At 41.0% G+C, this 126,029-nt stretch overlaps 1 protein-coding gene across 2 annotated transcripts; it reads left to right on the forward strand.

Annotated features, from left to right (window-relative positions):
* The first annotated feature begins 5,143 nt into the window (after positions 1 to 5,143).
* Positions 5,144 to 87,586, forward strand: col5a1 (procollagen, type V, alpha 1). 2 transcript variants are annotated; one of them, XM_078270639.1, is made up of 66 exons: positions 5,144 to 5,558; positions 23,920 to 24,087; positions 30,567 to 30,780; positions 31,497 to 31,659; positions 44,608 to 44,739; positions 46,277 to 46,384; positions 46,922 to 47,356; positions 48,039 to 48,545; positions 48,673 to 48,729; positions 50,396 to 50,437; positions 51,006 to 51,068; positions 51,219 to 51,293; positions 53,168 to 53,260; positions 53,848 to 53,904; positions 54,059 to 54,112; positions 54,256 to 54,309; positions 54,701 to 54,754; positions 54,867 to 54,920; positions 55,011 to 55,064; positions 55,556 to 55,600; positions 56,320 to 56,373; positions 56,837 to 56,881; positions 57,813 to 57,866; positions 57,953 to 57,997; positions 59,089 to 59,142; positions 60,240 to 60,284; positions 60,541 to 60,594; positions 61,819 to 61,863; positions 62,249 to 62,302; positions 63,923 to 64,030; positions 65,442 to 65,495; positions 65,944 to 65,997; positions 66,794 to 66,838; positions 67,030 to 67,083; positions 67,579 to 67,623; positions 67,720 to 67,773; positions 67,881 to 67,934; positions 68,032 to 68,085; positions 69,075 to 69,182; positions 69,382 to 69,471; positions 70,000 to 70,053; positions 70,357 to 70,464; positions 70,544 to 70,651; positions 71,762 to 71,815; positions 71,981 to 72,034; positions 72,158 to 72,265; positions 72,429 to 72,482; positions 72,578 to 72,685; positions 75,035 to 75,088; positions 75,361 to 75,468; positions 75,626 to 75,679; positions 75,783 to 75,836; positions 75,972 to 76,025; positions 76,134 to 76,187; positions 76,311 to 76,418; positions 76,624 to 76,677; positions 77,129 to 77,182; positions 77,416 to 77,523; positions 78,075 to 78,128; positions 78,229 to 78,264; positions 78,380 to 78,433; positions 78,539 to 78,806; positions 80,149 to 80,261; positions 81,873 to 81,941; positions 84,722 to 84,955; positions 85,227 to 87,586. In XM_078270639.1, exons 1-66 carry the CDS (start codon positions 5,459 to 5,461, stop codon positions 85,371 to 85,373), a joined length of 6,024 nt encoding a protein of 2,007 aa, XP_078126765.1. In that variant the 5' UTR covers positions 5,144 to 5,458; the 3' UTR covers positions 85,374 to 87,586. The 2 variants fall into 2 exon arrangements, with proteins under 2 accessions (XP_078126765.1, XP_078126764.1); XM_078270638.1 differs by lacking the exon at positions 81,873 to 81,941 and adding an exon at positions 82,007 to 82,075.
* The last annotated feature ends 38,443 nt before the right edge of the window (positions 87,587 to 126,029 follow it).

Here is a 126,029-nt window from a genome sequence, read left to right on the forward strand (position 1 = left end):
TCTTCGGCTTTCTTCAAGATTAAACACTCATTCTTAAACATTCAAATATATTTTTAAAACAGCTTGTTCTGCAGAGCCTTGATCATCAGAAAAAAAAAATGCAACTCCACAAACTGAAGAAAAAACATCTGCAATTCAAGCTGGAGACATTGCACACATTTGTGTTTCAGATGGCTGTCTAATTTAATTACCCTTTGATTGTGGTTTAAAAAATATAAAACTGGACTCTGACCCAATTATAAAACCTGACCCACACTGTCTCTTTTTTTATATCAGTGTTTTTTTTTATTTCTTAAAGAGAAAGTCAGCTCCAGGGTTTCCTCTTTCTGATAGTGCACTTGCCTCCTCTAAATCCAGGATTTGCTTCTGTGCCAGAAAGCAAACAAAACAAGAGAACAAAACATACAAACTCACACTGTATTTCAAATATACACTCCTTTTGTTACTCCCAGATTCTTGATCTGCAGCACAACATCCTACATTGCGTAAAAATTTAATCTGTGTTTGGAGCTGCCAGGAGCTGCTCAGTGCCAGGATCCACGATTTATCTGGTAGTGTGCTGTATTTAAGTTTCCTCCTTCTGGCTCCTTAAGAATCTATGATTAAAGTGAAACCACATCAACTCCATTCTGTAATTCCTCTCCATGACAATACTGGAGAGCAATGTTTTGATATATAGTCTGTGAAAAAGTATTGGGTGTTTGGGAAATGATTGAAAAGGTCTAAAAGGCAGGTTTAAATATGTGTAATTCAACTTGTACAAAGTTTACAAGTTTTTGACAAATGAAATGCTTCAGTTTACAGGGAACCTGAGGAGGAAGAAGACGTGCAGATGCAAGCTCTTGTTTGTGTAGTCTTCTTTACAGACTTGCTCATAAAGATGTCCTTCTAAAATCCTCTATATATTTTAAGATGCTACCGTCTGCTAAAACCTTAGCAGACAGTAAAAATACAAAGAAATCCATGCAAACCATTGCAACGTTTTAAAATGCAGGCAAAAAGAACTTTAAATGGTACAAAAAAACATATAGAACCAGACCAAGTTGAAAATACTCAAAGAATGTGTGTATACTGTATGATTGAGTATGCCCTTCTATGGTGGCCCATCTGGATTGGATTGAACCAGTTTTTTTCACAAATTTTTTTATTCAGTAATTACCTGCTATTTCAGAATTTTGGTTTAGTAAATTAAGATACACCATTAAAACGTAAGGACTGTTTTAGCTAGTAAAGACTTAAGAAATGTGTAAATTGGTTGTTATACATTTGTAGTGCCATAAGTTCCAAAAAATAACAGGCCAAAACAATATATTAAACTAAACTGCCAACTGTGCACCTGACCGATTTATTCGTGATGGAGATGGTATCATCGGAAAGTATAAGTTACTCTGAATTTATAGGTGTTTCATGGTTGTGTGTTCAGATATGTTGAGACATGACACAGAAATGGGGGAATGTTAATGTTACGAATTATGAAGCAATTTGCAGCAATGTTACCCTCTACCGGTTTGAAAACCTCTGCTCTAGCTAACTGATGTAGTTTAAAAACGTAGCAATTTACATCATTAAAAAGCGTTTTAACCAACCGTCAAGTCAGATGTGTCAACCATATGCCATTACTTCTCTTACTTTTCATTGTACAGTGAATAGGTCTTATATAAGGAAAATATTGTTAGCTTTGTCAGTTTCAGGTTCAATTAGCTATGCAACAGGCAGTTACGTGTAATCAACAACTAATCTCCACGTAAAACAAAAAAGTGTATAGTGCAACTGGTTTTAATTTAGTGATGTGTAAATCTCCATTTCATTGTGTTATAGGCAAAGTTTGAACTTGGGAACAGCTGGTGCCACCTGCTCCACGGTGTGTAAGATCACTGGAATTTCTCAGCTTGTTTCAGTAATAGTCCCGTCATCTGCAGGTGTTGCTTTAACAGTGGACGATATTAATAAAGATGGATTGAATTAGATTCTCTCTGGCTTTCATATCCAGTCTGGACACCTGTTGAAATGGTGAATGTGGAAAATAGAACGAAGAGAGAGGGGACTGAAGAAATGGCTCTGAACAGAAAAGCACTAAATCACAATTCTCCTCTCTGTTTATAGACTGTATGTCCTATCTTTTCTCTCACTGGGATTTATTTTGTGAAATATTATTCTGTCTGAAAGTCCTCAAACCACGAATGGTCCAGCTTCAGATAAACCACTATGTTGTTGGTTAGAAGACAGTTTAAGAGAGGAAGTGGAGGCCTTGTACAGGAGTAGTTGGAGACCTTTGAGATTAGTGTGGTGTAGGTACAAAGCCACCCTAAATACAGGGCTCAGGCCATAATTTGAACCATATATCTGACCACGTAACCATTATATGGCTAAGTGGTCAGTTTAGAAAAGCTAGTGTATTCTTGATGTAAATATCCTCTCCCCTTTTGAGGACAAGCTACTCATGTGATACAATTAAATCAAACATGTAATGCCTTTAAACCCAAGGGAGTATAAATATATGGCAATGGTAGTGACCTCAGGTAAAACTACTGTGAAGGCAGAAGGCAAAAGTTTGTTTTAATGTGATTATACAGCACAAGTAGTTACAGTCTGTATACTAATGACATTTGACAGGGGTTTCAAGGTGTGCACTTTTGTTTTTGTTAGCCCTTGTGTTGTCCTCGGGCCAAATTTGGGCCATTTTAAAAGTTTTTTTATATCAGAAATATGTATATATATATATATATATATATATATGTTATATAGATGACACACAACATTCTTCGCAGGTGAAATTAATGATTACTTCCATTGAATTTGGGGTGTTTTATTCAACTAACTAAACTTTGACATAAACTGTAATTCACTCAACATCCTCTGATCTTGAAAATTAGGTATAATGTCATTTAAATTAGGTTTATTGACCATGAATTTAAAAAACCGTTGAAAAAAGTGACAAAAACGTTTAAAAAAAAGCGTCAAAAGCATAGAAAAAAAGCTGTCTGTCAGGGAATGTAGCCCCTGCCTGAGTGTTACATAAAAGCCTTTTGAAATGTGAATGTAGATGTGGAGCAGTCATGTTACAGTTGGTCTTCGCTTTTTAACAGTTTCACTATCCAAACAGCAGGATATTAAGGCTGCTCCTCTTGACATTGTCCAGTCTGTAACATTAAAAGATCACTCGCATGTTTTAAGATGGTCTAACTTAACGGACAATTCCGGCGCAAAACGAACCTAGGGGTTAATAACAGATGTGTACCTACTCGATCGTTCTCTGGGACATGTTTTCATGCTTTAGAAAGACAGTAGCCCCCAAGACGGCGGCCGCCTGTATATGAGAACGCGACTGTCTTTATAATCTATCTTTTTAATAAACTGTCTGTACACTTACAAAGTTCTCAATGCCTCATTATGCTACCGTTGAAGTGTGGTGATATGTTGAGCCTTTTTAGTGGTATGAAATAGCGATTTGTTTTTACTTTCCCTGTGCCCCGAATACTAGCGTTGTAAGCTAATCAGCGGTCCGCGCTAGCTTGTTTCAAGCTACAAACACATTCGATTAGCATGAAAACATGTCCCAGAGAACGATCGAGTGGGTACACATCTGTTATTAACCCCTAGGTTCGTTTTGAACCGGAATTGTCCTTTAACACCTCACAATGTGACACAGTGTCATATGTGGCCACAATATTGTGCCGTTTGTTTACTGTGCTTAAAACCTACTTTTACTGGGCAGTCATTGGAAGTCTGCCCCCCACTGGAAGAGCCATATGACAGCTTATCAAAGACAGCTTCTGAGACAACATCCGCAAGAGCTAGTGTCTGAATCTCACTGTGGCTCAAAATAAGTTTTAAAAATAGTACCGCTCTTCAATGTGGTTAATACATTTGCTGTGATTAGGTCACATATACGCTGCTTTTCACAGCTGTGACTGTTCTTCTTCATTGAAATACAACAGTGGCATGTATGCTTTGAATGTTGGTTGGTTGGTTGGCTGATGAACTCTTTAAAGCTCATGTTACAATTTTATATTACAAAAGAGAAAGTAATGTTTCAAGCTCAAGTGGGATCTGGGAAGTTACAAAAGATTTGTTATTTGGGAGGTGTACTTTCTGTAATAGATGCTAATAAAATAGAAATTTTGAAGGGAGCATTTCACAGTAGGCTTATAGCAAAAATAACACTGTACAGTCGTTTGGACTCCACCTGCACACACAATGTGTGTTTTACACATTGATTAGTTGGTTGATAAAACAACTAATCAATGCATCCTGTTACAACTGATTAATAAAGATAATAATAATAATAATTTAGAGTTTTGTGTTGTTATTCTTTTCTTAAACTGGGCCTGTCCATGACAAAAGCTGGACCATCTTGCCCAGAGGGTGATCATCACTTGTGTATCCATCATGTCTGTAATTGCTGGTGTGCTCCAGTTGTCCATTGGGAGTCAAGGTTACTCATCCTCCAGCCTATTGTGTCCCTGAAAAATGTATCAAAAACTAATTGACAAGCAGTGAACCTTTTAGGGGCCTCTGTGGGTCCGCCAGTTACCCAGTTTGGTATTTTTCTTTTAAATAAATAAACTTAAATAATAAAGTTAATGTTACTTATTGAATAAGTAAAAAAAAAAAAAAAGTTGGTAGGCCTAATCCAGCCTTGTGAGGTATAATGAAATAGTATATATTCTACATTGTTATTGTTATTGTTAAATACTATATTTAATACATTTTTAATTACTTTTTAGTAAAAGTAATGTTCAATAGGATACTGGCTGAACCCTGTGGAAGTATGGACAAGTGGGGCCCACTTGTTGATAGGCTACAACAAAATCTCATCATGACTCTGACTATCAGACCCAGCTTGGAGAATCACTAGGTCTACTATACAAAACAAAACCGTGCATATTAAATTGCATGCCTTTCTCCATGATTTGTCTCAGGAGCAGTTTGCTTTTCCCGCTCTGCCTGTCTCCTCTGGAAATAGTGGACTCCATGCAAGAATTGTAGGCGTGAAACTTTCCCTCAACTTTTCCTCCCACCCACGGCCAATAACAGGGCTGGCTGTTATGTATGGCCTCCTCTGATTTGCCCGAGTCTCCTGTCCGCGGAGTGAGTGACAGCCTGGGGGGAAAGACTTTAGTGTTGCTCCGTTGGACTTGAAGGGGCTCTACGTGACGACTGAAAGAGTGGGCAGCAGTTCTGAACGGAGGCGCGGTGGTGCAGGACAGTTCAGAAAAGCAGAGAGGAGAGGAGCTGTGCGGGAGAGACGGCTGCCCATCCGTCAACTAGCTGGAGGAACGCACACTAACCCTTATGGCTGCTTGAGAAATAACGATACACCCCCCCTCCCCCTTTTTTTCTCTTTCTCTGGGACTTTTTGCTTTTCAGTATCGTCCTGACCAGAAGTTGTTGCAAGTCTAATTAGTTGCTCCAAGTTGAAAATTGAATCCACTTGCCGTGGACGTCTCTGGCGGTCATGGATACCCATATAAGATGGAAAGTTAAACGGAGGATAAGGGACGCCCAAATCACTTTAGCGGTGATTCTGCTTTTTGTCACATCGCAAGCAAGTTCAGGTAAGATGAAGCTGTGAGATTTGTGGTTGGAGTTTGGATTATTTTTAGATTACTACACTGCGCTGGAAAAAAAAAGTTTTTCTCTTTGGTTATAGTGGCTCACTGTGATGTCCGCCCCTCCTCCTAAACTCATCTTTGTGCCTTTATTGGTGCCATAATGTATTCAGCTTGGTCTGTCCGAAACTATGGGACTTGTCAAAGTATCAAAAGATGGCAAGTTTTTGAGAGAACTCGTTTTCTTTCGAGAAAGGCTCATATGGAACTGGCGACTTATTGTCTCTGAGGTACTGGTCTAATTTGAAGTTGTGCAAAGGTTTTCTACTGCAAAAACACCCAATAGCTGATAAATAAAGATGTAATGCCCGAATAATCTTACTGGCTTCTTGGGGCAAAGTTTACATTCATTAGATAGTTAAAGGATAGTTTACATTATGTCCCTGACTTACAAACAAAATGTATTTTTTCAGATGGCACTTTAAGAAGGTATTACATTCGTGTTTTGCATTTTGCAGACTTATTATTAAGTTGTAGTCTAATAGCACATTTTCTGTGGTGCAGTTCAAGGAAGTTTTAAAAAGGCTTTTTTTTCCTTTAGCTTTAAAAAAAAAAAACTGATGACAGGGATGATCATAATTTTCATAAGAGGGAGGGGCTGTAGCTCATCTGAAGTGGTAGGGTGGAGCCGCCTTAAAGACTGACATCAGTTTCTAAAGCACAGGGCCCTTTGCTAAGTCTCAAAACCCCATATATTTCATTAACTGCTTTCTACAAAATCTCCACATAATTCTTAGTAACAGTTGTATAACTCAGTATACATATAATAGTATATTTTCACACTCAGTGTGAAAATATGAATGTAAAAGTTTGGCATTTCACTTAAATATCAGTTAAACCCAGTCCACATATAGACTGGTAGGAAGAGGACTTTTCTTTTTCTTTTTTTAAATGTATCATTAGACACTTTTAAGTGGCACTGTGTCCCATGGGTGTTCAGAGGTCACGCAGTGCTGTGGTAGTGGGGTCTGGTCTACATGTATTATTAGCACCTTAAGACTGCCTGGCATGGTTGGTGGTCTGCTGTGTCAGAGCCTCACAGCAGTGAGGCTCTGACACAGGACTTTAAGGTGAACAGGTGGCTTCTTCTGTCTGCTTCATGGACAGTGAGAAAGTGTCCAAGATTGTGCTGATGCTATGAATGTGATGTTGTGCCTCACCGAGTCAGATGCTCAATCTAAAGCCATTGGAAATTTGAAATGATTCTAATGAAAACCAGATGCAGTTGAAGTGGTTTTACAAGGTCATATACTATACTGTTAAATAAATAAATAAATTACTGCAGCCTGTTTATTTTCATGTTGCCTATAAACACTGGTTGTTAACTGAACACAACTTAGGTCACTGTATAACGGATGGATCCAGATATGGGTCATTTTTGATGACAGAGGAGGAGTTGGACTTGGGTTGACGTAAGAGAAATTGGGACTGTTTCCATTTTGATGCTGCAAGCTGCATTTAATCAGCTCCTAATACCGATGGAGAGAAACCAGGGTATTGTAAGTGATCCTCAAGGGGCCTGGTACAATTCCTGAAACTTGACACTTGACACATGCCGAATGGGAAATACTTGATGACTAGCAACATGCCAACTACATGCAATTTTTATGTAAACTAGTTATCTTGTTCTTGAAGTTTAAGATTTTCACTTTTATTAATCTTTTTGCTCATTTAAGTTCAGTTAAAGGGATATTTCACCGCTGGAAAGATGAATATGTATTAAATTGGGTCATTTATGTAGTAGAAATATGAAAATTATTTAGAAGTTGGTGCCTTCTAGACCGAGAAAAGCCAGAACATGTATTTTTGGCTCATGTGAATGAAAGACAACAACTCCCAGAATGCACTTGCTTCGCTTCCCTACGAGTCCACTCCCAAGCCACGCCTACAAACATAAACAGTGAGGCAGTCAAGTCAACTCAAGTGTGTTTTATTGTCATTTCAACCATATACACAAAACGTTTCACCGTGGCTAAAGTGGTGTTACACATTTAAAATATATAAAAATTACATTATATAAAACTAGAGATGGCCTGATACCATGTTTTGCTTCCCGATACCGATTCTGATACCTGAACTTGCGTATCGGCCGATACCGAGTACCGATCCTTTACCAGTGTGTCATATTTTATTATGTTTTAACAGCTGTATACTACTATCCCTGTATGGATGTGATATTATATTTTTCAGACTGACTACTTTGTTGTCAGTCTGGCTCAGGTTAAACTATTTGTGAAACATGAACAAACAAAAACAATGAATGCCACAGAACTTTCTTTTATTATCCAGTTTGACAGTCAGTTATAACAGAAAAAGAACATAAATAAACTACTTTAACGTAGATTTTCTTTAGGGCTTTATTACGTGGTATTGGTTTGGTGCATAAACTCCACTACTTCCCGATACCGGGAAGAACACCTCTATATAAAAATGACATACGAAACAGGCTACATTTAGTGCACACAAATTATAGGCTAAGATCAGCTAACGCATTGGTAGCATTAGCGCTTGGTGCGATGTAAACACGAGTATAAACGCAGCCCTGAATTTGCGTGGAATGTAGAACGGTCGGCATTTAACAGTCACAAACTCAACCAGCGGTTGGCAGTAGTTGGATAAAAGCACCCCCATTTCTGCACCAGTCCGTGTCCATGTTAACACAGCCTACCTCCACGAGTCTTAAGGCCCAGACACACAGACCAGACGGACTGGTCAGTCTACCCGAGTTGGTCAAAAAAGTGCCTTGGAACACACCAAAACAACGAGACGTAATATGTCTCCATAACATAACAGCAGGCGGCGCTAATCTGTATTTTCGCCCAAAAATGAAAACCGGCAGCTGATTGGACGAACGCGTTCTGGTTTCTCTGGAAATTCAAAGACAGACTGTCATGGCGGCTTGTTCAGATTACGATCTCATATTGTACTAAAATAGTTCACCGAAACGTGTTTCTGAAAACATTTTAAGCGAGAATTATGCCATGCATTTGCTGAATCTGTCTTCATTTCAGATCGACAAAGGTCAGTTTAAAAGATTTTCGTCAGATTTTGAGAGACTCTAGTCATGTTCATTCCGCTCCCCGTTTCCGGGTTAGCACTCTACCAATCAGATGGGTCATTTGAGTCCGACTGCCGGCAGTGCCCGCCCCGCCGATTCAACATGTCAAATCGGCCAAAATGAAGGCCGACGGCCCCTCGGATGGATGACGGCACGGAACACACGGAACAGACTCGAGTCATTGACATCGCCAGACTGTCCGACGGCCGATTATCGGCTCCGTGTGTAGTAGGCTTTACCCGGCGACAGAGCAGCATCTGCTCGGAAGGCTAGCAGGCCTGGAAGCTGGATAGCGGAGTCCGGTACACTGTTGTTCAGCCATGTTTCCACAAAAACACAGCAGTCTCTGAACTCGCGTTTCGGACACTTGCAAGCAGGATGGATGGGACAGGTGGCCGGCTAGCGTTAGCTTTCCACCTAGCTCGAACTCCTGCCCTCGTCCCGCTTTTCCCGGTGAAGTATCCCTTTAAGCATTAAATACTGTATAGTAGGGGTGCACGATTCAGAAAATATCACAATTCGATTCAATATCGATTTTTAGGCTCAAGATTCCATTCAAAATCGATTTTCGATTAAAAAATAATCAAAATCTTGACACCAATATACAGCAAAAAGAGTAGATGAGAACACAACATTAAAAATGATTTACAAGGATATCAAATGTCCAACTACTTTGTAAAAGCATCAAAATTCCCAATTAAAATCCAGAAATGCTTCTAGACTAATACTTAATTAATAATTCATAAGGGTTCACGATTCAGAAAATGTCACGATTCGATATTGATTTTTAGGCTCACGATTCGATTCAAAATCGATTTTCGATTCAAAAACGATTCTCGATTCAAAAAACGATTCACAGTATGTAAATGAGTTACTTTTCCCATGTAATGAAACAAAAATTTATTTATTTTTTTCATTAAAAAATGTGAATTGTTTTTTTGCACACCCCTACAGTATAGTATTGGATTAAACTCAGTTTTTGTTTTAATATAAATGTGAATTCACACTAATGTCGAATAATGGTAAAATATTACATTTTTGCATGTATCTGTGCCATCTATGTATACAGACAGTAATTGCAGACAATTAGCCAGTTTGTCAGCAGTTAAAGATTCATCTTGACCCAAAAAACATGACCTCTTAGCCTCAGGGAGGACCTGGATATGCATTCATCTGAAAGCTTGCAGAGGCCTGTCCAGATAACACCAGCACTGGTTCTCTGGGACTTGTCAACTCTATACACACTATACTTCGATAAAATGCAGGTATAACTGAAGTATTTAAATATTTATATTTTTACATTCCACTGAAATTAAAAGGAAAGTGATTGGGCAACTATAATAAGACTGTACACACAGTTTATATAGTTTATTTTACAACCTGGCATTATATTAATGTTTGACAACTGTTTCATTTAATCCAGTAACTAGTTCCACAATGGATTAGATTCCCAGATCTGCTATAAACTCAGACTCGAACAACAAATCTCTTATGAAATAATTAAAATCATTTATAATTATTTTTAGCTACAATAAGGTAGTCATTTAGCTAAATAGCACTGTGTACAGTAAGCTATGCAAAACCTATCTTTAGTCATTAAAATGTAAAAGAATCGAGTTTTAATTTATAAAGCTGCATTCATTTTGGTGATTTTTTTCACCACCTGGAGGCAGCAGATCAAGCTGGAAACACAACACTGACAGCAAAGTTCAATGTGTTAGCAAACAGTTGCCTATGTACACATCCAGCAGACACAAAGCAACATTAGCATTCGTTGTATGGCCGACTGGCACATGTAAGTTTAATATTCACTTTCCTTCTATCTCTGTTTTGGTCTCAACTAACTCCTGAGGATAATATCTGGGTCTGTAGCTTGCTAAAGGCTCCACGGTGTTAACTGGCTAACTCAACTAACTCCTGAGGAAAATATCTGGGTCTTTAGCTTGCTAAAGGCTCCACACTGCTAACTGGCTAACTTGTTGCTAAATCTATGCTGTTTGGTGCTGGGGAGGTAGGGTACAGTTGGTTTACCTGTGCTCTTTTCACTGAAAACAGCTGCTGCATTTAGCATCGCGGAACGATGCTAAATGCTCTGAGCTGTGGCAAACTGTAGAGTTGAGTGATAATGTTCTGTATGTTTGTCACATGAGGGAATCCTTTCACATTACACGCAGTCATTTAAAATAAAATTAACAATTGGTGTAGCTTTATTGTACAGGTTTGCTAAAAATGATAAGTCTGCAGTCAAATTAGCTCGTTAGCCTGTTAAACAGTTAGCTGGCTTAAATGAGATGAATTAGCATTTTAGGTAACAGTATAGATACAAAATATGTTGCAGTATATTCTCAAAGGGTATGAATTTAAAAACAATTTGGACTGAATTGTTTGAAGTTATAGGCAACCTTAGGTCATAGAGGATTAACGCAGTGAATGTAAGTTAAGCTCTATTAGAGAGACTGAGTGAAGTGGTAGTCCGCAGTTCTTCAGGGAGGTCATCTTGCCTTGGCATTAATGAGAAAACCTTACTTTAAACCTATGTGAAAAGTGGTAATAACAGAAGGCCTATAAGACATAGAGGTTAAGAATGAGCAGAGAGGGTCAGAGTTCAAAGGTGAAGGTTAGGATTTCCACTGCTGTCAGGTTTACAGTTTCATAGCCTGAAGAAAGAATTCTTTCTGTTGAAGCCCCACTGCTCCTTGTTTCAATAAGATCCTCTGTCTCTTGGAGGTCAACGATTGTATAATAATATATTTGAAGACTGTGTTAAATGATTTTTAAGAATAGAATCTCTGCATCAATTTACATTTTTTAGTACTCTGTACTTGGATGCAGAAAAAGTGATTTAGGTAATAAAGGTGTTTTGTCTTGTTTCTAACTAGTTGATGTTTTCAGATGACTGAATAATTACATCCATTTAAATGTAATAGACACCCTGGCCTTCTGGTGTGGGACCTCAGTTGTTTTACTGTAGACCAAATCTACCTTCTTCTTCAAATGGTTTCCTTTGGGTTTCTGCTGAGTTGCTTTTTCTACTTAGTTTCCTCTGTCAATGGACTCTTTTCACAGCTCTCAGAAAGTTTCACAGTGGTTTGTTATCATTAATTAACTAAAAGTTTTTGATCCGTAACAAATATTCACACCAGAACCTACTTGTGCAGAGTACTTTAGTCCTCAAAAATGCTGAAATAACATTCTTTGAATACTTTGTGCAAATGAAAACAAGGATGGATTTTGGCCAAGGCTACTGATGCTGATAGATGACAGTATTGAAAGGACCAGCGGATATGCTAAGGAATTAGCCAATGTGGTCATGATTCAAGAATTATGCTATATATTAGGAGCTGGCATTTGTTTTATCCTTATGTACATTTTAAAGGGATAAACAGAAGAAGGCCTTGCTGTTTCACTGAGCGCCTCCACATCTGGATTCAATAAGTTCCATTGTGCTGTCTGCTAAGCCCTCCAAAACCCCAGAAAAAATGTGTTCCAGATGTTTTTTTCCCATTCTTGGTGGAACAGGGGACCATGAAAAAAATATACTGTTGCATTTTTCAAAAGAAAATACACTATTCTGTGCTGGTTTAACAGAAAATTCCTAATCACATAACATCTGCAGCCTTATAACTGAATTTGTAAAAATAATAGCAGTGTGCCAGGTTTGCACATACACATCCAGGGTCATTAAAAGGTTCTTTTTTGTTTAAGCCTAACAGGGTTAAAGGTTGAATACAGCTGGTCTGCAGCTGTTTGTCATTTACAGTCTCTTTATATCTGGACAGCTCCTCATCTAATGGAATTTATATGGATAAGTAAACCTTGCCTTTTTGTCACTGTGTATGTAAGTTCTTTATGAGGCCAATTAGAGAATTGCATAGCGGTGATTGAATCCACGGAAAATGTAATAAATTGCATAACTTCCAGTGTGCTTTATTTGTAAATTGTAAAGGATGCTAACATCTGGTTGCCCTAAATGATGCTATTGAATAAGGTCCTTTTCATTTAGTTAATGTCATACCCATTTATACGACTGAATGAAAGGACAACGATACAGTTGTACCTTCACATCTGGATTCCATAAATTCCACTGTGCGAAAAGATACAGTTGTGCACTCTTTTTCCCATTTAGAACAGTTGGTTTGGTGAGATCGGTCAAAATCAAACTTCAAGGGGTGAGGCAGACACAGATCTATGTGCCTTTTGAGTTATCTCACCAAGCTACATGGCAGCCATGAGGCTTGAGACATTGACATCACTCGTTCCGTCAGTAATCAGGCACACATATGTACTATAACTGTAATTCTTCCGTGGGGTTCAGTAGGATGTTTCTTACTCACCTATAAGTGGCAATCCTGAGGTCATGTCCTACTCAATCAGATAAGTGGTAGTGAGAAAAAGTGGCTTCTTGTGTGTGCCTATTGCCATGGCGCTGAGGAAGGAATCTGAGTTAGTTGGACTGTGGAGAAAAGCAGTGACCCTGCAATTGCATTTGGCAGTTCAGCCTGTAAATGCAGGCTTTGTGAATAAGGCCTCTGTAAATCAACTCTAATGCCTGATAACAACATAGGAGATAAAACAAAATATGCAGGGCAAGTTTTGACCCTATGTCAGAGTTAAGGAGATCCTTTGTGCAGCACAAATAGTGCATTATTTGCCACAGTATCGTCTATTCCTTTCCAGACTAATTAAGGGTCAAAGAATTGTTTTCAACTGCTCAATGGTCCTCTGTTATGACAGAGTGTGCTTGATTTGAAGCCAGATACAGATGGTTTTCTCTTTAGGTGTTGTTTGCCCAAAGCTAGTATCTGCTAGAAAAACACTCAGGCAAAGATAGATCATTTGTTCTTTACTCCCTGACAGGAAAGAATAAGAACCAAATAGAGGCAGTGGTGTTTGACAATGTCAACACGAACACATCGGTGATGTAAAAGTTGGATGTGCTACCTCATGATGCGACTCCCACAAATGCATTTCATTTTTAACAGTATGCTTTGTTGCAGCTTAGTTCATGGCAGAGTGAAAAAGTTAAGTCTGGTCCAGGCTCACACGCTGAGTATTCACTTCAGCTGGGAAACAGTGCTTTTCTGTGTAATGGGGTATTATAATCATTGAGCATGGAAAGCAATGTGTGACTCATCCTTTCCAACCCCATTCCCCCTTCCCCAGCCTGAGCTTAGCCACAGCCAGGGAAGTAGGAATACAGAGTGTAAGCATTTCTTTCCTACTAGGGGAAATGCAATGCTGGTCACTACAGAAACTTCACTGTCATCAGCTGTATTCTATTTTACTTTATTAGGTGATGAAATGAGTAGGAATGGAAAGGCAACATTAAATCAAGACTTCAAGTTTTCTGCGTATTCAGCAGTATTTTGCAATTATGCCTTGGGCTTCATTCATTTGGTTTTGTTGTAACAAGGGACCAAGCTAGAGTTTGACCGCAAACACAAGTTTGCGGTGAAGCAAGAGCTGAAAGAAATGTGTTAGACAAAATGGAGAAAGCAAAAATAAGTGTTTTGAGCACATAACAGTTTTAAGGGAAAAAACTGTGCTCTTGGTTACATCTTGAAAAGTCCAACAATGACTGTATTAACCGTGTATGTAGCCTAACCGAAACCGCGATCTTTTCTTAACCTTAGCCAAAATGCTTTTGTTGCGCAAAGCTAACCACAAGCGGCACACGGGATGGGTCAAAGTCCTGCACTTTGTACGCACACAAAAACAAAAGAACGCCAGGGATCATACAGTAATCCAGGAAGTCATTATGCTTCCTCATGAAACTTTAATTGTTAAAACAAGGTTTGTAGGAGTGGTAGTATATAAATGTAATTTCTAGGAGACAAGGTTGGTTTCGCAGCTCTCCATCTTCTCTTAAAATGTCTTTTTTTGTCGTAAAACATTTAACTTAACCAGGGATATGAAGTCGGAAGCTGGTTTTGAGGATTCATAGTAGACGACTCAGGTGAATTATCTTACTGTCAGCCAGGCAATTTAGGTTGATGTTGCTTAAGTACGACACAAGTTAAAGTGTCAGCAGGAGATGAATTGACGGTTGACTTGGCTGTCATTGCACTCGGGCTACATTTTTGGCACTACATGATATGGCAAGCTTTCCTTACTCCAGGCTGCAATTACAGTTGTTGGTTGTTATCATTACTACAAGAACAATGATTGATAACCAAAATGTTCCATTTATTTTTTTCCCATTTCTGTGTATGTCATTATTTCCACAACTCACTGAAGCTGTGCCATTACTTTTTAACTCATAGCCCATCCTGTCTTTGTGATTTCCTTTCCCTTTAGACATTGTTGTTGCAAAATGATTGCTTACGCATCAGGAAATGGCTCTTTTGATGTATTCCCTACATGTACTTCATTTTTGTCTCAGGTTGTCAGTATTTAGTAACGCCCTATTCTAATGAAAATTGATTCATAGAATTCCAAAAATTGATTCATATTTTTTTATATTTTATTTTATTATTTTAAATTGTAGGTCTACTGCAATCACATGGGAAAAGTAACTACATTTACATGCTGTGAATTGTTTTTTTGAATCGAGAATCGTTTTTGAATTGAAAATCGATTTTTGAATCGAATCGTGAGCCTAAAAATCAATATCGAATCGTGACATTTTCTGATTTCGTGAACCCCTATGAAACAGTATTAGTCTAGAAGCATTTCTGGATTTTAATTGGGAATTTCGATGCTTTCACACAGTAGTTGGACATGAGATATCCTTGTAAATCATTCTGAATGCTGTGTTCTCATCTAGTCTTGTACATTGGTGTCAAGATCTTGAATTTTTTTGGACTGGGTAAAAACATTTCACTAATGCTGATGAAAGTCTTCCTTGTGTGAGAAAACATTGCATATTTGGATTGATTCCCTTAATTGGCACGGAAATGGGCCACTTAGGTTTGATGGCTCGTGTGCCAGTGCTAGATAGTCCTTAACAAAGCGAAAAGCTTCATTATTGTGCAGAATTTCATTTGTTTTAGATTCAGTTTCATTGCTTTGTGTCGGTGTGTTTGGTGCTGGAATAATGGTTATGTTTGAGGCTGGGTGAGAGGAAATGGTTCTTTAATGACAGTGCTGCAAGGGCTCTCTTTTATCATAAATGTCAGCAGTCAGCCATCAAAACAATATCTGCTGTGGGAGAGACAGAATGAGGAAAAGATAAAAATAGGCAGAGGGAAATACAGTTGCTAATGGAGGTTAGAAAATAAAACTGAATGAAGCTATTGTGAAAAGGAGTCAAAACTACAAAAGGGTGGAATTAGATGAGTAGGCCATCACACATGTGCCTCAAATGTCCTGTACTATTCCTGCAGTTTCTTGCTGTAAAATGAGCATTCAGAGCTGCGCCTTGGAATCTCTTGACTCAGTTTTTCCATCTTAGTCTGGGTTGGACGGCAGACAGTGATTTATCCTCACTGCTGTGAGCTGCAGCGTGGAGACAGTGAAGTAAACCATCTGGTATTCCCTCTGTTAAAGCAATACGAGTCTGGCTAAAGCACTGAGCCTCAGAGTACACAAGAGAAGCTCTGGTCAGAAAAAACTCTCTGTTCTCTGGATCATCTTGCAGGTCTGTGCGCTCGTGGCTTTATGTGTGTGTGTGTGTGTGTGTGAAGGTCAGAACGTCTCTGGGTGTAAATACGCAACACTATGTCTGAAGAATTCAATTTGTCTTTACATGTGTTTGTGTCAGACTGTCTATCGTTTCTTGTGTTTCTAAATTCATCTCGTGGTGTTTCGTGTAATTTTGCAATTAGAGGCTGTGGTTGATCTTTGACTATCTCCTTATGAATGAGTCAGAACGAGTCGATAATGACCTGGGAAATGAAGGCATTCGGAAAAAAAAATCTCACTCTCTGATTTCCTGCTTTGCCTTTTCCTCCCTGCTGCTACTTTCACATGCAGCTCTCAGCCCCAGTCACTGGGTCAGTGTCCTGAAATGTCTGCAATAAAGCTGGCCGATGAAATGAAACTTAACTTGTACTGGCATGTGAGGTCATTTACAGACTTATATTAATCTTGCTCAAGTTGGTGTAAACAGCAGCCTCAGTTGCCTTTGAGAGTTGTCACCTAAAAAAAAACCCGTCCCTGTCGTTCCCTCGCTGGCATTCGTTCTTCATCTTTCTTCAAAAGCAGCTGCCAACACGATGATTGCTTATGCTAATAATTTAGCATTCAAGTGAGCCGTTTTTGCTCAACAGCACCTACTGTGGCGACGAGTGGTCAGCCTAATAGGCAAGCAAAAGTAGAAAGTAAAGTCAGAGAACTGACTCATTACTGTCACTTACACAGCAACATCTATCTAAAGTTTGCTAACTCTAGTCACCATAAACCACTGATCATACCAGACCAAGTAAGGCTGTAGCAGTATAGAGTTGAGAGTGAGTGTCTTTCATTGGTCATTCATTCAACTTTTCACTTTTAAGAGGAAGAATTGTGTTTTAAAAGTTACATAATCTCACTTTACACCATATTCTCAGGGAGCCCCAATTACATACATATTAGTATTTTTTATTTATTTAATCAATATTAACATACATGTATGATTTTCTTAATTATTATTAATATTATTATTATTATTATTATTATTATTATTATTATTATTATTATTATTATTGATTTCTGGTCATACCATACAGCCCTTGGTAGGATTTTACAGTAGCTGTTTGCTGAAAACTAACAGCCGCTAGCATTCACGTTTGTACGCCATTCTCCTGTAGCTGTGATCTTGTCTTCAGAATTGTGTGAGTAGTACAGTATGTTGGTGCAGCTTTGGTGCAACCTTACTTAGTGCCTCACTGCATAGCTTACGTGTATTAGGAGCAGTGAAAAATTAAGCCAAGGTGCGAAGGTGTGTGTGATTGCTCGCCATCTTGCTAACTGACATCCCGTTCAGTTTTGTGCCGGCATTAGTTTATTCATGTGTTGCATGTCAGTGTGTGTTCTCTCACCGGATGTCCACTCCATGCAGTGTATGTAATGCGTTCAATCTAGCAAACGTAATGCCTGCAGTATGATTTCCAGGTCCGGTCACACGATTCCCATAAGCAACAACTTGAGGTCAGTGTTGATGGAAGTGTGTCTTGGGCTTTTTTTTTTTTTATTGCGGATGAATTTTACTTTTCATTTGTAAAAGGATGACTGTCTTAGGGTTAGGGTTAGGGTTACCTTCATAAGGTTAGGGTTACCTTCATAGTTAAAGTCAGGGCCTTAATTGTAACCTGCTGCATTCACAGTGAGGCTCCAGCTTCACAATAGTTGGCTTCAGTTAAAGTTTTATAACAGAATCAGGTGAAAGAAAAAAAAAAAAAACTCTTACACCATCCCTGTCTGTGATGCGCTCTAGGAGGGGGAAGTCTCTCATTGGGCATTCTTGTTTTTGGCTGTGCTGGTTTCCAAGAGAGGCAGGGTCCTCTTTATGGCTGCTAATTACTCCTTGTCCTCAGCGCCAGGTCAAGCATGTGTCTGGAGAGTCAGGCCTCACTTCAGAAAGGGCGAGAGGAGGATAGGGGGCAGGGAAAGAGGCAAGAATGTTAATCTCCCCCCCATGAAAAAGTCCTAATTCACTGGTCCGGCACCCCTACTCCTGTCAAATGAAATGGTGCCGCCTGGAGTCACAGTCTTGTTGCAGATATGTGTGTGTGTGTGTGTGTGTATGTGTGCATTTGTGGAAATCAAGGGTACATGGATAGGTTAGGGGAATGGGATCCACCACAGTCTTGGCATTGAGCCGAGAGCAGGATTATGTATCCGGCACTCGAGCTACTGTTCAGAGAAAGAGAGAAAAAAGGTAGAAAGAAAGTGTAACGGGGTAGGGAGGGGAAGATATTTGCAAAACCACACCATGCCCACTCATCTCTTCAACAATCGGTTGTAATGTCGTAAGTTTCACCACACATCTTAAAATAATTGACACTTAAACTACATACTTTTATGAATTAATTATCCTTTACTATGCTGCAACCTCATGTGCCAAGCCCATGTCCGACAAACAAACCCATAAAAGGCCGAAGACAAAGTTAACCGCTCCTCTTTTAGCACATCACATCAAAGATGCAACACTTTGCTTACTAATTTTGTACATAACACTTACAAGTTCCCGCTGTGCACATGGCTCAGGAAGACCTAACTGTGGGAGTAGAAGTGGATACTTTACACCCCAGCCATTTATCTTGAGAAAGAAAATAGTTTTGAAGCATTGAAGATGAGGGCTTTATAGCAATAAACAAGTTTGTGTTGTTTAGAGTTTGAGGAAGACAAGTTGGAGTTTTCATCAGCAAAGTCTAAATCCTGGGTGAATCCTTTAAACTTGTTAAACCACCTAACACTAACAGCTCAGCTTCCCTATTTTAATCCTCCTTTAACATGTCCTTTCCTTGTAATTGTGTTGTAAATGCATTTACTTGTGGACAGCAGAGGCCCTGTGGCTGATCAGAGCATTTAAGGCATCCAAAAAAGTTCCCCCAGATTGTTGATCGAAGCAATGTATGAGCATGAGAGGCAAAGGAAAGGAGATGTTTTTATTTTGCCCACTAAAAAAAGCTTCCAAAGAGCGCTAAGGCTTAAAGAATGCACTGTGTTTACAGCATTGCTCTTTATTTTCATGCCGTTGCATAGTTAAAGCAGCAGAAGGAAAGAGGGACGGTAGACTGGCAGAGAGGAAATGAACACAAGACCGTGTCATATAAACAGTTTCTGTTTATCTGCAGAGAACCTGCCTCTTGGATGTGAGGGGCTGTGGTCAGATGGAAATGTATGTTTAGCATCTAGTGCCAGAGGTGTTGGCCCCTCGAGGGAACCGCCATGCTAAGTGGGTAAACATCTCAGCTTAACAAGGTGCGACGGAGACCCACACCTGTGGCTTAGGATGTGGTCAGGACAGCTTCCGCTGGAAGGTCGAATGCCGCTGACAGAAATTCATGAATGAAGGTGTGTAAGGAAGTATACGTCAAAGAGGGAGGGGAATAGAGCTGATAATGCTTGTGTGATGAACTCTCTGAAGTGCCTGCCTGACTGCCACCAAGAAAATGGCTCTTTGCATTAGGTGAGCCATCGCTTTATTGGAAAAGACAGTTGCTGTCCTCAGATGGGTTTTTGGAAAGGCCTATTGGTTTTATAGTTGGCATCCGGACAGAGATATATTATGCTATCCTTTCACCTTCCATCTCTTTTCCCGTAAGCTGCTAATTGGCCCTCTCCACCTGGCTCACCTCCAGATGACCCAGAAGGGGCCCTGTGGTCACTTTTAGATCCATCAGGGGATGTAAAAACCTCGGTGGAAATAATGAATGAAACAGATTTTGCAGGGAGGAAAAAGGAAATTGGAAAATGGAGACGAGAAAGTGGAACAGTTTGATTCCATTTGATGGGAGGAAATGAGGGCTTATCAGGTGTGGAATGATGGAACGTCCTGATGACAATTGTTTCCTTCCCAAAATGCTGCTGATCTTCATGGGATTAGTATGTGTCAGTGTGGATTAGCAAAAGCAACACTCCTCAGTAGGGGTCGTGACACAGTTAGCATCGACTGGATGCTCTCACAGACTTCCCACTTTTCTTCTTTCTCTGTGGTGCTGAGCTGGCTGTTATTATTATGCTCTTGTTATTGCTGTTATGACGGCCATATTGTTATGATGCACTCTGTGAGTGTAGGCAACTGTTGGCCAAAGGAACTTAATTGAATAATTCATCCCTGTTTGTATGTCGTTGTCATCTGTAAAGTAATAAAATGGCTGTGGCTTGTTGGAAACATCTGATCAATGGATGAGGTTTGCGATCAGCCACTGCTGGTGTTTACCTGTTAGCGTTTAGACACTCATGTGTGAAGACAGACTTTACAAATAAGTTTAAGAGCAATAACAACATTACGAGCACCTTCCCACACAAAGTGACACTGAAATGGCAGTAAATGTGTTGCCATGTTGACAGGATGATCTTGAAGTACGCCTATGTGAGTATTACAGTTATATGAGGTAAGATTTGAAGCGAGTGTTTGTACCTGTCACCACCAGTCTTTGGCAGCAGGGCTTATATGCAAGGTTGTGTCCATATAAGGAGATGGGGAGGCTGTGTGTGGTAGGGAGAGACTACATGACGATGAATCAAGAGGAGATGGAAAACGGAGGCTATGGCTAGTCTCAGAATCACAGGCTAACGCCACAGGAACGTGATCAGACCTTAATACTGTAGCTTGGGTTTAATGTGACATGTAAGCTCCATCATTTAGACAGTGGACAGCCTTTTCCATGCCTTGTATGGACTCCTTTTGTCAGTGATCGATTGATTTATTTCCCAAGGGAGTAACGTGCTGCTTGATGTTGGCAGGTCCGAGGGAATTACTGCAGGGTCAAAGCAGACTGTTGTGGCTTTAACAGGGTACATTTGTGGCTGGCTGAGACAAGGGCAAAAACGATGAGCTTTGCTTTTAGTCAACCATGGTCCTTGTTAAAAATGCTTTATGCGCCAGTTAATGCGTCACTTACTTCTCTCATGTTAGTAGCTGAGAAACCGTAACTCCCTGTCTGTCTCACTGAAACTGATTTTGATTTTAAGGAAGCTCTAGCAGGATTTTGTTTTAATGTTAAAATCCTGCATGAAGTTTGTCTAAAAGATGCTAAATGTATGCAACTTCTAGAGTTTGGGGATAAGAGAAGATCGTGCAGTGTCCTGCATTGATGAAAAATTCAGGACTATATACTATTCTCTAACACGTGTTTGTTTTTGAATAATTGGGCTGTCTAATAAAGTGTACAATGTTATTTTTTGAACATGTTTATTCAGACAGTTAAAAGTCAGTCAGTTGTAAAATGCAGATGCTGCAATTAAGCAGATGTATGCTTTCCTGGGTGCTTATAAGTTCCACACGCCCAAGGGTCCCTGTGCTTAATGCTGTATCTTCTGACACCTTTACTCAACTTTACAGAAGTTTATTGCAGGCATGCCTTAGTTGCTAAGCGACCAGTGTAAACAGAGAGATTTGCATCATGTGCATGCTATATCGTTATATCACATGATCAGCTCGCACAATCTAACACTTACAGACCAATAAGTGCAAACGCTATATAACACATTTTTGATTGACGGATCAATAAGAGCATTTGTAACAGAACTACATTTCCCAACACTTTGACATTTTGACTATATTATTGCAGCGCGCTCAGAGACAAGCTCATTAAATAAACCTCCCTCATCACCTCATGGTGAATGATATATATTTTCTGGCCAGTGGGAGAGTTTCTGTCTGTCTCTTCATTATGAGTTGATGACAGACAAAGCTGTCTTTTTGTTTAGACCCTTCGCCTGTTTAGAGGCCCTGTCATCCTGTGGTTTGTCCACTTCCAGGAATATGAATATAGTTATCCTTTTGACATGCCTACATGCTGGGCTATGTGGATGTTTGAAACAGATGGGTGTGGTGCTTGGATTCGTATATTTCTCTATTGCTCTTACAGATCTGTGTGCCTCTGCCTAATATGTCCCCGTGTGCAGGGTTCCACTCGTACATGTTGCAGAAATGTAATTGCAGAGTTTGGGATTGGATAATAGACTTCCTCCAAGACAGGAAGAGTGGGATGGCTTAGGAGAGAGATAGAAAGACTGAGATGAGAACATCCTGATTAGGAAATCGCCACACACCAAATGTATCTCGCTCAAATCCCACATTTCCTCTCGAAATGCTCTACACAGACTTGTTCCAGATTGTCTACTGTGTGTATTAAAAAGGTCTAAACTGTTATCGAGTATGTTTAGGCTACATCTTAGTTTATTTGTTGAGTAATCGAAACAAGTTACTTTGTAACTAATGTCTGTGCTGCAGCTGCAAACTGAAGTTTACGTGTTTGTGTTTTATAAATCAAAGAACTTGGTTACTTTTGACATGACTCTCAGTCTTGAATAGTGTTCTTCCTTTAGTTGGGTCTTTGTCTTGTTGATGATAAGATAATCACCACCACCACACACCACCACCATCACTGTACACCTGTGGACAAACACGTGCAGCCAAAGTGTTCTTAAATGGAGACCTCTGTTTAAGAATGTCGAGTTTTTTCTTCTAAATTGATGTGCGCTGAATGCGAGCCATGTGTAATGACATCCAGCTGGAGGTTGTTGCAGGGTAACATAGAATGTACAAACACTCTCGCTCTGCCCATTCGCCTTTCCAGCTTTCCCAGCATCCCTTTCTCAGATGGATGGGGCTATTGAACGTTTTTTTTTTTTTTCTTCTTTTTCTTTTCACTCTCTGAACGGTGTGTGTGGTCTTTGTAGCCTGACACTGGGACTTCTGTACCTGTGTGTGGGTGTACGTGCATGCTTTTATTCTTGTCCGAGGGGGTTGCCTTTGACAGTCCACATTCACCATAACAACACAAAAATGCATCCAGCAGAATACCACCAGCATGCTTGCTTTTGTCTTTTGTTTTATTTCTGTAACTCCTGGGCCATAAAATCCATCTGTTGTACTCTATTTAGTTTGCTTCCTCACTTTAGTGTTTGCCCTCCTCTAAAAACACCCTGACCCCCCGTTCCTTATGCGACTGTCCCTATAGACATGACCCAGTGCCCTTTTCTGTCCAAATCTTTTGCTGGGACAAGGCTGGATGCTAATGGATGTCATCGTGTAGCTTGTTGTGTGTGCATCTGGCTGCACGAACAGCTGTTTGTCCTGGGTGGTTTTGGCATGCAAGGGTGCGGTCCAGGGTCAAACCCCATGTCACATTGTTCTGACCCAGTGTATTTCTGCGGTGGCCTGGTTACAGCCGGGACGACCGGCCTGAAAGTGTGCTAATTGTATGGTTGTGGTCGAAGGGAGGCAGCGGTAGATTTAGCATTGCAGGGAAATGGATGGAAGGATGGGTTTTGCTGCAGCCCTAACCCATGATCATGGTGATCTATAAATGGGCACATCTCTGTTTAGCGCCTAAATGGATAACTGAACTGAAATCTTCTCTGAACCACAACACTGTGATCTCCTGCTGAGTAACTAAGGCTTCTGACTCTGCAAAATATAGCACATAGAGGGAAATGGTCACAATTAAGGTTTATCTGATAGACAGCCATTCTGGGCTATTAAAGAGTATTATCTGTATTTGCATTGTATAAACAATATGATACATGGGCTGTAGAGTTAGCAATGTGCACTACGGAGTCTGGACAAATGTAACTGTTTTTTTTTAACCCATTTAAAAATAAAATCTTAACAACTTTTTTCTTTTTCTTTGTGTCTCTTTCTTCTCTCTGTAGTGGAACCAGCAGACCTCTTGAAGATTTTAGATTTTCACAGTTTACCCGAGGGTGTTAAAAAAACAACGGGTTTCTGCTCACATCGGAGGTCAACACAAGGACCCGATGTGGCTTACAGAGTATCCAAAGAAGCCCAGCTCAGCGCCCCCACTGTACAGCTGTATCCAGGTGAGTATCTTGACTCGACACACAGTAATGCTCACCCTCTACAAATGAATACAATCACCTCTTGCATTTCTATTTTTTTTTCGTTATCAAACAAACCAGTTCAAAGCCACTTTCAAATCATTTTCCCACACCACTGCTTTAGGTTCATCACTACAGATGGTTGTTCAAGATCTTTAACTTATCTTACAAGGTGTGTCTCTGCTACACAGTCTTGCCATCTGGTCAGCTGTATGACCTTTCACCCCTCATCATTGTAAACAGGGATTATAACATTAAAAGGTAGCTGGAAAGAAATGTGTATTTGCTCCCATCTAGCCTGCTTCTGTACTTTCCCTCCATGCAGAAGTTTTATTTTGCTCCTGTAACTTGATTATTTATTTCAATTCTACCTTTGTTTTATGGGATTTTAGGCATAAAATTTCATTTTAATTTTTTTCACTTAACTTGTTTACCAGGTACCAAAACACATACTGTATGTCTACAGCCATTGCTGGAAGACTTGGACATGTACAGAAATGAGAGCATATCTGGACAGTTCTGGTAATTGAGTCAGTCAGGTTGCTTAGTCACACGTATTCACATGTTGAAGATAATTTAGGGATGGATAAAGATAATGCGCCCTTATTTCCCCCTTGTCAACACACACCAGATGCATGAGAAATCCAGCACTGTAATATTTGATGCTCTAGGAGGAGCCGGACGATGGAAAAGCAGTGGAAATAGGGGTGGTAGAGGGGAGGGAAGTCTGGGGTTCCACTTTAGCCTTGTTCTATTGTGCTGACGTGGCTTTGGGTTAGTGCTTTATGGTGCGCTGCAGTAGTACTTTCCTCTCTCTCCTCTCTCTCAGGCAATCTTTCCTCGCTTTTCTCCATCCTTCTCTCTTTATTTTCCCTCAAGCGCCATCTTTTTTCCCTCTATCATTTCTATCTAGACTGCTGCTGCCTCGCAGTGTTTTCTCCCTTTGTGTTCCATCTACACTTTCTGGTAACATGCTAGGCTCCCTTTTCTTTTCTTTTTTTTTTTAACAGTGCAGAAATTCAAAACCATAATTCTCTGACCCAGACAACCAACTTCTGGAATTACTGTGATTGGTTTTCCTGCAGCTTAAAGATATACAACGGGGGGAAAAAAAGAGCAATGATGTGGTCTAGATGCAGAAAACAAAGGATAAATACTAACCCTTCCTGTAAGCTAATCTTCCACAAAGCTTCTGAGATGTTGCATTGGCCTCAGTGGACCTTTGATCAATATCATGGCTCTTCTTTGGGGCTTAAAGCAGAGCCACAGAGCTCCTGTGGCCTGCGTGCCCTATCATGCTATCCAATCAAACAAATACTGTTCACTTTGAAGCTTGGTGACAGCAGAGCCCATATGATTCTCTGTTTGGATACACATGCTATAATTACACACATGCCACTCTGGATCATCTGAAATAACAGTCTACATAAAACAAACCAACTTGGAGGAGTTTACAATAACAGGCACCACATAGTCTCAAGGTGCAAACAGAATAACTAGCCGCCTGTGGTTTGAAGGCCTTAAAATCTAGTCGAAGCGTCTGTGACGTGGTCCCTGTCTCGCTTTAACATTAAGAGAATGTACAGCTAATATGTTCCAGAGGGCAGCTAAACTTGTGAGATCATTTTATCCATCTCTTTTTTTTTTCTTCTTTCTTTTAAGTGAGTTTGCTACTGAGTTATGACTTTGGCCCGAAGCCTGGAGGTATAATTTGCTGAAATTATCATCACAGCATCCTCCCTCCTAAAGGTTTAAAAAAAATAAATAAAATAAAATACCACATATAGAAAGCAAAGGCATGCAAACATGCTTGTTTTGTTATGACTATAATGTTGGTAATAAAAACCACAGTAGCTCTGATTGAGCTTGTGACCCCGTAACCACACTGTGATGATGTGTTGGAAAAGAGCAAGTGCAGACATGCAATCATTAGGCAAACATGTGGAAGGGATGATTCATTTGAAAGTACAGAGGCACTGGAAACAGAAGGGTCCTTTCTTACCTTGAGGAGTGAGGAAAAATGAACCGCCGGGCCTTTTTAAGTTTTATACCACACACGTCCCACGTCTCAGTAGTCTGTCCTCGTCTGGTAACTCACTCTGTATCCAGATAAATCTATGAGAAATAGCATGTACGAGTACATACACAAATTCATATTGCCATAAATCCCTGGCCGTAGCTTTGAACATTTGTGCAGAAGAGATTTCTTCCATGCTGTTTGTTGTTATTATGACAGACAAGAAGAAAGGAGTGATGCAGTGGCTCTTGCATTGCCTCTGAATGGGGTTAGCTATCACTTGGCATTCAAACTTATAGTCTGGACTGCTGTGGCTAGATGGCATCGGCCATTCAGTGAGGGCCCTGTGCTCTGGCCTACGGTGAGATTCAAATGGCTAAGCCAAGATCACAAGCTGTACAAGCAATACTGGTGCCTGCATTTATTAGGTTAGAAGATATCCCTATCCCACATGCATAGTGTCATTTAATTTTAACAGAAGGCCACCTCTTCGTGGGGCCTTTTACTAAAGGTTGCATAAAATGAACAACACCAAAACACAGTAAAGGGAGATAGAAATTCATTTTTTGTTGGTTATAAAACAAAAAACATGATTACAAAGTCTGAGATTCTACAAGGCAGTGAGTAAGTGAGGATGCATGATGAGAGAACATTTAGCCAAAACCTGAGAACCAATCATTTTTATCATCACTACAGCTGATGCAGATATTAATACCCAATATATCTGTGGTATCAATTTAAAACATTGGAGTCTGCACTTGTCCTCTCATGTCTTTATGATATGACATTTATCACTCGTGATTCAATTCCTACTGCCTTCTGAAGAAGCTGAAGTAATCAGAGTTGGATCAGGGAAAATAATTTCCCTCTTCTATTGATCAAAGTGAGCTGTTCACAGACAATAAGACATATGATTATATGTAGCTCCATCCATCAAAACATTCTCAGACTGTTCTTAAACTACAGAGCTTTAGTCGCATGGTGTTATTTGCGCCTTGAACTTGACACACTACTAGGGCTGGGCGATATGGAGAAAATCAAATATCACAATATTTTTGACCAAATACCTCGATATCGATACAACAACGATATTGTAGTGTTGACTATTGGTGCTTTCACAAAATATTTACACAATGAGATTGTTGATAAATAATCATCAGTAATGTGGATATAATGACTAAATGGGTAAAGGCAAATAATAGAACAGTGACAACAGTCTGTTAAGTTCAGAAAATGACATCACTTTACTGTAATGCGGCCTGTAAAACCAGGTAAAAGACAACACGTATGCCACATCACGATATTACCATATCCAAAATCTAAGACGATATCTAGTCTCATATCACGATATCGATATAATATCGATATATTGCCCAGCTCTACACACTATTAGTTCTACCTTTTTCCATTAGAGCCGCGTACATGCTGGACACACAGCCATCTTCCTCTCTTTCGCCATGTGTATCTCTTTGTCCTTGTTTCTCCTTTTTTTTTTTGCGCACCATCAGACAGGTACACTTGTTGTCTCTGCAGCATTGTGCAATCCCATTGGAATGCTGCTTGTCTCATACAGAAGTGGGGGGGGGGATTTGGACACAGTGATGACTGAATGACCAGTTACAGGACACAAGACGTTCTACCCCATTTACCTGCTTGTATGCACACTGACAGATGGGGGAGAGAGGATCATTCAGAGTGCTGGCATAACTCCTGCCCCTCCCTGACTTTTGAGGCGTTCATAAAGATTCTGTAAATTTGGTAGATAAAGAAGAATAATTGGTTACACTTTACTTGACGGTATCTCCATAAGAGTGACATGACACTGTCATGAACGTGTCATAAACATTATGAACAAGTCATAAACGTTTATGATATAACGCTTCTTTTAGTAAGTGACATTCGTTTTTTTGTCATGACAAGTTATGGTTAGGGTTAGAGTTAGTTAGGGTTCATGTGTCTAACCCTAACCCTAACCCATGACTATGTCATGACACTCTTATGTAGGTACCTTCAAGTAAAGCGTTACCGAATAATTTAGGTGTAGATGTCAAATGTCTTCAGTGTGAAATTGGAGACGGGGTGGCACACCACTCTCTCCGTCTCTTTTAAACTTGTTGGCTAAAGCTGTACTGTAGGTCTACTAGAGAATAGTCCATTCAAGGTCAAATAAAAGCCAGCTATATCACACTTTAGATATTTTATCAAAAATAAAAAAGCATCTTTAATTGGTTATTTAATCTGGAGGAAAATGTTGGGTCGCATGTGATTGCCTGTCTGGGCTTGTCCCAGACCTTTTTACACTGATGATGGTGCTGCCATTGTAAACTCCCAGGACTTCTGGCACTACAGACTTTCCATTCCCACCGTGTCCACACACACATACACACTAAATGAGGAATGAAGTATCTCTCATCTGGTTGCCCGAAAGTAGCGGTTTGAGAGACACATTCCATAAATGTGCAGACACACTGCATAAACACGGATGTACAAATGAGAAGCCTTGCTTTGTAAATGCTGCTACAATTCAATTCAGAGTCAGATTAATTCTCAATTGTTGCCCTCCAAAAAGAGTACTTTGAATTTGAAAATGAGTCATTCTCATTTCTTTGCTCCCCCCGCTCCCTCTTCTTCTATGCCATGGTGTCCCTTTCGCCCCACAGCTGACACAAACAGCCTGTCCTGAGCCAGCGCTGAGTCATTGTCTCTGCGACAGACATGGCTCATGCAACAGGATGCATCAACAAACTTTCGTGCATGTGGTTTCTTTTCTCTGATTTTTCCCAACGTCCTTTTTCGCATCATAGCACTTTCATTTCATAATATTCTGCCCGCTTAAGTCTTTATGTATTCATACATCCATACGATGGTTTCTGAAGGGTTATTTGTCTCTTCTCCTTCTTTCTTGTGCTCGCCCTCTCTCGATGTCTGCCTTACACCATCCTGTCGAAGCATCTGTCAATTAAAGCAATCTTTCTCATATGATGCCAAGCTGAATTCCTGACGGAGTACATTGCCAAGGCATGTGCTCTCCGCATGATGTGATTTGATGCCTGGCATTAATGGAGGAATCATAGAAAAATGCAGGAAGACAAGACAGGAACCCAGATGCTGACTGGGTGAAAGACAATGAAAAAAGTAAGAATAAAGTGAATGGATGATGGGGCGAATTTAAACTTGGTCGTGAAGCGTCTCTTTTCCCTTTTCTTCTTTCCTTTTCCACTATCTCTTCCTCACCTCAGGTTTCCACACCGTATTCCCTCTGCGACTTCTTTTTGTCCACAGCCTCCGATTGGCTCAGTCCAACATAGCATTTTCCTTCTATTCTTTAAGTGGTGACAGAGTAAGGGGGTTTGATGGCTGCACAAGGTGCTACAAAACCACTGCAACCACAAACCCTGCCTCTCTTTTCCGGCCGTCTGGAAATCTCTGCTCTGCATATACTGAAGAGCAAAGATCTGCTACTGGAATCCAAGCGTTTTTTGTTTTTATTTTGCTTACGGTATGTTAAATATAATCCCGATAGCTGTTTTTTCTTAACGATAGTGATTTTAATTTAGCCAGATTGCCTTTGTGTTTTGTTTTTTTCAAACTAAAAGATCAGAAAGCTCTGTTTGCCACAAGTGTAGTCCGACCTCGACATTAGCGAGCACAAGTCTCCTCAGGCGGTTAGAACGGCCGCCCTCTTTCTGGGGTTCTGAATCTGTCTGGCAGATGTCCCCCACACTTTAGCAAAATGGAGGAAATAGTTGAGGCCGCACAGTGGAACCATGCAGATGGAGGCAAACACATCCTTTTCATGTCTGTTTCTGCAACCTTTATGTGTTTAAATACCAGATTATTATTGGTATTTCCATTTCCATACCAGCTTGTTTTTTTTTACTCCCATTTCCCCATCTCCAATTCTCTGCTGGAGCGTCTCAGTGTCTGTTAGATCGATCAGCTGTGGGAGAAGAGAGGTGGAGTGGAGGGGTCTGAAGGATAGTTCGACGAAGTCTCCCAGGATCACATGCTTTTGTCATTATGATTCTTATTCTGTGCTCAACTGGAAATTCTCGATTTTGCACTTCTGCTTCTAACGTTTAGTTTTTTTCCTCTGACCGGCCTCTCTTCTGCCAGCCGTCCCTTTCAGATTAATCCTATCCTGTTACAAATCGCCGGTGTTTTCTTTCGGTGCTCAAAGCCCATCTTCCCAATTCTTCCAATCTAAAGTGTCTGTTTTTGTAACTTTTCTTTTTATTAGAATAATAAAAAGAAAATAATAATTTCCAGACTCCCTCTTGACACTGAAGAAGAGCACAGTTTGTCTCCTGAAATAATAATACGGTTACAACATCCTGGACACAAACATAGAATGTCATTCCTCTTATGATGATGAATCGTTACTGCTACTTATAACTCTCCAAAACTTTTCTCTTTCTGTCCAACCCGCCATCCGTCCTGCCAGGTGATGTGTTCCCAGAGGACTTTTCCATTATGGCTACAGTGAAGCCTAAGAAGGGCAGCCAGTCCTTCCTGTTGTCTGTGTACAATGAACAAGGCATCCAGCAGCTCGGACTGGAAGTAGGCCGCTCTCCAGTGTTCCTGTACGAGGACCACACAGGCAAACCCAGCCCTGAGGACTACCCCCTCTTCAGAGGAGTCAACCTAGCTGACGGAAAGTAGGTGCACTTGCTTTCGGCTCGATGAACATCCAGCAATTGTACAGCACACTCATATAAACGCATATTAGATTCTGCATTGTGTTAATGCACTTTTCCCTCACTAATCAGAGTCCAGGTGGATGTGTTAGGCTTTGATGCTGGTTTAATTTGTTAAGCAGCACCTGGCCCAGGTGTCCCTTTTGCAACAGATTTGTTAGTGACATGCAACCTTGTCACTGTCTCTTTGTTATATTGTTAATTTGTTCCCTTACACTTAACGTGGATTTGCAGTGTCTTCAAATGTGGATCTTCTGCTTGCAGGCGCAGTGTAGAATTGTGTTTGTGTCACCACAAAAAAAAAAAAAACACAATGGACCTTTTTCACAGCAGACATTTTGACTTGTCATAGTTGGAAAAGCACAGCTGAAATTGATAACCTGGACGATGGCTCAATTCCATCAAATGTCCCAGTAAGCTATTTCAGTGAGTCAGCATGCACAATACCAGGGCCTCTCCTAAGTGGAATGCAGCCATCATTAATAGTTTTGAATACACCTGTGCTTTTCCTAATATGACATGTCAACATGTCTGCCGTGAAAAAGGTCTATGGGAAATATTTGAATTTGAACGAGAAGCCAAACACAAAAGGGGCTTTTAATAGTGCCTTTAGTAGCGTATAAGTAGGCAGCATGTAACCCAGTAAGTGTGTGAATTAACTTCACCTTCTCTTCCAGATGGCATCGAGTGGCCATCAGTGTGCACAAGCAGACCATCACCCTCATTCTGGACTGTAAAAAGAAGACCACCCAGAAGCTGCTCCGAAGCCCCAACCCCATCATCGATACCAAGGGAATTGTAGTATTTGGAACTAGAATACTTGATGAAGAAGTCTTTGAGGTAAGCATTATACTTAAACTCCTAATCTACATGTTTTAAACGGTATTCATTTATTCTATTATTGCACTATTTAGGACTGTGTGTATGTTGAGTCAGTGTCATTTTTACCAGACGCACACTAGTTTTCCACTCAACTACGTCCATTTGGTACGTGTACGTGTGAATTGATTGTGCCAAAGTGGTATCAATGAATTGATTTATAGTTTTGACAACATGCTTTTTTTGCATCTCCTGTTATATGCTATTTTCAACGCTGTACTAATCAGGTTTAGTAAGTAAGTAAGTAAGTACATCAGTAAGTACAACAGCCCTTTCTGTGGACGATAATCAGGACAGCTTGACTTTGATTTAAAGTCCTTAATCAAATGAGATAAAAGAAAACGATTCTCCATTCTAAATACAGTACAGACACATGTGGCCATGGTGCAAGATGGTGGTCATCGTCATCCATCCCCAATCCCCATTCTGCGTGTCATGGCGCCCGGAATGGGGACTGTGGTCGCGACCACATCCTCTATATATGTGTGGATTTAGCTGGTGGAACCCCCAGCTTCTGATTCCCCGACCTCTGTAACGCACTCACACAATCGCAAATCAAATTTAATTTAAGGTGCCATATATTCCACTACTTACACACAAAAACACAATGTCGCTGGATTCGGTTCTGTTCCAACTGTGCTGCATTTGTTTGCCGTCCAACTCTGCATCTGTTGTTGCTGTTTTGAAGTTACGCCTCATTGTGGTTAAAACCTACAAGTCAAACTGTTATATTTCTGTTTGTGGTTTCATGTTTGAACTGTTTCTCCGAATTGGCTGCAACATTTCTCATTACAGAGGTTTTTAACAAGCGGTGACAGGTTTTCATTATTAGAATGAGGGCTTTACTTCTTCCTTTCTGCTCTTTTTGTCTTTGGAAAAGCTTTGTGGCGGTAAGATGGATGTTAATCTGTCTAGTGAAAGGAAGCCTTTTTTGGGTTCATAAAATAGATAGCGGTACCGGATGTTATTCATTATATAATATAATACCTTTTTGTCTTTATCTACTTTGAAGAATCAGAGTTAGTTTGGATAGTGCCTGCCTTAAACAAGCGTTTGTGTGGATATCTGTGGCTCTTAAACATGACCCCTGTGAAGGACACACGCACACACACACACACACACACACACACACACACACACACACACAAAAGGCACACAAAAAGGCACACAAAGGCACAAGGCATAAGGAATAGTGTTGTCTTTGTCCCGTCAGAGTTGCGCTTGTTTAAAAGGGGATTAGTCTGTGAGGCTGAGGCCCTCAATAATAATTAGTAACAGAAGCTGAATGATGTGACTTATGCTGAGCCAGCTGACCTTTGACCTCACTGCTGCTCAGCGAGAACAGACAACAAAAAAAAAAATGAAATATGACATCACTTCCCCCCCACAATCCCTAAGGTTGCCAAGCCATAGGGGAGATAGATGATGATGGGATATAAGCTTCATTTCTTTCCCTCAGTCAAAACCATTAATCACAACCTCACAACCAAAGCTACATTTCAAGAAAGACAATATGTACAGCACTGTATATGTAAGCATTTATTTCCACAGCAGTGTTAGATGTGGTTCATGAGTGAAGCAGGGAAGTACAACACTGTTTTATATTACAGGGATTAAATTCCAGTGAACTTGTTGACTTGAACTATTTAATGAGGCATACATACAGATGTTTTGGGTGTGTGTTTGTGTATGTGTGTTATAGCTATTATTTAGCCGAAGCCCTAATGGCCACTAGTAAATTCCTCCAGTTGGCAGCAGGATGACTGCATTTATCCCGTACAGTTGTAATTCTGCTGTAATTTTTACTATTGCCTGTAGCATACTCTACATGAGATTGGGGTGATACAGGAACAATTTAAATCTTTGCCAGCAATCAAAGCGTTACCGTGGGAACAGACAGATATTTTGTGTGAGATGTTTAAAGCCCTCCTGCTGTGTCTGCCAGTTGGGAGACAGGACAGGCTCCAGTGCGTGCAGAAAACGGAAAATATGCCACATAGTTTCCAAATTATGCTCAGGCCGCGCTCCCTTCCTCCTCTTACTCCCTTCTCCCCTCTGTAGTTTAGTCTGATCCTGTGTTGACTTTTGCCAGAGTCAGTTACCACCAAGAGATGGTGAGCATAAAACAAAAACAAAAAAACGTATGCGATTTCACCTGGAGGCCAATTAATTCAGCTGACTTTAAAAGTCTACGATTTCCAGTCAGCCTCTTTAGAAAAACAAGCATGTAAAAGGGGAAATAATAAGACAGAGCAAAAACACCTTTTGAACTGTCAATTTGAGAGAGCTGTTTCTGACAGCATTGATTTGATTTCTCAAAAGTTTTTCTTTGGAGTCACAATATATTCCCTTGCATCATAAGGATGACTGCTAGGAAAGAATTTCCCCGAAAAAGAAGAGATAATAAATGTGGAGAACAAATATTTGCATACAGACTTGAGGAGGGACAGGTCATCTGATTTTTAAAACCTTTGAGTTAAAGTGAACAGTGTGTTTTTTCCTCTTCCCTTTCTTTACATACAGCAGTCAAGCGGCAAGTACTACTTACTCTAGGCTGAGGTGGTTTGTGGTTTGGTTTCTAACATGGTTATTGTGGTCACAGAGACAGCGTCTACCCTCTATAAGTACCATAATGTTATTTTTTTTTCTTAATAGCTTGCATAAGAGTACTGTAGCGTGTGCCAGTAAAGACTATGAAGGTAATTAAGGTGATGATTATGTCAGAAGACAGGTATTTTACCTGCTAATCAGTGCTCATCTGTTGCAAATGAAATAGTAATTACTCCCTTATAATGACTGTAATGCACATGTTCAAATCTGTCATTAAGAACCATTATCTTAAGTAAAGTCCGGCTAATGACTTTGATGATTTTTTGTGATGTTGTTTGTCTTCGTGACTGTAGGGTTATGGATGTTGAAAGCATGTGTGTATTTCCAGTGTGTTTTAATCTCTGTTGTTCAGTATTTAGGACCTGCATGACATAGTCCATCTGCAGAATGTGTCCCTTGATTTCCGTGTTCACTGTTCACAGTTGTTTTTTTCTGTTCGTGTGCCAAGAAAAAACAGCAATAATTTCATGCCGATCCCTGGGTTCTAAGAAGCATTCAGTGAAATAAATGGCTGTGGTTGGTTCGAGGGAACACAAATGGGACAGATGGACCGCTTGGCCTCACTCAGAGGGGTCCACAAGGGACTTGAGTGAATCGAAGTAGCCGAGGCGGAGCTGTGCAAACACAAAAGTTGTTGTCTGGCCTCCATTGTTGCAGTCTGGGCAGAGCGAAAGCATCTGAGTCCAGTATGAATGTGGGCGATCATGTAGTGTAGTTTTTGTCACAGAAAGACAAAATCAATTTGGCATATTAGGGAGTTGGAGCAGAGTAGATCGGAAGAACAAGATGTTCGAAATTGAGAGTGTGGAGGAGCGAGGAAGCTGGAGCAGTAGGTTCGGGTAGTGGAGCCAAAACCTTTGGGCCATTCTCTGGAAAGAATGAGGAGCTCTCTCTCCGCTGATGTCAGTCTTGGAACAGTAACCATACCACATGACATCATCCAGAGGTTTCCTTGGTATCCGCTGATAGGCTGTCCCAGGCTGATGGTCGGAACAAGGGGGAGGGTCGGGGGTGGACGGGCATGTGTGTGGGTGGGGGGGTTGACAAGTTGGGGAGGATAGGTAGGGAAGCGTGATGTGCTTCGGAAGAGGAGGATTGAGGTAAATTAAATATATTGAAATAAAAGATTAGAGATGGAATGAGTGGGGGAGTTAAAGACAGTATGATACGAGTAAGGGGAGCAGCGCAAAGGGTTTGTGAGGCCTTTAATAGGGCTGGGATGAAGCGAGTTGTGTGGCTCCCATGGTGCAACCAGAGCCAGGAAAAAGTAGTAAAGACATGCAACACATGAGCTTGATGCTTGTTAAGAGCTTTAATATTGTGATGAGTTTTACACATCCTGTTTCCATCTTTGCCTCAGCACTGTTCTTCTTCTTTTCCTGCACTTCACTCAGCACTCCTTATTTACAGTTCACATGTTCCAGTCATCTAAGGTAAATATGTATTCACTTGTAGAGGCTCTCCTGATTTACATCTTGACTATTTGCAGAGAGGTTGACACCACTTTCCATATTTACAGTAGATTTTCCAAATTTGGAATCCGATTTAAGCCCATTTTGGCCCAGTGTCTGAGGTAGTAGTAAAATTGGTTTGACTGATGTTTCCAGGCCTTGACTGGTCTTCTGTTTTATTTTTTGTCATTGGCTACACACTGCTCTAGTGAAGCTTCTGAATAAGTGGCTCCACAGTTCAACAATATTCACAAATGTACCTAGCCTCTTTGATTATCAGGTCTATCTTGGATGGGAAATGGCTAGATAATGGCTTCTTTAATGGAGCCCTATTAGAAGAGACCTGGAAATGTGATGCCCTGCTTTAGTCTTCTTGATTGGTCTGGTGCAGAAATATGAAGGGGGGTATACTATAGTTTAGCTTTTTTTTCACAAAGCACTAAAATCTGATCTCACGTGAACAGTTCTGAAAAGCGCTGTCTAATAAATTGAGTGTGAAATGGTTGAGAATGCGTTGATTAGATCAATAAATGCCTATTCAGAGGTGTGACCACAAGTTTAGTCCTTGGCAGCATTGAACCACCAATCACAGTTGATTTACATACAGCAAACAGCTCGGACAAGGTTTGGAGGTATGTACCAGAAGCAAGGTGCTGTGAATCCACCTCAGTCATCTTACACTCAGTTGCCAGTTTATTAGGTGTATAGGTCATTGATATAAATGGGATGGACAAAATAATGCAAACACCCGCACAACGTAATACAATGAACAGCACCACAAACTATAGCCTCCAAAACGATCATGAAGTTGAATTAACACCTTTCTAAAACTGAACATTATATTTTTCCTGAAGGTAGCATGTATTGCAGTACTGTTGTATTAGACTGTATTAGGTTTAGCTAGACCAGTGGTTCTCAACCTTTTTTTGTGCCATCGCCCCCCCCCAATCCATTATGCAGGTCCCTAACCGCCCCCCATCAAAAAAGATGTTGGCTAGTTGCCACGAATATTAATGATTACGCCCTAATATTAGGCCTTTTATTGTTGTTACTATTTTTATCAAAAATAATCAAAAAATCATTTCATTGAATGACATATTTATTAGTTTCCCAGGTATCAAAAAAGCCATGTGAATAGAAATTATATTTACAGGTGTTTAAAAAAATGCAACCATTTGACATTCAATTTAAATAACAGCAGCCAATCAGAACGACTGGATATGTAACATTCAAACTTGAATTAGGTATTACAAACACTAACAGTAGCCAATCAGGAACAGCTAGCAATTTAACATTCAAATCTTTTTTTTTTATTCAAATCTAAATCTATAATTGAATTGTTCCAACGGAAAACAAGCTGGCACTTATCAAGGGGTAAAAGCAGAAGGATTTACTTCCGCGTGAAAATAAGTTTACAACCTTTGAAAGTTAGTGAGAGCCCTTTGTTGATGCTTAGAAGAGTATAGGTTTGCTATCGCCTGTCTTGCGAGTAAATAGCTTTGGAGAAACGCAACCCCACATCTTGAGGAGGTGTGAGAATCCCGTACAATAAACAGTTACATCACTGCCTCTATCGCTTCCACAAGAAAGTTGTAAAACACCAAACACAAGCCCTGAACTGCCAAACAACAAAGCACAGTCGATGTCTCTCGCTCGTCTCTTTTCTTTCTCTCTTTCTCCGTGAAATGAAGCTGCCTTCAGGTGCGGTAGGAAACGTTGCGTTCTATAAACGATCTGACGAAAAACTGTTACTGTGAAATATTACTGCGAAATATAAAGTCTACTTGTGCTACATTGGTGGGCTTAAAGAACACAACCGGACGTCGCTCCACCCTGCGGCGATTGCTTTTTTGTTTTAATTATCTGAACGCAGCTTCACGCTGAAGTATGGGGCTCATTTAAGATGATGCTTTGACGTCCAGTTTCCGTGAAGGCAGCACGGAGCTGCGCCAAACAAAGCTGGCAGAAGCACAGAAGAGAAGAAGAGTTACGATATACCGTCTCGTCCAGTCGCAGTGCCGTGAACTGGCAGGTTTTAATGTCGCAGACCACTGTTTTATGCAAGTAGTTTAAAGTGTAAACATGTATTGTTATTGTGAATCTTTGGTTTAAACTAGCTTTCAAACAAACGCCCCCCAAGGGCACCTCAACGCCCCCCTTTCCAAAATATTGCTTCCAGCGCCCCCCCGTCATCTTCTGAACGCCCCCTGGCGGGCGGTACCGCCCCCGTTGAGAAACACTGAGGCGTACACAATTAACTGATTACTTAGTGTATTTTGCTGCAATGTCGAGTGCAAATGTGTATGTCTTTCATCTGTCAAACTGCAAGTTTTCCCAAAGAAAATCAAGTCAGTGGGGGAAACTGGCAACTGCAATCTGTCCCAGCTGGATTTAGGCATACAGTAATCCAGATGTTGAGATCCAGATGATAATGAATTATTACAGATTAAAGTGGAGAATTTACCGCTGTGTATTTCACTGTGTTATAATGAAACCATAATGTCCCTTTTGAATGGTATGTTGTGGTATAGTGTTGTAGTCAACTATATACCTTTAAACACCCAAAACATTTTCCCAAAGCAAACAATATTAAATCCATATTTATTACATTTACATTGCTGTAGTCCCTTTGTCTGCATTATCTTGTCCAAGGTATAGGTCATGCTTCACTGTCAGAACACACTACCTATATACAATTCAGGCTGAGGAATGGGACGTAGACTTCAGTAGCCCCAGGGAAGATGGAGTTTCCACCATGGATAATTAAGAGAATTTCCCTAACGCATGTCAGATGTTTGTCTTTCTCCCCCGTATTCCCTCTGTTATTCCTTTACTGTGTCAGCAAGGCCTGAAGTGTGCCCTCAGCACTTTTTTATGTAGATTTCAGCAAATGGCCAAGCCAAACACTCAGAATCTACGTCTGTTAGATGAGGCGAGCTGCTTTGGTTTCCCCCACCCCAAATGAACAGGAAATGTGAATATGGCTTCCCATAGTGCTCAGAGACGTAGAATTAAAATCTTATACAGTAGGGAGTGTGATGGGGGCTGGGAAGCTGAGGATTGAAATGATGGTGAGGCCTAGATGCAATCCAAAAAAACAGAACAGTGGCAAAGAGGTGGGGGAATGGTTAAGGGGCTGCGCGGTGGATAAGTGGGGTGGCAGACAGGCCTGTTGCTCTTGGCAGCTGCTCTGAGCGCTGGGATTGAGCTATAGTCTGGAGGGGAAAGTGTATGTGGATGAAACTGTACTTGATGTCTGGTAAAAGTTGAATTCTGTAGATTTGTTTGAATGAAATTTCTCTGTAGGCCTGTGTGTGTATGTACTTACACAGCCATTTAGACAATGCATATCTACTTTGTTTATGTGTACACGTGCAATTTTTGTGTGTGTGTGTGTCCATGCTGATTAATGGCCTCTGTGCGGCGGGCTGACCTCTGCAACGTGTTGTTTGGTTTTTGTGGTCAGGTTGGAGTTTGCCCAGGCGCTGGGACTGCGAGTGTGCTGGTGTGGGCTGGCAGAGGGACCAAGGCCTGGCTCAGAGCTCAGGGGTGAATGTGTAATTATGTTGTGAAAGTAGCTCGCCTTAAAATGCAGCCAGATCGTGGACCTCCCAGAGTCTTATCCTGCTCTGTGGGGCCCTCCTACCCATTTTTTCCTTTGCTGACATATAATCCAGAAAAATGATGAGAAACTAGACTTGAGTTTTTCTCCTTTAAGCTTTTGTCTTAGTGTTGTGTGAGGCTTAAAAGGTAAACAGAGCCATTATCAGGTGTCCCTGGGGATGTGAAGGTATAATGAGCATTGGTTTGTGCTGTTTAATTTGATGCTATGCTGCTCTAAGTCAAGAAAGTGCAAGCCCCCTTAAACTGATCAGCAGGGGGTCGCATGACATCATCTCCGGACCATACTCTAATTGAAATAAGCCTTTCTTGGACTCCCTTCACCCCATGCATAAAATATATGTGTTTGTGTAAGAAAGAGAGGAAGAGAACATATATGCATGAAGTTCGTTCTGTGACGCTCGTGTAGCAATAATGTACCCCATTCATTAGCTGTCCATTTTGTCGTGACGATTTTGAAACCGCAGCGATGTTGCTTTCCATGCCATGCATCATATCAGATTCAGAAGTGGGAACACAATGAACTCGGTCCACCCTGGACGATTGTGGGTCAGGTTCAGATGGAGACAAATGTTTGGCTTCATGCTCACTAGAGCACTCTCCTGCCCCCACCTGGACACAACCAGAACATCCAGCAGGGATTCATGTGTGGCCAAAACAGGGTGAGGTTCGGGAACGAAAGCCAAAAAAGTTGATGCGACATTTTTATAAATACAATACATAAAAGAATAGATGAATCTCAACAATCTTAAGTGTTATTGATCAGCCTTTGTTCCACTTTTGTAATCTAATCTCGTAAACTGCAGCCCTGTAATCACTTATGGATTTCATGTGCATGCTTTGTGTGTGCATGCAAGTGTCCTCAGAAGTTTCTTTAACACAAAGCATGTGAAGTGAGATCGACCGTCGCTCACAGCCACAGGCAATGGCTTTTCCACCAGAGCATTGGCCAGGAGAAGAGTCATATTTCAGCTGAGTCCAGGGAGATGCTGACAGCAGCAACCCTGTTATTGTCTGAAATTTCTTCCTTAAGCACCACTCTGATGTACCACATGATGCTCCAGAGTGAAAAATGTCGCTGTCCCCTCTCAAAAATGAAAGCTGATTGCATGCCTTTTATGGTTCCCCCAGAGGTTTGGGTGTGATTGTATAATTCAATTTTTTCTCCTTTGGTGTGCTCTGTTTGGGTGTGGGATTGGTGGTTTGTGCGTGTCTGTGTGTGCATGTGTTGCTGTATATTAATCATTTCACATATATTTTAGTCTGGTTTTGTGTCATGCATCAGCTTCCATTGATGTGACTTGAAGTGAGGAATAAGCTATAATATTGTGTTCTTTTTAAGTGTTGGGTTAAACCAATTAGCGTTATCACATTCTGAATCCCTGAGTCTGCACATACAGTGCTTGCGGTGTCATCAAAATATAGAGAAGTTGCCTCCATGTACAGGAATGGAGTAAATATCTCATTCTTTAATGGGCTTCTGGACTGAGTATCTAGCGCCAGAATACTAAATGGGAAATTTGGCATTAGCATACAGCTGGAGTACAGTATAGGAATATTTACTGCTTTCCTACATCTGTAAAACATCAGCTTATATAACGTTTGGCACCAGAATCTGTAGAGCGACGTGTGGTGAAAAGAGCAGCTCTGGCTCAAAGAAAGGAAATCAGAACCAGCTTTAGTGGTTGTCACGGTGGATCAAGACTTTGACAATAGTTTCACTGTGAAGGTGTGCAGTTTCATGGAAGCAAATGCACCGTATGCCTTTTTTTATATTAACACAGAAATAAATGATATGTTATATAAGATGGAGGGTGAAAAGAAAATAAGTAAGCATATTTTTGTGATGTAAGCCTGTCAAATACAGACCATTTTACATATAGTTCATCATTGTTTATATCTGATCAAAATCAGATATCACTTCCCAATAATTATACATAATTATTACATCTATTTATTTGTATACAACTGTGGCTAACAATTAAAGGGGTATTATGTTTTCTGTAGCACTGGGGGAGCTTTGTCAAGTCTGAGAAAATAACCCTTGATGATGTCATTGTGATGTCATCAGGGTTATCTGGGATTGGGCTTGGAGTCCATGAGTTTACAACAGAAGGTTTGCGTTACGAACTGGTGTTAAGGTTGATAGACGTCTGCATTTACAAGGCACGGAGGGCCTAATGAAGAGTTAATGAAGTTGCATTATGGGAATTGTAGGATCCAGTGTTTTGGAGCCTCGCCTATCCTAAGGACTAGAAGTGATTTTTTTTTTTTACCATTCTTATGTCTTTCACCATTCTCCAGACTTCAGCTTAGTGCAGTGTTACGTTGCTAGAATGTCCCTCTAAGTGAAAAATAGTTTGTTGCTTCTTTGCCGATCCATCTGCATTTGGTTTTGTGCAGTGCTCAGTGCCTGGCCTCCCTTTTTTGTCCAGAACTTTTAACACAGAATAAAACTTCAGACGGCTGGAACTGTTTGTGCTGAATGGTCCAACACGCATGAGCACAGCTCAGCTCAGGCCCCATTCCCTATCCAGCTTCTTCTCATCCTTTTCCCCCTCTCGTATGCCTTTGGCTACCGAGTTAGTACAATCAAAAGCAGCCATCAGCTTTTGCAGCCTCAATAAGATCCTTATAACAGCGCCTCTAGGCATGCACACACCTCTTTCGGTGGCACGGCAGCTCAGTGGTCAAGTAGGCACTGCTGGGTACTGGGTTCAATCCCCCGTTATGGCCGGGCATTGCTGTGTGGAATTTGTGTGGGTTTCCTCTCACCATAAAGACATGCAAGCCCATTGTCCTTGAGGTAGGCACTGGCATTACAACTGGAGTCACTGCTGATTAGTTAGGAGTTTAATGCAGAGGATACATTCCTTGTATGTGTAAATTTACTTGGCAAATAAGGGAAATATATATATATATATATATATATATATATATATATATATATATATATATATATATATATGTATTCCTGTCACACATCATTAAACTCATTCTGCCATGATGCGCTCTCAGTGCTGCGAGGATGTTCTCATTAATGCCTAGGTGTATGGTTAATTATCTCAACTGGTACAATTAAGATCACACCACTTGTGGTCAGGATCTACGCTGACATTCCTTTGGCTGCTCTGGGAGATGGAGAAAGAGAGTGTGGAGGAAAAGAAAAAGGAAAGCAGAAAAATGGCATATTATGAATAGGAAAGCAGTTGCAATGCTCCAGACGGCAGGGCTGTTTTGTTGAACAGAGGGCTTATTCCTCATTGAATGTGACCTCATTTCAAACACTCTGAATTCCCATCATCCCCTTTCTGCGCAGCTGTTACACACAGTCTTGCCAGGATAAGGGAAAGACTGACTGTCAGACTGATACCAAGTATAGGCTCCTTACAGATCCCGACTTTAGACAAATGGTACAGAGGTAGCCATTTGAAAGTTTCCTGGGAGCTCCGAGTTCATAGCTGGGAGAGTAGTGTAATGGCTACTCCAATTTTTCTGTCTTGGAGGAAGTTTTGTGATTTGTTTTCCTGCATCCACCATTAGCACCACTGATAGCATAAGCCAAGGCCGGAGCAGGAAACATCATCTCGTGGAGTGTTTTGCGAGAGTTACTAAAGGATGCAGGAGAGAGGGAGTACTGTGTGGAATGTTCGAGTGTAGCAGTGGGACTGGTGCTCCTCAATGAAATGTCACTGGTTAGACCACAAATGCAATCCATTTATGTTTGTCAGAAAAGACAGCTATCTGAGGAGAATTTCAGCTGGAAAGACATGTTGAGAGGTTTCATATTTTCAGCAATTGGACATAATCAAGAACACTTCATCTTCTGTGGTGGTCTGTTCCTAACGTTATTCTCATACCCTCCCCCCCCCCGAAACTAAATTTGTTTCAGCTACGTTGACATTGTATTTGATTAATGTGGAATGACTTCACTGCATTGGGAAGTGTGATCAGGACATGTTTGGATAGACACAATACAGCGTTTTGGTGCCATATGCATTCTGTTAAGAAACATGTGGCAAACACACACACACACACACACCCAACTCCCTATGTAGCCCGGGGATCCTTCTGAGCCTTTTCTCTTTTCCCTCTTGTTCTCTCTTGCTCTTTTTCTATCAATCTCTGTTTCATTCTCTATCTCTCTTTCTTTAAATCCCTCACGTCTGCTACTATCCCCCCCACACCCCCCACCCTGCACCTCAACTTAGTATATGCACACACTGATGGCTCAGGTCAGCTACCTAATCTGCAGGTCTGCTCATGTTCTCCATGTCACACATGCTAAGTTGATGCATTTATCTTACACAATCAGCTCAAAGGCAAAATCACTCATGTCTTCAGATCTAGGGCAGGGCTAATGCTCTTCAAAATCTATCATCGTGTGTGTGTGTGTGTGTGTGTGTGTGTGTGTGTGTGTGTGTGTGTGTGTGTGTGTGTGTGTGTGTGTGTGTGCGTGTGTGTATGTTGTGTGTGTGTGTGTGTGAGCTATGGCTGCTCGATTATGGAAAACATAATCATGATTATTTTAGTCAATATTGAAATCACGACTTTTTTGGAAGATGTTGCAATTATTGAACTTGGGGAAAAAAAACTGGGGAAAAGTCAACAGTGAAAACACATTGTGAAATTCCCCTCAATACTTTCCCCATTTGAACTTTTTTTTCCATTCAGAACACAATACAAAATAAGAGTTTACTTGAAAAACGTAACGTGCAAAACAATTGTTCGATTATTCTGTTTTTGTGATCATTAGGAGCTGAAATTGTAATCGCGATTATGACTAATGTGAGCCTGTGTTTGTCTGTCATCTTCCCCCCCCCCACCCCACCCCACCCCACCAGCTACATGAAGTCTCAGTTGTTCTCTTGTAACTCTGTTTGCTGTAAGCTTTTCGTCTCACACTCCGGTGCTCAGCTCTGATTCAAAACGACAATCTTGAACCCGGGACAAAGTTGTTCATCGTTTAGTCAGCCTTAGATTCCCCTGGCTTGACCTAGTTTCAGGACTGCCTGTTCTGCGTGTGATAATGCTGCTCGCAGATGTTCTCCCTCATCTTTATTTGTTTATGTGCTTTCATTTCCCCCCAGGGGTCACTGAGTGTGAGACTGCCGTCTCTGTCACTGACGATTGTTTGCTTGTTATTTTTTTTATTTATTTTTTTACATGCATGACTTGTAGCTCTGTCCAGTGCATCTCATGACTTCCTGTTTCTTGTGGTTTCCAGGGAGACATCCAGCAGCTAATGATTGTAGCAGACCACCGTGCTGCCTATGACTACTGTGAGCACTACAGCCCCGATTGTGAAGTGCCAGTGCCAGACCAGCCTCAGAACCAGGACCCCAACACAGATGAATATGTGAGTAACCAGACCTTTTATCATTTGGATATGTTTAGAGCTGCACAGATGAATTGATTAGTTGTCAACTATTAAATGAATTGCCAACTATTTTTGATAAACGATTAATCGGTTTGAGGAATTGAACACAAATTCTCTGATTCCAGCTTCATACGTGAATATTTTCTAGTTTCTTCCCTCCTCTTTGACAGTAAACTGAATATCTTTGAGTTGTGGACAAAAAAAAGATAATGGGCTTTGGAAAACACTGATCGCCATGTTTCACCATTTCCTGATATTTTATAGAGCAACAACTATTCGATTAATTGAGAAAAAAAAAACGAATCACAGTCAAGTCAAGTCAACTTTATTGTCAATTCTGCGTCATGTGCCAGACATACAGAGTAATTAAAAATACATTTCTCTCCTACTATAATATAAAAGATAAGTAATATATACAAATAAGATTAAAAAAAAAAGATAAGTAATATATACAATTAAAAAAAGATATGGAATATGTACAATACAGTAATACGTTCTAAATAATGCAAATGTAAGGCAAAACCAAACAGTATAAAAAATGAAAGACAAAACATATTGAAAATACTAAAGATATTGAAAAGGAAAACACCACGCTGTCGGGACAGAGAGGGGTCGCTGTGTCCATACGCACCGCCATCTCAAAGTCAAATGTCATATTAATCGACAATGAAAATAATCGTTAGTTGCAGCCCGAAATATGTTCCTTTTTACTTTGTACCTTGGAGCTCACAGTGCAGCTTTGCGAACATAACATTGCTTAACAATACTAAAGATAATTCTGGTGGAGTTTTGCATACAGGACATTGTTGAGACCAGCAAATGAACCACCATGTGTTCTCGTAGCTGACCATACTCAAGGAAGTTAATATCCCTTAATCCATAATTGTCTGTAATACTCAAATCAGATCTTGGGTGGATCCTGTGTTGAAAAGAGCCTCTTGGCTTATACAGGAGAACTGCACTCTGCCAGAGGAAAGTGCTGACTGGGAAGAACAGGGTTATCAGGCTATGCAGATAGTTAAAACTGTTCAGGAATGATGTGGTGCCTGCCTAAGCCTGCATCCCTGCACTGTGTTGTTTTCTGCACTCAATACCAATACGCTGCATGCTGATTAAAGGTGTGTCAGAGAAGGGTTAAAAGAGGGACAGGCAGTCCTTCCTCTTGACCTTTTCCCTGCCCTGGGGCCCGTCAGTATGCCTGCAAGGTACACAAAAACCTGATCTGTGTTTTCTCTAACGATGTGTGACAGATTCATTAAGAAAGCACTGGAAAAGTAATTTGTCATTCACTCGTAACAAGTTGCAACATGGAGATGCAGCATGAGGTTTCCGCGAGTAGAAGGCATTCCTGTGTGCTTCTGATCGATGGCCAGTCTGTCGCACATAAGTCAGCCAGACCCAGCAGCAACAGAGCAGTAGATCATGTTTGGAAATCACCTTTTTAATAATTGATAGTTATTTTGTCTCTCTCAGTCAAATTCACTCTCAGTGTTGGTGTCGTGTTTCTCTCCTTTAGAACACGGAGGAGGACAGCTACTATTATGAATACCCTTACTATGAGGATGTGGATGGCAAGCCTTTTGATTCAACATCTGATACTGAGACTACCACAAAAGAAGCCAAGGTACTGTTGTCCTCCAATATACGTTTTGCCACAAATGGACTTCATGTATTAGTCTCTCCAGTCTCTCCACTGGCTCTCTGTCAAATGTATAATTCAGTCAGGCACCTGCATATGTGGCTGCAAACTACTGCAACCTTATTTATCAGCATGCTCCCTAAAGTCCATAATGTCCAATCTTTTGACTGTTCCTCGCACCCGGCTTAGGACCTATGGTGATCATTCTTTTGAGTCGGTAGCAACGAGACTCTGGAACACTCTGCCTCCTCCAATACGATCTGCTGTCTCTGTGGACTCTTTTGGAAATCAGTTGAAAACCTACTTTTTTTAAACATGCCCTTTATTTGTATGTATTACCTTGTGATTTTAATTGCACTTTGTTTTAATATGTATCATATTGTATGTTTTATGTAAAGCACTTTGTGATTTTGTATCCGTGAAAAGCACTATAAATAAACTTGACTTACTTACTCACTTAATGTAAATACAATCACATTGTTTCAAATGCACCAAAGTAAGCATTTCCTTTGTGCCTTACAGGGGACAGATGGAGACAGCGTGGTGACCAAAGTTGAGGAGGCTTTGAGGGGCGGTGTTGGTGTCACCGGCGGCAAAGTGTCCATCTCCAGTGGTTCATCCTCTGGCACTTCTTCCTCTGGTACATCCTCCAGCTCATCCAGCAGCTCTTCAGGTACTGCCACTGGCGGAGGAGAAGCCAACGGAGAGGAGACCAGCCCTTACGACAGCTACGACACCTACGGTAACTACGAGACCTACTACGACGAGGCCACGGCATCGCCCGATGCCGACACCTCTCGGCGTGTCACCATCACCAGCACCAGCATCGGCACCGGGGGGGAGCTGGATCTGGGAGCAGGGGGAAAGATTGACTTGGGTACAGGTGCCGGAATCGAAAGGCAGGTCATCACCGGCGGAGGAGGATCTTCTGTAACCATCTCCAGCAATAAGACATCAGTACGTTGACATTTATTACACTGACATCCTCACTTAGTTGTTGTGGGTGTGACCTGTAGGTCTAATATATGTATTGGTAAGCTGTTTGGAACATTTGAAATACTATTCTTTACTTTGTTACATAGTCTATGCAAGGCCTACCTGCACTTATGTGCGGGATACATAAGCAGTGCCTTCTTTGGGCCCTTCCTCATGTTATAATCCACCAATCCACATGGGGGAAGCAAAGTCAGTGTGGATGTATTTAAAAATGCCACCATGAAGAAATACATTTTGTTTTTCATAGAAACCCCAATCATTGCTGCTTTGGGAAAATACATCTTACGCGGTAGAGATGAAATGATTAGTCGATGAATTGATACGTGAATTGATATTTTGATGATCAAACAAGACATTTAAAAATGTCAGCTGGGGCTTTAGGAGTCTGAGTTTTTATGACATTTTATAGAGCAAACAAACTTTAAATAATAATCTGCAGATGTATGTGTAGTAAAAATAATCCTTAGTTGCAGCCTTAGTACGCTCCATGTATGCTTTAATAGGTCAGAAATGCAAAGTAATGTTCTTGCATTTGTATGTTATTTGTGTACACAGGAAGTAAGCTCTTCATGATCGCTTACTTCCAACTGAAACAAGCAATGCTGCAAATTTCACTTTATTAACTAAATCTACGATTTTATAGGTAGGAAGTTCCTACGATGACTACGGCGACGGATATGACTATAACGTGGACGGCCATTACACAACTGGTGGAGATGGTGGCAGCAGCAGCAGCAGCACAGTTCATGTCAGTGGTGGAGGTGGCAGCAGCAGTACAGTCCACATTGGAGGTGGAGGAGGCAGCAGCAGCAGTACAGTCCACATTGGAGGTGGAGGAAGCAGCAGCAGCAGTTCTACCATCACCATCGGGGGCGGTTCTGACAGAGATGGTTCTGTCTCTGTGGGAGGATCTTCCGCCACTGGAGGGGGGTCGGCCAGCGCCGGCACCGGAGCAGGGGGATCCATCGCCACCGGAATGGGCGGCGGCGTGGAAGGCGATGGTGACTACACAGATCTGGAGGAAGGCTTCAAGGAGGAGAACGTTCCCGACTATGGCGATTTAGATGTCTACGATACCTACGGAGACCTGGATTATAACGGCAAAGAGGGCAAAGTGCTGCCTGCTGAGACCGATGAGTATTATGGACAGGTGAAAAATATTTGGAAGGACATACTGGCAAAGACATGATCTAGAAGATGAGGCGGATAGCATGATGAGGGTGTTGAAGGAGAGGGTCTGCTGATGATGTTTGTGTCTCTGTGTGTTTGGTGTGCAGGTCGACGGAGCTCGTGGCGAGAAGGGACAGAAGGGAGAGCCTGCTGTTATTGAGCCTGTGAGTATCACTATTTGAACAACATACTTGAGCAACAGATGTAGGCTGCGTGTGCGCACATGGGTGCGGGGATGTTAATATTTGCGAGTACATATGTATGAGCCACGTCTAAACACAATCCACCAATCATGGGCAGACACACTCATCATGGCCCACCAGACCTGTCTCATAGCATCTGTGGGCAAGGCCTGGCTCCTGGCTGGTCATCAGGACTACAGCATAAACATTATTAGGGATTATCAATAATCTCTTAACACAGTGTGGGTAGTGTGTGGGGGGAGGGAATACAAGAAGAACAAAAAAAAAATGGAGTTAGAAAGACTTTTCCTGCCTCTCTACCAAAAAACTTAAGCTGTTTTAAATAGAAACTGGTGGAATACATCCAGTCCTGACTGAAATACTCATACAGCATACAGGTGAGGACAACTCCTTTGGTTTGTTTGCAAAAGTACATAAGACACAGAAGGAAATGTTATCTCTAAAGCAGCTACAGCTGTTTTACTTCAAACAAATGTCACTGAGCTCCACTAAGTATACATCCTTCTGTGACTGAGTGTCTTCATGTTTATATGTGAGAGCAGAAAGGAGTGTGTGTCAAAGTCCACTTTCTAAGTGACCGTGTGTGTACTGTATGTTTGTGTGTGTGTGTGTGTGTGTGTGTGTGTGTGTGTGTGCGCGCACGTGTGTGCGCGTGTGTGTTCGCGCGTGTGCATGTGTGTAAGCATGTTCGAGGACTCATTACCAACCACCCAATGTGTCTTTTCTCTTGTAAACATTCAAAAAGCTGGAAATCACACACATACACACACACACACACACACACACACACACACACACACACACACACACACACATATGAACACATACACATTGTTTTCACACTGCAGGCTAGACAAAGGCCAAACCTGGGGAGTGTCAATGATCAAGTGCAGTAATTGTATGATGAAAATGCTCAAAGAGTACAGCTTGGGGGATTGATGAAAAACATCACAAAATTTAAATAAGTTTGGATAATGTGTGGGTTTCTGTCCTCATAAAAAATCAGAAAGCCAGCATGTTACCACAAGAGCAAACAAACAAGCAAAGCAATATCTCTGTAGCCACAGAGCTGCGACAATGCATCTGTGAGTCAGATGCTTGTAAGTCGTCCACGCGAACGGAGAAGTTTTTAGCGATAGGGAGGAATATATATGGTAGTAATGGACTTCCATAACTTCATTTAATGTATTTCAAAGCATAGCCAGATGTATAAACTGGCTTTATATCACATGCATGATAAAATATCAAATCTGGCAGTGTGAAGAAATTAATTATCACTTTAATTTCAATAGTACTTCCCTCTGCTTTTGTCCAGGTAGGAGAGCACCTAAGGGTGTCTTTGCATTTCAGTCTTTGCCAAAACTGAAATGACATTCAGGAATGTACATTAAGTTAGCAAAGACTTTGTGATGAAAGGTTGATAGGCGGGTGTGTTGGGACATGCATTCATGTACACTTACTACCTCCTTTAACCAGTTAGTAACAAGTTCCTGTGTTAATGAGTACAAAACACTCGCGAGTGCATCTGTACACTGTGAGATTGTTGCACGCAGACTTATGAATGAGGCCTGAGATAGTTGTGGGGACTCTTGTGGTAAGTGATGATTTCTGTACTCGTGTGTTTCAGGGAATGTTAGTGGAGGGTCCGCCTGGGCCTGAAGGGCCAACAGTAAGTCGAGCTTGCTCTCCTTCTTTACTTCCTCTCTTTTTTTTTTCTTGTCATCATCTTGTCATTGTTCTGTGTAATCTCTGTGTATAAATAAAAGCTGATAATGGTTTATGTCACCCATTCTGCATGCTACGTCCTATGGATAGGGAAATTCAAATTTTCAGTAGTGCTTTTCTGTAAAAAAAATCCCCGGACGCCTGCTTTGTAATGCAAAGGGTGTGGCCAAAACAGTTCCCCCAAAGAGATATGGACTTGTCCAGATGTTGAACAACTTAATTATTTATCTAGGACGATTTTTTTCAGACACAGTTGCTCTTGACACACTGCAGATGGAGTCCCACAGAGGCCAGCCATTCAAGCGTTGAGCTATAGACAAATAAAGAGCACCTCATAAAGGATTTACAACTCAACAAGCTGCCCCATATTGTATCATGCATTCCATTCCTCCGCCATGTGTGACCACTTTGCAAGATAATGGCGAGAACTTTTAGTGAAGCAAGTACTGCATTCTTTGTGACGCATTGTGCATGTACCATGTGTGTAAAATGAGATCTTTTGCTTATGATAGGGTCTCCCCGGACCCCCAGGTGCTTCTGGCCCACCAGGCAGTCCTGGAGATTCTGGAGAGAGGGTGTGTATAAATTCAAAAGTCACACTGATTTCCAAAGCTCTACAAATGCCAAAAAACGTTTCTGTGTATGTGTGTGTGTGTGTGTGTGTGTGTGTGTGTGTGTGTTTGTGTGTGTGAGTGTAATGATTTTTGTGTTATTTTCCGTCTAAGGGTCCTCCGGGTCGTTCTGGTCTTCCTGGTGCTGATGGTCTGCCAGGACCCCCTGGAACTGTCCTGATGCTGCCTGTAAGTAAAATACAACTGTTACAAAGAAAGCGCTGTGTTTTTATGTTTACCCACACCTAAAGCACAAAAACATTTTCCATGTGGCTGTACATCCTTGTTCAAAGCCAAGTATGACGTATCTTTCTCTTTTTTATCAATAACTCTGACATGTGGTTTACACAGTGTAGTGGAATGAAGGGGATTTCCTTTGAAACCAATTTTGATGGGCCTGACCATTACAAATATTTTGTAATGTAAATATGTGCTTCAGCAGCCCCTTGTGGTACGTTTATTAAATGAGCTAGCCCCCCCATCTCTATCATCTGTAGTGCTCACTCTCAGTTGTTTTGATTCCATAAACTCAAATCTGCGTATTAAAGGACTTTCTCTACCTACATACTTTTAACTTGTTCCACATTCTTTAGCCAGCATTTAAGTTGTCCTATCGTGTGTCCATCCAGGAAGTCGTCTAGCTTTAGACAGGAAGCAAAGCAATGCTGTCGGTTCTCTCTGTAGCTTCAGCTGCATCCAATGATTCGACTGCGACAGTTACACAGCCATGCTAATGACTTCCTACGCTGTCTACCTTTTTAAGTACCTCTTTCTTTTCCTTGTACTTGGAAGAGGTCTGATACCGCTGCCGTTGGATCTGATTAGTTGTGCAGATGTGAAGTTGTGGTTTCAGGGGTCCACAGAGCTGTCTGTGTGAGCCATGAGGCAAGCTCCGTCTGGACAGGAACTCAAGTCGTTCTGGTGTATCCACTGGCAGAAAGCACGGCTTGAAATCTGATCCTTGAGCTCCGGAGGCTAATGGGAAACATGCATTGTTGTTTCGCCCCTTCTTTCACCAGAGGAGTCTTTGGCTCAGTGTTAAAATTGTGGAATCAACATAACGGGGTTAAATTGATAATGAATTTTAACACTGTTTTTTTTTTTGCTTAAAGGGTCCAATGAATAGTGATGGATCTTCTCTTTGTTTTCTGTGGACAATCTGCCTTACCATAAGTTGGTGTAAGGTGAAAACAATAATGTAGTTCCCATCATAGTGTTTTTCTTTTGCTCTGGGCTCGCTAGTCAACAATTTGATGTAACAGAACATTTTGTTCAAAGTTCAGTGATGAATAGCAACGCATGTTGGAGAATGACGAAAAAGTGCTAAAAAAGCTGAAGAGAGAAAGAATCAAAGACGGACCAAAAGGCTCACAGATTGGCAGGAGGGAAAAAAAGAAATAGCTGCATATATTTGATTGTGGCTAATATAGCGAAGGGAACGGCCAATATTTAATCAAACTCTGGGATACTGTAGGATTTGCGCAATACTTGTGAAAAGTCTGTGCTCTGGAGACATTTGGTGAACTGCAGTAGATCTGACTCAGCCCTGATGTTCTGAATCAACTGTTTGTATTTTCGCTTCTTGGTAACACTGTTTGCTCCTGCACAGTATTTCACTGTTGTGTTGCTGTGCATCTCTAAACTAACCGACAGTCAGCCTCCTGAGGACTGTGCTTTGTAACCTAACCGAGATGCATGGCCCAAACAAACCTGTGTTGCACCACAAAACCTGGCTATTCACCTATGGTGCAATGCCGGCTCATCGCCACCAGATGCCGGTAGACTTGGAAGCTCGTGGCCTGCAGAGGCAGCCTTTGATGGTGCTGGTTTGACAGCTGGAGGGTGATGCTCAGTTGGACATCTGTTGCCTAGTTCCAAGATAGGGATACCGTATTAGAGAAATGTTGCAGATGTTGTTAGTAAATAGATTCAACTAAAATGTTTTTTTTTTCACTGCCACATTTTTCTCAGCTATTCCTTTTGTGTTGTGTGCCAGTGCCTCCTGTGTGCTGGTGTCATCTTTATTGCAGTAAAGTCTCACCATTCTTTGATTCTCTCCATAGTTCAGAATGAGCGCTGGAGGTGACTCTGGACAGAAAGGACCTGCTGTATCAGCGCAGGAGGCCCAGATGCAGGCCATCATGCAGCAGGCTAGGGTAACAGTTCACACATAAACAGACTGCAGTAGTCAATATTATACTGTATGTAGTAATGTTTGTTTCATCTTCATTCACCTAACTTGCTTCTTCTTTTGGAATTTGTCTTTTTTTGTATTGTTTTGTATTTTTATTTTTGCCATATTTGCATTAATTAGTTTTTTTTTACATGTGTCTCTTTGTATCTATACACTTTTCATACATCATTGGTACTCCTTTATTATCACCAAAAGTTCATTGTTACTCTTTATTACCCTGCGGTTGCGCACAAGAATGCATAATTAATATACAATTTCACACAGAGAACAAATGAACAGACACAAATACACTTACAGCACACATACACACACACACACACACACACACACACACACACACACACACACACACACACACACACACACACACACACACACACACACACACACACACACACACACACATGCAAATGGAAAATACATGTTATAATATCAGCTAAATGCAATAGCTTTCAATCTTATATCCTTTTATATATTTCCTTTATATATTTCCTTTTTACATTTTTATTATTTTTATGTTTTTGCTAATCCTTTCCTTCCTGTGTTCAGCTGGCTATGCGCGGCCCTACAGGTCCAATGGGTTTGACTGGCAGGTCCGGCCCTCTGGTATGTATTTTTCAAAGCACCTCACGACTCAAAATCAATACAAATGTTATCTCAAAAATGTTATCAACAGTTATTGTAAAAAACAATTTGTAGCCGAGTTTAAAACTTATATTGGTTTACTGTCCGTTGAATCTTTGTTTGTTTTTCTTGTCAGGGTCCTCCCGGTGTTTCAGGACTAAAGGGAGAGTCTGGAGAGGCAGGTCCTCAGGTATGAGAAATAAGAATGTGAAAATGAGTTTTTAAAATCTATTACTGAAAAACAGAACGAAACTTTTCTTGTTTTAGTATGATGGAAATATAAAGAAAAATAAAGAAATTCTTCCGAGTTTGATAGAAGTGGGTCTTTTTCAGGGACCACGTGGACCTATGGGATCTATTGGCCCCTCTGGAAAGCCTGGCAGAAGGGTAAGCGTGTCACACAGCGAGTTTGCAGCAAAACATGCAACGTATTACTTTGTGGTACTCATATTGAATAGTTGATATACTGTACATTTCGAAGTGCCGATATAAAAACAGGCATTTTCTAGTCTCCATATAGTCACAGTGATTTTTTAAGATTATTTTGTGGGCATGTTAGGCCTTTATTTATATAGGACAGATGAAGACATGAAAGGGGGGAGAGAGAGAGAGAGGGGGAATGACATGCAGCAAAGGGCCGCAGGGCGGAGTCAAACCTGCGGCCACTGCGTCGAGGAGTAAACCTCTATATATGGGCGCCTGCTCTACCAGGTGAGCTACCCAGGTGCCCAGTCACAGTGATTTCTGACATGTTTTGTAACTGTCGTCATTTTTACAGGGTCGTTCTGGAGCCGACGGTGCCAGGGGCATGCCGGGACAGCCTGGACCCAAGGTACCTTGTCTACTATATTCATAAACCATAAGCATATTTCATAATACCTGTTTAAAAGTGTTTTTCAAGCCTGTACAAGTGGTATGCAACCTGATGTGTCTTTTCTCTTCAGGGAGACCGAGGGTTTGATGGTCTGGCCGGACTTCCTGGTGAAAAAGGACACCGAGTAAGATGTTTTGGGGTGCTATAAAAAAGTGTATTATGTTATATTGATTTGATGTGTGCCATTGTGCAATCTAAATGTTTGTTGTTATAGGGTGAACCTGGCCCCTCTGGACCTCCTGGTAGTCCTGGAGAGGATGGAGAAAGGGTAAGAAATTATAATTTCACGCCTCTTTTTTCCCGTTTATTTCCGAGAGAAACAGAAGAGTTGTGATTTGGATTCTGACTGTGTCTGATCGCATTCCTTAACCGTTAATGTTATGCTGCAGAAGACAGAAATAACTTCTTCCTCCTACGAAACTCACCTTTTTTTGTCAGCACCCGAATTCTCACTTCCACTTGCTCTCCCCGTCTCCCCTCTCATACTCAATTATCTCCCCTAATAATTTTTTTGATCTCTGCACACCTTCATCTGCTTCTAATCGCCCTCGCCATCCATCCATTACCCACAGCTGATGCAGCCTGATCCCCTCTTTCCCACCTTTTTCTTTGTGCCTTTCCATTATCTCTCCATCGTCGACACACACACACACACACACACACACACACACACACACACACACACACACACTCTTACTTTCTCCTCCATTATCATTCACGGTCTGTTCCACATTCTGACCCGTTCTCTCTCTTTCCCAGGGAGATGACGGAGACATCGGACCCAGAGGACTCCCTGGTGAACCCGTGAGTGATCACACGTATTACCGTTCGGACTCACACTGAGAGATAGTATGACAGAACTGAGAGGGCCCGCTCTCGTCATGCCATTGTGTTAGCAAACAATCAAATGATCTGATGATATCATATATCATCTGAAGACGGCAGCCGCTGTTCATATTCATATAAATGGAGATTTTTCTTAGCATTATGTTGCTGGGAAGTGTATGTTGATGAGGGTTTTGCTAGTGCTTCAGTTGTATAAGGGAAGCTTTGGAGGTGAGAAATGCAGGCAGCTCACATCAAGCTTGATATAATAGCCTCCCACTCTCTCAGGCAGGATATATTCCACGGAGGGGGAGAAAGACAGGGAAGGCGAAACCACCAGAAAGCCCTTTCTATCTGCTGCTATGACTTGTTTTGTCCACCAGGGTGTGCCACATTAGTTTGAATTCACACTGACAGGACAATAGGTCTCGTTAGGTAACTGTAGCTTTGAGGCAAAGCGCAGAAATGCAAAGCAATGTTTGAGAGGCATAGCTGTGGGGAATTAAACGTAGTAAGGAAAGCTTTTCCTCACAATCTGACTCGGCAGAATATCCTCAAGGACTTTTGGGAAGTCAGGGTCGTTTCCTGAAATATAATTTTGAAACTTGTTTAACATGTTTAATAATTCATCAATCCTTTCACAGGTGTGATATCATTGTCAAACTCATTTCCTTTTTCTTTTCTTTTTTTCCACCTAGGGTCCCCGTGGTTTGCTGGGACCAAAAGGACCTCAGGGACCTCCTGGACCCCCTGTGAGTCCCCATACCCTCCTCTCACTTTTTCATAACCATGCTGTTACAAGTGATTTACTGTTTTTTTTTACCATCTCATAGAACAAAAGAGACTGCAAACAACACCCGCCGGGAAATACAAAATAATATATTTCAGACAGCATACACAAACAGTAGCTTAGGTTATTGAGTTTACAGCGGAGCAAAGTTAAACCTAATGTTGGACAGTGCGCATCAATCAAGTAGTGTATTTTGAAGTGATATTCCTGTGCAGGATGTGTAGGGCTATAACGTACAATAAATCATATGCCCAAATTCATATGGTGCTGATGCAAAAGCCAAGGTGGGGTTCTTCAATTTGTCTACAGCTAAGAGTGAGAATTAGCCACTAAAAGTTAGACTCACCTTTTCAGTGTACTACTGTACAGATGTGCTGGCCTTACCTTATATGTGCTAAATGTTGTGTTCATCTCATCTGCTGTAGGGTGTTACTGGAATGGATGGCCACCCTGGACCCAAAGGAAACATAGTAAGTGAAGCGGCAATTGATTAAATTGCTAATTTTCAACATTCTCCATTGCCCAGACAAAACCGAAAAACACAACACACACACACACACACACACACACACACACACACACACACACACACACACACACACACACACACACACACACACACACACACAGACACAAACACAACTGTCACAGAGACAGAAAATACACTACTTTCACATCTCTCTATTTTATCCTCAAATCCACGGTATTGCCTCACGAACTCACTCTCTTGACACTCAAACACACACACACACACACACACACACACACACACACACACACACACACACACACACACACACACACACACACACACACAACACGCCAGTACAATCAGAGGATACTTACCAGATAATGAAGAATAGGTCGGCTGTGTTTAGATCCATTTGAGCAGTCCACCACAGCCAGTTGTATCATTCCAGGTCAATTTCTGGTAGCGCCTGACCCATAATGAGAGAACACCTGCCTGAAGCAGCTCGTCTGTTCTGTTGGGAAGGTTCCAACTAGGTAGAAATGGAAGATCAACAGCTTTCCTGCACTCTTGGACCCGCGCAACATAATTGATTTCCAGTTATCTTTGAGGGAATGTGTGTTGTGTTTGTGGTTCAGCACATTCAGTCATTAGGAAAGTAGGTGTGTGAATGCGTATGTTTTTGTGTGTGTGTGTGTGTGTGTGTGTGTGTGTGTATCTTCTACCTTTAGCCAGAGCAGGATGTTGTGCTATTTGCCTGTTTAGGTATCAGCTTCTGATTTATATCTGTTGAGAGCAGCATTTCACTTTAAATGGACCATATGGAACAACTAATCACTCTTACCTTCACTTGGGAGGTTTTACTCAAGTAAATAAAGTAATCAATCTTTGTGTTTGTAATGAGATTTATAAAATGAACTTGTTTTCTTCAGGGACCTCAAGGAGAGCCAGGACCTCCTGGACAGCAAGGCAACCCAGGCGCCCAGGTCAGTGATGAACAGGTTGTCTGACATTTGATTTTTCTCTCATCCATCAAATGAAATGTTCTGAGCATTTTTTGTCCTCTCCGCAGGGACTCGCCGGGCCCCAGGGAGCCATTGGACCTCCAGGAGAGAAGGTAAGATCACTGAATAACAATATTGTGAAACACGACTCCTTTCAGCCACTTTTTAATAAAGTATTCTTTATTCGATTCTATTTCGCTACATCAAATACCACAGCCTTCTAATATTTCATTTATAATCAGGAGAAACACAATGCAAACATTATTCAGTCTCAAATTCCAACTGTTCAATAATAAGCTGAACACCCTCCATATAAACTGGAAAATGTGATTTATCTGAAATTGGATTAAAATGTATCAGGATTAAAATCTTTCTGCACTGTCTACTAGGCACTATTTGGCCCTGCGTTGGGGATGGGGACACGTTTGCATAATAGTGTGATAAGCATTTGGAACTGAATAAGATAGCAACTTGGCTTTCAGCTCATGCAAATGAACGAGACAATGTCCTGCAAATTTATATATTTCAAGTCTGTGGTTATTAACATTTTATCCAGTTGGCAGTTTTTTTCCACTGTGGAGTTGCAGAAATGTAGTCAGTTTGTTATCATGCTGAACTTAGCGTTTAGCTCCAAGCACCACTGGGCAAGTACAGCATCAAAGAGCTGCTAGCAAGGCTTTGGACTCTTTTATGATACTTCTAACTAGGCATTGGGCCGGTTACCGGTTTCAAGGTAAACCGCGGTTTGAAAAAGTCATCAAGGACAGAAAGTGCAGTTTAGAAATCCCTCTGCCTACCAGTGTGCATTGTGTTAATAAAATACATTGTATTCACTGGAAGAAGACATTCAATAATCATACATTTTAAAGCTGTAATTGCAATACCGCAATATTGTGAAACCATGGTATTTTTGCTCCATGGTTATCCGTTAGAATCTGTCATGTCATGTCATTTAGCAGACGTTTTTTTTATCCAAAGCAACTTACAATTGCTATATATCAGAGGTCGTACGCCTCTGGAGCAACTAGGGGTTAAGTGTCTTGCTCAGGGACACATTGGTTGATGTATCGCAGTGGGACTCAAACCCAGCTCTCCCACACCAAAGGAACGTGTCATATCCACTGCTCCATCACCTCTAACCTTCGACTGCCATGTGTTGTTTTACTCTGCGATGTCTTTACATCTTGTCTTGTCTTCTGTCTAGGGTCCTACTGGAAAGCCAGGCTTGCCGGGAATGCCAGGAGCTGATGGTCCACCGGTGAGTCCATACACCACACATCCAAAAAAAACGCATGCGAGTGAAACTTCTTCTCTCTCTCTCTCTCTCTCTCTCTCTCTCTCTCTCTCTTGTGCTCTGTAAAAGCTGTTGATGTTGATAACTTGCAAATTATAATTGCTAACTGTGAGTAACAACACTTTCAAAGCAGTACATCACATTTTGATGTTTAGAAACCACTTAACGCACCCAAAATGCACTGCGATAAATATTTGGAACAATCCGCCCACACACACTGCGAACGCTCTCTGTCCCATCTTTGCACAGACGGCACAGAAAACACCTGCGCTAATGGCAGGTGTGTCTGAGAGGGCTGGTGCACTGGAGAGAGACCCAGGCGAGAGGCTGCGAAATACAAACAACTGTAGTGAGAGAAAAAGACACATGGAGACAGTGTTGAAAATGAGGGATTTGGTGAAAGAGAGGAATAAGAAATGGAGGAGAGCGGACACCGTACGATGTCCCCTGGTGCTTTAATAGTTTTCAGGGTCTTTTTGGAGTGGAAATAGCTCCCCGCCATTTACATTCTCGCCTTTTTTTATTTTTATTTATCCATTTGTTGCATCTTCCATCAACTGCGGTATTACCTCTCTCAATCTCAATGCTCCCTCCTTGCCCCTCATTTCTCTACTCTCTAGTATCTATTTCCTTCTCCATCCTCTCTCACACCCACATCAGAGGCTTTGCAGAGCTTCTTTGTCTCATGAGAACGCAATCAATTTCCTTCCATTTTTTTCTTTTCTTTTTACCAGACATCCATTTTAGATGTGTGTTTTTGCTTTCGTGTTTGCACACATGCATGTACAGTATGTGCGTAATGTATTGTGAAGTCCCAAGACGGCAGTCTTGGCTTTTAGAACCCAGTAATAGCCGGTAGTGCATTTATAATACTTGTGTGTTAATTCCAAGTAATAATCCAATCCATAATCCCAAATGAGATAAAAATCTAAAGGCTCTTATTCCAATTTTCCTCCAACAGTTTTACAACCTAATCCCTCAGTTATAGAGGGTGTTGTAGTATTTATGGTGGTAATTATCCTGAAATGAGATGCAATAATGTTTCTCCTAATAATTCACAGGGTCACCCTGGAAAGGAGGGGCCCTCTGGAGAGAAAGGACACTTGGTAGGTTTTATTTCTTTCCCTTACATTTGGAGCTTGCATTTTATTCTTTTCTGATTTTATTTGAAGCTTTTCTAAGTTTCTTTCCCCTCTCTTTGTCTAGTTCAAACACATTTGCATAAAACATTTTTCATTAATGTAGATAACATTTGCATTGTGGGTGCGTGCGTGTGTGTGTGTGTGTGTGTGTGTGTGTGTGTGTGTGTGTGTGCGTGCGTGTGTGCTACAAGCTCTTAACTAAACATCTGTCTCCCCCCAGGGCCCTGCTGGCCCTCAAGGACCCATCGGTTATCCTGGGCCCCGAGGTGTGAAGGTGAGATGATTATCAACCACTCATAAATCCATTTGTGATATCATCAGGTCGTGGTACCCTGCAATTAACAACCGTTATGTGCTAATAGTTGCACATTATTCTCATCAAAATGCCTCTGAAAAAACAACAACAATGTTATTATTTCCAAGGCTCTTCCAACAACTAAGTGTGATTTTGTAAAAAAGCTGTTGTTTACCAAAATCAAAGCCCTAGTTTGCTGCTAAACTGCTTATTTTCTAGGGACTGTCTAGAATGGAATGGCCTCGTGAAAACGATCCTAGTGATGCAATGATTACTGTGAGACAGGAAAGTCAGATCTTACATCACCTTGCTCACATAATGTGGTGCTGAGGTTAGTCACAGGGGCGGATGACAGCTCAAGGCGCACAGCCCTTCATCAGTAGCTAGAGACGAAAGAAATCCCATCAAATGAAATTTTGGCAAGAGGGTGTGACTGATCCAATCAGTAAAGCTTCCACTGAGGGAAGGGGCTTAACTTCTAAAGTCGTTCGGTTACATGGCTGAGGTCTGAAGTGTCTGCTCTCTCTGGGAAGATGAGAAGGATGTTCAAGAAAATTAGTTGTAGGATGTCAAATTAGGGCTGGGCAATATATCGATTTTATATATCGATATCGTGATATGAGACTAGATATTGTCTTAGATTTTGGATATCGTGATGTGACATAAATGTTGTCTTTTACTGGTTTTAAAGGCTGCATTACAGTAAAGTGATGTAATTATCTGAACTTACCAGACTGTTCTAACTGTTCTATTATTTGCCTTTTCCCCACTTGGACATTATGTCCACATTACTGATGATTATTTATCTAAAATCTAAAATCTACCAATTGTCAACCCTAGAATATCGCCACAATATCGATATTGAGCTATTTGGTCAAGAATATCGTGATATCTGATTTTCTCCATATCGCCCAGCCCTATGTCAAATGCTTTTATGGTTATTTTCTAAACTACAGACAAAACACATTTTAATGCATCGATTACATTGTGTAGCCTCCATAGCAGCACCATGTTTGACACACTTGGGGGGGGGGGGACAACAGTGACAATCAGCTACATCAGATGACTTCTGCCTCAATCTAGTAAAGCTGTGTTGGTGAATAAGTTTATTGCTCACTATGGGACTGCATACAAATGAACTCCTCCATTTTGTCCAACGATCACCCTATCGGCTTGTAACATCTGTCCGTTCTTCCATCACAGGGAGCCGACGGTGTGCGCGGCCTTAAAGGACATAAGGGTGAAAAGGTAAGAGAGCTCTTATTGGCTAAGAAAGTCTAAGAAAGTCTCTGTGTGAAGGGAAGCTACAGTAAACTTCAGAGAAATTGTAGCATTTGTATGAATTATAACTGAACATTTGTGGGGGTCTTGCATGAAATATTTCATGCTAATGATAATCTCAATGAAGATTCCTGTAAAACTGATGCTGGTACAGAAAGATAAAAGGCGATTAAGAGTTTCTATGGCAACAGAGGATCTTTTCCAAGACTCTGCATCTGTGTGTGTATGTGTGCTCGTCTTTGAGTGTGTCTCTGCGTATGAATACCACACAAATGGTTTCAACATCTGTATTATCCAATTATTTCTCCTTCATTACATCCTCACCTCTTTGTCTCCTTTATTCTCTCACCAGGGAGAAGATGGCTTCCCTGGCTTCAAGGGAGATATGGGTATCAAGGGCGACAGGGTAAGGCTCCTTTGTTTATATTGTACTCATGAGTATGTGTCAATCACATCTTGAGTGTTGGAAAACATCATTCAAATTAGGGCGGCCGAACGCAGCCAAACTCAGTACACTTTAATATGTTTATTTATCGCAAGTCATATCGTTATCGCGATGTTCAACAACGTTATCACATATTTTCCTCATATCGTGCAGCCCTAATTGAAATGACTTACACTAATTAGACAACTGTAACTTCTGCACTCAACGTTGTTTTTGGGGCTTAGTGTTGTTGGGGTGACCTTTACCTGAACTAAGTGAAAGCAGCAACCACTCCTGAGTTAGCCCCTTATGGCCTAAGCCTCTGTGACTACTGTGGAGGTAGGGTAATGAGCAAACATAAGATGTTGCTCCTATTGCCAGCTGTTAGCATGTGTGCATGCGTATGTGTTTACGCGAGCAGTTTCCAATTCCTTTTCTATCCAGTGTGCTACTTCCCAGTCAGTCCTAACCTCAACTACTCAAAGAAGGACAAGGTTTGACAGGTGTACCCAGGAACAACAGAACAAACTGCTTTAGGGATTTATAATGTCAAAGTAGCAGGAAAACAGTCTTTTACAGTGAGAGACATAACTTCCACCACTTCAAACATCAATCCCCCAATCCCTGACCAGGCTGTCTATAGCTGAGTACAGAAAGGAAGGAGAAATCAATGGCACTCTGAACGTTTTCAAACTCTGGAGACGTAGCAGATCCAGCTGAAAGCAAGGATTGTGGTCTCGTGGACTAGAATCTAAATGACTAATTTTTAAGCATGCCTATGAAAAGTGTGTGAGTGCTCAATTGCAAGTGTTTTCTTTGATGAGCTTGCAAGTGTGAGTCAAGTACAGTTTCCTTGATGCCGTTTTATGTGTACTTGAGTGCGCGTATGCGGACACCTGATTGCTTGTGCAACTCCGCACCGGCCCTTTAACAGGATACCTTTCACACACCGCTGAGTCTCCGCAGCAGCGACTGGTTGTCAGAGCGAGTTTGTACTCTGTCATTTAGTGGGTGTCCCGATAGAAGGGGAGCACGCTCAACAGAGAGAAGCAATAATAAGATCGCTAACTGCTTTGAGGGGCGGCAAGGGGAAATAGCATTACTTGATTCTTCAAGCAACTTTACACTCACAACAGTTTAAAAATGGCAAGCCGAGTTACCCAGAATTAATTGACTTGTTTGCTTTACAAGAAAAAGTTGCACGTTTCTGTGTCCATTGCACATTGTCAATTAAGAAGCTGATTGAGAAATTGGTTTTCTGGGTCTATAAAGGTGGATTAACATTCCTGCCCACTGTCGAGGGCACGAATGCAAATGTGTAATGTAGTGTTTCACGCAGTTCAACTAATCGACAAATGCGCAAGCAAAAGGCAGGAAAAAAAGAAAAGTGCTAGTTGGTGTATGCATCTAAACGACTGACGTATAAAAATATACAAAAACAAAACAAAATTGGCTTTGCTAATTGATTTTTATTTAATCTATTTTATGGTTTATGGTGACGGAAATACATTCAATATGTTTTACACGAAAACTCCACATTGTAGCTTTGAGGAAAATGATAAATTGCAAGTATGAACAAGCATGTGTTCCGGTGCTTTCCAGGGAGAGCTTGGACCAGCAGGACCCAGAGGAGAAGATGGTCCCGAGGGACCAAAGGGTCGCTCAGGTCTCCCAGGAGATGCTGGTCCTCTTGGCCCAGGTGGTGAGAAGGTAAGCTCCTTTTTTTCCAGTTTGGCTTTCACAACCAAAACACTGAGATCCAACAGACATTGTGTCCTCTGCCTAAATTTAACACTGACGGATAAAACAGAATCAAAAACAAGTTGCAATTGTGTATCATCAGTCATGTTTGATCTAGGATGATAGTTCAGCAGAGCTTGACGAGGAAAATAGTTGTTCCGACCGTTCTCTTCCTTATTGCTGCTGCTCTTGAACCAGCTGGGAGCATAAAATGGATTCATTTTTTAACATTCTTCATTCTTAAATTGAACACTGGGTTTGCTGTTGCTGACAATACCTCAGACATTTTTGTGCATAAAAAAAGAAACGTCAGTCTTTTCTAGAGGATGCAGCCTGTCTGTGGTCTTTCACAAAAGGCAAGTCATCAGTCAAAGTACGAGCCAAAACTGTGGTTATGTTCCACGGTAACCACAGTGCTTCTGTTTAGTATCCAAGCTTAAAGCTTTAGTGCGTAACTTTTTGATATGATAATGAACGTCCGTTACATTCAAGCCATTGCCAAATGAGTTACTACAAAGCTAATTAAGACTATCAGCTCCTCACAACTCTCTCCGTATTTCTCAGTATGGTTATGTTCAGAAGATTGTGTCGTCCGGTGACTTTCCCGCGCAGACACTTGAAGATAATTACCTCTTCTGAAGAGTCCATCATGTTTTTTTAATCCTCCGTATTGTCTTTGGCTACTAGCAACTGCGTGGAGGAGGGGTGGGGGCTTGTGCACGATCACAGAAGGCTTGTATCATGTGGATGCGCCGACAGTTTTGTTGTCATTACTTAGAATTCCTCATGGGGGAGACATAAACTACACACTGTAGCTTTAAAGTGTTTGTTCTTAATCTGAATTGTACATATATTTGCATAATCGCGGTAACACTGCATTATAGATGTAGACACTGGTCTGTATCTGGATCACACATGTGGTAACAGCAGTCTCATTTTCATATTTGATTGAAGCCTGCACAGCAGCCAACATTAACACTCAGCTAGTCATAATAAATGCTGCTGTGTTTAGCAGGTGTTCATATTTTATTGAAGTTTTACTACTAAAATAACACACTACTACTTTGTTTACATTCACAGCTGTACCACTGTAGTATAATGCAGTCTGCTTGCCTTGCATTTAGGCTGGCTGGCAAGAAACTCGTAAGGAAATCAACGTTGCAAAGCAATTCTTTTGAATTGGGTCTTTTTTGACCCCCAAAAAAGACATTTTTGACTAAGTTGTATAATGTTGTCTGAGGCTCTGGAGGGAGCTTTGTAAAGTTCTGAATCAATTTGCACTGTTGTATCTTAAATGAGTTCCCCCAACTTTATGGAAGTGCAATACTTCAAGTCTGGAAAAGTGAATCTAAAATGAAATTGGGCTTTATCTCATTTACAGGGTAAACTTGGAGTTCCCGGATTGCCAGGATACCCAGGAAGACAAGGACCAAAGGTAATTGCGCACATGTACTGCTTAACAATATTGCCATTAGTTCACTGATATGAGTATAGAGGAACTTTAAAACCCAACTGCTAAGAGACACAATTTATGTGGCCAAAGTGTCTCCACACACATGCATGTTTCTATGTGTATTTGAAAGACAATGAAAAATTAATACATGTGCATGTGCAGGCTGCTTTGCTGAACATTTAATGGCTCTCACTTTAGCCTCTCAAGTGGACATGCTTGAAGCCCCCTGATCAAAGAGCTGGGGATTTGAATATGCCTTTTGATGTCAGCCTTAAGCTGCTATAATATGACAACAATAAAACACTTTTATTTATGGTGCACCCTGTCTTCTGTTGCGTTTAGTATGCTAGGGATATCTCAGGGAATAAACAAAGGAACTAATATTTAAGGTTTGTCTCTGAAATGATTAATTACTCTTTCTCTCACACAGGGATCTCAAGGTTTCCAAGGTTTCCCTGGCGCCAATGGAGAGAAAGGAACTCGGGTATGTCAAATAGACTTGTTATTATTATTATTCTCATTGCTACAAGAAGGGTTGGATCGATACTGGCGTAGTGCTGGCGACAGGCTTCTGTCCTAGCTCCAGATTTATCAACCTAGAGGAAGTTGCATGGCTCTAAAATAAAGATTTTTTACCAAGGACAGAAAGACAATTGCATTCCTTCTTCTTTACCACTTACACAACTCATTTCGAACCACCAAAAGCATTGTTTATCACTTGCGGTACTTGAGTAATGTTTCATTTTCTTTGTTTAGGGGCTGGGCCATTAGCTTGCCTGCCAGAGTAATGGTTTGCCACCATGAGTCGAGCAGGGCATATAAAGCTTTTCATCTTCACAAAACATTTGTGAAGTTTATGAGACCAAGCTCCCAGACAGAAAGGGATAATATGGCAATTAACATCGTTTCACAGCACCTTATTTTTATTTTATTTTTTTATTTTTTTAAAGCCACACAAAAGATATAATTGTTTTGCTCATTAAAGTTTATGCAGCCACTGTAACTGTAATATCGCTTTAAAATCATTATATTGTGCATTATTGATAATTCTAGCGTCCTATCCTGAGGTAGTCATGAATCTAATATAAATCAGGATAAATATTGATTGTATTATGTGAAACTGGTAATTCCTAATTAATGATAAAAGATGATGTCAGAGCTCTTAAATTGCCCAATTCTGTTCCAATCTGTTTGCAAATGTTACTGACTGCCGGCATTAGATTGATTCTTCTCGAGGATGTGACTCCTTTGATCACTGTTTGTGTTCTCCGTGTCCACAGGGAACAGCAGGAAAGCCTGGCCCACGTGGACAGAGAGGACCAACGGTTAGTCTTACTCAGCAGACTCGTGCTTGTATACAGATGGCGAGCTTGGCACAGTGAAACTGGAGGTTCAACCTGGGCATGGTTGAGGGGAACCCACACTGATTCAACCGGGAAAGCATAACTGTTTCAGGTCACAAATATGTCTTAGGACCCGTTCTATCATTTTTATTCACTTTGTCTTTTCCCTCAAGGGGCCTCGAGGAGAGAGAGGACCAAGAGGACCAACAGGAAAATCTGGACCAAAGGTGAGTCAAATATTTCACTGCCACTTTCTTGTGTATTTTGTGGTACAAGTTCACCACTTAAGGCCCATTCAGACCAAAATAAGCAATCCGGCGATGGTGGTGGGAGTGTCACTGACGTCCTGTTGTGACTACTGTTTTCCGTCAGATCGTTTATAGATCTCGACGTTTCCGACCGCACTTGAAGGCAGGTTCATTTCCCGGAGAAAGAGAGATAGAAAAGAGATGAGCGAGACGGATCGAGTGTGCTTTGTTGCTTGTCAAACATTCAGCTGTTACACAAACTCCTGGGCAGTTGGGTGCTTGTGTTTCGTGTTTTACAAACTTTGTTGTGGCAGCGACGGAGGCAGTGATGTTTCCTGTTTACAGTACGAGATTCTCACACCGCCACAAAACCGGTTACATGATTGGCCACCGCAGGGGACATGGGGTTGTGTTTTTTTCTCCAAAAGTTGAGTCGGTGTGAATGCCCACTTACTCCTTATTTTGTCTCTTCAGGGTAACTCAGGAAATGACGGCCCACCAGGACCTCCTGGTGAGAGGGTACGTACCGTCACACTGTCATCAAGGGTCATTTTGTTCTCATAACATGTAGAGTCAACCGATTATTGACCCAGAATCATTTGTCGTTTGTTGCAGGGTCTACCAGGGCCTCAGGGACCAACAGGTTTCCCAGGACCAAAGGGCCCACCTGTGAGTCCAAACTCATACATGACACACGACTGTGTATATAAACCCATCATTCCTTTTCCTTGGCTATTCTTTACACTTGCATTCATAGATTTGGATGTATTTCTCAGGGACCTTCAGGGAAAGATGGACTGCCTGGACATCCCGGACAGAGAGGAGAGACTGTGAGTAAAATAGTTTGAATGCTCAGCTGTTCATCTGTGTTCAACAGAGTCAGTTAAATGTCATGTAACTCTGTTTTTCTTCTTTTGTAATAAACAGGGATTCCAAGGCAAGACTGGTCCTCCTGGCCCTCCAGGCGTGGTTGGACCTCAGGTGAGTCACAGTCACCGGCCATCTTGCTGTGTTGTTCCCTTATATGTATTATCAGTACAACTTAACTTTGACTGTAATCTTTTGTGCAGAGTAGGGCTGCTCGATTATGAAAAAAAACTAATCACAATTGTGTCGGTCAGTATTGAAATCACGATTATTTAAAACGATTACTCATTGACTTTTGGAAAGATGCTGCATTTATTGAACTTAAAAAACAGTGAAACAGTAAAGCAAATCAACAATGAAAACACCTTAAACTGTGAAATTTCCCTTAGGACTTTTACCGTTCTGAATTCCCCTTCAGAACATAAGACAAAATAAGAGTTTACTTGCAGAATGCAATGTGAAAAATAATCGTTTCTCTCGATTGTTTTTGTGATCGCCGAAATCAAAATAGCGAGTACAATTCGATTAATTGCACAGCCCTAGTGCAGAGACAGATCTCCATTAAGATGCTGAAAAATAACAAATATGTATCTGTATTCATTTCAGAATGGTTTTTTTTTCAACGTTAACACTGTGTTGTAGAGAAACCTGTCGATGATCGTTGAGACGTGCACTAGTAAAGCTACCAGAACGCTCTCAACGTTATGTCTTTTTGGCAAACACATGGATTAATCCTCATACCTATAGCTGACAAGCCATGAGTGTTGCTTATCCTCTTCCATATTAGCAATGGGCTCTTCATCCATTATGCATAAGCGTTTATCAGACTTTACCCCCCAGCCGCTCTGCTAATGCCAGCTGAAAACATTGGCGATAATGGAGCTGTATGTGGCCTTAATGACTAGTGGGCCTCCCACACAGCTTCTCCACGCCGTGTTTTGTGAGATGGAGAAATTGTGAGATCTTTTTTGTTGTTGTTGTTGAATTGCTGATTTTGCTCACAGTGTTCCTCTTACCGTAGTTGCTCTTCTTCACACCTCCTTTGCAACTGGGTTTTTATAGCTGTAGTGTCTTACTTTCCTGGGTTTTGTTTTCAATTGTAGGGACCAACCGGTGAGACTGGACCAATGGGAGATCGGGGTCATCCTGGGCCCCCAGGCCCACCTGGTGAACAGGGTCTACCTGGAGCTGCAGGGAAAGAAGGAGCTAAGGTGAATCCTGAAGCTCTATTTAATATTGTATCTTTTTAGTACCCAATCAGCATCATACCTGCAATAACATTGCTCCCATCCCATCTAGATTTTTTTGTTTTGTGAGATGATATAACTGCACTTATCTTATTGTAATTTGGAGCATACATACAATAACACTGTATTTATAGAATTAATGGCATTGTGCTTTGACCCACAGGGTGATTTTGGTCCTGCTGGCCCAGCAGGTAAGGATGGCCCTCCTGGGCCGAGAGGTTTCCCTGGAGAGAGAGGTCTGCCTGGCCCTGTGGTTAGTATTCCTTTCTGCTCAGTACAAAAACATCTCACAAATTCAGTACACATCACAGCTTGGTTATTGCATTATCGTTCTGGGCTATTAATTTACTGTAGTTAACTTCAAGAATCATACATGATATCACATCCCTGAGTGGGCTTCAAATAAGGAACAGTAACTCTAGGCTGTTTATTTTTTGAAATTTTTTATTCTACTCTAACTTGACAAAGTCATGTTCTGGTAGTTATGCAATTGATGCTATTTTCTTACTGCAGACTTTTTTAGAAAGAAATCAATGGCAGAAACTGTTTTTCCTTCCAACTCTAGGATGCAGAAATGATGCGATACATCTGTTCCCTTTGTAATATAACGGATGTTCGGAGCAATTTTTGTTGAATAACTGTTCTCCACGGCTGCTCTCAGCCTCCACTTTAGGGACTACAGGAGGTTTTCCATCTCACGCTGAGCCTGTCCAGCGTAGGGCAGGATGTGTTTCCCCCAACAGTTTGTTTTCTGATGCCTTCTTTTTATTTTGTTCTGCAGGGGGCTCACGGCCTGAAAGGGAATGAAGGACCTCATGGCCCACCTGGCCCTGCTGTGAGTGCAATTTACTGCATCCGCATCCTCACTTTGTCACTTTCATTCTCTCACTCTCGCTCTCACCTTCCATGGTCTCAGTCTCTGGGAATTGTCTTCATGGCAAAGTTCCCACCCTCAGTTCTTCCAGTCTCTTACATAATATAATGATATGCACAGTTTGCTGCTTACATAAGAGAGGTCTGACCTATTTGGTAAATGTGCCTGATGTGATGACTTTGTTTCAGTGTTAACACTTTGATGTCACTGATATTTTCGTTCAGATACTCTGATTACTAACATTACTGTGCCGCGGTGCTGTAGGGTTCACCTGGTGAGCGTGGTCCTGCTGGCCCAGCCGGACCTACGGGTCTTCCTGGACGCCCTGGCCCCCAGGGACCCCCAGGGCCTGCAGGAGAGAAAGGTGGACCGGTAAGAACATCGTCTTAGAACATAGCACATTTCACAGATCAAGCATGGCTGACAACATCCCGAAAAATATCAATTTTAGGGAGAGAAAGGACCTCAAGGCCCAGCTGGAAGAGACGGTATTCAGGGACCTGTGGGTCTGCCAGGACCTGGAGGACCTCCTGGACCACCTGGAGAGGACGGAGACAAGGTGGGTTACTTTTTAATGTTTTGTTTCGCCGTCCACGTGAAGAGAGAGAAAGATGAAATCCAGTAAAGCTGTATAGCTTTCAACTTTTTGAGCACTTTGCTTCACACACACACACACACACACACACACACACACACACACACTTACCACCTTACAAGGACACTAAACATTACAGTTGAGATCTAAGCCAGATATTATCTTGTCTCTTTCCCTGTGACCTTAAGTGCTCTAAGGGGAATTTGGCCAACAGAGTTTTCATAGATTAACATATCTTTAAAAGGTCAACCTGCCTTGTTGCAGCTTTGTACTCCTCTATACAAAAAGACAGAGGATAGAGAGGAATTTTGTGGCAATGACAGAATGTGTGAAAGTGACCCTTTAGTATTCAGAAGCGAGAACAACTCCTCATCGGCTCTAAAAAAAAACATTTGCCGGGAGATCAGCCTCGGAGATACTTAAAGGATAATCTCTTATCCTTTGAAGAATGCCTCAGTTCTTAACCGGCCTCACACTGGTCCCCACGGTGCAGACGGACACAGAGAATACAGAGTGTATTTGCCGTGCAGATAAAAAGGATCTCGCAAGCTAATGTTTACACACATTCAGACAATTTCCCATTATAAGTCCTATCCACGGGGAAGGAATAACTCCAAGGCCTTTATTTTAAGACTAATGCTGCCTTACAAAGAGCCTTGTGTGACTCATACCAAAAGTAAATTGCTTTGGGTTTGGCAGATATTAACATTATTTCGCCAAACGCCAACAGCATGTGAAGGCTTTGAAAGAACGGTGCAAGGTTCTTCACTCTGGGAATGCTGGTGCAAACAGGTTGAGACAGGACTAATTATCTATTCTGTATTTGGCTGCCCGTAGCGCCAGTGACTCAGCAATCACGATAACCCCCCCCCCAGATGTGAACTGTTTTTGTCCCCATTTGTCACAGACGGAGATATTTAATTGAAATTTCCATAGACAGATCTCTAAGAAAAGATATAAAGGTGGGATATAGTTGAGTTTTATTGTGCTTTATTATGTCAGTTTCTGTCCTGGGGCGTGTTTGATGACCATTTATCTGTCCTGGTTTCACACTGTGATCATTTCATTTGACAGGGAGAGCTTGGAGAGCCAGGCCAGAAAGGAGGCAAGGGGGACAAAGGAGAGCATGTAAGTTGTTTATTTACAGAAATCATAAATACATCATTTATGTATCATTTCACTGCCTGAGATTCTTAGTACGATCCATTTTTATTTATTTTTTTTACTGTAAATTCATGGGTTTTGACAGTTTTGAGTTGATTGACCCTTTGACGTGTTCCTTCTCTTCTGCAGGGTCCACCTGGTCCCACCGGCCCTCAAGGACCCGTTGGAGCACCCGGTCCTGCTGTAAGTGTCTCATTTGCATCAAGTGTTCAGATGACTCAACGCCTCATCCACTGTATCTGCTAGGCCAACAGTAGCAGCGACCGTTGTATCTCCTGATCGGGACCCCCTTTTCATCTGTCGCAGGGTGCAGATGGTGAGCCTGGTCCCAGAGGGCAGCAGGGTCTGTTTGGCCAGAAGGGAGATGAAGGATCCAGAGGATTCCCCGGACCTCCAGGGCCAGTTGGGCTGCAGGTGCGGACTGCCACAAAACATATAAACTATGGTCAAATGTTATCATTAAGAAACACTGAGGCAGTGGTTTTAGTTTAGTTTATTTTGAACATGTTAAAAAAAAAAAAAACTCTTCCACCACTGCACTGAGGCTGTATGATTAAACCCTCTGCACACTCCTCAGGGCTTGCCTGGTCCACCTGGTGAGAAAGGTGAAACTGGAGACGTTGGTCAAATGGTAAGTGACTGTGTCATCATTCAATACATCACATAACAGGAAGTTTGCATGTAAAGGGTCCTTGCTCATTAGACTGCATGATCTCTTCCGTGCAGGGTCCACCCGGCCCCCCTGGTCCCAGAGGCCCCTCAGGACCCCCAGGAGCAGATGGCCCTCAGGGGCCTCCCGGTGGCATTGGAAACCCTGGTTCTGTTGGAGAAAAGGTAAACCTCTCTTCTACGTCTGGTGTGAGAGTAAAGTGGTGCAGCTGAGGTTTTGTGTAAGCAGTTGATGTAGGATCATACCATTTTGTTGGCTTTTTTTGGCAGGAAATGTTTTTTAAATTACACCTTCCACTTCTTTAGTTGGTGTAAGTGTAAAGACAGACATCTCCAAAGTCACATGAACTCCTTTTGGTTATGTTGTTTTGTGCCTCTTTTCATTTGATGCTAATTATATCTACCCTGTAGGCAATTAGGTAAATGGACAACGTAATCACTTCAGTAAACAAAAACGTAGGCAGACAGTAAAATCAGATTTGAAGTCTGCACCCTACCCTCACAGGTATTTGTCTAAACAAACTACTAGTGCACATCATCATGATTTCATTCTCTCCTGGAACATTATTTCAACTGAAAAGAGGAACATTCACCCATGTAAATACTGTATTTGGATTGCAGTACAGTATAAACGTGTATTCTGCACGTTTCAGAGAAGAACAGTTTTTCGCTTGGAGAAGCATGGACTGAAACTGTCTTTGGCTTTTAAAGTAGATGTAAGGAGCTGTTGTTATTGGCCATCATCATGAGTCCACTAAACCGGCTGAACAGTATTCTTTCAATTGACAATGTATGCTACTGTACAGCCTTTTTGTTCCAGATGGCACCTCTGGTCCCGTTCCAAAAAGACTGGGTGCCATGTCTCTTTAGATGTGAATTTAGTCACATCTAGAGAAGTAAAGATGAAGCAGTTTTTTCCAGAGAGGCAGACACAATAAAGGTCCCAAAATGTCTCATGGATCCCAGACCACTATGGCAACTGATTATGTACAATTGTTTCAATGAACCTCCCTACTGTATAAGATATACGTGATTCAGTTTCTGTCTGGCTGACTGGTTTTTATAACACTTTGGAAGCGACAGATTCGGTGTGCTAGCAGTTTGTTTGAGTACTCTGGGCTATAGAATGTGAATGATACCTCTTTAAAAGGCTTTTGCGGCCATTCATATTTCCCACGCCTATTTATGTGATACCCTTTTAAATTAGACATGATCATTTCTTTCCATCGCAGAGTGACAGATGCACAGCAAATTTAGTGGACGGGCTGCCATCCCCAACAGTACTATTGCTGGGTGGAGAGAGTATGAATTAATACTCAAAGGCGCTGCACTTGCAAGATGATGATTGCATTATTAAAATGCGGCTCTCATATAATCAGCTCTTATTCGTTGTTGCCGTTTCATTATGAAAGGCCTGCTTTGACAGCTTTTGCAGCCGCTGGACTGCAGCGCTTTGCACTTTCTCATCACTTTTTGTCCATAGCGATGATGTGATTTGTTTTATCTGGTCCAGTCAATAGAATCACCTTTATACTCTCCCTGAGGATACCCTGTCCTTCTCCTTTGCAAACAAACACAGCGCTCTCTTGGCTAATCGCTCTTGAGCTGATCTGGCATTTTATTGGCCAGCCCCGGGAGCTGGCAAGCCACTGAGCTCGGGCTGTAAACACATCTCTCATATACTGTATCTGTGATGAGCAGCTGTCTTTCATGCTCTTGGTTGTTCCCTGTTGTCAGCAGAATTTCCAGGCAGCCCTGTGGTGAACATAGGCAGGTTGTTGTAAGGATGGAGTCGAGGCCTGTGCAGGGCTTCTCTGATGCAACATTGCATTAAGACCGGCTCCTAATACAGGAGGATCAGTCATGCTTTTAAACAGACATGCCAACTGCTTAGAATGGATTTCTTGACAGCAGCAAGAGAAGGTTTGAAAGACAGCCAGACACTCATTTAGAGGATCAGCTGATGTTCACAATACAGAGCAATCCTGTTGTTCATGCTAGAGAGACTCAGGACATGCTTATCATAACACATCCCCGCATGGCTTGGTATTTGCTCTGCAGTGCTGTGCGATCCATTGGCTCTCCGTTCCCCAAATATGACACAAGCTAATAGTTGTCCCTTATACAGGTGTGGCAGACTGCATCTGCAATAAAACCCCAACAGGGAGGATGGTAGGCTTATGTGACAGTGAATAATGATAGTGCCCGGTGTATAGGTGAGTCAACAGGGCAACTATCCAATAAGGCAGGGGAAAGAGGACAAGATATAAAGGCAGGGTCCAGGGAGAAGAGTGAGGTCAGTGCCCAATCTGTCTGCACTTGATGGATTGAAATCTCTTGTGTCATCTCTTTCTATCCCCATTTGGGTGACAAGGACGCCAGGACAGCGGACGCTGCTGTAAATGATGGGAATTTTAGAACCATGCTGGATCAACAAATCAACTTTCTGATAATATATGTGCTAATATATCTCTTACCCTCTAATATTCCCCCCCTCTCTCTTTCTTTTATCAGGGCGATGCTGGTGAAACAGGAGAGCCCGGTCTTCAGGGAGAAGTTGGCCCACCAGTGAGTAATCTGGTTTTTTTTCCTCCATATTTAGATGAATAAGTACCAACAAAGGATGAAAGGGCCAACAATAATATCACCACCAATTGAATCAGTGTTGGTCAATAGCTGGACTACAAATCAGTTTATCTACATTGACCACAATAATATATATATAATAATATATAATGAGACTGTTACATTTTGCTTTGAAGTTTCCTTTCGTCATTTTTAACTTGTTTTCTACAACCATCTCTGAATTAGAATAACATACATACTGCGTATTGTTCCAGGGTCCAAGAGGAGAGCGAGGAGAAAAGGGAGAGTCCGGTCCGGCTGGTACAGCTGGCCCTCCCGGCCCTAAGGGTCCCCCTGGAGATGATGGTCCCAAAGGCAGCCCAGTAGGTCTTTTTCCACCTTCGACTTCAGAATTTTATTTTATAAATAAGTGCACTCTCGCCACCGTTTTCACTGCTCACCAAGGACACATTGTGACCTTAAACTACATCTCTTTTCTCAAAAAAGAAAGTAATGCATTTCTATTGATTTCTTTTTTAGGGGCCGAGTGGTTTCCCTGGTGACCCTGGCCCCCCTGGAGAGCCCGGTCCCGCTGTACGTATGGCATGAGTGAATGCATTGTGCAAACTCTGTTCTTTACGGTTTGTTTTTTGGCTGCAATGCAGCATGACTGAGGCTCTGTTCATTTCCTATGCAGGGGTTAGACGGTCCAGCTGGTGACAAGGGAGATGATGGAGAGGCCGGTCAAGCTGTGAGTGTTGTGTACCAATTGTGTTACTTTACCACAACTCTATGTGCTGAAAGGGATTTTTTTGGGGATAGAAATTTCAATTTAAATCACAAAATGAATACTGTTTGATTTTCATTTAATTACAATTCAACCTAGGGTTCTCCTGGACCCACTGGAGAGTCTGGCCCCTCCGGACCACCAGGAAAGAGAGTAAGTTCTGTCCTGAGCGCTTTTGTTGTTGTCGTTTCAAAATGTTATCAATGTCTATCTCTTTGTATTCCACAATATTAATCTTGTCATTTATTTATTTTCAAATAGGGCCCCCCTGGAGCAGCGGGACCTGAGGGAAGACAAGGAGAGAAGGGAGCCAAGGTAACACATCACTCGTCCGACAAATACACATTATCTCTTCACTCAGTACATCACAATATCATGCCCCCAACAAATGAGCAAGAATCTAATGGTTTGTGTGTACCCTGTTTTTGTGTGTGAAAGGGAGAGTCTGGCTTGGAAGGTCCCCAAGGAAAGACGGGTCCTGTTGGTCCTCAAGGATCACCTGGCAAGCCCGGTTCTGAAGGCCTCAGGGGTATCCCTGGCCCAGTTGTAAGTAAAATGTTTCGTACCGTCACGGCAATTTATCGCAGTCATGTCTCGTTGTTGTGTGGCATTGTTAAAAGAGCTTACAGAGCAGGTGCTGAATGGTTTTCAATAAACTGTTGAACATAAAGGAGCCGTGCTATTTATAGAAACATGTTTTTCTTATGAACCAGGGGGTGATAAACACTGTCTAATTGGTATTTCTATGCAGGGAGAGCAAGGTCTGCCTGGTGCTCCAGGCCCGGACGGACCTCCCGGACCAATGGTGAGTAGAAGTGACTCCTGGCCCTTTGAACCGAAGTATCTGTATGTGTGCGACTTGATCTGGATCCCCCTCTCCAATAGGGGTGTGAATCTTCACTGGTGCCACGATTCAATTTGAGTTTGATTATCCTGTCAACGATTCGAATCGCTTCGATATCCCGATGCATCACGACACGTCACCTCCTCAATATTATTCTATATTGCTACATCGACAAATTCAAGCAGTCAGATATAAATATGAAGTCCCCTTTTTATTGTATCGGCTCTCAAAAAAAGACACTTCCTGAATGTAGCGGAGTCTGAACACAGCAGACAACAGACAAAAGGCAAACACAAAAAAAGCAGCAACCGGAAAATCAGCAAGCAACATCAGTAGACAATAATCGATTATGGTCTGTCTGCAGTGATTCATTTCAACACCCCTACTCTCTAATGTGTCACCTCTCTCACAGGGTCCTCCTGGTTTACCTGGTTTGAAAGGAGACTCTGGTATCAAAGGAGAAAAGGTGAGCCACCTCCCCAGCTGAATGTTTGGATGTAAAGTATTACTGTAGCTTAATACTAGAACTAATGGACCCATTTCCTAACAGATTGATTAGATCTTTTTTGCCTCCAGCCATCAAATCATTACCCTAATGATTATAGGGTGTGCCGGATAGATGTATTATATGGCTAATGTTTGTGATGGTGTATTATTGACTGTTGTATTGATAATGTGTGTGCTGTTCTCCACCCTCAGGGCCATCCGGGCCTTATTGGTCTTATCGGACCCCCAGGTGAACAGGGAGAGAAGGGTGACAGAGGCCTTCCTGGTCCACCAGGATCACATGGTCTCAAAGGAGACAATGTAAGTACAACTACACTGGAGTCAAGTTAAAAGGCCCACGCTTGTTTAAAAAAAAAAAAAAGTCTGTATGCCAAAATCGGACTGGGAGTGCTGTAGAAGAGTATCTGTGCCAATAATCAGCCCACTGAAAGTGTTTGATAATCCTCGGCATTGGAGTGTTTTTTATTTTTTATTTTGTACAGGGAAAATGTAGTCACCAGTGTTTACATCCCTCATTCTAGTCAATATTGTTGCTAGAGCAGGGCCCTCAACACAATGAGAGTTTTGATAAATAATCACCAATAATGTGGATACAATAATAAAATAGCGAGTAAGTCTAGTTCAGAACATGACATCATTTTACTGTAATGCACCCTTTAAAACCAGGAAAAGACAACACTTGTGTCATATCACGATACTACGATATCCCAAATTTAAGACGATATCTAGCCCCATATATCGATGTCGATATAATATCGTTATATTGACCAGCCCTAACTGTTGCATCAGGAATAAACTTCTTCTGTTGTCAGACATCAGTTATTGATTCACGCTCTCTTTCTTTCCTTTAGGGTATTGCTGGTCCTTCAGGTCCACTTGGTCCCATTGGTCCTCCCGGATTACCTGTAAGACTCATCATATGTGTTGTGCTTCAGCATGTGTGTAACCAAATAGCGCGTAATGTCTAAGTCAATATTGATTACTTTGCCATTTTTGTGTCTTTAGGGTCCCCCTGGTCCCAAAGGAGCTAAAGGTTCATCGGTAAGTGTTTTACTGATAGCTGCATCCCATCAGATAAGGAAAAAGTATCAATCACGACACTTCTGAAAGAATTTGCCTCTTAAGATCAAGCATTGCTTTAATTTGTCCTGCTCAGGGTCAAACTGGACCAAAGGGAGAGACTGGTACAACTGGCCCTCCTGGCCCTCCTGTAAGTCAAAGACTTTTCTACTCGATCATCATTTTTGTGTCTTACCCTTCCAAGTCATAATCTCCATCATTATCGCTGACTGGCATCCGTCTCTCTCCATAACAGGGCCCCCCCGGCGATGTCATCCACCCGCTCCCCATAATGTCTTCCATGAAGGGCCGAACTCGTAGGAACATCGATGCCAGCCAGGTGATGGACGACACGGCCGCGGATGCCAACTACAAGGACTACGACGACGGCATGGAGGAAATCTTTGGCTCGCTCAACTCCCTTAAGCTGGAGATCGAGCAGATGAAGCACCCGCTGGGCACACAGACCAACCCCGCTCGTACCTGCAAAGACCTGCAGCTCTGCCACCCCGATTTCCCCGATGGTTTGTGTTCCACTCTATCTGAAATGAGCCAACAGGTCTATTGGCTAATCCTTCCTCTCCACAGATTGTAATTCCTGGTCCAGCTTGTCTTTCATGTGATAGTAAACAGAATATCTTGACGTCCCCCTGGCCTTTAGATCATCTTTTCTGCCATTTTATAGACCAAACGACTAAATAAATAAAAATAAAAAAAATTATTAGATAATAATAAAGATTTGTCTGTAATGAAATAAATTATTAGTTGCAGCCCTAGAATCAACCACCTAATCATCATTACATGCATTTGTTTTGCCACTGACAGGCACAGATTAATATTCTAAGTGTCTGACAACATTATGGAAAGGATTTCTAAGGAGGTCGACCTTTCTGTTAAAGAGTAACATCCTTTTATAAACATAAAAAGATCTGGGAAATTGCGTTCGCAAAACCCACCAGACTCCATATAAATAAAAATTAATTTTAGCATCGTAAAATACACTTGATTTAAAGTCGACAGAAAACAAAATACAACTGTGAAAAGCCACTTTGGGTCGTCTTTCCACTTTTCCAACCATCACAACTCTAGTTTTGGTTGAAATAAACACATAGTTTACTGATTTACATGTGAAAATATGTTGGCTCTATACATGTCTGGTGGGTTTAGCGCTAGCGACTTCAGAGCTGTTTTTGGTTAAACAGAAAGGTCTCAAAGAGGTTTTAAAGGTCTATCTCTGAAGGGATCCTTTCCATAATGTTGTCAGAAATTTGAGAATATTAATCTGAGCCTGTCAGTGATAAAACGGATACTTTTGCCCTATTAACTTACATTGTAGCTCGTTTCGCCGCTGCCGACTGCAGCGATCTTTCTTAATACTGGACCAATGTCAAAGATCGGTGTTCCCATCAGTCACTTAGACACAAAAACATAGGAAAATAGGGTCCAGGTTGAAAAAAAACGGGAGTTACCCTTTAATGCAAGTATTTCTATTTCTCATGTTCCATCTTTGCATGATGTTATCAAACAGCAGAAATTAGAAGATGGAGTTTTGTTAAACGTCTCTCACTGGGTGTCATCACTTTTAATGCTGATTTTCATAGAAAACACTATTAATTAAGATTTGTGTTGTATATTGTTCACAAGTTATGTTAAGTTTTAACATTTGTTAACAGTTTTTATTTTTACAACATCTCAGAATATGATATAGGCTCAACACAGATACTGAAAGTGTAGACGTAGAGACAGGATACTTTTAGCACTGGCCATATAATGTTAGACACTGCCTTGGCGTGAGGGAGTACAGTATAGGCTTCAAATCATATATACCACTCTGTAATTGCTCTCCTGTTGTCTCCATTTCTCCAGGTGAGTACTGGATCGATCCAAACCAGGGCTGCTCTCGGGACTCCTTCAAGGTTTACTGCAACTTCACAGCAGGTGGCGAGAGCTGCATCTTCCCAGATAAGAAGTCTGAAGGGGTATGTCTGGCCGCGTGTACACAAACACTTGCACACACACGCACACACACACACACACACACACACACACACACACACACACACACAATGGACAGACAGGTTGAGGAAAAATAGGCAGAAAGGTTGGGATTAGTGCTAGCAAGATGATGTGGTATTAATACCACTATTTACAGCCTCCAAATGTGGATTTGATTGACAGTAAAGTAACATTAGCTGAATACTCCAGATAAGTGAATGATTGTTTTTTTTTCTTCTCACATCTGGGACTTGCATGTACTGTATAAATAACCCGAACATCTCAAGACGGCGCTAGTTGCAACAGTATCTCTATTGTAGCTCATGCACCCATATAATTAGCCTCCATGAGATTACCTTGCGTGTTGTTGCAACAGGGCTCCCTGCATTTCCCCTGGGGGGGCGAAGTTATAAACATGCTAAATCTCAGTTTAATTTTGACAGTTGGTAAACACATTTTCTCATCCATACTATTGTTTCAGTGCCGTTTTTAGATTTAATGCCATTAAGAAACTGTAAAGCCTTTTGGCAGGTGGCAGACACGTTGAGAAGATTTTCACTTCATTATGCATGAGCGTGTGGAGGAGAGGAGAGTAGCAGGGGGGTGAAACATTGGGAACACTGTCTTTGACAAGTCGGGGTTGTGTAATAGCACAGTGCTACAGCCATTTTAATAATGACACTCACCAAGCCTCAGAGGAGCAGGATTTAGCTTAAGCTTCGAATAATGAAGCAGACTTTTTATAGAGTGCTGGCGATGGGCTGCTCTCATTTGTGTCAGGGGTGAAAAGAAAAGCCTGTGCTGACGGTCTTGGCGTAGACATTGCAAACACACCCACGTGCGTTTAGATTGGCACAGTTATTATAAGAGCACATAGTTACACTGTCCACGCACTGTACAGAATCACAGTCCCAAAGCCAGACACACTATCACGTATTCTGGAAAACGAGAAAGTCACAGAAAGAATATATTTACTCCTCCCAGTGAAAACAACTGCAGGTCACCTTCGAGGCAGCATGGGTCTAATGTATGCCATCTCCCAGCGCTAAGTGATCTCCGGCTCATCATTCATTAACGCATTAAGCTATTGAGGACAGTTCCATATCAAACCGGGCTATCTAATTATAGAGAAATTCATCATTGTCATGGCTGAGATCATTAGAGCTGTGCCCTGTTGGCCAATCCACAGCTTTTAATGGCATAACAAAGTCAGTGCACCATGGCTGCACAGCACTAACACTACACAGCAGGGATAGAGGCCTCGCTATAAGAGCTCTTTGCAGGCGATCATTTCGTAATTAATCACTGTGTACTCATGAATTTTTCAGCAGCATTTAGCTGCCAGCTACAGATTGTACTGTACAAAATGGCATAATGGCTTACTAAAACTTTCTGCACTGGACCGGTTGGTCTGGTTGATCTTACTGGATACTGTTTCAGGTCTGGAAGACTCATCAGAGGTCAAACTGAAGGAGCAAGAGGGGAAGAAGAAGAAGAAAAAAAAAAAGATGGGATGTGTTTCTGTCAGATCTGTTTCCTTTCTTTAACACTGCTGTTTTTCCCTCCTCTGCCTCTCTGTCGATCCATGCCCCCAGGTTAGACTCACATCCTGGGTAAAGGAGAATCCTGGCTCCTGGTTCAGTGAATTCAAACGTGGTAAACTGGTAAGCCAGACTCCCGACTTCCCCAAGTCCTTTTCCCTTCCCTGAATGCCTCTTATATTTTACAGAGCAAAATGGCAAAATGGCCCAAAGACTCGCCGGGCACATGGTATAGTCACTACAAGAGAGGTTCCCTGGTAAGTGGCCCTGCCCGTGGTCCCAGAGTCCTGGCTCCGGCCTGGACTCTGTGTGCCTGAGGCTCTGCATGGTTCTGGTACGTTTATGCAGTGGCACCTTGCATTTTGGTTATTGCTTTAATGTGTTGCATGATTCAGCACGAGCTGCACTCGCCTACAGTCCAACAACATGGGTGATGCTCTAACAAGGAAATGGAGAAGAGGTTTGTGAACCATACAGGCAAGCTTTGCCGTGGTGAAGCTTTATATTTGGCATCTAATGGAGTTTAACAAATGGAAAACAATGTACTGCTGTTTCACTGTTTACATTTCTTGATTATATATCCAGTCTAAGACACCTCTGCTACATTAAGAGAGCATCCCCTAGTGACTGTGTGCCTTGACACTCCCATCACTCAAGAAGCAATATCCATACAAAGGGGATTTAATAGTTTGGACAAAAACTCCTGAGAGTGAATACATCACTTAACACTTCTCTTTCTTTCACATGACACATTTTTTTAGTCCATGCCTCAGCAGGTCATCTGTCCTCCACAAGGAGGGGAAAATAAGTATAATTTCTCCTCTGCTGCAGCCATTCAGCTGCACTCACATTCCCAATGTCTCCCTTAAACACTACTTAGATCCGGCAGAGTAGCTCTGAGTCAAAGAGGTCAGGCACTCAGTCACCACCCAGGGGCTTCTGGGTTCTCAGTCACTGTTGACTTGCGGCTGTGACGATAAAGAGGTAATGTTCCCCTGGCGATGTCGGGCTGGATCCACACACTGCGTGGGGCGGGGGAAAGGGGGGGGATGAAGAGTGGTGGGGTAACACAAGAAAAGCATGATGGGACTACCCGGCCACTCCGAGGATCAAAACATCAGAACCGTGGCACTTTGTTGAGCCGCGGTGCCGACACTCATAGACATGTTGCAGAACAAAGTCTTCGTTGTTTATATCTTGTGATGAATTGGCTAATTAAATCAATCATTGGCACTAAGTTGTTGCACAAATAGATGGAGAAGATGATTAGCTCCATCTGTTAATGTCAAGTTTGAGTGTCGGCACTCTCTGGGTTTGTACGTGCATGTGCGTGTGTGTGTGTGTGTGTGTGTGTGTGTGTGTGTGTGTGTGTGTGTGTGTGTGTGTGAGAACGTTCGCTTATGTGCATGACCAACAAGTCGAGAAAGACCACATCCAGTCTGCTGCTCTGGCTGCATGGTGTGCATGCGCACTACTCTCAGTAAGTCCTGTTTGTCTGAAAGACGAAGCGACTATATGGATCTAATGGATTCCTGATGGTTGGTATGTAGATAGTCAGGTACGGACATTAAACTGAACCGTGACTGGTTCCAAACCTGCCATCTTATCAGTCAGGATTACACAGCGCTAATAATCAGCTTAATTGAACATGTCTCTGTTTTATGTAACACAGGCTGAAAAAGCTTAATTTTAGGTTAATTCTAGGTTAATTGACAGACAATTAACGTATCATTACTGCAACATATTTCCTATTAAGATAATTACATTTTCATGTACCGTGACTGGTACATATTCATATTTTACATAATTACATATTTACATATTTTACATAATTACAAAATCAATATTTAAATGAGGGGTTTAGTTCTGCTTATTTTTTCCACATTAAGCATTGCACATCAGCGCAGCTTCCAGGCATTAGACCTTGGAAATATTCTGAGCCCTTCTTACAAGCTATATAGTATCATCACCTGATCCATTGTTAATGTGGACTTTGTTCCACGTTCATCTTCACCCTGGAGACATTTGCAGATATTTGCACATCACAGTTCTTAAGCATAAGGCGGGTAATATTCAATATTTTCTATTGTCAACAAATCCCTATGAAAAGGCCAAAACCATCTACGAAGTGATTCTACTAATGGGACGAGAGCTCCATTGTTGTCCGAAAACCCATCAGTGAGCCACACAGTCGCACTGGCTGACATGTTCCTTTACTGTGAACATAGTCAATCCTATATACACCATTCTGTTCTAAATATTCAATAGTATACTAAATATGTATTCATCCGCGGGTTGAAATAGTCAAACAAATGCAATATTTCCTCCTGTTAGAGTAACGTTTGCTAAATCTACAGTGTCCAGCTGGAAATTATTTTAAATACATAAATATTTTTGAAACCTTTGGAGATGAACGTCAATAGGAATGAATGGGCTTGGGTCTGAGTGCCACACACAGGCTAGGTAAGTCGGAAAGTATTGAGAGACAAACTCACACTTTGTTGGTTTTGGCCTTTTTATTTTGACAATAAGAAAAATGATGAGGTCAAAATGCTGTCCTGTATTGTTTAAGAATTTGCAAATCAAGTTTTGCTCTGATGGCAGAGCGTGGGAGTTTATTAACTCTATTCTTGGATGACACCTCCTTTTTCAATAAGAAACGCAGCCTAGAAATCCAAACACAGCGGTAAAATAGGAATACAAATTAGTCATAAATGTAATCAACGTGGCTCCCAGGAGACAAAAACACTGCACTGTATAGATATGAATGTTAGGTGAATCTTTATAGGATATTCAGGATATTCTTACTCTCTGTTTACTCTTAGTTTTCCTTTCCTTACACCGGTCCTTTCTCCTGGTGTTACGTTTTGGATGTTCAACTCCATCTGTATTCCTCTTTGCAGCTCTCCTACGTGGATGCGGAGGGCAACCCCATCAGCGTGGTCCAGATGACTTTCATGCGGCTGCTGAGCGCGGCAGCCAGACAAAACATGACATACAACTGCTACCAGTCGGTGGCCTGGCACGACCAGGAACAGGACAACTACGACAAGGCCATCCGCTTCCTGGGCTCCAACGATGAGGAGATGTCCTATGATAACAACCCCTACGTCCGCGCCGTGGTCGATGGCTGTGCGGTAAGTCAAAGAGATGATGAGTGTGTGTGTGTGTGTGTGTGTGTGTGTGTGTGTGTGTGTGTGTGTGTGTGTGTGTGTGTGTGTGTGTGCGCGTGGTCGGCGGGGTTCCTTTGATGAACGCTATCAGAAAATGATGTTTCTGTTGCCTTTGTAGTGGCTCGGTCAATAAGAGCCCTGCAGAAGTGTATGTTTATTTCTGAAGAATATTTTGTTCACACACTAACTCTCCCTCACTGCTGTGTCTTTTTGTTCTTCTTCTCTTCTTCCACAGTTGAAACGGGGTTATGAAAAGACAGTACTTGAGATCAACACACCAAAGGTGGAACAGGTGCCAATTGTGGACATCATGTTCAACGATTTTGGCGGCTCCACGCAGAAGTTTGGATTTGAAGTGGGCCCTGTCTGTTTCATCGGCTAAGACTGTTTACTGAACAAATGGAGAAAGAAAAGCATATATTTGTTTTCTCAGAAAAAGAAAAGAAAAAAAAAAAAACAATTGAAAAAGAATAGGACAATTCTATTTGTAAAAAAGTTTTTTAACTTTTTTTTCTTCCATAAAGCAACAAGTATGAGTACAATGAAATCAAGTTGAGAATACAGTGAAATTCTATAGGAATAGAGGAAAATGAAAAAACCTTGAAACCTCAGTGTGCCTTCTCCATCACATGCACGTTTTGAAACTGGATGTCAGATCCTGCCTCCTACACGACACACTCGCACACACACATGCAACCGTAGCCCCATGTCATCACACTTGATTTAGACTTTTTTTTTTTTGTTATCCAAACAACGAAGGTGACCCAGCCGTTCCAGACGGTCGCAGTATTTGCCAAAGACTCCATCTGATTTGGCTCTTTTCTTTTCTCAAGTTCTGATCTCATGTTTCCCTTCATCTCCCTGGCTTTTTTTCCACTTGTTTTTTGTTTTTTGCTCATTCACTACGGGAGCTTTGTTTGTGCATAATTCTCTCCCCCATTCCCTTGGAATGGACCATATATATATAAATATATATAAATAATTTTAATGTTTGTAAGTACATTTTGTATATTTTTCCTGGTAATGTTTATTGCTTCTGGCTTCAAAACATGCATGTGACTTTATGAATTGAGGTAGCAGACGATGGATACGGGGATAACACCTAAATTGTAGAAATATATCGAAAATTGAGGAAATTCGACTTGTAAATTGACAAAAAACAAAACAAATTGGGAAGTCCTGTCTTGTTGCAGTTGTGGAGCACACCTTGTTGTAATTTAAGAACAGAATGGAAATAAAAGACGAGAACAAGCTCTGTGATATTATGTGACAGTTTGATTTACGTAACAAAAAAACAAAAAAAAGAATACATTCCTCCTTTTGTGCCCTCTGAACAGAACACCCACCTCGGTGGTAATATCATTAACTTAAACAGCTAGCTTCTATTTTTTTTCCTCAAACTACACATCTATCTGACTATGCAATGGGAGATGATGTCACATTTAAATGAAAACACAAAGAAATCAAAACCTAGGTGCTATATTTCTCTCTTCTGTGGTGCTATGTATTTTTCTAGTTTGTGTTGTTTGAATGAAAGGAAATTTGTGGTGATGATATTCCATCACCAGCAGCCCCTTGACTCTCGTAACCACCACATCCAACGTACGTGGATCTTTGCTGCATCTTTTTATTTTATTTTTATTTTTTTTTACGTCCAGCAGTGGTGTTTGAATGCCATTTCTCTACATATCCACTCAGATCAGTGCAGCACGGCGGCATTTGTTATCTTCTGCTTCAGCGGAGCGCACGGATAAGAAACTTGTACCAAACGTTGGAATAACGTGAGGAAACTAAGATGGTGCTGTTGGCTTTGCATATCATTGCTCTAAGGCGCTGCATTATACAGTATAGCTCTTGCTGTTGGATCATCTGGGCCACATCAAAGTGATGGAGTTGAGAAGTGGACATGTTGTGATTGGGCCAAAGCAACTGAAAGGGATATAGTCCAAAGTTTTGTTTCGGTGTTTGAAATCCTAACCCCTTCCACCAAAGGTTTTCAGGTATATGTTAAGCTTTAAGGGCCATGGAGGCTTGAAATCATTGTCTTTGTATGGGAACCAACTTGATAAGTATTTTTCACAGTAGAAGCAGGTCACTAAATTAGCCAGATGAAAGCGTTTGCTGATGCAGCGTCAACAATTGCTGGTTGGTCTACTATTTTTGCCCTCGTTGTAATTATGCTCTTTGTTCAAACTATGCACTCTCTATGCTTATGACCACTAGTATCTACCACAGAATCTTTACAGCCCTTCATGCATAGGATTGTTTTGTTTCCTTTTTTTTTATTTTTATCTTCAAATATGTGACTTGAACCATTTCTGTTAAGATAACATGCTTGTAGATCTTTGGCTTTATTTTTCATTGTGATGCAGTACACCCAAATTTAACACTTTCCTCTCAAATAAAAAGGAGAAACAATTTTTTGTAAATTTCCAGAACCAGCAGTGATGCTGCCATTGTTTTTGTTAAGTTTTATCTTGTAGATTTCCGTTTGTCTGTCTGTTTGTTTGTTTTCACAGTCTTGTCAAACCTGTGTAAGGATAAGAGGATAGAAGTTATATTGGTTTTTATGTCAATAAATTCAAGTTTACTGTGGCCATCCACTCTTGTATGTCTTTTGAAGCATTAAAACCTATCTGTATGCATGAAATTGTAAAGTTTTTTTCTCTTGTTACAATTTTGTAGAGTGACATGTTCTCCAGTCCACGTTTTATTCATCAGGATACATCCGTTTTTTCCATGCTACAGATGAGTAAAAGGTCATGTCCACAATTGTGAAGTGAAGACAAAATGATGAACTTGTAACTCTACCGAAGCCAATGTTCATTTGTAGTATATTTATTGTATTATTTAAAATAAAAAAATAAATGTTAAATGATACCATAGTGTGTAAGTGTAAGAGGCCCCCTCTTTACATGCACACAGGAAAACAAACGTTATTGTCAAAAGGTTATTCATTTACCACATGCTATTTTACACAACATATGAGCTCTTTTAATGGAGCCTTTCAGGATGTGTTTGGCCGCATCTTTTAAATATAAAGTCCTCATGTTAACAACCTCTTGGCTGTGTATGTATATGTGTGTGTGTGTGTGTGTGTGTGTGTGTGTGTGTGTAAGAGAGAGAGAGAGAGATAATGCATATTGAAGGTTTAGACTATTTAAACCCTAAACAAATGAGTGGATGTCTGTTGCTGCATAACAGGTAAGGCCACTATTAATTGCACTACCACGTATGTTTTAATAGTGTGAAACAACTCTTGCTCCACAGATGCTCTACAAGAAAAAAGTTTCCAGGCTGCATCCGTGATAGGACATGCAGTCATCCGCTGATGCCTCCAACAAAAAAAAAAAGAATCTTCCTGGCTAGGCATTTTTGGACAGCTACTGTACGTAGGCCTACTTTAATCACTCCATGCTCATTTTTCTACACTGCCTGCAGGGCATTATGATAAGGCAGCAAATATATGTACAATGTGATGTGTGCTAACTCCTCCACTGTATGTATTTCATGCAAACCTTCCTCAGTGATCATTAAAACAAAATTCTGCTTTTTAACCCGCTCATGAACCACTAATTTCAATATCTGTAATCGTAAAGCTTTGATCAAATCTTTGGTGGTGAAGATGACTTGAAGCGCTTCAGCTGTCTCATTAGCAGTAAACCTCACACAGTGCACATTAAGCCTAGCGCAGCGAAACAAAAAATAAAGTTGTTGTGCATGATGCCATGATCAATATTTAATGCAGTGTTTACAGGAGGGATATAGGACGATCAGAATGCATGGATTCTACTGAGGCAGCATCCTGGGTGAGTAAAGCAGAAAACCAAAGCGCGAAAGCTAATTCCTCATCTAAGCACAGACCTACTTACAATGCAGGGGTGATAAGTGGGGCATCAAAGTGGGTTGAAGACAGGAAGAAAAAAAGAAGTGACAGCAGGTAGGGATTTAGCTCTGTCCAGTTATGTCAACAGGTGATGTGTCAAAAGTCTACAACAGCACCTAAGTGTAATAAGCTTGTGAAACATTTTAGAAGAGCAGATTCAGGATGTGTGAAGAGGTCACTTTGGGACATGTAAATGTGCTCGTAGCAAAGTAGTGAATTTATAGCGGAGCAAATGTATCAACCAAACACTGAAGTGTACGTAACTGAGCTGCTCAAGGATAAACTCAGAAGTACTCAGATCCTTTTCTTAGTAAGTAAACGTACAGAGGTATGCTTTTTATCAGCTAAATGTACTTGAAGAATCAAAAGTAAAAGTACTCATTATGCAGAATGGCTCCTTTGTAAAGTATTGTATTATTAGAGAATGATTATTATATTCAGTGCCAATTTGCAGTTGTGTCTTTAACAAAGAACAGCAGCTTTGTCAAGACTGAATTTCCAGATATGGGAAACTAACCCTAAGGAAATGCAGACTGAGTCAGTAGTAAACCTTGTAGATGATTGTTTCAGTTTAAAGAAAAGATTAATGAAGAATATGACTTGGATTAAAGACCTCATATTATGCTCATTTTCAGGTTCATAATTATATTTAGAGGTTGTACCAGAATAACTTTACATGATTTATTTTCAAGAAATGTTGTCGTATTGCACGTTGCTGCGGCTCCTCTTTTCACCCTGTGTGTTGAGCTCTCTGTTTTAGCTACAGAGTGAGGCATCCATCTTTGTTGGGAGTCGCACATGCACAGTACCTAGGTAAGGACTACCAGCCAGTCAGAAGCAGAGTAGGGCGGGCCTAGTGTGATCCAAAACAAACCCCATCCAGCCGGTAACCTATGGCTTTGGCTCAGCCGTACACGTTCAAACCCAAGTCTGATCCCGAAACACAGGCAGAACAATCTGAACCAGCTTTGCAACCTAGACTGGAGCAAGACGTTTCAGAGTGGGAAGTTATTTAAATGTTAAAAAAATTTGTATTTCATATGGAACGTTTTTATTCTGCACTGTGGACATGGCTATACAGCTATCTGAACTATTCAGGCCTCCGCCCTAACTAGCTTGGTTTGAGAGTGTGCCAGGCTAGCAGCTAGGCGAGCATTATAACGTAGTGACGCAAAGTGACGCACGTTTGTCACGGAAGTAAAAGCTGGACTTTTATAGAGCTGTTTGGAGCAGTTTGTGTTTTCTGTTGGAGATGGTAAGTTCCTTTGGGGTGGACTTTAGGATTTTTCACTTTGTAAACCTATAACGAGCACAAAAAAAGATATATAACACAATAAAGGAAAGGGGGAAAGCCAAAAAGCATAATATGAGCACTTTAAAATTATCATTGAGTCGGGCTGGAACAGTAGGGCGAATGTTTGTTGGAATATGGGTGCCATGGATTTATTGACCTGTCACTTTCTGGGATAACTGCAGGCAATTTCTGAGATATCCCAAATAAAAAGGAAACCAGTCAAGATTTAAAATCACAATATTGTCAATATCTTCCTGGATGTCATTGTTGTGGTAGCAAACTGTTCCCAGCTGCTGTTACATTTTTTTTTATTTGACAACTTGCTTCTCCCATTCTATGATTGCTTGAAGACGTTAGAAACATGATACTGTGTAATTGTTTTAAATGTTTAGCACTTTGTGATTCTGTAGGCTATCTGTGAAAGGTGCCAAACAAATAAACTTTACTTATGTGGTATCTGAGGGCTTATAAGTTATAAAGCTCAAATGTGCTGAGTCATCATGAGCACTGTGGTAGTGAAGTAGGTTTAATGCTTTACCTCTCAGTGGCGTGATGTTTTGGAGGGGATGTTCTGTTTGGTACGCTGTGATTGGTGGCTGAGTGGGTTCAATGACTTTATGTGTAGGGTTGGAGTCCCTCAAATGGACTCAGACCTTTACTTTTCCAACTCACATGTTTTTATGCTATTTAATATGTTATCTAAACATATCCCTTATACCCCTGTTCTCGATGCAGTAAGACAGAGTGTGTCCATCGGCTGCGTACTCTCCGGGCTCTGCAGGGCTTATAATTGGTGCTGAAACGTGATGTAATAAATCTTTATATACAATCAAGACAGCGTCAGTGAATTTCTCTTCAGACACATCATCGCTACTTAAAGATACCACACTTAACATAGATCAGTATTATATCAATTCACACATACAGTACATAAAAGTCTACATATTAAATGTCAAGGAGTGCTAATGTGTGGTCCGGGCTGGTTAGGGAAGGGATAAAGGGTCAATACGTTAAAAGGGAAATTTGGGACGGAGCCCTGTGTTAATGTGTAATTGCTTTGAGCCTGTGGATCTTCAGCTAACAGAGCCCATTCATAGCCGGGCCCCGGCACCACTGACCTACTTACATATGAATCAGATAGGAGAGAGAGAACGAGATAGTGTTACAACACGGGCTGTCATATTGGGATATTAATAACAGGCTTTTCCGCTCTAATAGACTTTGAGATTGAGGAGTGGCTGTAGTTCAAGATGCTTGGCTTTTCTAATGTGATTAGAGGTTGGCCACCCAAACATTACACATGGCTGCATCTCTCCAATATCACTGCTGGGTTTGTGTGCTGTTGTATTACATTGGAGCCTTATCTACATCATTTTACACTGGAGATTAAAAATTATATTTTACAGAACACTTTTGTCTCCATTCTTTCACTCAAACTAAAATGTTGTTTGATGGTTAGCAGCTACGATCTCTGACTCCCATTGTAATTTCGTATCAAGGGGTGACGACGCACCTTGCGAAGCTGCTTGTAATTTGACATACACCTGATGGACTTAAGGAGCTCACAACCATCCACAACCTTGTGTCAGCTATCATATGTCAGATGCATCTAACCACATCAACTGAAGACAGTCTGCACTCATTAAACTGGTCAAAGAGCTCTGATTCCTTTTGTCATATTTTATTTGCAAAGACAGAATGAAAGCAGGAAAAAAAAACATGCCAGCCTCAAGCCATCTTCAGTGTGCTGTAATGATGGACTCCACCCACCATCTCACAGCTGCAGGCCCTCAGTCATTAGCTGATCCAATTAGATGATGCAAAAGGTATAAGGAGCAGTAGAAATCTACTACAACCTCAGAGCAAGTCACGAATGTGAGACAATCTGTTCAACCAGTGAAGCAAAACCCTCGAATTACAAGCACCCTTTTAATGAAACTGTGTATGTAAAACACAACAAGTCCTCCAAACCAAAAGACCACATACAGTAGGCTGTTTGTTCCTACCGTCTAGTACAACCCAGTGTTTCATAAATAAGACCCTAGCGGGGTCAGGAAATGCGACCCACATGAGTATTTTCCATCCTAATATCTGAATATAACAGCCACGGTTTTAAACACGTTACTGTGTGAAACTATCTCAGTTTGGTCAAGTTTAGAAAAGGATAGCAGTTTGGGTTAAAATCATACGTTCACTTCTGTGCGTACATACATGATGTAATAACGCATGTGACTCAGAAGGTGACGTACTTCTGTTGTGTAGTTAAAATGACTCACCGTTTATTTTTTATTTTTCAAATGGATTTGGGACAAACTTGACTTCCTGCTTATCTCCCATCATAATTACTACGGCCACTAGAAGGCTAACAACTGCTGCTTGTACAAACGACCCATGGGGTTGTTTTTTCGGGGGAGTCGCATAAAACAATACTTTGTGAAGAATATTTGAACATAATAAGAAATCACACATCGCTATGATTCATTCACACAGAATCATCCTATAAAATATCCAAGAAGCGATACTCAGAAGTACATGGTATACTTGTACTAGGAAGTCAGAAGTTTTTGTGTACAGGGAAAGTGCTTTTTGCATCACCAGATTAAGGGAGGCTGGGGGCATGTCTTCAGTAAGTTTTTTTTTTTCAAAGCCCCCGCTCACCCACACAAGTGTTTCAGTTATGAAGGCTGATTACACCCCTTTTTTCAGGTTGACATTGGGTAAATCCCATGCTTGCTGAGGACACAAACCTCCAAGCACTTAAAAACAAATCCATTTCACTGATATTTGAATCTAAAAAGGATCTCAAAAGATTGCCAGGAGAGTTGGGCAGGTGTCAATCGAGCACAGTGTGTACCCGCCCACGCAGTGCTGAGAGGTCTAATCAGCTAAGTGACAACACCTGTGTGGGTGTGCAGAGGCTCAGGATGCCACCGGCTTCAGAATTGTACGCATTTTGGTGCCTGCTTGAAAAGTAAAATATTGAAGCTCACCACAAACATGAATACGTTTATTAACCCTTGTGTTGTCCTTTTGAAAACTTTTTTAAAAGAAAAGTCAGAAATATGTTTCTTTCAATCAAATTGCCTAAAAATAACATGGAAGCATGCACATTGTATGGGACCCATGCAACATTCTTCACGGGTAAATGAATGGTTACTTTCATTGCATTTTGGATGTTTTTATTTTTTTTTATATATTTTTTTTTTTATATAATTTGAAAAAAATGTTTGAATGCTTTCAAAAACAATATCCTGACTAACCTTTGACACACACCAGTCTGTGATCTGCTCAGCATCCTCTGATCTAAACTATTAGTCAAAATAATTCATAATATCTGCTTTGGTTTAACTAAAAAATGAGGTACAATGCCATTTAAATTAGGTTTATTGACCACGCATAAATAAAATAAAAAAAAACGACGTCGAAATAAGTGGCAAACACGTTTTTAAGAAGCGCCAAAAATGTAATTTTTTACCCTGAAGGACAAGTTCATGGTCGAAGGGAAGACAACACAAGGGTAAACTGCAGCGGTGTCTTGTCTGTTCTGTAAGCTTGCATTCATTCAATTCTGTACAGTGGATCATAACAAATGATTTTAAGATTATTATTTTAAGATTGATAAGACAACGATTATAAGATAATTCTGTCCTTTTGAGAGGAGGTAGTACCAGAGATAAGAGTAGACGGTCACGGGAGGGGATCGGAGGAAAACTAGAAAAAAAAAAGAAAAGCAGTGGCGGGGAAGCGAGGGAGATGTTTGATGTGTAAATACGCCACACAGCCGGTGATGTTTTCCCTGCAGAAATGCAGGTAAATAACACATGAGTTTGGTTCATATTTAGAATCATATTCAAATAGGTGTCAGCAGACATCATTAGCATGCGGAGAACGAATTGATGTGCTTCCTCATTGCTATTGTCATGAGGTACAAACAGCTGAGATGGCGATACATTCAGTTCCTCAGAAGATTCTCAGATGTCTCCAGAATTAAAAATGTTAAAAGTTAAGATTAAAGTTTACCAAATTAACATACATAGCACATTTTCCATACTGTGTTTCAGTGTAGTTGGATGAGAACTTAACATCAAGATTAAGATTGCAAGATTGCTTTAAGGAATAATTCTTGGCATTGAATCGATGTGATGAATTCTGTGCCCAAAAGGAATAGCTAATGACTTTGAACCTTCTCTCAGCAGGAGAAGCTTTGTCCCACTCATGTAAAACTTAGCACTTGATTTAATTAGATCATCTTGTTTCGCAGCCAGAAGGAAGAGCATATGGTCCAGCACTTTTTTTCCCCCTTCACTCACATACAGTAGCTCTGTTCTATTTTGAGGATCTAGGAGTATCAGCTTTGAAGCTGCGGGCCTCTCCTCCACACTTTGGCGTCCCCCTGTAGAGAGACAGGGTCAAACAGACCTGTGTGGTACAGGGCCCAAACAGCAGCCAAGGACGGGCCATATTAACAGCATTAATTACTTCTCCTAGACACAGTGTGAGAGCAGCTTTTTCACCTTGATGTCATTCACGAGAGACAAACAAGGACGGGGTAAATTATTCACTTGCATAACTTGCTTGTCTGCTCTGAGATTGGTTTTGTGTCTTAGTTTTGCAGCCTTATGCACTTCTGCGCTTCTGCTGTGTGAGCAATGCTGCTGCATTTCTCGGTATGCAAACTTTTAGTCTTTTTGTGAAAATTGTGCTAAAATACCCTGCTGTCGGACTGCATGATTAAGTGCATGGGTGCATGCTTAAATGTACGTATGACCAAGGAACAAAGTTGGGGAAAAAATATTATTATTTTTTATTTTTCAAGAATTTAACGGTGAAAAACTTGATTGACAGTGCTGGCAGCATAAGCAAAAAAGCATAAGCACAATTGTTGCTAAACTCTTATTGGTGCAAGGTTTGCAGCGTCCCACCCACTTCAAAACCAGCGAGACAATGGGGGAAAACCACAGGTACAAAAAGCCTCACGTAAAATAACAAACTGTTCAAACTTTGGCAGAACTGAGTTCATGTAGAACCCCATTGCTCGCAGTACAACACATTCTCACTCCCAGCGTGTCAAAAAGCGACGCTTGGTCAGGTGCCTTTGGAGTTTGTTACTGATGCAAAAAAATCTCGCTGTTAATACTACATCATCTTACAGCCCCGGGTGGTCGAGCTGCTGGTGCATTCCATACAGACGCTAAAGGGTGATTTTTACATCGGTAGCTAGGTAAGGATTACATGAGCTAGCTAGCTGTTTCTGCAACTTCGGCCTGTACAAGGCAGGATTAGCCGGGAGACTTCTTCTAAATGAGGGTGCACTTCCAACTTTGTGTGGAATACCTGCAGAACAGGGACATGTAAGTAGTTCTATACAATTTTATTTTGTAGATTAGGGTGAATTTGTGTGTGTTGTAGCAGTGTTTTGCCATTGAGAACGAGCTAGCATGCTAACGGTTAGCCCCCTAGGCCCCTCGTCTCGGCTAGTTACGTAGAAAGCCGTGCAGATTTTGAACAGCTCACCCGGAGACTGAAGGCAGGACACATTCAGAAACCCGTATCTCACTCAAAACAGCATGGATGTTTTTTTTTAAAAGTTTGTATGCGTGTGGAAGCACCAGAGACACAATAACACCTCAAACCCCAGAAAAAGTGTTTTTTTTTTAATAATATGGGCACTTTAAGTTTCATCCGTCCACTAAAACCACAGGGAAACTAACCACTTACAAGCCACCAGGTAAAACGGGGAATTTACTTTTACACCAGCACATCTTCATTTATCTGGGCAGAAGACACTGTCCTCCACCGAAAAACGCTCTCATATGTTGATTGCTCAAGCAGCAATTACTCATATTAAAGTTTGTAGTGGCACCGCCCTCTGGTAGCCTCCCATAATTATTACAGGATCAAAGCATGAAGTAACAAAGTATAAGAGTGCCCAATTCAGTGTAAGGAAGGATGGATTGTTACCAAACGTAACCAAACTGCGACCGTTTCCCAGCAACTGTTGCGTTCTGTCGTCTAGATATGAGGATGGAAACCGCTCCTGTGGGTCGTATTTCCTGCCACAGCTAGGGGGCGCTTATTTATGAAAAGCTCCTGTGGGTCTTATTTAAAGGTAGGAATTAACAACCTATATTGTTGTATGGTTTGGAGGACTTGCTGGGGCAGAAGCCAAGACAATACCGGCCCACTGATATAACTCTGATGGAAATGAACATGTATCATGGTATTCTTTCCTGAGGTACACTTTTCAGTGCACAGAGAGAAAGGTTGTTGGTGGAGTGGAAGGAGGAGATGAAAGTCTTTGTATGTCTTGACATTTGGAGACAAAAAGGAAGAACAAAAATGATATACTGAAGAAGAGGGCTTACTAGGTCGATGAACAAAGAAAACAATATTGTTTGCTCTCATAAATTGGGAGATTTTTATATATGGCTCTGTTAGCTGTCAACAAACAATTTCTTATATTTCTTGGACCGCTGTGTTCCCCTCCCCTCTCCTCCCAGATGGTGTATATCTTTGCTGATGAATTGGTCAAGTACAGTTGGGAAACAAATGTGAAGTTAATGGATTTGGGAGAGGTGACAAGCAGACAGTGTCGACATTGTGCAGTTGTTTATCATGCAAATGCGCTCTGTGCTGAGTGGTTGCATTAGTAGCTCAAGTATTCAGCCAACAGTTGTAATTTGACCAAACATTTTGGACTCATTATTTCTTTTATGGGTTGCTTATTTGAGCTCACAATTGTATATAATGATGTGCAATATATTATTATTTTTTAATATAGATTTAATATGGATCATATTTGATTAGTTTTGGAAGAACATGCATGACTAATTTTAACTATATGCACAAAATCTTAGTTCTCAGTTTGCTCAAAGGTCTATACTGTCCAGTGCATAGATTAAAGTCAAAATAGCATCTATTGCATACCATTTATCAGCTTACAATGTAAGGAAAAATATTATTATGAATATGTCAGTTTGATTCAGTCATCAGTTGACTGGGAGACGACATCTCCCAGATCTCCATCAGCATATGTCCTAACATAATTAGGTGATACAATTATTTCAGTGCAACTCAACTGCATATTTCATGATGCTGGCAAAAGCTATCGACAGCAGGATCTCACACTCCTCTCCTGTGCTTTTATTTGCCATTAAATCAGTCGCAAAATGACAAATAGAATCCAGGCTTTGTCATTTGCCGATGCAAATTCAGCCACTAAAACATATGCATGAGTTAGCATAGAGAGACGTATGCATACCCCTGCATGTGCACACTGATTACAAATACTGGCTTTGTATATCACAGTGTGACACATTGTGTTGTATGTTCTATATATTAAAAAGAGAAGAACCAAGGCCCTTCTCTGTAGCTCTCTGCAGATTGAGACACCGACCCTAATAGCCACTAAAATAGCCACTGGTTGGCTCCTTGGACTGGCCTTGACCACATTCAGTGCCTGTGATACTTGTCATACTGTGTCATACAAATTTCCATTTAAATGATTTGCAATTCTGTTCCTACAATACAAGGCTTGTCATTGCGTGTGCGTGTGTGTGTGTGTGTGCGTGCGCCTGCGTGCGTGTGCATCTGCCAGTTGATGTCTGACCCTTTCTGCTCCAATTCTTGTATTTTGTCCCTGAGCCCCTGTAATGACTCTTTTTTGTGTTTCAATTTTGAACACCAGGGAACCAACTTGCCCAAATTTGATTTTGTATTGATAAGAGTTACCTCGAATCATCCCCCTCCACTGCATTCTGCCAAAAAAAAAAAATGTATATCATTTTTGTAGAAAAGGGAATATTAAATTATGGTAGTGTGAATGTACCACCTGAGGTCACAGCACATGGAGGTAATTCATCACTGTCATTTCAACATCAACACCTTTCCGGCAGGTCAAAAAGCTTCCTCTGATTAAACATCAAGTGGAGACAGCGATGCCAAGGAGAATCAAACCAGTGAAGCATCTTTGGCCTGCAGGAGGATTTTTGCAGTCAGCTAAGCATCTTCATCCAGTCCTATGAGAAAGATTTAATTATAATGAGGTTATGTCGCTAGAAAAAAAACTGCAACCTTGTGAATGATTTGTTTTTGTCTTCTTCTTTTTAGTAGTCTATAGTAACCTTATTATATGATGCAGTTCAATAGAAAAATCAACAATCACAGTTGACTTGAATGAGCACCTCTATCTCAATGAGAAATTGAGCTATTGTACTAAATTGGGCTATTATATTGGATTGTATTATGTTATGTGTCAACCCCAATTGCATGCCTATTCCCATAACATTTAAATTGAGTTTAGTGTATTACATAATTCCTATTTAACCACAATTACCATACATTTATGTGATGTCAATTCTCAGTATTATCGGTTCTCAGAAAATGCATTTACCATTAGCATCCATGTATTTGGTTACGCAGTTTGAATCACCATCATAATAATAAGCATGAAAAGGATTGGTTCAGATCATGTTCCTGTGGGAGCAGGCTACACCTTGAGTAACAGAGCTAGTGAAGGTATGATGTAAAATTACTGAGCCTGACACAACTTTATTGGGAATGTCCTTTTCTTTCCCAATGCTATGTGTATGTTGTCATGAATATTTTTATTTTATGTGATTGACAATTAGGTTTCTCTGATTCTGAAGAGGTAAAATATTGTAAGTATACCATATACTACTGATATTGATGTTATTTAAGGTGGCTTAGAACATTGCTTAGGTCCTGTGCCGATACTGTTGCCAGCTTCTCCAAACTCAGGGCGTGCCGTTCACCATCTACTGTAGCTAATACACTGACTATAGATAGGTAGGCTACTTCATACAATCCTACTTTGAAAAAGTAGCACAGCGGAATTCTGCGTGTCTTCTCAAAATGTTTGGTTCCACAGGCTTACTGGCGTAGCCATTACTTGCAGGGTTGGTAAACTGATGTAGCTGGTGTGCTCACTGCCAACATGCTAGCCAGCTGGGAACATGCTTGTGCTATTCAGTTACGATAGCTTTTAAAGCTTCTTTTTCTATTGTTATCTCTGTACTGGGCCGCTTACTTCCTCCCGGCATTGAGTTCTCTGGGCTGTTTATCATTTCATTCAATAAAGTTATTGAAGTGGGACTAAAGCTTGCTGAGCTAGGAACCTTGCTAACTGTAAAGTAGCAGGCTCATTAGCTTGGTCATACATTTTGGATGTTATGTTTTCCTGTTTGTTTGTTTGTTGTGTTGCTTGTTTTACTTTTTACTTTTTGTAGGGGCGTTATCATGTTTTAGTTGTCTGTTTTTTCCTCTTTTGTATAAGGGGAGTACTATGAATCAGCCTTTTAGGCTTCTTTCCTCTCCTGTGCTAAAATTGCTTGTTTCTATTATCTATTGTATGCATTTTATATCTTTGTGCAAAAAAAAACTAAACTAAGGGACTGTTCGTTATTTATATAAAGTGCCACCAGAGGAGTTTTGGGATCTTTAGTAAAATTAGACTTGACCCTCCCCTCGCTAGTAAAACATTTTCTATGACCCTCCAAAATGATTGTGAAAAGAGGCATGACCCTCCCCATCAATTAACAGATGCCTTCTGTACTGGTTAGCACTTGGCAAAGATGTGCAGATACTCTTTATTTTTTTTAAGCCATGACTTACATGATTTAACCTCTGCATTCTCATCTTATACATCACACTCCTCTGTTATGGTGTGATGATCATTTCAGTAGATTTACTCACTAACATTGTTGGAAACACAATAAGCATGGAAGCTAAATGCACACTTCCTGCATTACTGCATTACTTCAAATACTAAATTCCTCCTCTAGTAAACTAGTATTCACATGAAATAAAACAATAAAACATTGAGACCATTCAGCAAAGCACACTGGGTAATTAATTCAACACACAAACTGGTTGCTATGGACTCGTCACTAGGCTTCCTCAGTCATTGTATATTTTAGCTATATAGGTAAAGGTGCCGAAGCTGAACATTATCCAAAACATTATCCAAAACATATATGTTTATTTTTAAAGCAGATTTTATTTTAATTTAACAATTCGCCCTTATGAAATCCAATCGCGGCACGGCTGTTTTGGAACTCAATAGACAGACGGTGGCGGAATACCCCGACAACTAAAATGTAACAGAAAAAAGAAGCAGAAACAAAGCGCAGTCACACCATAAAACGTTAAGACACGTTGAGAAAAAAGATCCGTATTTTGCCGTAATCCAATGACACGAAAAAAAAGTAATCCACAGCGATCAGTAGATCCACAAAAAGAGTCACCTTGTGTCCAGCAAGGCCTATACGAGTGTCACATTCACCAGCCAACTCCAAACAGGTGAACGAGGTGAACTTGGCCGTTTAAACAAAGTGGAATAAACGTATAAAAGTCCAAATCTACACAAAACCCGCAATCAATTAGTAAGCTGACATCAAATGTATATACATGGCATTTAGGAAACCTTTATTGCAGTGTTGGCACGGCAAGATGTCCAGACAGTGCAACAGTAATTTTAGTTTTTTGCGTTCTGCTGCTCCCATCGTCAGCCAGGTAATATTTTTTTTACTAAAGCAGTATATGAAATCAGATGTATTACCTACCACCATTTATTTGTTTTGTGTTATTTAATAAATAACATATTTATAAATATTATATTTTAATATTTATAAAATATCTGGTCATGCCAAACATAATTATTCCACTCATTTTTTTAAACAATGCAATTACCTGTTTCAGCCACCAGGGGAGCAGTGCTCCCTCTGCCCCCCAGCAAACTCATAGGTCAGACCCATCTGGTAGCGGGGGCCGAGACTGAGAGCTACATGGAAAAATATGCACCAAACAAGCCACTTTGAAATTTAGCTGTTTCATGAATACAAAAGTTGTGTGACCCCCCCCCTAGACTAAAACCTGTTGGGTGACCCTCCCCTCAACAAAGAATAAAAATACATGCTACTTGCTATTATTATTGCTATTGCTAACCCTAACCCTTACACTCAAGTCAATTGGACCGCAAGTCAACTTAAGTTAACTTAAATGCTGATGTGACTGGGCCATTACCAGGACACTTGAAAGGAACAGAACTATCTTTAATGTTATTAGTTGTGCTTCTCATGCTACAACATGTCAAATTTTCTTTTGTGAAAAAAGCCTATAGCTAAAAAAAAAAGGCAATCGTCATGGCCATGCTATAAAAAACAACTAAAATAACAACTTTATTTATTTACTAAACGAAAGTACTAAAGTGAAATACGTTGTCAACATGCAGTGTCTGTTATTGTGCTCCATGTATTGGCATCAGTAAGCCTGGACTGGCTACAACTTGTCAAGCTTGTGCTCCAGGCCTACACTGTCCAGAGCCAGACTGACTGATGGGGAGAATAATTCATTTAATAGTTTTAAGTTGACACTGCTCAATGCTGTCATCAGGCATCTCCCCTGGTACCAGCAGAAGCCCAGACTGCTGGCTCACACACACACACACACACACACACACACACACACACACACACACACACACATAAACACTCCAACATCAATGCAAACAAGAACTCAAATATGTATTTACATAAAGTCCAGGAGGAAAACCTCTCCCCCTCAACTGCTTTACATCTCCCAACTGGTTTCTCTCTTTCTCTCACTCCTACAGTATACTTATTTCGTAGTTTCTGCAAAAGAGTAAATCTATTAAACTCAGTATGTTTCATACCATGTGGAAAATAATAGAGCAAGCTGTAAATGGTCCTCAACAAATAGAGAACCTCTTTAGTCTCGAGTGTTGGAACCTGAAAACGTCTTTACCTGTTGTGCCTCGGCAGCAGGGCTCTGATTGCCCCTGATTCAGTCAAACTGATTCTGTTTAAGAGCTGAATTCACATTACTTTTGTCTGTGCGAGGTGTCATCAAACGTTACCCAAAATGACAGCTGGATCAGGAAATGCCAAGCACACGCTGCTAGAAGTACAACAAAGATGTTTCATCATCAAAACCGAGCTGGATCAAATAAACTTGGGTGATGCATCTTTAATGGCGCCAAGGCATGCATCAGGAAGCATTAGGTTTTTAAGGAATAATCCACCCTTCGGTATTCTTACACTGTTAGTTATCATCAATCTGTGACACGCCTGTGATGAGTGTTGGTAGGGTGCTTCTGTGGTGCACCTTTATGTCAACCATCTTCGACTTCTATTTCAGTTTGTGATTTCCTGTTCCCCTAAAGGCTTTCAAAAATCCCTAGAAAAGAAGAAGCTTTTATTCCAAGGTAGGAATAAGAACATATAAATAAAGTGAGCTTGCCAATTAATTTAATTCAATTAAAAAAAAAAATTATAGTATCAAATCACAACAAGAGTTATCTCGAGACACTTTACAGATAGAGTAGGTCTAGACCACACTCTGTAATTTACAAAGCCCCAACTATTACAGTGATTGCCTCAAAAGCAAGCATTAGCAGTAGCTATTGCGACAGTGGCAAGGAAAAACTCCCTTTTAGGAAGAAACCTCGGACAGACCCAGACCCTTGGTAGGTGGTGTCTCACGGCACCGGTTGGGGGTGTGATAAACATTGGCAATAATAGTCATAATAAAGATGGTGGAACAGTGACCACAATGGTAGTCGTAGTAGTTCATGTCATAGTAGGGCAATTAGTACACTGTGTGTCTATCTATCATTACTGTCATGCCCTTAATACAAAAAGAAGTGTCTTGCAGTAGTATCTATTGCATCTATTGCAGAAAAGAGTATCTTCCTCTTGTATGGTTGATGAGTCTATCCATCCACTTGGTCCAGGTCACAGAGGGAGAAGGCTAAACAGGGTAGCCCAGACATCCTCTAAAGGAATGCGTCCAGGATAAATCCTTGTCAGAACCTTGCCTGAACCACCTCAACTGACTCCATTCCACGAAAAAGAAGAGCGTTCCTTCTCCGAGTTCTCCTCAGATGTCTGACCTCTTTACCCCTATCTCTAAAGCGTAATCCAATTCTTTTGGTCACTACTCAAAGATCATATATATATATATATATATATATATATATATATATATATATATATATATATATATGTGAGGTTAGGAAAGTAGACAGGTCGTTAACTCGGTTTCGCCTTTGGACATGCCCCCCTTCATCACAACAGTCAGGTACAATGCATGCATTTCTAACAGTACTGCACCAATCCACTTGTCAATCTTATGCCCCATCGTACCCTCTCTCTTAAAAACAAGACCCTGAGATATTTGAACTCCTTTACTTGGGGCAGTAACTTACTCCCCACTCAAGAGTTTCACAGTTTTCCAGCAGAGTATCATAGCCTCAGACTTCTAGCTCCTGACTCTCATCCCAAACCTTCCCAGTGCCCAGGAGGTCACAAGTCGATGGAGCCGAAAGAAACCAAATCATCCGCAAAAAGCAGACATGCAATGCTCAGGTCCCAGTACCAGACATTCTCCACCTCCTCCCGCACCCTGAGATTCTGTCCATGACAATCACAAACGGAATAGGCGGCAAGGCAAAATTATTGCAGAGCCAAACACCCACTGAAAACCTGCTTGCCTTCCTGCTGAGGATACAGGCACAACCGTTAATTATTGTTGAGGCACAATCATGAGCATTGAGGCCCTTTCTAGAAGTCCAGAGTTAAAGGGGTGATTCTGAATTTTGGACATAGGACCTCATTTCCAAGTTAGCCAGTGTGTCATTTATCAGTGGAGACAGTTTTCAACACTTCTCATCCAGTCCTTCCAGTTGCAGAGTTCGCTGGTGCTAGGCTAGCGCAAGTCAACAGTATCTGCTAGCCTGCTACTAAAAACAGTCTTAACCACTCCACAGTACACCCGAGGCAAATAAATTATAACGCCAGACTATCGATGTAAATGTCTGTTGATAAAATAATGTTAGAAATAAAACTACCCTTGCATCTCAATGATTGTACAATGATTTTAGACCAGATGACTTTGAAAACCCCTGCAATCTAAAGGACCACAAGTCACTGACAACAAATGCGGTTCCATCCGTCTTTCTAGATGCACCAACAGCTACTGATGAACAGGTAATAACTTTCGGTAGGCTACTCTAGCTAATAAAGCTAGCCCCTTTCATAACGTTAGCCTAGCTGCTACTGGTAGATTGAGACTGACAGCGTTAGTGGGACGCTACTGTTCAATGCATTGTGGCGAGTGACAACGTTAGCTAACGGTATAGCTACACTCTTGGTAGATACCAGGCTGGGCTAACCGCTAACTTTAGGTAATTGCTGACAGAAACGTCATGTAAGCTTGGACAGTTTACATGCAAATTGCTAGCCCTGTGGAGTGTACTGTGGAGTGTGTAAGACTGCTTTTAATGGCAGGCTAGCAGATACTGTTGACTTGCGCTAGCCTAGCACCAGCGAACTCTGCAACTGGAAGGACTGGATGAAAAGTGTTGAAAACTGTCTCCACTGATAAATAACACACTGGCTAACTTGGAAATGAGGTCCTATGTCCAAAAGTTCTGAACCACCCCTTTAGGACCTTGCAGTGAACCTTTCAGTTTAGTGTTCATATGTTTAATTTTTCAAAATGTATGTGCAAATTCCTACTATTAAGCAAACTGGAGGCCAGGTAGTATTGCATAGAAAAGGAGAATGGCAGTAACAGAGGTTAATAGGTTCCCACCAGCATCTCAGTTTTAGTCCCCCAGCAGGTTAGTCTGGCTAAGCTGCTCAGGAAGTGTCATAATGTGATGTCATGTCATTTTGATTTACTCAGTAATCAACGGGAATAACACAAATCTGGAGTCAAACCACAACACGAGCCCTGATATAAAAGGAACAAAGTCAACATCTGTGTTTATTAAAGACGATATGGCAAAGGCAGAAGCCACATGCTGTTCAGCATGATGTATTACATTAATCAAGGCAACAGTATGACAAGCTGTTTAATTTAGTTTTGAACAAACAATATGAGCCTATGTGACATCGAGCAGGTAAGGCACACCTGCGACAGACAGTAGCGCTTCATTGTGGTGAATAAATCATGGGTTTAGAATCTTTACAGGCATTAATGGTGATAAGAAATTCACCTCTGGTATACTTTAAAGTAATTTAGGTTACATTCTTCCTTTAGGCATCAGATACCAGATGATTTGGATATCAATTTAATGAGATTAGAGGCAAATAAGATAAAAGCACCTCAGTACAGTCAGATTCAGATTCTTTAATGCACTTCTTTACGCTAAATTTATTTGGTTCCACTTTTATTCCTCTTTCAGTTCAGTCTCCTGCTCTTGCAGTAAATCCACCTGAATCTACAACGCTCCAAATCCTGCTTTATTTATTAACACATGTCTATATATATGTCTATATATTTTTTTTTAACAAATGGTTGCCTTTCTTAGTTTCTTTTGACACACACATATCCATACTTTCTATAGATGATAAATCAAGGAGATAGATATATCTTTCCTGCTTTATTGCAAATACACGCACATTTGCTTCTTTGACTCACTTCTTCTGTAACTCCTTTATAAGAAAAAAGGGGCTAAGTCTCATGAGCATATGCTTTTCCTTAACTAATTACGGCGCTAACATACAACTAGGAATCCAGTCGACCACTCATTTGTCATAAAGTGGCAGACTATCATCAAAATCCAGACGCTTCTCTATGCCTTTCCACCCCTCCTTACCATTTGTTGTTGTCACTAACTGTTAAATTCAGTTGCTTTTCAGAGAAGGGTGCAGCCGTGCCTCTGAGATGTAGATGATACCGAGTGCCAGCACAGGTGTGCAGATGACAACTAGAGTCTCACGCAGAAACAGCTCTGACAGCTGAAAACTCAGTTTGATATCTCACTAACCACTTCAAAACACAGACATCCCTCTACTGCGTTTTAATAGCGATACAAAATAAGGTAGGGAATGTGTATAGGGCGGCCAATTTTACTTAGGCTACAGTGTGAATTAGAAGTTTCTAGAACAAGTGAAAAATTATGTACGACCTCTCAGGATCGAAAACAAAGCAGATTGTCCGCTGTGAATACTAATTACGTTGTGGCCAAGTCTTGAGGACAATGTGTTAACCTACACCCAGGCATCTGGACGCTTTACTATGCAAGCTCCTTATGGCAATTTGCAGGATTCCACCTGTCTAAGAATTGCTTGTTAGGGGTTCACAAACAGTCTGGAGACATAGCTTGGCATCATGTTCATTCACAACCGTTAGGCCTCCTCTGCACCCTGCGTCCATCTTTAGCAGGGGGATTCTGTATTTGTTTTGAGGAGAGCAAAACCCTGCAGCAGTCGGAGAGGGGGGGATCATTATGGGAACCACGTCTCCTGCAGTAGCTGGTAGCTACAGCCCTCTCTGTGGTGCAACTGCTGACAGGATGGAATTAAACTCAGTTTGAGCTTGGAGAGTGAAGGCTGTGACCATGAGATTGTTTTTACAGCGGGCTCTCAGACATCACAGACACTGTTATGAGGTTGTTCTCAGCAAAGCGTCCTACATTGCATCAACTGTCAAAGGAGTATGAGAGTTGCAAGACGTGGAGGTGAATTTGCAGAACATCCAGTGTAATATTGTGCTCAATAATGTAATATGTATTGCCATTTATTTGCGTGTGTTGTATGTGAGCAGGTTTAGCAGTACTTGTGAGGAATGATAATGCAGCCTGTCTTGTGAGGACATTTGGGGTTGGAAGACATTTTTTGCTGAATGAAAGTTATTAAATTGAGAGTGGTATTGTTCTTCTCGTCGAACTCTCAGCAAGAAAGTGAGAAGCGTACTTTCCAAAAATGTCCAACTATTGCTTTAAAAACAATGTTAATGTGTGTGAACAAAATACAGACAAGGAAATTCTGCTTCAGGTGCCCTCGTGAGATTTACATTGCTCATAAAATATACATCTGTGATCAGGTTATGTCTGAACGACGACCACATCTTTGTTTTATATTGTCTGTATGTGGACATAAAGTATTACAATCTGTCTCACTCAGAAAACAGATGTGTAAAAAGGAGGGAGGGTTAAAGGGGATTGATTCACCAATACACTTAGAGTACACAGCAATAATAACAGCAGCAGCCTGTTCTGCAATTAATGCATCACTCTGGACATAGGCATGTCCTCCAGTCATCTGTCTTTGTTGACTCATTTCATTTCTCCCATCAATCCACTTTTGTCTTTCCTCCTCTTTCTGTAATTTACCATTTCTCCTCAATTATGTCCACAGCAGCTGATGCAATGTGCTGGCATCCACTCATTAATGCCAAAGTCAATGGGAAGACGAAAGGGGGCGAAATGATTTGCACAGGACTGTGGGAGTTAGTTGCACGGCTGTCAGATACCCTGGAGTTACACAGGATGGAAATTGGATCTAGAGGGAATGAGAGGAGGGCGTGTGATGTCATATATTACGATAGATCAGTGGAGAGAGGTGTGGTACCACTCATTACAGAAAGCAGTGAACACAGCTGAGCTGCTGTGTAACATGACAACTGGCTGCAGGAGCCATAAACTCCAACAGGGTCTTATGTGTAGGTGGCAGTAACTAACGGAGCAGCATACTGTGAGGGTGTGATTTACTGCCAGAACTATGAATCTGCATTGACGATACGCCTGTAAAAAGGCAGGACAGTCTTCATATTGATGTCAGTATCTGTATTTATTTCTGCATTTGTCTGTGTGAGCTCTTTTAGTTTAGGTTATTTATCATCTCCTGTAACAAAAAAAACAAAACGTTGAAGGCTCGTAACTACTGTGTGCTCGACTTTCTTTTCTTTTTTTGCTGCAAATAAAAGACAGATCAGTGTATTTGCTTTGACACGAAAATAGCTTTTGTACTGCAGCCCACATGGCTCTCTCAGTCAGTGCATTATTAATGATGTTGTGCTGCGATAACACTGCAAGTGTCCAGTACAGGATGGGCTGGGACACAAAAGGAAAACATACTGTATTTGGCACCAGGATGCTCAGGCAACGAGGCTTCATGATCACAGCTTAATACTATTAATATTGTGTTAGTTATTTACCGTAATAGGTAAACAGCTGTTTGAGTCGTCCCTGAGCAGCACATTTCATTAATTTCTTGTGCTTCAATTGGTTTTCTCATTTCTGGAGGAAGGGAAAGAAAATGGAAGCAAATAGACTACAAAATGCTGTCGTTTTGGCTCAGTAGTGACAGTAGTAGTTTGCAGTATCGTCATTTCGACACTCCTTAGTTCCAGGATGCAAATTGGACCTGTGCAGCTCAGTGCCAGTATCTTTTCAATTGGGCTCATTTAGGCATAAATTGGCCTCAGAGAGAGAATGAGGCAGGGGAACACAGAATTAGCTGCAAGCCAAGTCACAAAGCATTCAGTACCTGATTCTCAGCTAGGACAGATGGCAGAATTGCAGCACGATGGCATAAACACACACAGAGACAGAGAGGAAGAGGGAGAGGCAGAAGAACACCACACACACACACACACACACACACACACACACACACACACACACACACACACAGTCATGTCTCAGTGTTACTCTAGGCCTGTGGCCAAGAAACTCAATGTTTCATACGGATTAAAGTCTCTGTATGAAACCTGTGACTGCATGAGACATTGGATCATGAGACATTGGAGCATGAGACATTGGATCATGAGACATTGCCAAAACAGCTGTCAGGGGCTAGTCACAGTTTCGGTCCACAGGCCATTTATTTTGTCATGACATGAGGATGTGAAAAAAGATTTCAAATTCAGCGACCATCACGCCTAGCCCACCATGTTCCAAATCCTCCTCCAGTCAAACGTCATGGACCTCTGAGTTATTGGACTTCCTGTGCCGATGGGGTCCACGCAGCTGACGTCCCAGAGCTGGTTACTGTAGTTTGAGGATCATAATAGCTTTCAAATTACACTCACATTTGTGCGGCGGTATTAGCTGTACCCTGCTTAAGCTCCCCAGTTTCTCAGGGGCAGTGTTAATCCACCAATACTTAGATTTGTCTCCCCACTCTTCCATGATCCGTAATGATGAGCAGAGCTAATAAAGGCATGGGCAGACAGAAGCTGGTGATAACACATTATCCTCGCCATCTAATCCCCCTTCTAATTAGAGATGCTGATTTAGACAAAAAAACAACAAGAAAACAAGAAAAAATTAAACGAGACAGTGCGAGACACCCAATGTTTTTTTTTATTTATTGAAGTAGTCAAATAAAGGTCCATACTGGTGGATTTGTATGTTTAAGACCATTAATTACACATCACACACAACATTGCTGTCGACCAATTTTCAAAGCATACCAGAAGTTTTTAGATTGATTTCACTCCTTCCAGGCAGCCATTTGTTTCCAGACATTGGTTTCATTTCAGCACTTCAGAGAACCTCATTAACTTAGAGATGAATTAAAAATGGCTTTTAATAGATAATCCATCACAGTGAACTTAGATTTGAATCCTTTTATTTTTGGTATGAGGTATGTTATCAGTTTGGAGTGCTTTGAAAAGTCTCCTTGTTGGAGCATTCACAGACACGGACTTCCAAGACTATAGGCTGCCAAACAACTAACCTTTAAAACTGAATCTATCAATATTTATTTTATTTGCTTAATGGCAACACAGCCCACAGAGGTATTACAGCTGTTACCTGGAATACAGTGTGGACTGCAGTCAATGTAGGCTAATTCTGATACGGTCCTTTCGGGTTTTTGGGAATTTAAGAAAAAATGAACAAAGGCAGAAAACAATAAAAAATAAAACAGAAAGAGATACGAAAAGTTGCTGAGACAGAAAGAAAGACTGATTGACAACTTGTATATGTCACATGTATTGTATATTGTGTATGTGTTTTTGGCTTGTTTGTTTGTCTGTCTGTCAGCAGGATTACAGAAAAACTACTGGTCCGATTTCCATAAACCTTGGTGGAAGGGTGTAGCGTAGGCCAAGGAAGAACTCATGAAATTTACATATGCAAATTCTTTTTCACTTTCGTTAATATTACGAGATCAGGGGGCATGGCCTCGGCAGAGGTCTTCGCTCTCCAGTGGTGTAGTCTAATGTATTGTAGTGGGTATACTGTACTGTATATGTATGGGCCTATATATATGGGCCACAATGGGCCTTTTTGGGTGGGGCATTTCATTGGGGGGGGTCTGAGTGTCCTCCCCCAGGGACGTTTTGAGCATCAACAACTTAATTTCCTGCATTCTGACACACTTTTATGCACCAATTTGCGGTGGAAATACCTTTATTTAGCCTATGTGAAGAAAGAAAACACAGATGACAATTCAAAATATCTCAAAATTATAAAGCAAAGTATGTTGTTACATGTCATTTGGCATTTTTAAGTGGGTATATGGAAATCCTGGCACTTTCTTAGTGGGTATACTGCGTATACCTGCGTATCATGTAGACTACACCACTGGCGCTCTCCATGTGCCCTTCAAGCTGTTACTTTATAAAACTGGTAATGATGATATGGCTGTTTTAGTTTTTACTCTCACCATTCCCCACTTGATTTCATCCCTGTTTTGGCTTTTTGTGTGTAGCTGTGTGGCTGTGTGTGCAAAGTTTTGGAAAAAGAGGAGGAAAAGGTAGATATGTGCTCCCAGAGACATCATATACTCCTGTCCCTCACCTCTCCTCCCCATTATCTTTGCACATGCTGTCCCTCCATCCTCCACTTCCTCTGGCTCTCATTTTCGTTTTTAAGTGAATGTTTTGTTTTGCTGAATTTAAATCCCCACCCTGTGTCTTGCACTGCATATTATCCTCTTTTCTCTATTTGTTTACTTTCCCTATCTGTAGTTTGTAGTTTTTTTTTTTTTAAACCAACCAACAATTTTTCTTGTCTCTCCTCTTTTATATTCCACACTTGCTGTGATTTTCTGAGGCATCTCTGTATGTGGTTGGACATCCTTTTTGTCCTTTCCCTCTCCTGATGTAGGTTTTTTTATGTCTCGGGGAGCCAAGATGTTATGGCCAAGATTTATGATACTTTAATTAAAACAAAAAAAAGCTGAATCTAGATTTATAATTTATAAATTGTTGGACATTTTTAAATAAAAGGGAAAACAGCTGAGTTACAATGAATTCAATTTTTGTGACCTGAAAAGCATGGCAGCTACATTTAAAAAAAGAAAGAAGCTTTTCTGTCAGTTTCAGAAGTTAACTTGCCCAGGCTGCTGATGTTGTGAAGATACTTTGCTGAGCCCAGAGAATAGACTGGGGATAGTAAATGGCCTAATGAAGGCTTTTTGAGGTGTTACTTTAGCATCTCTCTGTCTCTCTCCACGGGACAAATTGAAGCACTTTTAGTTCCGGACAAATCCTTCTCAAACCCTGGCTAATGCCCAGTGTCAAGAGTTATAAAAGTTTTATTGAGCTATGAAGGTAGTGATCTCTAATTGGCTCAGCATGCCTTGCAGTAAAAGCACTCCCGGTGACTTTTATGACTAATGGACAGCAACAGGAAACACAGATCAGAGATGTCAAAAGGTAAAAAGTATGGCAGACAAAGAGGCGCTCTCAAGGCTGTATATCCAATAAACCAGAATGGTTGTTTTTGTATCATTACAGTTTATCTCTTTCCCCATATCCTAGTTGTCATCCCCCAACCACCCTTCCACCCCACCCGCCACAACTCACCATTTGTTGACCAGTTTTTGCTGTTGATGGAGTCAGTGAGAAAGCCAGAGGGTGGTATTGTCAGACCTATCATTCTCTACTGATACACAGCACTACAACTTTACTGACCGCAGGTTCAGCAGTTCAATAACATACACCTATTGGGTAAAAAAGAGGGAGCCTCAGTTTTTATTCATAGAGTATCTTCTAGATCACAGTTCTATCAATCCCAGGCAGAACTCCAGGCAGTGTGAACTATTCGCCAGTGGAATGTAACGTGCCTATATTAGCCAGCTGAGAGCAACATTAGCATACAATGGAGCTTAATGAAGGCAGCATATCCTCCTGTGGGGAGACGCAGCTTCCTAGACTACTTGGATAAAAGCTGAAGCATCTACAGTAGAGGGAAATCTCAAGTTACCCCGAGGCACAGAGTAGCCTGTCCACTCTCACTCCAGGCAAACCCTCATCTTCTCCATCCTTGCCAAATACCCCATTGCTTGGCTAAAGACAAGTGTTGATGTCTCTCTTTCTGTCAGTGTGTGTTGGGGATATGATGTAAACAACTGGGATGAATTGGAGGCATGTTGAATATTTGGCATGAAACACAAAAGAAAGTGTTATTTCTGTGTTTGTGGGATGGGATTCCTTTCTCTGCTCCTCACCCCTATGTCTTTGCCAATAGTTGTAGTATCCTTGCTCCTGGTGTAGGCTGTTTTTTAAAAGAGGCAATTTTTACCTTAGCTGCTAGTTAATCAATAACAGGATGGTCTCATCCCAATTTTGATATCCCAACAGTTCAGTTTACTTATCATGACAGCCACAGAGAGAGTATTTGCACAAGACAGACCGTGGCCACAGACATACAATATGTTTTCTGCAATAAAAGGTACTATACAACTGACTTTTTAATTTATCTGAACACAGAGTTTCCACCACATATTAACACGGGGACATTTGTCTCCATACTTAATTACTATAATAATCCTCCATCCTCCATTGAACAGAGTTTGTCAGCAGCCCGGCCAAGCTTTGGATTTCTTAACATGAGGATTTTTAGCTTTTCCAAAACCAAAAAAGAAAAAATTGTAAGAAAGGAATTAAGCAGTGGTTTTATGTAGCAGCTGCACTGCATTGTGAGATAAATGAGGCACAAACCTGCACTTTTGGCTCCAACCAGCCGTTCATTCTGGTAACAACAGAATAGTATTGGATCTCTCACAGCCAACTTTGTGGCTCCAGAAAATACACAAGGACAGGAACCAACCTGGTTATATGGGCTTCCAAGCAAGTGAGGCCAATCCCTAAATGTCAAATCAAAATGGCTCTCAAGAAAGTGTGTCTGCCATTACTTTTTGTATAGTCTATATCCTCAACGTTCCACTTTGGGGATTGCTCCGTTGCCAGCGGAAATTCTGTCGGATTTCACTCATTTAGGTCGGATATCCGTTGCCTTGGGCTTCCTTTGTGTTGGCATTTTAAACTCCGGTCAATTTATGAGTACTATGTGTAGTGAACCACAGTGAGGTGTTGTGAACGCAACTCCAGTAGTCCAGCAAAACTCCTCCCTTAGCTCCTCCCCCTGCCCAGGTGCAGTATAAAAGCCCTCAGCTGGCTCAGTTTAGCCTTTTGCTGGTCCCTGGTGGTGGTTGCCTGCTGAAGGTGGTGAGTAGGGTCTCCATTTTTAAGTCTCTCTGTGATTTAAAGTTGTCCCCCCAACTAACATGTGCCTTTTTGTGTTTTAGGTTCACCTGTTGCTGTTCTGTTTCTTTGTTTTTGTTAGGTTTGCTTTTTCTTGTTTGTTTACTTTGGATATATTTGTTATTTCACTTGAGTATATGTTCTGAGATTGTTTAGTTACCAATGGGGTTGCTGATTTTTGTTCATTTTTCATTCTTTGTTTCAGGAGTGGCTTTCTTTTTGTTCTCTTGCTGTTTTGGTGTGGCCTGGGTGTCCTCAGGTGGGCGGCTAGGCACCGTGTCGAACCTCGCTCCCGCTGCATGCAAGTAGGCACTGGGACTCTGTTAGTGTATGTTTTGTTGTAGTGTTTGTAGTGTTCTCCCCCAGACTAGGGAGACGGGGTATCCTTTCAGTAGTCTGCCCCCACTGAAGCCCCAGCCCACTGATTTGAGTTTATTTGTATTTCATTAGTTTTAATATTATAGTTGTCTGCCTTTAGATCATTTTTGTTAATAAAAACATTTTTACCTATTGTCTCTGCCTCATCAGTTTCGACTCTGTGTCCTTATCAGAATTTGGCTTTCATATCCCGGGGTGCAAGTCCCCAGGTGGTGTCGGTTCCTAAGTTAGTTTCTCTCCTTAGTTATCTTTAGTTCCCCCCCCCTTCTAGTATTTATATTTAAATATTACACTCCTCGCCACATATGGTTAACTGTTCCTCAGATCTCTGCAGGATAAATCCAGACAGCTAGCTAGACTATATGTCCACTCTGAGATTTCTGTTGCATGACTAAAACAACTTTTGAACGACGCTTAGCACCGCCCAAGACAATTGTGATTGGTTTAAAGAAATGCCAAACAAGAGCACATTTTTCTCCCAATCCGGAATGCTGTGTGGACTAGCCAGACCCTCCTCCGCAGTGCTGGTGGAGGAAGGTCTGGCAATGAGAGACTGTCCGCACTTCATTTTTTTAATTATATATTACCTTGTGATTTTAATTATGCACCGTTTTAATGTGTAATAGTGCATGTTTTTTGTCGGGCACAAAACAGATCGAAGCCTTTGTCTTCTCAACAACTGAATAATTTAGCTGGTGATGATTCAACTTGCGTTAAGAAGCAGACAGGATGGACAGCCCCAGCTAAGCAGCTGGTTAGCTAGAGCCTAAATCTGCTCGTAATTTCAGCCGGCAACATTTTTTTTTTTTTTTACCTCAGATTGAAATCCAGGAACTATTATTCCAAAAACCGAATGGTAAATCTGCCACTCTCAACTGCACACAAGTCATGCTACAGTGGAAAACTTAACAGACATAGCAACAGTAGCTTAGGAGGGTTGGGCTGAGCAAGGGGCCAATTACATGCAATTGGTGTTACTTTAACATTAGCAGCCTATTTACCATATTTACTATAATTATTCACACGCTAAAATGAGCTCTTGAGAAAAGACATTTTATTTGTCACAGAAGTTACTGCTTCTTTTCCTGCCTGCAGAGTTTGAGGGAGAAAGACAATGCTTGTCATCAAAAAAAGTAGCAACACTCACTGTCAAGATTCATAAGGGCTGCTAATGATGCCCAATGTGATGCAAATTACTCATTCATAGTCGCTGCCTGGCTTCGCCTGGAATAGATGGGAGAAAACTCAGACCTAATGTTTGGATGGAATTCTGTTCTACATTAGGCCTCAAATTCATTTGCAAACAATGACTTTTCTTATACCAATGCAACTAAATCAAACAAAGAGAGAAATCCAGATGAAGCCTGCAGATGCTTGTTCAAATTACATTAGATATTCTATTTCAAAATGAGCAGTCTACAGTGCCCTGCCCGCTCATCATCACACTGATTTGACTGCGCTGCCTTTTTGAAGGAACTGGAGAAGCTGAGCGTATGGTGTCAGATTCATTCAGAGAAGTGTTGGTGCAGTTTAATATTACATGCTTTTGGGACTCAAGTTAGGGCTGGGTTGTGTACGCACATCAAAAATGTGCATTCAAATTAATCTCAAATCAATTTTGTTCTGCTTTGTTCTCAAACACATCAAATAAACAGTCACACAAAAGAGAATAGTGAGTGTGTTTGGCAAGATGGAATACAATTCATTCACTCAGTGTCCAGTTGGAGCATAATATATTAAAATCATATATCTGTTCTCTGCCAGCTGCACATCAGCCAAATCTGACTCAGGCAGGCACTGTGTTCACAGACAGCGCTGATATATAAAGATGTTGGGAAGAGACCCACAACCTCCTCCTGTAAAATGAAAAAACTATGTCTTGTCAAAAAGCGGCTCTGCAGGGTTATGTTGATTTACTCTGTTCACTGTGCAGCCTCCTGAAATAATAGAGAGGCAGAGACTTTATAGAGTAATCGTAACAGTTTGACACCCCAAGCTAGATGAGAGTATATCTGCTGGCACGCTGCATTAATGCTGATTTATTTATTTATTTAACAAACCATACTGGTCTTAGTAGCAATGACTGACAAAGCATTGTGCAATCAACTGATTCAGTTAATCACAAAGTGCTTACTGGTGAATAATTGTGAAGTATATAAAAAGGAGCTGCATAAAAAGCATAATGTGCTAAAAAAAATCAATCAATACTCAACAAATATCTTCTTTTATTTGCTCAAAAGATTTTAGTATATGATGACAAATTACTGCTGGAAACATATAGATATTTTCAATGCCAATATTATTCCATAAAAATCTGAACATTGCACAATGCAGCAATGACAAATGTCTCTGCTGTGCAAAATAAATATTCACAGGCACACTGTTGCTAATACATGTTCTAGCATGCATACTGTAAATGATTGTTGTACTGTGGTCTTGATTTGATAAAAATCAATCGCTGGTTTGCTTGCTAGCATCTTTTTACATCTGTAGAGGACAGCTGCCTGGCTGTAGGCTACAGAAATGGGGGAGGGGTGGATGAGACTGATAGTCTCAAGAACTGGGGTCTCTCTCGCTCTCTCTCTCTCTCTCTCTCTCTCTCTCTCTCTCTCTCTCTCTCTCCCCATCACAGTGTTTGTGTGAGATTTTTGTGAAGGGGATTAATGCTCCTGTGTGCATGCCAACTAGCAAGATGGATGCTTGCTGCAACGCAAGTGTAATTGGACCATGCACCTGCCTCTGGTGTGGTCATTGATCTCTTCCCCTGCAGAGCCCAATGTTTAGGGAGGCAGAGCTGGGAGACTCAGCTCCTATTGATTTTACCCTCAAATTGATCATGAGTCTTTGGACACATGTGATCAACATTAATCTGTGGTGCTGCATGACGGACCGACTAACAAGGCCTCAGCCATTGCTTTCAATAGATGTTCACTCAGTCCAGATAACTCTAAATAAGGCGTTTATAATGACAAAAAAAGCTCCACTGTTCATATAAAATCGATGAAATTGTAGGCCTATGTTGACATTTTGCTTGATTAATGTAGCAAAGTATTGACACGTCAGGGTTGATGATCGATGACACAACACAAACACTGAGGGGAAATGGGACAGAATATGGGATCATGAAAGGGTTTTGCTTCCAATGTCATTTTATTCCTAATCTAGGATGAATTATACTGGGGGAAGAAATGAAAAATGTTTGTCTGCTGGTGACCTATCAATTCCATTGCAGGGACTCATTTTGAGAACCACCAAACCACAGTTTATTTACATTCAATTCAGAAATCATTACAGTGCCACCTATTCAAAATGCCACTTTCCATCATTGGACTGCTGACTGTGTGGTGACTCGACACTTATACCGTCTCACATTTGAAATAGTGGTGTGCTTGGAGAAGGCAGTCTGCAAAGCATTACTTGACAGGCGACACTATATTCATTCTTAAATTCATACAATCTATTACTACACGCAGAAAATACTGCTTTTCTGGAAAATATCATTCAAGTGCAGTAATTACAGCACACCCTACTGTGTATCTATGTTTTATCTAATGTTGCTACCAACTACACACAAGCTAGAAAATAAGGTCACTCCCAAAAATTGAATTAATGTTGAATTAGAGATCCATTTGAATCTTTCACATTTTGACATCTGTTTCATGATTATACTTCTAATGCATTTATAAAACCGAACAAAAAACAGTCAGGAAGCTATTTGGAACCAAGCGTGTTTTATTCCCGTAGATGTCATTTACTTGGCTTTGATTGCACTCAAACAAACCCAGGGGACTGCATTGCCTGGGGGCATTGAAAAAGCAAACAGTTAAACTGCATCATTATCATCCAAAGGAAAACTTGTTTCATTTTTAATGCATATATGTGTGTCTATACATGTGTGGCACAAAGGCGATAACAAGTCAAAGGAAATTACATTTAGACAGGCAAGCCTCTGGCTTTCTCTGCAACTGTGTGTGTGTGTGTGTGTGTGTGTGTGTGTGTGTGCGTGCGTGCGTGTGGCCATGGTCCACTTGCGTGTATAATGTGCTTAGGAATTGTATGTGGCATAGTACAAAATAGTTTTGTTTAATAAATTATGTAATAAGTGCAATCTTGGACCACATGGACCTAATATATGAACATTTGAGTGCATGTGTGTGTAACGCACAAGATATTGTACCCTGAAGAAATAATTTGTTTTCAGTTATACTGTGTGTTTTCTGACAGTAGATAAATTACATACGTGCTTGTGCATATACACTCTATTTGAATACATTCTGCTCGTAGTAGCTCGACAATACTAGAGCCATTTTACTGCACATTGATTCAGTTGCTTGCAAAATGGTTTTAAGAAAATCTAAATCTTAACACAGTTGTGCGTGTGTGTGTGTGTGTGTGTGTGTGTGTGTGTGTGTGTGTGTGTGTGTGTATGTTGGACCTTCTCTCCAGCAAAAACAGTATTCCTCAATTGATATTTCTTTCATCTGGGAGTTCCACAAGATACTGCTTGATTTCATTCTTTTCAATGATACTTTTTGACCAGCTTCAGAAGTTGCCTAAGGCACCCAAAGCAGGAATATTACAACCATGATGAATATCGAAAAAATGCAGTGTGCGGTTTTTAACAAGCGCTTATACACGGCACATTAGGATGATGAATTCCCCTGCCTGGGCACCCTCCAGATACAGCACAAACAGATAAAAACTATGTCACACACGGAGAAGTAGAGAGAGGGGAGATGTAGCCTACATATAAAAAGAGGGAAAATACCAGGGTTTCTAAACTTGATTAAAGATGCACTGTCAGGACAGGTGGCGAAAATATTATGTGCAGTTAGTAGTGCACTGCAATCAATTATACCACCACAAACAGCATCAAAAATGACAATAGAGTTGCATAGGTGTGGGAATCACCAGAGGCCTCACGATACGATATCATCACGATACATATGTCACAATACGTAATTATTGCTTGGCCTGTGGTATTGCTGCTTGTAGAATTCTCTAAAACAAATAGTACCCCAAAATTACTGACAGAAGGACCCCAAACCACTTAATATGCAACTCCACTGTATAGCCTACAACTGACTTACAGTGTACTTCTTCATCAGAGGAAGACATTGTATTGACAGAGAACGTTGCAGATTCAGAATTTAATCACAATATCACAATGAAACTGTGGATTAATTTCCATACAGGTTTAGCAGCTTGACGGTTAACAATAAAGTATGGATTTGATTCACAAGGGCATTTTGCTGACTGTAATGTTATTAGTATTATAAGTTAGCAGTAGGCTACACTTAATAACCGGACCCAGGGTGAGTCTGATGGAAACTGCTGTCTCGCATTGCACAGCGCTGTGGAGGAAGCTCCAAGATTAGGTTATGTTCTGCCTCTGTTTAGAAGTGGTGAATGTACAGCTCACAGCAACTTAATATGATATAGTGTCTGGCTTCTGTTTGATATTTAGTGTTGGCAAATGGCTTTTTATTGAGTTTCCTCTAAGCGAAATAGTAGACACGGAAAAGCCAGCATTACGTGGCGCCTTTTTTCCAACCTTATTCAATACAACAGTTACGATGTTCCTGTCAACAGGAACAACAGGTCAACATGTTCCTGGTGTCCCTCTTTATTAGATAGATGTCCCCAAAAGGAAACTTGGTCAACATCTGTTTTATCTAAAAAGATACAGTTCTCTGTTTGTTCATCTCTCTGCAAAATGGGATTGTCAAGCAGACAAACTGACCAAAACATAAAGTATAATAATAGATCGATACTTGGCATCTGTGTATCAATACAGTATTGCCACAGAAAATATCGCGATACTATGCTGTATCGATTTTTTTCCCCCACTCCTACAGTTGCATCAGAATATCTCTGATAGTCTTTCAACCGAAAAAACAACAACAACAAATTCTAATCTTCACAGTTTACAGGTGCATTAAGATCATATATGTATTCATGAGATTGTAACCACCCTCTGGTACAACTGACATCAACTGTCAAAATCATCCTGTAAATAGGAAAGAGTATGCAGATAAAAGCCAGAGCTTCTTTTGGATGTTCGAAAGATTATCCTCATACATTGAAGACGTTCATCTCTGTCAGATTTATGGGCTGTCTTTCTTTCTACACAAAGTTTTTTTTTTTCTCCTGGTTTCTATGGCACCCTATTGTTCGAGCCAATGGAACTTGCAGTCGCCACTTTAAAGTTGTAGCACTCAAACCGTGATGTCTCAGAGTAGCAAATACATCACTATAATCCAAATGCTCCCTTTGATGGGCTTTGAAGTAGTGTTTAACTGTACTCCCCAGTGCTAGTGTATATAGAAATCCTGAGACGCATTCAAATCACTATTAAACTGAGAGGGCAGTTTTCGCTCTCTAGAACAAATCACACATATTCAGCCTCATAAATCAAGCAGTTTGGCGAAGTTTGCCTTGGACCAACTTTGAATACTAAGTCACTTTTCTTGTCTACTCATCTTGGTGTTCATTTTCTTGAGGTGCGTGTGCAGTTCAACCAATTTCACTCCTGATGTATAATTCAACAATTTATGTATGACACAGTTGCATAGTGTCACACTTGCAAATCTCACAATAATAAATATTGAGATATGATTTCCTGAGAGAGACCAACCAAATATTGTGTACTGATTGAGGTTAAAATAAAAAATAACACATACCTGATGTAACCTCCATTATACTGTTTTGGAAATCAGTGTTGTAGTCAAGACCACCTAAACCGAGACCAAGTCATCACCAAGAGTGTATCGAGACCAAATCAAGACCAAGACTTTGAGGGGTTGAGACTGAGTCAAGACCAAAACCAAGGCAGGGAGAGACCGAGTCAAGACAAATACAAGACCAGTGCCAGACAGCCAGAGCTTCTCCTGTCTCCCGCATTCACTTTCTTGGGAGTGAGTGTTAAGATGGTGGTTGAGGGGGTTAACAGCAACACATTTCAAATTAGAAATGAGTCAAGTTATTGGTTGCATTTGAAGCAGAAATGTTTACATCCAATCACAGAATTGACGTTAACACATAAAATAAGACAATGCAGAGGCAATTTAGTGATATCCCTGCAGTTGTGGTCTTGACCGGTCGTGAAATAAAATCCTGAGTCCTCTTTATCCGAGACCGAGTAAAAATGCGGTTCAAAAAGTGGTCTCGAGACCAGTCTTAAGACCAAGACTGTTCTCGAGACCAGTCTTAAGACCAAGACTGTTCTTGAGTACTACAACACTGGTGGAAATATTACACCAACTGTTAAGAATGAATTCATAGTTATCAAGCTGTTTTGCTTAAACCTGTAGTACCTGATTTGTTAGAACACTGGAAACAAGCTGTGAACACAGCACTGACACATTAACGTGTTAGCAAACGTGTAGATATATGCAGCAGATATGGAGCACATTCATGTTTCTGGCCATCCAATAAATGCAGTGGTGGAATGTAATTCAGTACAGTTACTCAAGTACTGTTCTTCCAGTAAGATAAAATCCAAGGTAATTGTACTTTACTTATGTATTTCCATTTTATGAAATTGTATACGTCAACTCCATGAGGCAAAAAGTACTTTTACTCCACTACATTTGTCTGACAGCTATAATTATACTTTTCAGATTACACTCCTTCCCTGTCTAGTGAAAACCATGTATCAATCAATCAAACTTTATTTTTAATACATTTGATACAAATCAATGTAACACAATGTGCTTCGTACAAAAGCGACACAAAAACTTTGTGCAATTATATGTATGTCCAAATCTGGTGATTTTGAATTAGATTTTTTATAAACTAAAAGTTCCTTTATGTGTATAAAATACTTCTTAAGCTACATAAAGTCTTTAAAAACCCTTTTGGATCAGCTGGAAAATGCAATTGTAAAACCAAAACAATGAGGTAAAATATACTAATAAATCACTCTATAGATCTGAGGGTAACTGCAGAGTCGGGGGATAATTATCTGTGGGTTTGTCACTACAAGCGACACCTTTCACATATATGATCAGTTGATCCATTCTTAATCTAAAAACATTGATTACAAAAATGTAAATCGCTACACAACTAGAACATGACATTCACAGCAATTACAATGTCCAATCATCAAAAATCAACGAGTTCATTGCACTCTTACACAGCTGCATTCTACACAGCTACAGTAACAAGCATTTAAATGCATGCTAAAATATACTGTGCTGACCTTCACGGCAAACATAGTGAAGAAATGTGTAGCCTGGTGGACGCTTTTATTTGAGGACACGCAGAAGGTGAGGCATTGCTGCGAGCTTATACGGCGTAATTAAGACATTCACAAATCTGGCAACCCAGTAGGGTGGAAAGCACATTGCTAAGATGCAGCTTCATCCTCTAACTACTGATCTGGCAACTGGCGGCTGTAATTAGCTCTGACATGAATACAAGAACCACGCAGAGATGCTGCGTGTGATGTGCAAACAAAGGACGGTACAGTATGTCAGAAATACTAACATCAAAAATTACTGTGAGCTCTCCCCATCCTTCTCCGTTACTCTATTCTTTCCCCTGTCTTGTTTTGCTCGACCATCAGTCTGTCTCATGCTGCATTGTTTTCTGACTATTTGTTGTACTCTTTTCTGTTCATCCATGATGGCCTCCGGTCTATTCAGCCTCTCCCTGTCTCCCATTGTCTGTCAATGTCCCTGTGTGCATTTCTGCTGCATCATTTGGGCCTGACCTACATAACCTCTGGTCATCAATTTTGTATATAGCTGATGCATTATGATGCATGGGTCTCTATGGCAGAGATGTCCATCCAGGGGCTGTGAACAGCGGCATGTCACTAAAACACACACACACACACACACACACACACACACACACACACACACTGACACACAAGCATAAATCAGAGCCATTGCAGTCGTTCGCTGACATGAAGCCCCCCAGCAACATCACACGTGAACAGTACTGCAGCCTATTCAGGGGCAGACAAACATGGAAAAAGACTGAATAGTCTGAGTGGGGATGATAATATATCTGTGCAGAACACTGGATGCAGTGAATAAAGAAATAAATGGAATGGATAATTAAGAGATGTACACAAATCTTAGTTTTAGTAGAGGGTTGAAGCAGCTGCATGAACACAGTGGAAAACAAATAGGCTAATACGGTATATACACACATTGAAACCTTCTTAACCCATGCAGTCACTCAACTGTAAAGCTGTTTGACAATGTGGTTGTGAGCAGCCCATACCATCAGTTTATCAGACTGGAACCTACTAAATAAAAGAGCATCCACAGCAAGCGTGTCGCACAATGAATGTGTCTGGATCTTTTTGGAATGGGTGCGTTCATGGCTGAAGATGTAGGCGTGACATGCATAATATTTGTTGATTTAGGGTTTTGTGCTTTTGTTGTAAATGTTTGCATTAGTCAAATCACAGCGCTCAGTCTGTGAATCAAAGGCAGGGCCTGAGGGATAGCCTGTAGGCTTCTCCACCCCAGGGCCTTGAGTTGCCTATGTTTACTGTAGCAAACTTTGTGGGTTCAGCAACACTCACCACGGCCTACACCAACCTACAGAACAAGCAGCTCTTATAAATGTCTCCATCATCTACCTAAATACCTGCAGCTGTACAAGACTGATTCAGGAGGAGGAGGAGGCAAAACTGACTGTTTGAACACCCATAGACTGTATATAAACCAGGCTTGGTTACTGACTTCATGCACGGCACATTGTCTCACTCAGAATCTTTTGTAATTTTTGAAACAATAGATCCTTGATTTCATACAGGCAGACAAAAGCAGGCTGTTCATTTCTAGCTGGCAACTGTCAATTTTTGCCGGCTGAAATGACAACTATCGAAACTAATATTTTATCATAGTTATCTATGTACTGTAGCTAATTATCATTGCCTCCATGACTGACAAGTTTGTGTCTGGTAAGCTTGTTTTAAAAACTAGAATCCTTTATAAAAAAAGGTCCTATAAATATGCCCTTAATGGCTACATACATTGTATCATGCTAAAGGACGGAAACCAAACAAAAAGTCAGCACCCTTACCAGCTTATGATCCATGTAGAAAGTCACAGAGAAACTCAAAATTTACATTTACATGTATCAACTCGATGTGTGAAAAGAATCCCCCATCCCCCCATCATTAAAGGACGCTAACAATACACTGAAATCTATATATATATATATATATATATATATATATATATATATATATATATATATATATATATTTTGTAATAGCATCCAGAACGATGGGTAAATACTACAAGTGGATGTCCAAGTCCTTAAGGGGCCTTTTTCTGACATAACCCCACAAAATAATGCAGTTAGCTGATGATACTTTTAGGTAGTTAGCTAGCTAGCATACTAATATTTGCAGCTTATGTTAGAGCAGACAGACTCACTGTTTAATCCCATAGTCACACTTTATCTCTTGTATTTTTGGTTTTGGAAAGGTTTAAAAACAGACACCATTGCCAAATTCTGCTTCAACCGCTTCAAAAAAGCCCAAACCAAAAGCTTGATCAGCCATGACTAGTTGAAGCTATGATTGGACAATCACTGTTCGTGGGAGGAGTTTAGCGAAATGTCTAAAACTATTTCAGTGTTCTGTGAAAGTCCTCAGCTGTATTTAGTGAGACATTAGTCCATCCTTAAAGAACGAAAGCCTCCAATTCTCTGATGAACGATGTTACGTAGGTCATAGACGTTAGATGTTAACTATCTAATTCATCTCTGTGATTCTGAACTTCCAATGAAGCTTTAATGATTTTGGATGTGGTGATTGGAGAGGCCGTTATAATGTGTTTGACTTCATCCCGACATCGATTGAAAACAATCTTGAATTGCTCGAGCAGTGTGTCTGGTGACATTACCATGCTGCAGTATGGGAGCGCCATTAAAATAAGGTATTTGCCTCACAGTGTGCACCTGATGCTATGAACACAGTCTCATATCTCTCAGCTGGTAAACAATCATGTAGCGCAATCATCTGAACTAATGTTTTGCAGTAGCTGGCTGTCTGTATCAATTCAGACCCAAAACCATGTTTAACATGTGGTTAGTGACAGCGAGCGTCAGAGGCTGCATTTTTGGATTTCATACAAATCTGTCCGGATGGAGATAAATGAGTGAAAAATGATTCATCAGACACCAATTTTTCAACTGCAGAAATCCAGAATGTGACTCCTACTGTAATGCCAGAATATTTATCTTTGTCTAATAGCCTTAAATATCCACTGTTTCAGAAAGGCAGCCGTGCCATAAAACACTACTTGTCATTTGGATAGATAGCTAGAGAGAGAGAGAGAGAGAGATAGATAGATAGATAGATAGATAGATAGATAGATAGATAGATAGATAGATAGATTAATAGAGAGAGAGAGAGAGAGAGAGAGAGAGAGAGAGAGAGATATAGATAGATAGATACTGTATCTTTTCATCCTCGTTATCTTACACTCTCCTTTTTTAATTTCCTCTTCTCCTTCCTCCTCCTATCCTCTTTGCTTTCTCATTCTCTGTACAGCACTGGGACATTTTATCCTCCCGAGGTCTGAAGGCTGAATGCCGACAGGGTGATCATCCAATGCATTAATACTGACTTATAATACTGACTCAAGATCAGCACACAGGGGGGCTGTTAATTTATTCTTTTATGGAACTCATCCTGTAAGTGCAGAACTGATCAAGGTCCTGGACCCATCAGACCACTGAATGAAACGGAGCATTACTGAGATACAATAGACATGTGAAACACATCTTTGATAGCTATCTGTAGCCTCAGCCCTGCAGAGAGCACAGGGAGAGAAAGCAATGAAAGGGGGAAGAAATGGCAGCTTGCCGAAGAAGAAAGACTCAAATTCTATTGGGACCTAAATTTAAAATGCAGCTCTTTTACTCACTTTCTCTCCATCTCTCGCTCTCTCTCTCTTTCGCACACTCAAACACTGTATACTCACGAAACCTAACTGGGAAGAAGGAAAGAACTCAACTGGTGAAAGAACTGGGCCTCTCTTAAATAAGAACACATTCGGGCGCCTGGATAGCTCAGTTGGTAGAGCACAAGCCCATACAAAGAGGTTTACTCCTCGACGCAGCGACTGCGGGTTTGACGCCGACCTGTGGCCCTTTGCTGCATGTTGTTCCCCCTCTCTCTCCCCTTTCATGTCTTCAGCTGTCCTGTCAAAATAAAGGCCTAAAATGCCCAAAAA

This window comes from Sander vitreus, chromosome 16 (genome assembly GCF_031162955.1).
Source record: "Sander vitreus isolate 19-12246 chromosome 16, sanVit1, whole genome shotgun sequence".
Taxonomy (NCBI): Eukaryota; Metazoa; Chordata; class Actinopteri; order Perciformes; family Percidae; genus Sander; species Sander vitreus.

Excerpts from the sequence above, each read along its gene's own strand:
- col5a1 (XM_078270639.1), top strand. The coding sequence starts at position 5,459 with ATGGATACCCATATAAGATGGAAAGTTAAACGGAGGATAAGGGACGCC. Across the intron at positions 67,774-67,880 it reads CAGGACCAAAGGGCCCACCT|GGACCTTCAGGGAAAGATGG; the intron begins GTGAGTCCAAAC and ends TGTATTTCTCAG. Across the intron at positions 77,524-78,074 it reads ATGGTCTCAAAGGAGACAAT|GGTATTGCTGGTCCTTCAGG; the intron begins GTAAGTACAACT and ends TCTTTCCTTTAG.